At 34.1% G+C, this 144,179-nt stretch overlaps 2 protein-coding genes across 5 annotated transcripts; both read left to right on the top strand.

Annotated features, from left to right (window-relative positions):
- The first annotated feature begins 35,444 nt into the window (after positions 1-35,444).
- Positions 35,445-116,865, top strand: tup (LIM1_Isl and LIM2_Isl domain-containing protein tup). Of its 2 annotated transcripts, none has more exons than XM_088263957.1 (9): positions 35,445-35,703; positions 44,375-44,619; positions 89,760-89,949; positions 99,283-99,413; positions 100,359-100,532; positions 110,799-110,937; positions 111,407-111,569; positions 112,370-112,591; positions 113,429-116,865. In XM_088263957.1, the coding sequence occupies exons 2-9, from the start codon at positions 44,517-44,519 to the stop codon at positions 113,573-113,575; spliced, it is 1,269 nt and encodes a 422-aa protein (XP_088120083.1). In that variant the 5' UTR covers positions 35,445-35,703; positions 44,375-44,516; the 3' UTR covers positions 113,576-116,865. The 2 variants fall into 2 exon arrangements, with proteins under 2 accessions (XP_088120083.1, XP_088120082.1); XM_088263956.1 differs by having other exon boundaries at positions 110,793-110,937.
- Positions 116,866-117,514: 649 nt separating this feature from the next.
- On the top strand, positions 117,515-141,592 carry LOC148307082 (ribosomal protein S6 kinase-like 1). 3 transcript variants are annotated; one of them, XM_088263986.1, is made up of 11 exons: positions 117,515-117,777; positions 119,111-119,380; positions 122,503-122,659; positions 124,164-124,952; positions 129,398-129,504; positions 131,688-131,873; positions 132,409-133,071; positions 133,698-133,801; positions 135,596-135,830; positions 138,434-138,529; positions 141,174-141,592. In XM_088263986.1, the coding sequence occupies exons 1-11, from the start codon at positions 117,682-117,684 to the stop codon at positions 141,306-141,308; spliced, it is 2,838 nt and encodes a 945-aa protein (XP_088120112.1). In that variant the 5' UTR covers positions 117,515-117,681; the 3' UTR covers positions 141,309-141,592. The 3 variants fall into 3 exon arrangements, with proteins under 3 accessions (XP_088120112.1, XP_088120111.1, XP_088120113.1); XM_088263985.1 differs by having other exon boundaries at positions 135,596-135,836; positions 141,174-141,421; XM_088263987.1 differs by lacking the exon at positions 141,174-141,592 and adding an exon at positions 138,637-138,757.
- The last annotated feature ends 2,587 nt before the right edge of the window (positions 141,593-144,179 follow it).

Raw genomic sequence — 144,179 nt, 5'->3', positions numbered from 1 at the left:
TTCTTTTATCGAATCAATAAACATTACTTGTCCCCAAATCAATTATATTTGTGGGACACTGACCATTGTAGGCAGTTAATAGTTCTTGGTACCGCCGCTAGGATAGCTGGCAATATCCTGTGAGGAATTATTTCCTCTTCCGGCGTGATACCATAATACCGCATTAGATGTGCGGTGCAATAAAAAGACTTCCGCAAAACTAGGGTGGAAGAAAAATGAGCGTCACTTATTTTTAAACAATAAATATTGTTACATTAGACTAGGGTGTAGTAGGGGTTGAAATTCAGTTCGATTATCGACCCCTTTGTTCAATCGAGGAAATAAATTTAATACAACAAACTTAATAATTATCAATTTTAATTAATGAAATTTCAAGGAAATTTTTTTTGAGTGGAACAAATCTATTTGTGAGATGAAAAGACGCTTTTTATTGAGCAAAAACTATTGTATTAGTATGTGAGGATTAAAATCACACATATGAGAAACGCCAGAAAATATCATTTTCATTTTTATTATTTAAGCTCATAATTTTACCAGATAATTTATTTACAACATTTTGAGCGTGTCCAAATGCTTGTTCAAAAAATCTGGATTATCTTAATTACAGGAGTTATTTTATTTGAAAATAACTCCTGTAATTGGAGATAATCCAGATTTTGTGAACAAGTATCCGGACACACTCAAAATGTTGTAAATATATCGCTCGCTCCTTTCAACAACGTCATGTATCAAAAATCGTCAATTTTCTGTTATACATGTTTTCGGAATGCCCAGAAAATGTACTATAACCCAGCAAAAGCGGCAAATTTTTAATTGAATATTTACCCGCTATGGGTCAGAAAGTGTTGTTATTGCATTTTGAAGAAAAGGTATTGTATAATATTTTTTTTAAATATAATAAATATTTTTCAAATGAACAAAAAAACATTCAGGTTTTACCTAAAAAGATATATTCCACATTAAAAGTTCAATAAGTGGCTTGATATTTATTTTTAATACATTTAATTATATATTTAAATTTTTAAAACGATCTCCTGAAAAATCAAGTTTTTTTTTATATATGACGTTGTTGAAAGGAGTGAGCGATATGTTTCTCATTTGCGATTATTCATTACGCAGGTTTTACTTAGATACCTACACAATATTGAGTTGTATTTGGCATGTATATTTAGAGTCCAATTTCTCAAACATTTGAAGCACCAGTAGTCAAGACTCTGAGAGGATTTTCATGTATAGGATGTGTCAAGTGGCATGACAAATACCCCACTCGACATTTGCATTCTTTGTCTCATTGTGCTTACTTACCTTCAGTCTGGAGTCACTTGAGACCGCTTCCTCATAACGTCGTAAGTTGCGATTTATCTATATATCATTTTTAAAAAAAACTTCATCCTAAATGTTAGTCTTCTTCTTCTTCTTCTGATTGGTGTAGGCCTAATTACCTGTTTCTTGAATGTTTTTCAAAGATACTTTATGACTCATTTTAAGAACCTTATAAATCAAACAACTTTGTTTTAACCACTTTTTTATTATTAGTACACTTTAACCTACCGGTTTCGACAAGAACCTTGACATCATCAGGGTTTATTAAATTCTAAAACATTAAAAACATTTAAATTCTCACTGTTAATTACATTCCCTTACCAAAAAATTAGTCCCCTACTTTATTTATCAATCAATCAAACCCTTATCCGCACCCCAATGGTGCATAGGGCACTGTGTCTTATAAACGCAGTGTTATCATGATCGTTTTACACATGCTCAGCAGTCCGCTGAGCATCAGTGAGTGATCAGCCCTCCGCTTCAGGTACCAGTCCATGGTAATATTGAATAAATATAAGAGTGAAAAAATCACTTATATTTATTTTTACCCCCCTTGGGAATCGAACCCGGGACCTCCAGAACGGTAGCCGAGCGTGCTGACCATTACACTACGGAGGCGGACAGACTTACGGACTTTATTTAAGAATTTAATATTTTTTATCTATCATTATCAATTTATAATCCATATCTGTATAAGCTCCCTTGAGGTAGTTTTTTTTGTAAGTACATTTATATAAAACGATGTTATCTATGTTTCAGAGTCATTGCAGCAAATGATAAATGGAGGAGTATTTTAAAGATATAATTATATAGAATCATTGTGATATAACGTTTTTTTGTGCCTCGTCCATCGATGACGACATAATTTTTTTTATTCAATGGTGAAATACCATGTAACGTTTAAAAAAATGCATTAATGACTTAACATTTTTAAAACACAGATTTTAGGCACCTTTTGCCGTATTTTTTGCGCTTGCTACTAATTCCATAAATCATCAATTTATTTCCTACATATTTGTAATAATATCCCTCAGTTATATTTAAGGTTGTTTTTTTTTCCTTCAAAGATGTGATAAAAATTCATGATAATCATAAATTTGTTTTACCGTTCTTTTCTCACTCATTCGTTGTACATGTCCAAACCATCTCAACACACCTTTCTTAACCCTTCCTAGAATGACTTTTTTATTCAAAATAATTTTTAAAAATCTATTGTATGTTACTCTAAACATTACAGGAAAAATAAATGAAAAAATAATGAAAAACTTTTAACACGGAATAATGAAGAAAATATTTATGTATCAAATTTGCGACTACATGCAATGGTTATCCTTATGAGATATTGATACCTGTTTTAACACTAACTTTTGGCTATATAACAAATTTGATACACGATGCAGCGAAGGGTTAATTTTATCGATAATGCTTATCTCAGCTTTGCATTGCTTCCTTATTTCACTATTCGAACATCTATCATACATCGTTTGTCGTATCTACATTCTTCTGAAAGATCGCATTTCGACTGCATTCAGTCTATTTTCATCAGGGTTTACAATAAATTGATTAAATTGCAGTTGCGTTATTTTTATGAATAAGCGTGATACAATATACTGTAGAAAGAACAGAATTCCCCTTTCTTGTTATATCAGGAAACCATCAACATGTCCCATTCTATTGTCTCCACAGTTTTACAGCAATTAAACCATTACGTTTGTTATTAATTTAATGGTGGACTTAATTAAAATGGACATGTGTTGATGTAAAGTGGACTTCCACGTCGCTACGACAATTACTTTTTTAATGGCCGTTCTATTTTAATGTTGGTGTTTATTTAGTTTTAATTATTATTTTAAAAATTAAACAATTGTAAAAATCCACTTATTGGTATTTATTATATATTATTATTATTAAAATGGTAGATTTTGTCTTGATTTCCAGGGGGGGTCAAATAAATTTAAGTAATTTTTTCACTCAAATATTTATTCAATATTACTCTGAAATGGAGGGCTGATCACCATTCCTTCATAATAATATAATAATAATTTGGATAATTTGTATAGCGCCATTTTCGTAAAATACTACCCCAAGGGCGCTTATAAAGACATGGATAATAATAATAACAATAATAATAATAAAAGTCATACATGCCCTCCGATTACGCAGCGTTTAGAAACCACCAGATTTTAGGTTCTAATTGATCCGACCGTCCTAATTATAGGAGTATTTTTTTTGTTGACATTTCAACAAAGATGAAAGAGATTATGGAAGTCTGGGTATTTACGGGGCTAGCGACCGTCATAAATTAAATATATATTTATATATATATATATACATATATATATATATATATATATATATATATATATATATATATATATATATATATATATATATATATATATATATATATATATATATATATATATATATATATATATATATATATATATATATACATATATATATATATATATATATATATATATATATATATATATATATATATATATATATATATATATATATATATATATATATATATATATATATATATTTGTAAAATATCTAATTTCCATATACCTACGCCCGGAATGTCGGCACGCGAAGAATACATTAAAAAGCTCATGAGTGGTTTAAAAAAAACCTTTAAAATTCCATTTTGATTGTCATAACAACATCCAATATACTTAAGGACGGGTCACGACTTTGTCATCGCGTTATCACATAACATTTTTATATTAAAACTTAAGGGGTGAGTCTGCAATCTCACTTTTTTGAATGCCAAATATTTTCTACATTTATATTTTTAAGTCGCCAGTTATGAAAAAAATTCAAATTCAAGTTTACCGTTACAGTATTCAACTATAGCGTTGTTGATTCGTGTTTCATTTACCCATTTACCACTATAAAAAATATTATAAACTTTTTTTTATAAAATCTATTGTTACTCGTGTTTTGATGCATTTCCTGTAATTTTCAAACACTATAAGAATTAGCAGTATAAAGAACTTAATTTTAAATTAAAAATTGTCAGATTTAGCGCAAAGTGATTGCCGAATTAATTAATACAAAGAAAAATATTTTATTAAATAACATTTAAAACTCTTAATTTTTTATTTTTTAATATTATTTTTTAATTTTTATTAGTATACATTTATTTAAATCACAATTTATACATATTTATAACTTTTTTGCAGAGACCCACCTTGGTGGGCTTGCCACCTTGTGTGTCTTGACGGTGAAGTTCTTTTTTACTACATTTTATTGTTTATAGGACCTATTAAAATAATTTGAATTATTTATTGATTTGGCTTTGACTATGATTTGATATTGAGATATTGAGAATAGCACGTAGATTTAAATAAATAAATAAAACGGTTGTAAATTAAAAAAAAATCACTTGTTGATAAGAACATCTGTAGTTCTTGAAACTAGTCATATTACCATTTATAAATGTAATTATTTCTTTATGATTCGGCATTAACTTTGTGGTAAGACATGTTACAATGAATGAATAAAGAAAGCACTTCGTTTTTACCACTTGAGTTTTATTATAGACTACATGTTTCAGAAGTTAAACTTCCATCATTCAGGTCTGTATAATAACTAAAATATAAAATATAAAATTGTTCTATAAATAAGAAGAGAGAAATATAATAATTTATTATTATATTATTTGGATATAATAATAAATTATTATATACAAATAATAATTTACATAAAATCCTCGATAACTCAAAATCTAAAATTGATTTATTACAAAAAAGTGGTGTTTATGAAATTTCGTGTGGAGATTGTGATAGAAAATACATTGGCCAAACTGCGAGAAATTTAAAGATTAGAATTAAAGAACATCAAAGCGGTCTTGTTAGTAATTATTTTTCGGAATTTGCAAATCATATAATAGATAGTAATCACTCATTTCACTCTCATAAACTAAAATTATTACACCTTGTCCCATATAAAGGCCAAATTATGAATTATCTTGAAAATTTAGAAATACAAAAAAACCTGAATTCTTATAATAATTTATTAAATAATATATTGTTTATAAATTCTTCATCATTGCTTTCCATTTTTCCATTGTTTTCAAACTCCGTCCCTTGACTAACCCCTTCCCCTTACTTTCCCCTATCCTTATTTATAGAACAATTTTATATTTTATATTTTAGTTATTATACAGACCTGAATGATGGAAGTTTAACTTCTGAAACATGTAGTCTATAATAAAACTCAAGTGGTAAAAAACGAAGTGTATTCTTTATTCATTGTAATTATTTCTTATTTCGAATTACCCTTATATTATTATTTAGCAAAAAATAAAACTTATGAAAACTGTATTTTAGTTTTCTGAATAATAATAAATTCAACTTAAATAATTTGTTAGTAAGTCGATATAATTCATATATATTTTCAGACTGTATACTGGCATCTTAAAATTAAAGGATTTTATAAAACAAACTCGTGTGTATTCCAATTAATGTAAGAATTCAAATAGGTAAATGTTAAATATTTAGCTGTCGTTAGTAAGAGATACAATTTGTATAAGTGTTTTGCGGTATCTTTTAGTTAAGTATTGTAGTTAGTAAATAAATACTTATGACAAAATTATTCATTAGTAAATTTAGTGAGTAATTTTTTTTATTATTTTTTTTTATTTACATAAATTGTATCCTACAAATAAAACCTATAAACCTACGTTTATTTAAAAAATAATTATGAACACATTTTTTTTTTAAATTTCAGAGATTCACCAAGCCACCTTGTGTGTCTTGTCGGTGGAGTTCTTTTTACATATTTTTTTTTTTATTGTTTTTATACATATTAACCTAATATACTTACATACAAAAAAAGAGAACAAATTGAGAATTTAAACTACATATTTTACTATTTTCATAGAATTAACTCTTGATCATTTGCCCATTTCTTTATTTTGCCTTTGTTCCATGTTTTATTATGACCTTTAAATAATATGTAAATAAATAAAAATAAAGAATTTTTATTCAGATCATCCAGATATCCTGCCTAAACAGACCTAAAAGATTATTTACTGTTCTTTAGTAGAATCCGTATTAAGATATGGAATTGAGTCTTGGGGACATTCGACGAAAAAAAAATTAAAAAATGGTTCTAAATCTGCAATATACCATAGTAAAAAAAAATTGTGCCCAGTCATATATATAAGCAAAAGGACAATCCAATCTTGATATATAAACATTTAAAATTACTGCCGGTATGTGGAATATTGTGGATGAGTATCATCGTTGAACAACAAACTGGACAAAAATATCGGAATCCTGTAGTACACAACCATGATACACGATTTACACGCAACGAAGGATTGATAGTCCCAAGACAGTGGCGGTACTTCCCTAGAAGCCCAAAAGCCCGGCTTGCCTAACAACTCCAAATAAAAATGAATAAATCTAGACCAAATGATTAAAAATACATAATTAATGTATGACTATTTTTAAATTATCGCGCGCTTACACGATTATTAAACACTATGCATGCCATTATATGGTGATGGTACTTATTGGTTATGTTTAATATCTGAAGATATTTTGTTATAGTGAACATTTTCTTTATTTCAAGGTGATGGCTATACCTTACAAAAGTTACATGTTAGCATATTTTTACAATGATTACAATACATTGTTTATATTTATAATACTTTCTGGGTGCTTACTATACTGGGAATAATATGAGGTGAAGAAATTATAGGTACATCATGTATTCACGAATGTGAAAAATAATGGGCTTGCCTTACTGGTAAACCCTAGGCACGCCACTGCAAGAATTAACAATAAATATGGGAGTCCAACACTGTTAACATTTTTAATTTGTTGCCGACGGATGTTAGAGGTCAAAATAAAATATGGAACAAAGGCAAAATAAAGGAATGGGTAAATGATCAAGAGTTAATTTTATGAAAATTGTAAAATGTTTATGTTCCTAATTTTTTTTTCTCTTTTTTGTGTCTATATTAGGTTAAAATCATTTAAAACAATAAAAAAATGTATTAAAAAAGGACTCCACCGACAAAACGCACAAGGTGGCTTGGTGGGTCTCTGCAAAAAAAAAATTCTACATATCGCTCACTCCTTTCAAGAACGTCATAAATCAAAAAACTTGATTTTTCAGAAGAGCGATTTTAAAGTTTAAAAATATAATACAATGTATTAAAAATAGATATCAAACCACTTATTGAACTTTTTACTGTGCAACAGATCTTGTTAGGAAAACCTAAAGGTTTTTTCTCCATTTCAAAAATATTTAGTATATTTAAAAAAATAATTAAACAATACCTTTTCTTCAAAATGCATAAACAACACTTTCTGCACTGTATCGGGTAAATATTAAGTTAAAAATATGCCTCTTTTGCTGGGATATAGTACATTTTCTGGGCACTGTGATGAAAATAAATGTATACAAATAAAAAATATTTATTTTTATTTTTATTGAAACTAATGATAGGTACAAGTTTAAGAGGTAATTTTCAAAAGCGAACAAATACGAATTTTTCAAACGCAACTACCATGCTTCATCACCTTCATCGACCCCCCAATACTTCATCAACTGCATCTCCATCTTCTATCATATAAAACGATAGATGCTTAATATTAAATTGAGACACCAATAATTATTGTTTAGAACATTTAAAGTGTGTCCAAATACTTGTAAACAAATCTGGATTATCTCCAATCAGGCGTTTTTTTTACATTTCAACATAGATGAAGAAGAATATGAGTCTGGGCATTTACAGGGCTTACGGCCGTCATAGGTTAGTTAAGTGATCACTTTACACACGTGTAACTTTCACCTATACTACCCATGATCGACAATTAACATACTCGGCTGTCCAAACTCAAAACACAGTAAGGGACATTTTTTTTGTAGTACGTTTTTTTTTGCATTTTTGGACTAAGTAGATTCTACTTAGTCCAAAAATGCAAAAAAAATGTCCCTTACTGTGTTTTAAGTTTGGACAGCCGTACTGTGTTACGAGACTGCTTAATATATCTAGAAGTTTAAAAAATTGAGTAGTGTGGTTGTCAATCATGGATAGAATTGGTGGATGTTACACGTGTGTAAAGTGATCACTTAACCAAGCCTGTAAATATCATAAGCCCTGAAAATATCCAGATTTCTTTTTCATTTATTGTTTCGGCAGACATTTTTAATTTAAAATTTACTTAGTAAATATCACTATTTCTTGAAATCTACTGTGACACGTGTTTCGATGCATCATTCTCAAACATTTGATGCTTATTCTAAATTTTAGAGTTAGGTCCTGGAGACATTGAAGGTTGAAGAGGGTGTATATATTCTTCTTCAACTATGTTGAGATGTCAAAATAATATGACCAATAATAATGTTTTTATCTCAAATTTATTATACTGACACCAAAGTGGAATGGATGGAAAGATTGATAAAGACATAGAAAGGAGAGTGAATGCTGGGAACAGAGTAGGTAAATGGTGCACTAAAATCAGTTTTAGCAAATAAAAATCTATCAGCGGAAGCTAAACTGGCAGTGCACAACGGAGTTTTGGTTCAAACCCTTATGTACGGAAGCGAAGCATGGAGTTGTCAAAAGAAGGATGAAAGCAGACGGAATGCAGTCGAAATGCAATCCCTCAGACGAATGTGTGGCAAAACGATGTTTGATAGATGTTCGAATGATGAAATAAGGAAATAATGCAAGGCTGAGATAAGTATTATCGATAAAATTAAGAAAGGTGTGTTGAGATGGTTTGGACATGTGGAACGTATGAGTGAGAAAAGAACGGTTAAACAATTTTTATGTTACGAAAGTAGTTGGAAAAAGAAGCAGAGGAAGACCGAGGAAAACCTGGCATAATCAGGTATGTCAAATACTTGAAAGCGGCCGGGTCAGGAGTCGTAATAATCGTCGGTTATGCATGAGGAGATGCATGAATGAAGAAGAGGCGAAGAATGTTTGTAAAGACAGAGTGGTGTGGCGTTCTATCCTCTCTGCCTTCCCCTGCGGGGAAGCGGCGTGATAGTTAGTTAGTTAGTTGGTTTATTATACTGATATTCCTAACAGTCCTTACCTCTGTATTATCTCCTTTTTCAAGATATTTGCGTCCCATGAGAGACCCTTCTTCCACATGTCGTGACCCCATGTAGTCCTCTTTAAGAGCCCATAAATTACCTTTTTGAACCCATAAGGCCTAAGGACATGTTGACACTTGAAAGTGAAACAAAAGCTCGCGATGATATGGCGCCACTGAAAGTATTAAACCATTTTTTGCAGCTTTCAGAAAAAGCTCGTCAAAGACGCGTCCATTGTCGTGAGAAACTTTGAATTTCCAAATGATCCGTGAAGTAACGTGTAAAATATATTATATTTTTAATGTCCTGTTTTATATATGTTCGTAGAAAAGTCGTTAAATTAAGTATCAACTAAATATTCAAATTGTTGGGTAATATATCTAAAATAAAACAAGGTTCGTTGGATTGAATTCTACATTTATGTATTTTTGGATTCTATGTTTATATTTGAATTCTTTATTTATTGTTTGATAATGTCTTAAGAAGACGAAACCCGTCACGTATTAGCATATACATAAATAAATGTAGAATTCAATCCAACAAACCTTGTTTTATTTTGGATATATTACCCAACAATTCAATATGGAATTCTACCAACTGTCTGCAGTTACAATAAATAAATATTCAAATATTGTGATTTTTTTAAGCTTTACAACTTGAAAACTTTTCTTATAAAAATAATTTATTAAAGAAAAAATATTCGAAAATAAAAAGTAAAAAGTTCAATAATTGGTGTGTTAATATACAGTATATTTTGTATATTAAAAGATTTGTTAACTTTGTGGTATGGTAATATAACCGCATCCGTGGTGTAATGGTCACCGTGTTTAGCTACGTGTTAGAAGTCCTGGGTTCGATTCTCAAGGGGGGGGGGGTCAAATAAATATAAGTGATTTTATCGCTCTAATATTTATTTAATATGACCCTGTACTGGGACCTGAAGCGGAGGGCTGATCACCTTTCTTTCGTGTGTTAACGATCAAGATAACACTGCGTTTATGTGACACAATATAATTATTATCTGTCTGTTGAAAAATAATATTCAAGAGCCTTAGCCCTGTATAAATAAAGTAATTCTGAAACCGGATACAGGCCCTAGAGATTTCAGGACAAAACGTCATTTCCGTGTCATGGACCAACTGCCCCGCCATCTGCTGTCCGCTATCGTAACTAATAACCAATAATACATATTATCCATTATAGCTACATACTACTACTACTGCTACTACCATCACGCCGTTTCTCCGCAGGGGTAGGCAGAGAGGATGAAACTCCACACTTTTAACATACATTGAGTTATGCGTCCTAACATACGCTGATCGCATCCTTCACATCGATACATCTAGTCATACATGCCCTCCGATTGCGCAGACTCTTGACACCACCACATTTTAGGTACCTACTGATTGATCTGGTCTTGCCAAGACTTTTTCGGCCGTCTTCGTTCCGTTTTCCCGCTCACATTCGCCACATATATGTACCTTTTTAGTCATTCTCTCGTTATCCATTGCTCTACATGTCCATACCACCTTAAAGAAATCTCTATTGTTACGATTGGAAATATAGCATAAATAGCCTAGGAGTGTATGTCAGGACAGAAGAGTGTGGTGTTCCATCCACTTTGCAGAGTGAACATTGTTGAAATGCGCTCCCACAGAAGAATGTGTGGAAAATCATTATATGACCGAATTAAAAACGAAAATATAAGAATGAAATGTAATGCTGAACTAGGGATAATTGAAAAGATTAGGAAGTGTTCTTTAAGGTGGTATGGATATGTGGAGCGAATGGATATCGAGAGAATGGCTAAAAATATATGTGCGGTTAATGTGAGCGGGAGAACAGAACGTACACGGCCGATCAGATCAATTAGAAACTAAAATCTGGTAGTGTTAAAAGTCTACATAATCGGAGGGCATGTATAACTAGATGTATGGATGTGAAGGAAGCTAGAAGTGTATGTCAGGACAGAAGAGTGTGGCGTTCCATCCTCTCTACCTACCACTGCAGGAGAACGGCATAATAGTAGTAGTAAGGGGCGTGCATTCCATATAGCCAGAAAAGCGGTGCCTATCCTTACTTACCCGCGTGACATATCGCTCACTCCTTTCAACAACGTCATATATCAAAAATCGTAAATTCTCAGTTGTGCATGTTTTCGGAATGCCCAGAAAACGTACTTTGTTCGAGCAAAAGAGACATTTTTTAACATAATTTTTACCCGCTACAGGGCATAAAGTGTTGTTTTTGCATTTTGACGAAAAGGTATTAATTATTTTTTTTAATATCCTAAATATTTTGCAAATGGAGAAAAAACATTCAGGTTTTACCTAAAAAGATCTGTTGCACAGTAAAAAGTTCAATAAGTGGCTTGATATTTATTTTTAATACATTTCATTATATTTTTAAACTTTAAAAGCAATGTTCTGAAAAATCAAGTTTTGTTGATTTAGGACGTTGTTGAAAGGAGTGAGCGATATAGAAAACGCAACTAGTACCTAACTACCCTATCTTACTATGTAGTAACTTGATTATCTTACTACCTACCTCTACTGCCTACTCTAGTAAGTATTACATAGGTAACCTCACTACCTACCAATAACCTTGTTCATGATTAAAGAAAACACTTCGTTTTTTACCACCTGAGTTTTATTATAGACTACATGTTTCAGAAGTTAAACTTCCATCATTCAGGTCTGTATATTAACTATTATACAGACCTGAATGATGGAAGTTTAACTTAACGTTTTGTTTAATCATTGTAACATGTCTTACCACAAAGTTAATGCCGAAACAATAAATAAAACCTTGTTCATAATAAGCGAGGTAAATAATAAATGCAATTCCCATCTAAGAAATAAATTTAAAAAAACTACTTAGGTACCTATATTGCCTACCGTTATTGATTCTCTGTGCACGCCACTGGTAGATATATAGCTATTGAATAAAAATCGGGGTACGTTGAAATCCGCCCCTAAAATCAAGCGCAAATAATGAAAAAGTAGGTAAGTACCTAATAAATCCAGATGAGATCAGATAAAATTATAATACCTTACAAATTATCATTGTATAGTCCCACGGCTACCGTTTATCCCGAACGAGGTCTCGAACAGGCATTCCTGTTTCAATAAGAGCGTCCGGCCGTGAGTAAGTTTTAAACCACCGCTTGTCACTTTGGCGCGAATCACGCGTGTTAAACCTATTGAAACACGTTTTTACAACTGTGAAACTATGGCATCGAATGGTACGGATTAGTTTTAAGCGGGGAAATAGGTGATAGATTGTCGCCGTATAAAGAGGTATGTAGTTTTTTTTGACATTTTGTTCAACGCGTATGATAAAAGAATTGAGTAATTCATACAACACAGAGAATTTGTTTGAACTTGCCGTTAAAGACATATGGATGTCTTTAAAAATATAAATGGCTCAATGCTCGATTGAAAATAAATTTAAAAAAGTGAATATAAAATTTATATTCATTATTGGTTTGGCATCAACCTTGTGGAATAATAATTTGATTATTTAAAATAAAAAAAAACTTGTGTACAACATTTTGATCGTGTCCAAATACTTGTTCACAAATCTGGATTATCTCCAATTATAGGAGTATTTTTCATATTATTTTTTGACAAAAATAAAAAACAAAAAAAGCTTATTTTCATCTCACCAATAGATGTCTCTAGTTTAGTTCTAGTGATTCAAGAACAATGTTTCAAAATTGGTACATATATTTATATATATACATATATATATAGAGCTTCCAAGAATTTGAGTAGTGTGGTTATCAATAATGGGTAGAATTGGTGAATGTTACACGCGTGTAAAGTGATGGTCGTCAACCCCGTAAATGCCCAGACTTCCATATTCTTCTTCATCTTTGATGACATGTCAAGAAAAAAAAAAGTATTATATATATATATATATATATATATATATATATATATATATATATATATATATATATATATATATATATATATATATATATATATATATATATATATATATTTATATATATATATATAAATATTACATATTATTATTATATATTATAATTATCCAAAATTATAATTATTTAATACAAGACCTTATCAAGTTTGTTACGCAATCAGGCTACTAAATCACCCCCCGCGGACACGGAAGTGTGGTATTCGGCCGCAGGAGCCAGGGGGTAGCTGCCGTGGTCGAGGGCAGGTCTAAGGGTTGGCATTTATTGCTTTTCCAGGAGACAATTGGACAGTGTCCTCTCCCTAGACTATTTATGTCACTTCAAACCTCAGACTGGCGACAGACGGACGACGAACGAAGCTCGTACAACCAAAACACGACAAGTCAAAAAATTAAAATAATTTTAAATTATTTATACTTAAATATGGACCAAAGGCAAAATAAATGAATGGGTAAACGAGCAAGAGTTTTATTATTTATTGCTTCGGCATCAACTTTGTAGAATGTCAAATTGTTTTTTTTTTTTATTTAACACGTATTGTTACATAATTACTTATCGAAACTAGTCGCGTGTAATGAAACAACTTTTTTGTGCTATTACACAAGTGTTTAATTTTTCTAAAGATATAAAGTTAATACTACGACAATTGCAAAAAAAAATATATTCTTTTTTTGTTTTTTTTTTTTTTTGTTTTATCTGCCTCCGTAGTGTAATGGTCAGCACGCTCGGCTACCGTTCTGGAGGTCCTGGGTTCGATTCCCAAGGGGGGTAAAATAAATATGAGTGATTTTTTCACTGTCATATTTATTCAATATTACCCTGGACTGGTACCTGAAGCGGAGGACTGATCACCTTTCCTTCATGTGTAAACGATCAAGATAACACTGCGTTTATATGACGCAGTGCCCTATGCACCATTGGGGTGCGGATAAGGGTTTTATTATTATTATTTATTAAAAAAACCTATGTAAAAAGAACTCGACCTACAAGAAACATAAGGTGGCTTTTGGTGGGTCTCTGCAAAAAAACATGTTAATTACACTTATGAATTACGGACAATGAATGGACAGATTTATGAACGACGGATCACAGAACAAACAAGGAAGAAGAAGACTAGTATGGCTCCAGAGCATCTTGAAGAGCTGTGTATTCCAAACGAATTCGTTGAAAAACGTCTTGAACTTCGATCGGCTACAACAACTACCATGGGGAAAGTGATCTTACCAGGTAGCAACCAGGTAGCAACCAACTAAATTCGGTGAGCGTATCTTTGCTGTTGCAGGAACGATGACGTGGAATTCTCTTCCACCAGTGATTAGAAATAGTGAGAGTGAAATAATCTTTAGAAAATACCCAAAATGCATTTGTTTGCTAAATCATTTCAATTATCTTCTTTTCTCCAATCCCAGTGAAGGGCCCTTGAGATAGTATTATACGTTTTTTTTTATCATTATCAGCACCCGATAGTGCATAGGGCACTGCATCGTAGTGACGCAGTGTTATCTTGATCGTTAATTGCACGAAGGCAAGGTGATCATCCCTTCGCTTCTTGTACCAGTAAACGATGATAATACATAAACATGAGAGTGAAAATCATCCGTATTTATTTTGAGTCCTCTTAAAATCGAATCCGTAATATCACACATGATAAAAATAGTGAAGGACATTGGTAACATAAACCAAAGTAGGACACAAAATGCCGAAACCCCTCTAGTTGAGCGGAAGGTCTGCTGAGGACAGTCAGCAGTCCGCCTTCTCCTGAGGAGTGCAACGTGGTTTCCTCCCAGCAATGAGCAAATGCTGAGAAGTTCCTGTTTTGCCCACACTAGATTATCCCTCCTGTTCCCAACACAGATACCAATAAAAACGTATTTAAGTAGCTAGAAGAAACAAAAATCCACTAAATGATCTATAAACCTTGTACATAATAAGCAAGGTAAGTAAAAAATACCCACCAAAAAAAAATCGAATCCGGGACCTCCAGTACTGTAGCCAAACGCGCTAACCACTACACAACGGAGGTGGATTCTACGAAAATGGCGATTTATAAATGATAGTAATTTATTAGCATTTTTTATTATTATTTATGATGAAACTCCAAAAATGGATTTGGCCAGTTTCGTCCGCCACTCATTCAATTTAGATATGTTTTGTGAATGGTCATTTTTTTGTGTAGGTACCAGACATTTTTTTGCCCGACTGCGAAGTGAGACATGTTTTCCAACTACATCATTCTGCTTGACATTTCAACAAATTTCGACATTAATTAGGGCTAAATTAGATGACAGCTTGACGTATCGCTCACCACTAGTGTGCCATGAAGATAAAATAATTATCTTCATACTCCTATTTACTTTTAACTAACTAACTAACTAACCATCACGCCGCTTCCCCGAAGCCGATTGCGCCGGGTTTTCCTCGGTCTTCCTCGGTCTTCCTCTGCGTCTTTTTCCAACTACATTCGCCTCATAAATTTGCTTTACCGTTCTTTCCTCACTCATACGTTCCACATGTCCAAACCATCTCAGCACACCTTTCTTAATTTTATCGATAATACTTATCTCATCCTTGCATTCTTTCCTTATTTCATCATTCGAACATCTATCAAACATCGTTTTGCTACACATTCGTCTGAGGTATCGCATTTCGACTGCATTCAGTCTGCTTTCATCCTTCTTTTGCCAACTCCATGCATCGCTTTCATAAATAAGGGTTGGAACCAGAACTCTGTTTGCTGAAACTGATTTTAGTGCACTATTCACTCTGTTCCCGGCATTTTTTATTATTTTTTTAATTACCTAACGTCCAAGTGACTCTGAAATCTAGCTACGGCTTATGCAACACCGCTTATCATGTCCCTACTCAGGCTTCAACTTTATAAGTTTCATAGCCCATGCCTACTCGTGAGTGGATTTACTCTTTATGTTTAAAGTTACCTACTATAATTTCATGTAATTCATGACTGAAAATTCTAGGCAAAAACACTCGCTCCATACTCCTAGTCAGGATTTTATGGGTAGTAGACACGAATCACTCATTGTTGGTTGGTTAGTTAGCTAAGCAGAGGGAATAGTTTTCGCCTCTTCTACATTCGTGCGTCTCATACATACCCGCCGATTATTCCAACTCCTTATCTTACTACGCCCAAGTATTTTAAATACTCAATCAAGTCAAGATTCAAATATATTGATAAGTATATCCTAACTAACTAACCATTACGCCGCTTCCCCGTAAGGGTAGGCAGAGAGAATAAATCGTCACACCACTCTGTGTCTGTGCATTCCATTCCTCGCCACTTCCTCATTTCTTCCTCTCCTAATCGATAAAAAATGAGTGAGGAAAGAACGGTAAACGGAATGTAGTCGAAAATGGACAGAAGAAGACCGTGAGAAATTTGGCATGATCAAATAATCAGGAAATACATAAGTGTTGTAGATGTGAATAATGTTTGCAAAGAGAAGTGTGGCGTCCTTTTGTGTCTGCCTACCCCTTCGGTGAAGCTGAGTGATAGTTACTTAGTTAGTTTGTCAGTTATCTGTAAGGGTAGGCAAAGAGAATAGAACGCCACATCACTCTGTCTTTGCAAGCATTCCTCGATTCTTCCTCATTCATGTATCTCCTAATACCCGCCTAATTTTCCGATCGCTTTCAAGTATTTGACCTGCTGGATCATGTCATGTTTTCCTCGATCTTCCTCTGCTCCGTCCTCCAACTAAATTCACAACTACTTTAATTTGGTATTGAAAAATAATATACCTAAGTATATGGCAGTAAAATTGATTTGGAGATATATGGAAGCATCCCTCTTAATATATGTCTCCTGCGTTAGGAATGCAAGTAGGATTTCGGGATTTTTTTCGATAATCCTAATCGCATATCGCGTCCACCGTAGGCAAGGCGAGGAGGGGGGGGTGAGGAATACAAAAACTGTCCGTCCGACAGCCCTGAATGGCTTAGTGTCATAACATGACACCGCAGCCGTCCTGAGGCATAAATAACGCCATGCTTCTGCATGCAGGGCTACCACAACTATGTATCTACAAAACAGCATTTAAAAACAAAGTCATATTGCAATCAAGGTCTTTCAAACTACCGCGGAATGCTCTTCCAACAATAGTAAGAAATAGTAGAACTAAAAACGCATTTATTGGCTCAATAATTTATACTATTTCCTTTTCCCTATTATTTTTTGACACACTCAAAATGTTATAAATAAATTTTCTGGTCAAATTATAAGCTTAAATAATAAAAATGAAAAGGGTATTTTCTGGCGTTTCTCATGTGTGTGATTAAAATCCAGGATTCGGACATCACATACTAATATAAGAGTTTCTGCTTTGTAAAAAGCTTCTTTACATCTCACCAATAGATGTGTCTAGTGAAGTTCTAGTGATTCAAGAACAAGGTGTAGGCGTCTGGCCACGCCATTTGGTGTTGTCAGGTTGACAACACTGAGCGGATTCAACAAAAGCGGCCAACCGAGGCGCGGCGAGCGAGATTCGCTGTATCGCTCGATTGCTAAAGGACGTATATTTTAGCTTCATATTTAACTCAAAGTTCCATAATCGATTAAATAAATTATAACAGTTAATATCGATAGTAATTAAAGTGTAAGAATTTATATCAATAAACAAACTGTAAGTACACATTCTTTAAATATCCTATTCTGGCATCCCCGCACAACACACACAAAGGGTCTTCCAAAAAGGTTTCTAAATTGGTTCATATATACAGAACTTCCAAGAATTTGAGTAATGTGGTTGTCAATAATGGGTAGAATTGGTGATGTACACGTGTGTAAAGTGATCACTTGAACCAGCCTATAACGGTCGTCAGCCCCATAAATGCCTAGACTTCCATATTCTTCTTCATCTTTGATGAGATGTCAAAAAATAATTATATATCAACAGAAATAAATCCTCAGTTGTACAACTGCTATGGGCAAAGTGATTTTACCAGGTCGTTACCAGCGCACTAAATTTGGCGAGCGTCCCTTTGTTGTTGCGGGAACGATGGCGATGGCGCGGAATACTTTTCCACTTGCTATTCAAAATAGTGAGAGTGTGATGATCTTTATAAAAAAACTAAAAACACATTTGTTTGCTTAGTTATTTCTACTATCTCCTTTTCCCCAATTCATTCACAGTGAAGCGCCCCTGAGGTAGTATTTTACGAAAATGACGCTGTACAAAATATCCAAATTTGTTATAATTATTATTATTACGTAGGAGTTCCAAAAAATTGAGCAGTGTTGTTATCAATCACGGGTGAATGTTGCACGTGTGTAAAATGATCACTTAACCAACCTATGCCAGGTCGTAAGCCGTGTACATACCCAGACTTCCATATTCTTCTTCATCTATGTTGAGATATGACATACATAAAAGTTTCAATCATTCAAACCCTTATCCACACCCCAATGGTGCATAGGGCACTGCATCATATAAACGGAGTGTTATCTTGATCATTAACACATGAAGGAAAGGTGATCAGCCCTCCGTTTCAGGTACCAGTCCAGGGTAGTATTAAATAAATATTAAAGTGAAAAAATCACTTAAATTTATTTGACCCCCCTTGGGAATCGAACCCGGGACCTCCAGAACGGTAGCCGAGCGTGCTGACCATTAGGCTACGGATGCTGACATAAAAGTAACTATTTTATATTTCATTTCATAGCGTTTGGCACAGCCCTGCTTCCATAAACGTCAAAAGATTAAACAGATCTTTGTTTTATGTCGTTCGCCCACTTGACGAGCTGGTCCGCTGGTCCACTGCGCAGGCGCCAGGACCAGTGGCGACTGGCGGCAGGCTGTAGCACCACCGCGCCGCCCGACGCGCATACCACGGCCGGCCGACACCGGCTCGGATTACCACTACCGACCCTGCTAATTACAACCACGCTGCAGAAAGAGGTCACTAAAAGCTCGATGGTAAATACAAGTATCAAGCTTATGGTTTTACCCTTTTATTCAAGGCAAGAAACTAGGGAGAAATGTTAATTGATATATAATAAAATACTATGTAGTATATTTACTCATTTTTATTTTATTTGACCAGTCACCGGGTTTTGTCGTAACGACATCATCAGACCAGACTGATTAGAACTATGTAGTATATTTACTCTCTTTTATTTTATTTGACCAGTCACCGGGTTTTGTCGTAACGACATCATCAGACCAGACTGATTAGAACTATGCAGTATATTTACTCACTTTTATTTTTTTTGACCAGTCACCGGGTTTGATCGTAACGACATCATCAGACCAGACTGATTAGAATTATTATAAATTACTTTTTTTTGCCTACCACCTAGTACCTACTGCTATTAAAAATCCATAAATTTTGACGTTATTTTTTTAATATTTCAAATGTTATCATTTTATTGTACACGATTCGTTCATTTACTCATGAATTACATGAAATTATAGTAACTTTAAAAATAAAGAGTAAATCCACTCACGAGTAGGCATAGGCTATGAAACTTAAAAATTGAAGCCTGAGTAGGGTCATGATAAGCGGTGTTGCATAAACCGTAGCTAGATTTTAGAGTCACTTGGACGTTAGGTAATTCATCAAAAAAATTTATGAAGTACTTAAAGTTGTCAAAATGCGATCCCTTAGACGAATGACCGGCAAAAAGGTGTATGATAGATATCCGAAGGGCAAATAAGGAAAGAATGCAAGTCTGGGATAAGCATTATCGAAGCAATTAATAACGGTTAAAATTAAGAGATCATCCAGACTTCCCCACATCGCACTGTACGGCCAACCCCATGGTAGACGACTCCCGGGCAGACCACCAAAGAGATGGGTCTATAGCTAGGAATCGATATCGCAGGAGGCTTATCCCTAAACCCGTAAAAACAGGCCACAAAGCCTACAACAAGATGAAGAAGAAGAAGAGGGAGAAAATTAATAAAGGTCATATTAATCGAATGAGTGAAGAAAGAACGATGCAGTTGGTAATAGAAGCAACGGAAGACTGAGAAAACTTGGCGTGATCAAATATTTCAAATACTTGGACGTGGTCAGGTCAGGTGTCAAATAATCAGCGGGCATGTATGAGGAGATGCATGAATGAGGAAGAAGCGATTGTTTACAATGACAGATTCGTGTGGCGTTCTATACTCTCTGCCTACCCCTGCAGAAAGCAGTGTGACGTTTAGTCAGTTGGTTATATTTTGACTGATTTACCCGCGTAAAGCATATAAACCTCAACATATCGTAAACAAAACAACTTGAATACTTATAATAATGTCAAAAAATAATAATATCATTGTTTTCATGAGTCACAACAGTCAAACAACAATATCGACTACCTGGGACGAAGGAGGGTGAGGATATATAAGGATGTAGTACAATAGAAAAATGCTTATTCAAATGTAAGGACTCTTCAGCCATTATTCCATCAATACAGTAAAACCTCGATATAACGGACAAAAAATTCGGTCTTACTAACCAACTAACAAACCATCACGCCGCTTATACGCAGGGATAGGCAGAGAGAGCATAGAACGCCACACCACTCTGTCTTTGCAAACATTCTTCGCCGTGCATCTCCTCATACATACCCGCCGATTATTACGACTCCTTACCTGACCGCTTTCAAGTATTTAGCATACCTGATCGTGTCATGTTTTTTTCGGTCTTCCTCTGCTCCTTTTTCCAATTACATTCGCCTCGTAAATTTGTTTTACCGTTCTTTCCTCACTCATTCGTTCTACATGTCCAAACCATCTCAACATACCTTTCTTAATTTTATCGATAAAGCTTACCTAAGCTTTGCATTCCTTCCTTATTTCACTATTCTAACATCTATCATACATCGTTTTGTCGCACATTCTTCTGAGAGATCGCATTTCAACTGTATTCAGTCTACTTTCATCCTTCTTTTACCAACTCAATGTTTCACTTCCATACATTACAGTTGGAACCAGGACTCCGTTGTGCACTGCCAATTTAGTTTATTTATATCTAAATACAATGTTCTCATTTTCAAGTATAAAATTTTTTAAACCTATTTTAACAGATTTTTGGCTTAAGCAATCACCTAAAATTAGTTCGTTATATCGAGGTTTTACTGTACACTCAAAATCGCCTCAATGACCTCATAGAGGTATTTTTTGACCTGAGGGTAATTAAGTATCCGGTTTAGTGCTAAAAACGTCCCTAACTTTCTAATTTCAATGGAAAAAACCTTCTAGAAGCATGGAGGGTAGGAGTCAAGCCAAGTTGTATCGTACTTCCGTTATTTTGTAAGTTTTACGTACCTACTCACCTTTATAAGCCGCAGGTAGGATATTCTCGGTAATAAAATGCAAAGCTAGGGTTTAAATTTTAAGTAAACAGTATATAATATTTTCAAAAAAAAATAGTTGCAATATCCTATCATAATTTATCGTATATTGACGTACCCTTGTACGTTTATAATATAGGTACAGATATTGCATTTCATAATATTATATATAAATATTTCATTAATTGATTCGGCAGTCACTTTGTGGTAAAATTTATCCATTTTTATTTAATGTTTTACTTAGTAAATACCACTATTTCTTAATAACAGTAGAGTTTAAGAAATAGTGGTATTTACCAAGTTAAATATTAATTAAAAATATAAATATTTCATTGCGTGATTCGACAGTCACTTTGGGGCAGGGTTTATTTTTCGGTGGAACGGCGTTCCGGCACCTTTATTGACGAATTTTTATTTTATTTTCATTTTTCAAAATCAATTAGGAAAAACAATATCTTCGCTTACGTAATTACAATCTATATTTATATAATTCGCCAAAATGATAAAATCTGGTATTGTATGAATATTTAAATGATATTTGAAGCATGGAGATGGAAAAGAAGTATGAAAGTAGACTGAATGCAGTAAAAATAACGCATTTTATAGACATCAAAAATTGAGGACATTAAAACGCTAACTAACTAACTAACCATCACGCCGTTTCCCCGCAGGGGTAGGCAGAGAGAATAGAGCGCCACACCACTATGTCCTTGCAAACATTCTTCGCCTCTTCCAGTTAGTATATGTTATCAATGGTGGATCGATGCAATTAATTGACCAGTGAATTTTTCGAGCATTCCCACACACAAAAGCTTAAGATCTGTATATATTTTTTAATAATCCTTCTTCATTGGTCGTTCTGCAATTAATTTCATGATAAGATGGAGTTTGATACAAATTTGGCTGCATTTAAACGATAGCGTGCACTTATAATATGAATTCGGGATCGAATCCCGCGCAATTAGCTTATCTTTTCCCACAAACTGTGGATTTTCGTAAACATTGATAAAATTTTCGATTTACTATGAAAAATAATACGAAAAAGTAATAAATATTATCGTACGAATTCCTAAGGTAGGTTTCTTTATTGTTAAATCAATTTATTTTGTATTATTTGAATATGTATTTTGTAAATAAAAACAATCATTAAAAAAACAGAAGTAATGTATCGATTTCTCGTTCATTTTGTTCAGAAAACAAATAATAAAAGGCAGGACAAGAATACAAGCATGCCATTGTTGTCGCGCGTATAAACGCGTGAAGAGATTGGCACGTTGTTATTCGGTTTTCGCAAATGCGCTTTTGTGTGAAGCTTGTCACATTGCCGAATTCACGAGTGTGTATTGTTGCGCTTTTGGGTCGTATTAAACAGCTTTCCAAAGCACATTATGGGATTATTCCAATACGGGTGAATGCACTCGAAATATAGCCATAGATACCTTCAAAACCCGAAAAACATTGTATCATTTTTGTGTAAACTAGAAAGAAATTACAGACTCGTTTACCATACTTTGAATATGGCAACTTAAGGCACAACATACGATCAATCGCAGCTTAATTATCTTTAAACCAGGTAATATTTAACGTTATTGAATTTTTAGCTTAATTTTTGTTGTATTGTAGAATAAAATAACAATTATGTGATTTTTTTGGTTGTCAGTAATGGGTAAAATTAGTGAATGTTACACGTGTGTAAAGTGATCACTTAAACCTATATATATTCTTGATGTTAAAAAAAATAATATGAAAATGACTCCTGTAATTGGAGATAATCCAGATTTTGTAAACAAGTATTTGGACACACTCAAAATGTTGTAAATAAATTATCTGTTCAAATTATAAGCATAAATAAAAAAATGAAAAAAGATATTTTCAGGCGTTTCTCATGTGTGAGATTATAATCCAGGATTCGGACCTCACATGCTAATAAAAGAGTTTCTCCTAAATAAAAAGCTTCTTTTCATCTCACCAATAGATGACTCTATTGAAGTTCTAGTGATTCAAGAAAAATGTTTCAAAATTGGTTCATACATATAGAACCAAGAATTTGAGAAGTGTGGTTGTCAATATTGGGTAGAATTGGTAAATGTTACACGTGTGTAAAGTGATCACTTAAACCAGCCTATGACGGTCGTCATCCCCGTAAATGCATAGACTTTCATATTCTTCTTCATCTTTGATGAGATGTCAAAAGATAATATCAAAAAATAATATCCGTGATGACATTTTTTAAATAGCGCTATGAAATCTGCATTAAATTATTTTCGAGGAAAGGTACAGCTGTACTCGCTTTTCATTCAAGTCTCCGGCAAAACTACAGTAACCAGCATTTAAGTAAAAAAAATCAGCATTCAGATAAAACGTCATTTGATAATAGGTATGCTTTTTCAAAATACGTCACTATTATTATCTATGATTCAATTTACAAAAGTTCCCGTTCCTCAACCCCCCTCCCCTCAATTTATTACCCTATCAATCTCGACATATACAAAATAATTTTTTTTTGGGCTGGTAATTTTTACTATTTAGTTTTCCTAAAAGGTTTAGGGAATGATGCATTAATTGTATTGATTTTTTTTATATCTCAAAGTACCGCTACTAATGCACTTCGAATGCGCACAACAGTGCGCAGATGATAGATAAAACATAACGCTGACTCCTTTCAACAACGTCATATGTAAAAAAACTGAATTTTTCAGGAGATCGTTTTGAATGTTTAAAAATATAACAAAATGTATTAAAAATAATTATCAAGCCCCTAATTGAACTTTTTACTGTGCAACAGATCTCTTTAGGTAAAACCTTAAGGTTTTTTCTCAATTAGAAAAATATTAAGTATATTTAAAAAAATAATTAAACAATACCCTTTCCTTCAAAATGCAAAATCAACACTTTCTGCCCTGTAGCGGGTAAATATAAAGTTAAAAATATGCCGCTTTTGCTGGGGTATAGTACATTTTGTGGGCATTCCGACTTAACATGCACAACTAAAAATAGACGATTTTTGATATATGACGTTGTTGAAAGGAGTGAGCGATATATCTCTTCTTCTAATCTACCTATGGCACATTCGCTTCTCCTCATTTCTCTCGCTTTTCTCCACAAAAGAGCCGCCCATGCTACAAGTGTCAAATCTCGAGAAGGCACATAAAACATTCGCGCTCGTATTTTATCAGATGAATAATCTACAAACGAAGCCCGAACTTAAAAGCATCGGTTTTTTTAGCTGTCCAAAGTGCGTGTTAATTTTTTTTGTTATAATAGAGATGTTTATATCGTAGGCATGATAATTCGGTTTTTGTATCAGTTTGTTTCTCTTTACAGTTTTGTGATTCCTAACTCCATATACCTACCCACTCACCTTGTTTCTTCACGTCACATACACACACACACACACATATATATATATATATATATATATATATATATATATATATATATATATATATATATATATATATATATATATATATATATATATATATATATATATATATATATATATATATATATATATAAGAGTTCTTTACGGTGGTATGGACATGTGGAGCGAATGGATAATGAGAGCATGACTAAGAAAATATATGTGGCGAATGTGAGAGGGAAAACAGAACGAGGACGACGAAAAAGAAAAGGCACGATCAGATCAATCAGAACCTAATATCTGGCGGAGTTAAAAGTCTACGTAATCGGATGGCATGTATGAATAGATTTATGAATGTGAAGGAGGCGAGGAGTGTATGTCAGGACAGAAGAATGTGGCGTTCCGTCCTGTCTACCTACCTCTGCGGGGAAACGGCGTGATAGTACTTAGTAGTAGTAGTAGTAAAAATAAATAAATATGTATGGAAGTCTAGGTATGACCTGTCATAGGTCAAACCCTAAACCGCACCCAGATGATGGAATGGTGTCGGAGAAATCATTCCATCATCTGGTAAAATGACTGTTTTAAAGCGTTAGTAGGGGAGAGTGCCCATGGATGGGACGTTTTTGATTTTGCCTCTCTAGTTTTTCTCCGTAAAATAAATCATAAAAAGTAAACGTGGTTTCTCTTTATTCAATCTTTTAGCTACAAATATGCTTTACTTTGTTTTCTAAAAAAATTAACTTAACTGGCTGAAAAATCGATTTCAAATAATGTACTAAAATGTCCCATTCATAAACACCCTCCCATGAGTGAAACACCAGTATACCATGAATGGAACATCAATTAAAATGCAAGATCGATGGAAAAATTATATTTTAAAACAAAAATAATTGGTAGGCATTTTCATATAATACGTAGACGCATGCAAAAGAAATTTTATTCAACATTTTTGGAAAAAAAAAGTTCAGATATCTTAATATTTCACAATTTTCATGGGCCACATAATTTACGTTTGAGCCATTGCATAACACTTCTCCTTCACTTATGTGACACTTATTATCCTCCTTTCATTTTGTTTTTGTCAGTGATACACCTTCTATTTCAACTGATATATCTGAACTGATATCTCTGTTATCACTCATTGAAATCTCTTCAATGAGTTTTTTTAAACTCTTTAGCGTTGGGCTTATTTTTTGGACTATCTATAGGTTTTCCTTTTCCATTCTTCAATGATTGTATTTTCAAAAACTTGTCCTTTTCTGGAGTGTCAGAGATTATACTTGATTTCCCTTTTCAAATTTTTTTCTGTACTGTAGAACATATTCTTCCAGCTGAATTTAAATACGTGGAAAGCATTTCTTCTTGCTTCAGAGTAAACTAACTAAAAAAACTAACGAACCATCACGCCGCTTCCCCGCAGTGGTAAGCAGAAAGAATAAAACGCCACACCACTCTGTCTTTGCAAACATTCTTCGCCTCTTCCACGTTCATGCATCTCCTTACACATACCCGCTTATTATTACTACTGCGATTCCTAACCTGACTAATTTTAAGTATTTGGCATTCCTGATCGTGGCATGTTTTTCATTCGCCTCATAAATTTATTTTACCGTCCTTTCCTCACTCATTCGTTCTACATGTCTAAACCATCTCAGCACACCTTTCTTAATTTCATCGATAATGCTTGTCTCAGCTTTGCATTCCTTCCTTATTTCACTATTCGAACATCTATCATAGATCGTTTTGATCTATCATTCTTCTGAGAGATCGCATTTTGACTGCATTCAGTCTACTTTTATCCTTCCTTTGCCAACTCCATGTTTCACTTCCATGCATTAGAGTTAGAACCAGGACTCCGTTGTGCCCTGCCAGTTTAGCTTCCGCTGATAGGCTCTGTTATTCCTATGCTAGGTGTATGTAAAAATATCTAATCACTAGAAATATCAGCCTTTACTTGTTTAACATGTCTATAAAGAGAAGATTTTCCTATTGCATATGTCTTTGCAACCGACCTAATATTTTGCTTTTTATTTAAAACCTCTTCTACAGCAGCTTCAATTTGAACGTTGGTTATGCGTGTTCTTGGCATTATAACCTAAAAACAATATAATGTTTACAATACGTGTAATACAAACGAGTACAAACGATTTTTAATGTAAATAAAATGTATTCGTCACGAATGGGACAAGTTTCCCTTTGAGTGGGACCGTCCCATTCATGATCACTGGACGCGTCCCATTCAAGGAAATGCGTGATTTTTAGAAAAATAGATAAATCGATACATTTATACTAAAGTAAATTTGATGAAACTTACTTTATAATATACGGAGAGAACCGACTAAAATAATTGTATATATCAATTGGAGCACTTATCATAACTTATATGTGCAAACATAATCAAATTACAGTATATAATTTACTTTTTGACCCAAAAAAATTGTAACACGTCTTACTCGCTTCACTGTCAGTCGAGAACTGTGGTTTGAGGATTAATCTGTCTAATATCGTAACGTTAATGTTGGGTATTTTATTATTTTTTTTTGTTACAATAGTTTGGGCTGGAGGACGATTGTCCCATTCATCCTCTGTCCCACTCATGGGCACTCTCCCCTACACAAAAATAACGCTATATCGTAAGGAGAGTGTTATATTCATTTCATTTCATTCATTCAAACCCTTATCCGCTCCCCAATGGTGCATAGGGCACTGCATCATATAAACGCAGTGTTATCTTATTCGTTAACACATGAAGTAAAACTAATCATCAGCTCTCCGCTTCAGGTCCAGGTTAATATTAAATAAATATTAGATTGAAAAAATCATACTTAATATTTATTTCATCCCCCCCCCCCTGGGTATCGAACTGGGGAACACCAGAACGGTAGCCAAGCATGCAGACCATTAGGCCACGGAGACGGACAGTTAATTAGTTATATTAAAAAATTAAATGAAAACAATTTGATTCTAGAATAAAGCTTAGGAAATCGTTCATGGTAGAACACCCATCTGATTATTCCATTTCTCTCCTTATTTATATCTTAGCGTGAACATAATTCTATATCCGGTATTTTTTTATACGTGTTAAGTACTTTATATTTTAGGTACCTACACAGCTAATACCTTCTTCTGTGCGCATAATTGAATTATAATCACTTAACTGTTTATTTTTTGTGTTTTTGAATGTAAATCTGAAAGCAGAACTCACTCATCAGCACTGTGAATTGTTAAGCATGTCTATTAACAGATTATAGAGATTAAAGGAATGATAAGAAGGTATTGTGTAGGAAAAAAATGTACAAATAATTGAAAAGAGAAATATTCTAGGCGTTTCTCGCGTTAAACTCATGAATTAGGTTGTCATGGGTATGCATTTGGATAAAATACATAGTTAAGGACTGATTATTCAAAATAACTTACTAATCATCACGCCACTATCCGCAGAGGTAGGCAGAGAGAATAGAATGCTACATTTTTTGTGTTAAAAAATAACTTTTAATTAACATTATAAATTTTATCTGCATTTGCAAAACTTTTCTTAATGCATACGGATGTAAATATTGATAATCCTATAGTAATAATAATAATAAATTTGGATAACTTATAGAGCGCCATTTTCGTAAAAAAAATACCTCAAGGGCGCTTCACTGTGAATGAATTGGGGATAATATTATGGTGGAAATGATTTAGCAAACAAATGTGTTTTTAGTCTTTTTCTAAAGATCATCTCACTCTCACTATTTCTAACCATTGGTGGAAGAGCATTCCACGCCGTCGGTCCTGCAACAGCAAAGGCACGCTCGCCAAATTTAGTGCGTTGGTTGCGAGCTAGTAAAATCACTTTGACTATTGCAGATGTTGTAGCCGATCGAAGCGTGAGACGTCTATCAACCAATTCATCTGGAATACACAGCTCCTTAAGATACTCTGGAGCCATATTGTGTATTGATTTATACATGAGTAGGCAGAGTTTATACTCAACCCTTTCGGGAAAGCGTAACCAGTGGAGTTTGTGAAGTAGTGGGGTGATGTGACTGAATTTAGAAATTCCAAAAATTAGTCTCGCTGCTGCGTTTAACACTGATTGCAGTCGAGTCATTTTATTGTTTGGTAGACCCGTGTACCTATATACCGTTACAATAATCGACTCTAGATATTACAAACGCAATACCTATAAATATTGAAAGTGGACATATCGTAAAAATGCAGAAAAAAATACCATAACAGTAATTTAATCCCATAGAAAGTGCCTGTATAAGTGTTCACAATAATAAAATGTAATGATCCACTCCAGAAAAATCCTCTTTACATTCAAGGGAGCTTTTTCCCATATTGGAAAAATAATAATCAACCATTTCGATATGAATGCATATGTACCTGTACCTGAGGTAGGTATATATAGACAGATGAAAAAGCATATAGGTAAGACACATTAAAAGACAAAGAAATAAGTAAATTTTTTTTCATTAATTGATTCGGCAGTCACTTTGTGGTAAAATCTATATATTTTTAATTTAAATTTTAGTAAGTAAATTCAGCATTTTGAATAAACATTTTGAAACAAAAGAAATTCAAGAAATATAAAAAAGAATGAACTCAAAATTAACACATATTTTCTTCTCGTTATCCATTTGCTCCACATGTCCATACCACCTTAAAGAAATCTTCCTAATCTTTTCAATTATTCCTTGTTCAGCCATACACTCCTTTCTTATATTTCGTTAATAATTCTGATATACAATGATTTTCCACACATTCGTCTGGGGGAGCGCAATCCAACATATTTATAAATTTAATTATTTATTTTTTTACAAAAATGTTGATAAAATTAGCATATAACCACTCAGCGATATTTTTATGTCTACCGGTAGACATTTTTGTAAAAAAAAAATAAGTAAAAATGACTAACCACAAAGTGTATGCTTTAAATATTAACAATATTGAGAATAATATAGAAATAATATATATATATATATATATATATATATATATATATATATATATATATATATATATATATATATATATATATATATATATACCGACAAGACACACAAGGTGACTTGGTGGGTCTCTGCAAAAAATTGTTTTAAATAGGTTTAAAATTGTGATTTAAATAAATGTAATTTATGTTATAAATATATATATATATATATATATATATATATATATATATATATATATATATATATATATATATATATATATATATATATATATATATATATATATATATATATATATATATATATATATATATATATATATATATATATATATATATATTTATATATATATATATGTATATATATATTTCATTATAAATGTTTATGTAGAGATATTTTTGGTTGTAGTTATTTTTTATTACACATACACATAAGATGTAAAATCATTGATATGTGGCTAGGTAGGAGCCACGTTATCAAACCACACCATCGTTTCACAGACAAGCACCTTTCACTAAGTAGTGGGTACAGCAAAGATTTCCCTCATAAATTCGAGATAGTGAGATCTACTCTAAACAGGCCCCGATTGTTTCAACGGATTTAGCAAGTCACCGTCGAGATGAGGGATTACTTATCGCAATAATAACAAAACGATCTAAAAAATGTATTTTATTATTTCAAATGTAGTCCCCTAACCTTAAGAACTGAACAGCGTAAGGGCGCTTGTCCACTACCCGAAATTCCGTATAATTCCGTGTAATTTTACCGTCCGGCACGTCAGTTAGCGTTTTAAAACAACGATTGGATTGGATTGGCTTGTGATTTTGTCCATCTTACTTCGGATCGGAGCTCTTGTTCGGTACGTGGTGCGTAAATTCGATCACGCAAAACTGTCGTAGTCGTTTTTATATTTCAAAACCGGACTGCCGGACGGTTAAATTCCGGGTAGTGGACAATCGTCCTAAGGCTGTGTATTAGGTACAGAGTTTATGTATTGTTTAAGGGCCTACTCTTAGATATACAATTCAATACGCTACCAGTTGCTCAAGGAACCACACGTGTGTCCTAGCACATTTTTTAAATATGCATATAAGAATTCGTTTCTTTTTTAAGATATACTTACAAATTTTGAAAAAATCGTATCATCATCTTTTTTAACTCCTTACCTTAAAGACATATATTTATTTCGAATAAGAACTTTTTTGTTTCGATGTAAAAACGTTGTTTTAAGAAACAACAAAAAAAAATAAGTGAACACTTTAATGATGATCGCACCCTAGCATTCTTTCAATATTTCACCATTCGAACATCTATCAAGCATCGTATTGCCCCACATTTGTTTAAGGGATCACAATTCGCCTGCATTCAATATACTTTTATCCTTCTTTTAACTCTGTGCCTTGCTTCTACACATTACAACTTAATTTTCACTATACCAACCCAACCATCAAGCAGAAAAAGCTGATGTACTTCGGACACAAGTATCGCCTTCTCCACCTAATCATACAAGGAAAGATTGAGGGGCGATTCTTCGCGGACAAGGACACCGAAGGACATCATGGCTGAAAAACCTACGTCAATGGTTTTGCAGAAGCACCAAATCTCTGTTCCGAGCTGCAGCATCTAAAGTGAAGATAGCCATGATGATCGCCGATCTTCGTTAGACGTGGCACAGAAAGATGAAGAAACCAACCCTCTTGACTAATTGAATTCATTGCTTAAAACACCGTTTTTGAATATAAGAAATAAGTTTTTCTTCGAAATAATTACATGGTTTTGAAATATAAAGAGGTTTTGAAAGGCTTACCTAACTTCTAAGAGTTAAAAAATATAAGATAATAGTTCAATATATTTAACCAAAAAAAAGAAAAAAATCTAATTGAATGACTAAGTAGTACCTACCAGCTTACCTTACTACCTAACTCTACTACCTACCCTAGTAAGTAGTACCAGCTTACCTTAATACCAACCTCTACTGCTTACCCTAGTAAGTAGGTAGTACCAGCTTACCTTACTACCTACCTCTACTGCCTACCCAAATTAATTCTCTGTGAACAACACTGCCTACATAAGTACATAACACCTCAAATTGTGATTTTTGTGCCTGAATTTTTTTTTATGATTTAGGGGTTTGTTTGCTTTCAGTTCGCGTCTATCTCACGCGTCGAATCGAGGATCAGAAAATAATTTTCCATCAAGATTGCCTCGAAGATTAAAGGTGTGTCTGTGCCGACATCCCCCCCCCCCCCGACGCCAATCTCCTAAGCGACCGGAGCACTTAACAAGGCCCATTCGGCGTATCTTAAAATACGATAGTATTATCAAACCGCGATATGTTAACAAACTGTTTTGCGATTCCTAAAATATCTCGCCGTTTATTATATTCTCATATTTCTTATATCTCCAGACTTTTTACTACTTTCCAGGTGAGTGGTACTTTTAACTTTATTTATACCTGTGTTATTCTTTATATATGCAAATACTAGTACCTACTACTACGACTACCACCACACCGTTTCTCCGCAGGGGTAGGCAGAATGGATAGATCGCCACAATCTTCTGTCCAGACATGCACTTCTAGCTTCACGATCTTCCATACATGCCCTCCAATTACGTAGATTTTTGACCCCACCAGATTTTAGGTTCTGATTGATCTAATCGTGTCTTTTGTGGGCATCCTCGTTCAGTTATCCCATTCACATTTCACAAATATATATATATATATATATATATATATATATATATATATATATATATATATATATATATATATATATATATATATATATATATATATATATATATATATTTATATGTATATATATGCCAAATACTTGAAAGTGGTCAGGTTAGGAGTCGTAACAATCGGCGGGTATGTATGAGGAGATGCATGAACGTGGAAGAGGCGAAGAATGTTTGCTAGTCTATTCTCTCTGCCTACCCCTGCGGGGAAGCGGCGTGATGGTTGGTTAATTTAGATTAATTTTAAAATACCTAGATTGTCTTCTTCATCCATGTTGAGATATGAAATTGAACATTATTTTTTTAATTTGAACATTACTCAAATTTCAGAAGTTGTAATTATCGTCACATATTTGTCTCACAATGTGGTTATCAATTGTATTGGAGGTCTTAATACAAAATACTGTACAAATTTCGAAATATGTACCTACATATTATTCTCGTAGTTAACTTACCTATGTAGTCAACTAGCTCGTATCAACTAATGGGCGCATGCCTACTACCTACGCTTGCCATCTGGGTTCAATATCTAAACGCTGAACGCGTGTTAGAGTGTTATCACAAAAAAACGCGGAGGTAGATAGGAAATAGGAACATACAACGTCTGTAAAACAAAAATACATCTTGGCTGTCCAAACTCAAAACACAGTAACGGACATTTTTTGTAGTAGGTTTTTTTTGCATTTCTGGACTAAGTACATTCAACTTAGTCCAAAAATGCAAAAAAAACGTACGACAAAAAAATTTCTCTTACTGTGTTTTAAGTTTGGACAGCCGATCTGGGATGACATATGTAGGTAGGTACTATATATATATATATATAAGAGACTTGTTTGAACTCAATATACACTATATATATATATATATATATATATATATATATATATATATATATATATATATATATATATATATATATATATATATATATATATATATATATATATATATATATTTATATATATATATATATATATATATATATATATATATATATATATATATATGTATATATATATATATATATATATATATATATATATATATATATATATATATATATATATATAAATATATATATATATATATATATATATATATATATATATATATATATATATATATATATATATATATATATATATATATATATATATATATATATATATATATATATATATATATATATATATATATGTATATTTAACATATTATTAGATTAAACCAGTCTGAGGATGTCGGTAACGACGAAACCCGGTCGCTGGTCAAATAAAAATAAAGTGGAAAAGCTAAAAATATTGGTTTTAATCTAATAATATATTAAAAATGCAATTCCATCACGATGTATAATATACATATTTACATATATATATATATATATATATATATATATATATATATATATATATATATATATATATATATATATATATATATATATATATATATATATATATATATATATATATATATATATATATATATATATATATATATATATATATATATATATACATATATATATATATATATATATATATATATATATATATATATATATATATATATATATATATATATATATATATATATATATATATATATATATATATATATATATATATATATATATATATATATATATATATATATATATATATATATATATATATATATATATATATATATATATATATATATATATATATATATATATATATATATATATATATATATATATATATACAGTATACACAGTTTTTTTTAATCCAAACTATTTTTTTGTTGTTTTTGTTTTTGTTGTTGAAGCCTTAAGAGGATATTGGCAAAGCTAGAACTCATTCACCGCCCAACCGCCGAAGAGGTGACACCTATTTCCAGGCCCGATTTTCTTAAATATTGTATTTTGGAATTTTTAGAATATATCGTAGTCATACAGGAGAAAGTGACCAAGTGCATTTATATGCAAAAACGTGATCATTGACTATTTGATATCTTACAAGCTTAATATTGCCCTGAAAAAATCCCAAAGCGATTTTAAACTTGGAAGTATAATACATTGACTTGTTAAAAATGACTAACTGCATTGATGTTTATTTTCTTGCCAAGCAAAAGTGACTAAATGGCCCTCCTGAACATATTACGTTCTGTTAGTTGGTCACTTTCTCCTGTACGACTCCGATATACAAAGAAAAATATATTTTTTCATTTATTTTTCAACTCCTTACCTTTCAATAACTCTTTTCTTTTAAAAACTATATAATTATTTAGATGATAAACTATTTTTTTCAATGCAAGAACGCTGTTTTTGGATTTTAATGTTACCTGGATTTAAAGAAAAATAATTTGATACTTAACTAATAGTTTTCTTTAAAAGCGAATGAAATTTCGCAACACAGTTTAAATTCTAGATTCTATGTCAATAAACGCAACAAAAATCAAGGTAGGTAAAAGTTAAATGTCCTATAAACCCTGGAAACGTTCGACAAATTCTCAGACTCGGTATCGATCACGCATGCCCTTTCGGAACCGCAATAAAACCACCGCGGACGCCCTTAATTCGTAATCTTTATACCCCGCCTGGTCGTGTGCGCAGGTCTTCTGGCGGCCATTTTGTTCCAAACAGCTGACAACGTTCCAGAACGGGGCGGGGCCTATTTCGAACCGGCCAATCGCAGAGCCCGCCCGAGGCGGGGCCCCCGCACGCAATTGGTCGCCGGCCCAAATTCAAACAAATTATTTTTCAGTGCGCCTCGAACCGTCGGGTCGGAGGTTTCTACGCGGGAGCTGGTCGCTTTTTTCCCCGATATTTGACGTTTTGCTACTTTTTTTTTAAATAAACATAAATTGTTTTTGTTTTTTGCGCGATGTTGTTGTATCGAATCGAGTGTATTTCGTAACTGCACAGTTTTCAAAGGTTTTATGTGATTTTTTATACGCAATAATAATAAATAAAGTGTTTTTTAAATCCTTGTTTTATAGTGAAAACAATTTCCATACTTAGGTTGGTTTATATAAAACATCTATATATTTTTGTTTATTGTTTCAACATAATTCCTACCTACCTGATATATTTATTAAAAAATATATATATTTTGGTTCTCAGTGCTGTATTCCAAAACAAAATTAGAGTCGTTTGAAATATAACATACTATAATATTTACATAATAAAGAAATTGTCAACGTTAAATTAAAAAAATGTTGTTTATGCGAACAGTATTACACTCACACACACACACACACATACTTCTTTGGACGCTCTCATGTGAATAAAATAACTGGTCAATTTATGAGTTTAAAAAATTTGAAATTCATATTTTCAGGCATGTAAAATAATTGTAAAATAATTAAGGAATAATCTTACATACAAGGGTCTCTGCTAAATAAAAAGTTTATTCAACCTATGTAGGTAATTACTATTGTTTTATGACAGCGATAACACTGCAGGCATTCATTGTAGCATCCTATGCATCAGTTTGTTCTGACAAAAGAAAACGGGGAGACGTCTGCTTATTCTAAATTTTATAATATATTTTGACATCTCAACATAGATGAAGAAGATTATGTAAGTCTACAGGGCCTATGACCTGCCATAGGCTGATTATGTGATCACTTTATACACGTGCTACATCCACCATTCTACCCATGATAACAACCATACTACTCAAACTTTTGGAACTCATATATAAATCATAAATCTCATGTCGCTTCATGTTTGAGTTCGCGGCAGCATCTATGGTAGATTTGAGAAAGTTGTTTTGTTAAAGCAGAAACCCTTTTTTGTAAATGTTTGCAAAATCTTTTACAGGATAATTTTACATACTGGCAGACGCCTGGAAACATGATATTCAATTTTATGAACCTCATAAAACACATTGGGGAGTAAAACCAGATTTTTGAACAAGTGTTTAGACACACTCAAAATGTTATGAATAACGATACATGTTACATATCAAGTTAAGAAACAGATAATACCAAATATATTCTTCTTCATCTATGTTTAGGCTTGTTGTTTAAGTTTTTACGTTTTTAATACATCGGTCAACTAGTCAGTGATGTTAGTTTCCCTTTCGTAGAGTGTGTGGTTAGACGATTGACTTCCATACTTATGTTGTCAATGTCATGGATTCAATTCCCAGGTTCGTCAATGTGAAATTGAGAATATTTTTTCTCAGAATATACTAAATTCAATTCAATTTATTTATTTATAATTTGCATACACATTACGGACTAAAATTTAAAGCGAATACATTTAACAAACATCGAAAATAGGTAAGAATACTATTGCTAAAGATGTAGAAGCATACCGCTTCGAAAAACCCCTCCAGACACATGAAACATAACATAACATTAACATAATTTGTATAGGTAAATTGATATAATTCACAATTAAAAAAAAAAAATTAAAACATATTATTTTTTTGACATCTCATCAAAGATGAAGAAGAATATGGAAGTCTGGGCACGGGGCTGACGACCGTGTAACATTCACCAATTCTACCCATTATTGACAACCACGCTACTCAAATTCTTGGAAGTTCTATATATATGGACCAATTTAGAAACCTTGTTCTTGAATCACTAGAACTTCACTAGATACATCTATTGGTGAGATGTAAAGAAGCTTTTTACTAAGCAGAAACTCTTATATTAGTATGTGAAGTCCAAATCATGGATTTTAATCACACACATGAGAAACGCCAGGCCAGATTTGACCAGATAATTTATTTAAATAAATTATCTGGTCCAATTTTTATAAATATAAAACAATTTTTGCAGAGACCCACCAAGCCACCTTGTGTGTCTTGTCAGTGGAGTCTTTTTTTAATACATTTTTTATTGTTTTTAATGATTTTAACCTTATATACATACAACAAAGAGAGAAAAGATCAATATCCAGCGTTATATTGTTCAGCATAGCGGTAGCTATGTTGTTCTAACCTGTGAAATATGGTAGTTCCAACTTACCATCATTTTCCCTTCATTCTTCATCTTGGTAATGTAATCCCATGATACCTTACACCATAATGATAGACTGACAAAATACTAGCACCACAAAAACGCTTATCCTCAATGGTGCATAGGGCACTGCATCAAATTAGTGTAATGCCAATTAAGAAAGATGTGTTGAAATGGTTTGGGCATGTGAATCGAATGAGTGAAGAAATGATAGTTGAACAAATATATCAGACGAATGTGGTTGGTAGTAGAAGAAGAGAAAGGCCAAAGGAAAACTTGGCTCGATCAAGTATTTCAAATGTTTGAATGTGGTCTGGTCAGGAGTCGGAATAATATGAGAAAATGTATGAATGTGGAAGGGGCGAAGATTGTGTGCAACGACAGATTGGTGTGTTGTAATTCTCTCTGCCTACCCCTGTGGGGAAGCAGCGTGATGATAACTTAGTTATTTAATTAGTTGATTTGGTCGTTTATTATATTACGCTTCGGGAAGAAGTCCAGGGTAATATTTTCAAAACGTTGGCGTGAATAAACACTTATTTATTTATTTTGACCATCATGGGAATCGACCCAAGGCCTCCAATACGGTAGGCAAATGTGCTTACCAACACACTATGAAGACGGCTGATAAAATAATCAGAATATATATATATATATATATATATATATATATATATATATATATATATATATATATATATATATATATATATATAATGTTAACGGGAATGTTAGCGGGAAAAGAAGCAGAGGAAGACCGAGAAAAACATGGCACGATCAGGTATGCCAAATACTTGAAAGTGGTCAGGTTAGGAGTCGTAACAATCGGCGGGTATGTATGGGGAGATGCATGAACGTGGAAGAGGCGAAGAATGTTTGCAAGGACAGAGTGGTGTGGCGCTCTATTCTCTCTGCCTACCCCTGCGGGGAAGCGGCGTGATGGTTAGTTAGTTAGTTAGTTAGTTATATATATATATATATATATATATATATATATATATATATATATATATATATATATATATATATATATATATATATATATATATATATATATGTATATAAAATGTAATGACGCACTCAAGTCTCTTCTACATGATACAACCAAAGTATTGGATTTGGCGTGTGTGCCTTTGACGTTGCTGGTCGATGGCATGAATGCTCTTTCTACAGCAGCTATCACCTGTACGAATGAGATGAGTTTTACGAGAAAAATAAAAAGTGAATTAAAATGTAAAAGTCATTTAAAAATTAAATACCACAATTAAGTGTAAAAGAGCTATTCATAATTGGACAACCTAATATTTACCCGCTACAGGACAGAAAGTGTTGTTTTTGCATTTTGAAGAAAAGGTATTGTTAAATTATCTTTTTAAATATACTCAATATTTTTCAAATGGAGAAAAAAATCAGGTTTTACCTAAAAAGATCTGTTGCACAGTATAAAGTTCAATAAGTGGCTTGGTATTTATTTTTAATACATTTTATTATATTTTAAACTATAAAAACGATCTCCTGAAAAATCAAGTTTTTTTTATAAGTATATGACGTTGTTGAAAGGAGTGAGCGATATAGATATAGCGTTTAATTTGAAGAACTCCATTTTAATTTGTACATAAAATATTAAAATCAAACCAAGATTTTCTGAGTCTACTAAATTTAGGTATGATAAGTGTTACTAAATCGTATTTTTTTGTTTAAAAAAAAAACATAAAATCAAAATTGTGATAATTTTTTAGCCTTGTTATGGTATTTTTAATCGATTGTCGGATTTTTACATTTAATATGTAAAAATGAAAATGGTATTTTCAGGCGTTTCTCATGTGTGTGATTATAATCCAGGATTCGGATCTCACATACTAATATAAGAGTTTCTGCTTAATAAAAAGCTTCTTTACATCTCACCAATAGATGTCTCTAGTGAAGTTCTAGTGATTCATGAACAAGGTTTCTAAATTGGTTCATATATATAGAACTTCCAAGAATTTGAGTAGTGTGGTTGTCAATAATGGGTAGAATTGGTGAATGTTACACGTGTGTAAAGTGATCACTTAAACCAGCCTATGACGGTCGTAAGCCCCGTAAATGCCCAGACTTCCATATTCTTCTTCATCTTTGATGAGATGTCAAAAAATAATAATATGTAAAGTTTACAGGTATTTTTTACCTACCAATACAATGATTGATTGTGTGTATTATACATATGACTCACATTGTGTTATATTGTGTCTAACAATACAATTAAATAAAATTCATACCGAATAAAATTATTTCACCGCCCTACACATATGAACGTACGTGATACGCGCGATTTTTCTTCACCATTCCGCGCTAACCCGTATGACCTACGCGCACGAGAAAAGATATCTGTTCCAAAAAAATTTAATGTGTACCGGATACACTGACAAATTTTTATTATATTTTTTTTAAGGTATGAAACCTGACAATATTTTGTGATATCAAACGTTGTGATTTTTTGCTTGTTTATAAGAAAAAAACCTGAAAATAACCCGAAGGTAGGGTGGTTAGAAAAAAACGACATATTTCTAGCAATTTAGGTTTATGAACAAAATAATATTTTTGTTCTTGTAAGAATCTTGTTGGACTTATTTTAAATGATTGTCTAACTAACTAACTAACTAACCATCATAACGCCGCTTCCCCACAGGGGCAGACAGAGAGAATCGAACGCCACACCACTCTGTCTTTGCAAACATTCTTTGCCTCTTCTACATTCATGCATCTCCTCATACATACCCGACGATTATTACGACTCCTGACCTGGCCGCTTTCAAGTATTTGACATACCTGATTGTGCCAAGTTTTCCTCGGTCGTCCTCTGCTTCTTTTTCCAACTACATTCGTCCCATAAATTTGTTTAACCGTTCTTTCTTCACTCATTCGTTCTACATGTCCAAACCATCTCAACACACCTTTCTTAATTTTATCGATAATGCTTATCTCAGCCTTACATTCTTTCCTTATTTCATCATTCGAACATCTATCAAACATCGTTTTGCCACACATTCGTCTGAGGGATCGCATTTCGACTGCATTCAGTCTGCTTTCATCCTTCTTTTGCAAACTCCATGCTTCGCTTCCATACATAAAGGTTGGAACCAGAACTCCATTGTGCACTGCCAGTTTAGATTCCGCTGATAGATTTTTATTTGCTAAAACTGATTTTAGTGCACCATTCACTCTGTTCCCAGCATTCACTCTCCTTTCTATATCTTTATCAATCTTTACATCCCAAGAAAACATACTACCCAAATATATGAAATCATCTACCTGTTCCTGATTCCTGTTTCCTGATTCCTGTTCCTATTCTGAATAAATATCTCAATTTTTTATTTCAATATTATCGTTGTCTAAACTTGATAGGAAACATCCATCATTTTTTTAAAGAAAGATGGAAGTCTGAGCATCCCAGTGCTTACGACCTGGCATTTGGCTGGTTTATATAGTCACTTTATACACATGTGTAACGTTCACCATTTTGCCGTTTATTGAGCATCCGTATTGCATCATTTTTTGAAAGGTGTTTGTATATATGCAATATTGTTAGATTCCTTTCTTATGTTAGGCGTAATTTAATAGATTTAGAATTGTGGCGTGGGTGACTGTGGTGCCTTCAGTTAAGATGTAGTATTGATATATCATCCGTAGGGTAAATAATCCAATGGCTGATATAAATATAATAAATAATAATACATTGTAATTATTTTAATACATTTATTTAGATACATTTATATAATTTTTAATTTGTAGTCAACTACTCATTCGTGGCCAAACATTTTGTCTACTAGCCCAAAGATTCATTTAAAAAGCATAGCAAACGTAATATTTTCATAAATATTTATTTTTTCACTAACTCCGTTTATACGAAATATCAAAATACTACAGTCGTTTTTAACAAAATTTTAGATAACAGTGAATTTAATTTCGATAACATCGAAACGCAGTATTTTCATAAATATTTCCACAAACTCCATTTAAACATATTATAAACATAGTGTATAAATTACGAAATTTTACAGTGATTTAATACTTGCTTTTAAATTAATTTAATAATTTAAAAATCCTTGATTTTGACGACTCGTTATTTATTCATGTAATACATACTTATATATTTTTTTCACTTTTGTTTCACTTTTCACCGTTCCATGCACATGCATTAATTTGTATAGATATATTTAAAATACATATTTTTTTTAAATCTCATATAAACATCCGGCTCCGTAGTGTAATGGTCAGCACGCTCGGCTACCGTTCTGGAGGTCCCGGGTTCGATTCCCAAGGGGGGTAAAATAAATATAAGTGATTTTTTCACTGTCATATTTACTCAATATTACCCTGGACTGGTACCTGAAGTGGAGGGCTGATCACCTTTCCTTCATAAGTAAACGATCAAGATAACACTGCGTTTATATGACGCAGTGCCCTATGCACCATTGGAGTGCGGATAAGGGTTTTATTATTAAAAATCCTTGATTTTGACGTCGACTGGTTATTTATTCATGTAATATTTTTTTTTTCACTTTTGTTTCACTTTTCACCGTTCTATGCACATGCATTAATTTTTATAGATATATTTAAAATATATGTTTTTAAAATCTCATATAAACATATAACCTGCACGTATGTAGGTATACATTATAATACAACATACACTATGGTATAAGTATGGAGCTAAATATATTAATTTTTAAATTAAGTTTCGCATACGGTGTTTGAAAGTGGTACGGAATGCATTGAAACGCGTGTCATAATAGATTTTAAGAAATAAAGGTATTAACCAAGTAAAAATTTAATTAAATACGTATAGATATTACCATATTATTTTTTGACATCTCATCAAAGATGAAGAAGAATGTGGAAGTCTAGGCATTTACGGGGCTTACGACCGTCATAGGCTGGTTTAAGTGATCACTTTACACACGTGTAACATTCACCAATTCTACCCATTATTGACAACCACACTACTCAAATTCTTGGAAGTTCTATATATATGAACCAATTTAGAAACCTTGTTCATGAATCACTAAAACTTCACTAGAGACATCTATTGGTGAGATGTAAACAAGTATTTGGACACACTCAAAATGTTGTAGATATTACCACATAGCGACTGCCGAATCAATTAATGAAATAATCATTTTAAGCCAGAAAAATATATGGAAAAAATAATAAAGTGTATAATAATATAATAATATAATAAAACCCTTATCCGCACCCCAATGGTGCATAGGGCACTGTGTCATATAAACGCAGTGTTATCTTGATCGTTTACACATGAAGGAAAGGTGATCAGCCCTCCGCTTCAGGTACCAGTCCATGGTAATATTGAATAAATATTACAGTGAAAAAATCACTTATATTTATTTCACCCCCCTTGGGAATCGAACCCGAGACCTCCAGAACGGTAGCCGAGCGTGCAGACCATTACACTACGGAGGCGGACAAATATAAAATATAAAATGAAAATAAATGTTAATACGAAATTGAATTCTAGCTACGGCTTATGCAACACTGTTTTTCATAGTCCTACTTAGGCTTCAACATTATACATAGATGTGAAATGCATCGAAACACGTGTCACGATAAACTGATTATTTTAAGAAATAATAGGTAGTCTTTAATAAGTAAAACTTAAATAAAAAATGGATAGATTTTAGAGATTAGCAAGGAAAGTGATTTATTGATGAATGTTAGCAAATCCAAAATCATGGTTTTTGAAAGAGATGAATGTAGATCTGAGTGTGAAATATTGGTAAATGGGGAGATTTTGGAACAGGTAGATGATTTCATATATTTGGGTAGTATGTTTTCTAGGGATGGAAAGATTGATAAAGACATAGATAGGAGAGTGAATGCTGGGAACAGAGTGAATGGTGCACTAAAATCAGTTTTAGCAAATAAAAATCTATCAGCGGAAGCTAAACTGGCAGTACACAATGGAGTTCTGGTTCCAACCCTTATGTTTGGAAGCGAAGCATGGAGTTGGCAAAAGAAGGATGAAAGCAGACTGAATGCAGTCGAAATGCGATCGCTCAGACGAATGTGTGGCAAAACGATATTTGATAGATGTTCGAATGATGAAATAAGGAAAGAATGTAAGGCTGAGATAAGCATTATCGATAAAATTAAGAAAGGTGTGTTGAGATGGTTTGGACATGTGGAGCGTATGAGTGAAGAAAGAACGGTTAAACAAATTTATGAGGCGAATGTAGTTGGAAAAAGAAGCAGAGGACGACCGAGGAAAACTTGACACAATCAGGTATGTCAAATACTTGAAAGCGGCCGGGTCAGGAGTCGTAATAATCGTCGGGTATGTATGAGGAGATGCATGAATGTAGAAGAGGCAAAGAATGTTTGCAAAGACCGAGTGGTTTGGCGTTCGATTCTCTCTTCCTACCCCTGCGGGGAAGCGGCGTGATGGTTAGTTAGTTAGTTAGATTTTTACTACAAAGTGACTGCCGGAACGATAAATAAAATTATTTAGTCTTACTCTAGATGCCTTTCTAGGAAGATCCATGACAATTCCCTGGTTACGGTCATTTTAAAATGAATGTGTCTTAAATTTGTGTACCAAAATAAACCAAATATGATGTCGTTATCCATACGAGTTTATATTTGATCTTACAAACCTAAAAATCAGAAAGAAATGATACTCAAACAAACTTGTCCATCAAAGCGAAATTTTTCATTTCCAGGCTTTCCGTAACTACTAATAGTCGTCTGCGGCCCAGGAACGCCATTCAAAAGTCCAGAAAAAGTTAGAGACGTCCTGCCGAAGGTCGCTGCAGGGGTAGGCAGTGAGTTTAGAGACGCCACGTGGACGGGAGAGGAACGTGAATGGTGATGGCCAGCGTAGCTAGCGCGGACCACCGCGCGGCTCTTGTCCAGCCCACACTCTTGGTCAACACGAGGCACCATATGGAGTGCGACATCCTACCGAGTGAGTACCTATCCATATTCATTTATTCTTAGCTCCGTGAGGACTTATCGTCTTTGTGGACTGTTGAATCAGCTCTCCTCGTTCTCAGGTTGTAGGTCCTTCTGTCATGGGTAACGTCACATAGGCTAGGAGCTTAGCCTTACGCTTAATGTCGTACAGAGTCTTTATTCTTATTATTCTTTCTAGGTCCATCAGAACTTATCGTCTTTGTGTACTGTTGGAGTCAGCTCTCCTCGTTCTCAGGTTGTAGGTCCTTCTGTCATGGGTAGCGTCACCTAGGCTAGGAGCTTTATAACATATCAACCTAATTTCTAATGTTTTACATGGAATCTTTCTTCTTTTTCTTCTTTTTTCTTCTTGTACTCTTTCTCCACGTTCTCAGGTTGTAGATCCTTCTGTCATAGGCAACGTCACCTAGGCTAAAAACTAACTAACTAACCATCACGCCGCTTCCCCGCAGGGGTAGGCAGAGAGAATAGAACGCCACACCACTCTGTCTTTGGAAACATTCTTCGCCTCTCCACGTTCATGCATCTCCTCATACATACCCACCGATTGTTACGACTCCTAACCTGACCACTTTCAAGTATTTGGCATACATGATCGTGCCATGTTTTTCTCTGTCTTCCTCTGCTTCTTTTTTTTTCTTTTCTTTTCTTTTTTTTTTGAGATATATATTAACCTTATGACTAATGTTTTACACAGGGTCTTTGTTCTCCTTTTTTTTCCTGGCTCCATTCCAACTAATCGTCTTTGTAGACTGTTGAATCAGCTCTCCTCGTCCTCAGGTTTTAGGTCCTTCTATCATGGACTACGTCACCCAGACCATGCCATCGAATCATGTTAATTTTCTGTAGCATCCATGAATTGTTTTGTCTTCCTCTAGATGTCTTTTGAGGAAGATCCATGGTCAACTTCACCTAGGCTAGGAGCTATATACAGTATTAACCTTATGACTAATGTTTACAGAGTTTTTGTTCTTCTTCTTCTTCCTGGCTCCATTACAACTTATCGTCTTTGTATACTGTTGGGGTCAGCTGAACAGTTTTATCTTATAAAACCTGTGATGTCATAAATGCTAAATAACTGCTCAATGGAGAAATCAAGAATTGTAAAACATATTTGGACACACTCAAAATATTGAAAACAATACTTTAAAAAATCACCTTCAAGTGCAAAATAAATCAAATTTCAAAAAAAAAATATAAATATTTATGTGCGCCATCTCGCCTCTACGACCATCTCTTCTAGATTTACCCTACATAAGTTTTTTTACTGCACTTTTTTCGGATGTTCGTGAATCGTGATTCAATTTTCTCAATGTATCCAAAATGCCAATTATTCAATCAAAAAGAATTAGTTTATTTTAAATATTGTACATATACTTACCTTCTTTGAAGGGTATTGGAGGAAACGTTACGAAATGTTTTGTAGGAAGGCCATTTAAATTTACCTGTCACTTACGTATACGAGTATGTAGAACTTCCAAGTTTTGTACACGTGTGGACATAAGTTTCTGACCACAATTTGCCATATAGAAATAAAATATAAGATGTAGGTACTAAGAAGAGATATATTTGATGATTTTATATGTGTATGTAAAACATAACTTTTTCTCGAATGATTGCTTTTTTTAATTTTCAAATTCAATAACACGAAACAATGTTTGTGCTTACAATATTTTACATATTTGTATAATTCGTTGAAATGATAAAATATGGTATTGTAATAAATTTTTAAATGAAATTTGACCATGTATATATTTTTTAATAAAAAGCTTGATATGAAGTGAGTTACGGGACCTTTTTTATGAAAAAAAAACTTTATAAATATTTACAGTATCGAACACGTTAATTGAAACAAATATTTTTTTCGTATTTTCAACACCCTCTAAAAAACATGTATTGGGGGTGTTCCTCGTACTATGGACCAGGTTTTTCAGAAACTGGGATGATGAATAGCGAGAAGTATTACCCAATTCTACTGGAAAAGATAGGTACTATCAGAGATACAAAAACTAAGGTCAAATGGTAGGAAATGGGATATTTCAGCAGGATTTAACCCCCTGCCACAAATCCAAAAAAAATATGAAAATTTTCACACAAAAACAATAAACTGTCTAAGACTGGTCAAGAATTTTGCCAGACATAAACCTAATTGAAAATCTATCGGCAATCTGTAAAAATCGGCTATCCAAAATTGATTGATTGCACTACGGTGGAAAAACTCATTTTGTCCATAATTTAGGTATGGTTTCGAGACGAAAAATAATATATAACAGATCCCAAGAAAAGTAAAATCTTTGATTGAGCCCAAATGAGATCATATTAAATATTAATTTGTGATACAACTTATAAACAAAAGATATATATATATATATATATATATATATATATATATATATATATATATATATATATATATATATATATATATATATATATATATATATATATATATATATATATATATATATATATATATATATATATATATATATATATATATATATATATATATATATATATATATATATATATATATATATATATATATATATATATATATTTATGTATACATAAATATATATATATATTGTCCGTCTCTGTGGTGTAATGGTCAGCGTGTTTAGCTACCGTGCTGGAGATCGAACCCGGGCGATTCCCAGAGGGGTGAAAATAAAAAAAAATGAAAATAAGTAATGATCTAGATAACACTGCGTCAATTCGATCCAGTGCCCTATGCACCATTGGGTGCGGATAAGGGTTATAAGTATATATAATAATATACAAAAAAAATGTCCCTTACTGTGTTTTAAGTTTGGACAGCCGTATTATAAAAATGATTTTATTAATTAATTTGTAGTTACCATTAAACTTGGCTCCCAGCCCTATAGAGGTTAATTCACGCTACAATTCGAGTATATCTCGATTTTAATTTAATTTAAACAGAATGCGATGCAAGAAACGGCTCGCCGTTTATTTTTCGCGGTGTTATCTTCATTTTAACGGATGTCTGATTTAATCTTAACTGTTACCGATTTCCTTTACCAATTTGTTACGTGACGCAAGATACCCGGCCAGGGCTGAGCTAACGAGTGCGAGAGGGACAGTGGATGATTACGCAAACGTTTATTCATACATATATGTTTATATATTGCTGAAAACCATAATGCCTGCCTTCGTTTGATACTCATCAGGTATTTTTAAACGAGACAAAAATGTATTTTAGAATTCTTATTATGGGGTTTAACCCTAATTTATAATTCAGCTCGACGGCCACTGGTCATGAAGTCAGGTGAATTAAAAAAAATCATATTTATTTATAAATTAAATATTGATATATCGCTCACTCCTTTCAAGAACGTCATAAATCAAAAATCGTCAATTTTCAGTTGTGCATGTTTTCGGAATGCCCAGAAAATGTACTAAATCCCAGCAAAAGAGGCATATTTTTAACTTAATATTTACCCGCTACAGGACAGAAAATTTTGAAGAAAAGGTATTGTTAAATTATCTTTTTTAATGTATTAGATAAATATTTTTCGAATGGAGAAAAAACCTCCAGGTTTTACCTAAAAAGATGTGTTGCACAGTTAAAAGATAAATAAGTGGCTCGATATTTATTTTTAATACATTGTGTTATATTTTTAAACTTCAAAAACATTCTCCTAAAAAATCAAGTTTTTTTTATTTATGACGTTCTTGAAAGGAGTGAGCGATATGCATTAATTTTTAAATCAAACACAGATTTTTTGAGTCTACTAAGTTGTATTTTATTAACAAAAACACATAAAAAAATAATATTGTGACAATTGTTTCGCCTTTTCTAGTTTTGGCATTTTCAAACCATTGCACCCCCTATTAGCTACTGTTGTCTCCCATAAATTATTACTGCACGTGTAAGAATTGTATAGCTACATAAGGACCGTCAGTCCATTTGATCTTCACATTCGTTTGAAATTGCCATAACTAGGCGAAACAATTGTCACAATATTAATTTTTTATGTGTTTTTGTTAATAAAATACAACTTAGTAGACTCAAAAAATCTGTGTTTGATTTAAAAATTAATACATAAATTAAAATGGAGTTCTACAAATTAAACGCCAAATCAATAAATAAAATATTGATACTTACACTGAAAATGTTATGGAGGGCTTATCACCTTTCCTACATGTGTTAACGATCAAGATAACACTGCGTTTTTATGATGCAGTGCCCTATGTACCATCGGGTGCTGATGAGGGTTTAGAAGAAGAAAAATGTTATAAACAAAGTTATAAACAAAGATATATCATTATCTCATGACATAATAGGTATGAGTTCAGAACAGCCATCTATGTTGGATTGAGAATGCTTTTATTTAGCAGAGACCCTTTTATTTGGATTTTTCGTAATCCGTGTCAATTCGTACCTTTTTACGACGCAAAACTCGATACAAAGTAAAAATTCTTACTAGGAGTTCAGAAAGATCAGGGAGTAATAAATTCACGCGGAACGGACGTAAAGGCGACAAACAGACGAAATAAAAAAGGAAGAGAAAAAAAAACAAGGTGAAAAAAGGCGAGACGAGAGGTGTCGGTTTTGAAGAAGGTTAGTTCTGAAGGAAGAAGGAAGGCAGAGAGGGTAGAGAACCCAATTACCGAGGTATTTTTAGGATACGTTTCAATATTTAATTCACAATAATGTGTCCTTACCGAGTCTTCGCGTGTCACTATCTTGTTTGCAGGTAGGATAGTAAGGATAGGGAAAGTTAATGTGAAAAATAAACTTGGCACGATCTGGTATGCCAAATACTTGAAAGCGGTCAGGTTAGGAGTCGAAAAAATCGGCGGGTGTGTATGAGGAGATGCATGAACGTGGAAGAGGTGAGGAATGTTTGGAAAGACAGAAGGGTGTGGCGTTCTATTCTCTCTGTCTACCCCTGCGGGGAAGTGGCGTGATGGTTAGTTAGTTAGTTAGTTTTTTACATCACAAACACCCAGACCAATTGAAAAAAAATCTTTCTTGAATTCATTTTGCAATTGGCGGGAATCGAACACGCGACGCTAGTTTCGCAGTCGAGCGTCTACCCAACTACGCCACAGTGCCTGCCTAGGTGTTTATAAAAGTGGTATTATACAAAATGAACAATGGATGATAAGGAGAGTATATTAATATCTCCCTTACTTCTCCATAGATTTCAATAAGAATATCACCGATAGTTTTGTAATTTTTCATATTACTTTTTGACATCTCATCATAGATTAAGAAAAATAATATATAATCTGGATTATCTCCATTTACAGGAGTTATTTTCATATTATTATTAATATGAAAAATACTCCTATAATTGGAGATAATTCAGATTTTGAGAACAAGTATTTGGACACACTCAAAATGTTGTAAATAAATTATCTGGTCAAATCATAAGCTTAAAAATAAAAATGAAAATGATATTTTCTGGCGTTTCTCATTCCGTGATAATAATCCAGATTCGGACCTCCTATACTAAAAAATGATAAAAGAGTTTCTGCTCAATAAAAAGCTTCTTTTCATCTCATCAATAATAAGTGTCTTTAGTGAAGTTCTAGTGATTCAAGAACAATGTTTCGAAATTGGTTCATATATATAGAAATTCCAAGAATTTGAGTAGTGCGGTTGTCAATAATGGGTAGAATTGGTGAATGTTACACGTTAATTATCTTATTAAATCAAACATTTGAATATACCACTATGTTGCACGTGTGTAAAGTGATCACTCAAATCAGCCTATGATGGTCGTCAGCCCCGTAAATGCCCAGACTTCCATATTCTTCTTCATCTTTGATGAGATGTCAAAAAATAATATAAAATTTTCATATAAATTTATTAGCCAATAATAACAGATCATGAGAATGATCCGTTGATAAGGACGAAATTTTCGTGATTCATGTCGTTGTTGGTCACATTGCCTCGCGTAGTTTCCGTAGTAATGTGGCTGTGGCTGGAGAGGAGAGGTCGGCGCATGGTACACGGTGCGTGGTACATAGTAGGCGCCACGGACGGCCACAAAGTTGATCATGAACGGGTGGTGTCGGTGAAAGATTGGAATTTTCATTTACACCGTTGTCGGCTGTTGGAGCGGTGCCGGCGGGCGCCGTCCAAAGCCTTCCAGGGGTCGCGAAACTTTCAAATACACTAACCAAACATTTTCGACATCTCTATCTACATAGATCATGGTTAGATTAGCGCAGAGAACATCATAGTCCAACTCTAATGTATCGAAGTGAAACATGGAGTTGGCAAAAGAAGGATGAAAGTAGACTGAATGCAGTCGAAATGCGATCTCTCAGAAGAATGTGCGACAAAACCATGTATGATAGATGTTTGAATAGTGAAATAAGGAAAGAATACAAAGCTGAGATAAGCATTATCGATAATATTAAGAAAGGTGTGTTGACATGGTTTGGACATGTAGAACGAACGAGTGAGGAAAGAACGGTAAAACAAATTTATGAGGCTAATGTGATTGGGAAAAGGAGCAGAGGAAGACCGACAAAAACATGGCACGATCAGGTATGCCAAACACTTGAAAGTGGTCAGGTTAGGAGTTGTAATAATCGGCGGGTATGTATGAGGAGATGCATGAACGTGGAGGAGGCGAAGAATGTTTGCCAAGACAGAGTGGTGTTGCGTTCTATTCTCTCTGCCTACCCCTGTGGGAAGCGGCGTGACGGTTAGTTAGTTAACATCATAGTCTAAGCTTAACTCGAAGGTGCACAGTTTACACCCGCGCTGTGCCAAGCGGGTTTCCCGCAAAGTATCGGATTTACAAACTTGTATTCATTTAGATTGGCAGTGACAGGGACATTGAAAGTTTTTAAATGTAAATTAACAGTAAAATCGGGATACAATTTTTGTTGTTTCACATTTTCAATTGATCTTTCAGGACATCGTTTTTAAAGTTTAAAAAAATAATGAAATATATTGAAAATAAATATCAAGTCACTTATTGAACTTTTTACTGTGGAACAGATCTTTTTAGGTAAAACCTAAATGTTTTTTCTCCATTTGAAAAATATTAAGAATATTTATGAAAATAATTAAACAAGTCTTTTTAAAATTCAAAAACAACAGTTTCTGCCCTGCAGCAAGTAAATATTAAGTTTAAAATATGCCGCTTTTGCTGGGATATAGTACATTTTCAGGGCATTCCGAAAACATGACACAACGAAAATTCACGATTTTTGATACATGATGTTTTTGAAAGGAGTGAGCGATATCATAAGTAGGGTGAATACTCCGTTGCCTAATATAATAAAATAATGATAAATTAAAAATAAAATTGTTAGAAGTTGTTAAGGTGCGCGACCACTCATGTGTCAACTTCTTTTTTTACCCAGATTTGTCGTCGCTGGTAGGTAGAATATGAGTCTAAAAAAACGTGCTACGTAGAAGTCTTATTTCAGGTACCTACCTACCTACCTACCCACTGCGCAGGGACTCAAACATGGGAGGCCCAATGATCTCATCAATTATTTAGCCAATATTCAAACAATGGGAAAAGATAACATTTTTTATGACAATACTGTTTGTAGTATATTGTATTGTACCTACAGGTATGAATGAAGGCAAATTTTTGTTGAGTTTTTCCATTCTTATTTTTTGAGGGCTTGCATTCGGTAAATTATAATACAGTTATCATAATCCAAACAAATTTTTATCATAGTAAGTGGAAAAAAAAACAAAAAATTATCGGGGTTTGTTGTTGTTCTTAATGTCTCGTGGTATAATAGCTTTATCCAATTGGTCACGATGAATGCCAAATAAATCAGTTATTCTTTTAAAAACTTCAACTTGCTCACTCCTTTCAAGAACGTCATTAATAAAAAAACGTGATATTTCAGGAGAACGTTTTTAGAGTTTAAAAATATAACATAATGCATTAAAAATAAATATCAAGCCACTTATGTAACTTTTTACTGTGCAACAAATCTTTTTAGGTACAATCTGAAGATTTTTTCTCCATTTGAAAAATATTTAGTATATTTAAAAAAATAATTAAACAATACCTTTTCTTCAAAATGCAAAAACAACACTCTCTGCCCTGTAGTGGGTAAATATTAAGTTAAAAATATGCCTCTTTTGCTGGGATATAGTACATTTTCTGGGCATTCCGAAAACATGCACAACTGAAAATGACGATTTTTGATTTATGACGTTCTTGAAAGGAGTGAGCGATCTGTTATTTATTGTAACTGCAGACAGTTGGTAGAATTCCATATTGAATCGTTGGGTAATATATCCAAAATTAAACAAGGTTTATTGGATTGAATTACTACATTTATTTATGTATATCCTAATACGTGACGCCTTTCGTCTTCTTAGGACATTATCAAACACGTGTATATTATAATATGTGTTTAGATAATGTCCCAAGAAGACGGAACGCGTCACGTATTAACATATATATAAATGAATGTAGAATTCAATCTAACAAAAACCATGTTTTATTTTGGATATATTACCCAATAATTCAATATGGAATTCTACCAACTGTCTGCAGTTACAAAAAATACGATTTCGTATATTTGGGAAGTATGTTTTCTAGAAATGGAAAGATTGGTAATGATATAGAAAGGAGAGTGAATGGTGCACTGAAATCAGTTATATTATAATATTTTTTTATTTAAGTTTTAATTAGTAAATATCTACCACTTATCGACTGTGACACGATTTTAAGCAATGTGGCATTTACTAAGTAAAACTTAAATTAATAGATAGATTTTTACCGCAAAGTGACTACCAAATCAGTTAATAAAATAGAAGAATTAAATCCAATCGAAATGCGATCCCTCGGATGAATGTGCAGCATAAAGATGGATGATAGATGTTCGAATGGTAAAATAAGTAAAGATTGCAAGGCTTATTATAAGCATTATCGATAAAATTATAAAAGGTGTGTTGAGATGGTTTGGTCATGTGGAACGAATGACAGAGGAAAGATCGGCGAAACAAAATTATGAGGGAATATAGTCGGAAACAGGGGCCGAAGAAGTTCGAAGAAAGCTTGGCATGATGAAGTATTCCAAACACTTGGTCAGGTCAGGAGTCGGCAATAATCGGCAGGTATGTATGAGGAGGTGCATGAATGAAAGAGGCGAAGAATTTTTGCAAAGACAGAGTGGTGCGGCGTTCTATTCTCTCTGCCTATCCCTTCGTAGAAGCGTCGTGATGTTCAGATAGTTATTTGGTAAAATTAAATAATCAAATTAATTAAAAAAAAAAACAATTGCCAACCCTGCGCCATCGGTATCATCTAATGGTGATAATTTATAGAGAGCACAGCTCCTATCTTTACTACGCTCCGCGTATGAGTAATTAATCCAGTAAATGTGCCGTTCTATCCTCTGTTATTACAGGGATGCTGGCGCCATCGCACTCCACTGAAGGTTCTTTAATACCTTTTTATATTGTTATATTATGTGATAACAAGTTGACGGAATTAATTTGAGATAAAATTTGAAATGGTTATAGGTACTTCAGTCTAGAGTTCTCATACTTTCATTTTTCATATTATTTTTTGACATCTCATCAAAGATGAAGGAGAATATGGAAGTCTGGGCATTTACGGGGCTGACGACCGTCATAGGCTGGTTTAATTGATCACTTTACACACGTCTAACATTCACCAATTCTACCCATTATTGACTACCACACTACTCAAATTCTTGGAAGTTCTATATATATTAACCAATTTAGAAACCTTGTTCTTTAATCACTAGAACTTCACTAGAGACATCTATTGGTGAGATGTAAAGAAGCTTTTTACTAAGCAGAAACTCTTATATTAGTATGTGAGGTCCGAATCCTGGATTATAATCACACACATGAGAAACGCCAGAAAATACCATTTTCATTTTTCGTTTTACTTGGTAAATACCACTCTACTATACGGTGTTTGAAGATGATACACAATACATCGAAACACGTTTCAAATTGGATTTTAAAAAGTGGTGTTTACCAAGTAAAAATTAAATAAAAAATGAGAAAAATTTACAACTTGATTCTTTGGAAATACGAGTATATAGCGCGTATTCACAATGGCGTTAAATAATGAACGAACTTACTAACTAATTAATTGACAATTATTAAGGGAGGTAGGGACAATAGAACGCCACACCACTCTGTCTTTGCAAACATTCTTAACTTCTTCCACATTCATGGATCTTCTCATATATACCTACGAGTATTTGACATATTTTCCATGCCGAGTTTTCCTCGGTCTTTTTCTGCTCCTATTTTCAACCCATTAAATTCTTGTACCGATTTTTCCTTTGCTTATTTTTTTATTATTTATTTTATATTTACATTTTCGGCGGGTATGTATGAGGAGATGCATGAACGTGGAAGAGGCGAATAATGTTTGCAAGGACAGAGTGGTGTGGCGCTCTATTCTCTCTGCCTACCCCTGCGGGGAAGCGGCATGATGGTTAGTTAGTTATTTTAGTTTATATTTACACTATCAAACACCAAACAAAAAGATGCGGAATACATCGAAACACGTGTCACAATATATTTCAAGTAAAATTGGTATTTACCGAGTGTAAATTAAATTTATAAATGGATTAGATATTACCAAAAAATGACAATTAATGAAATTTTCTCATGCTTTCAAATACTTTTTAAAATTCACCTCTTATCAAGTAAAATAAATAAATATTTAGTCGATTCCAATAAAATATTATTGCACCTCTAATACGTACTTAAGTTAATTTATTTTTACTAAAAACATCGTAAAAAGACATCCGTATTTTTAAAATTTGGCTTCCCCTTGCTAGATTGAATCAATTAAAAGTATAGCGATGCGCACCAAAAGGGAATATTTGGTTGTTCTACTATATATTCTAGCGGTATTCATTATCCAATTCTTTTTACACGTGGTCTTATATTTGTACAACCGAAATGTAAAGTTTAGTAGATTACCGGTTATCGAAGATAGGTGTACTAACGGGTCGGTAGACCTCCGTGGTGGCCACGCGTTGTCAAAGTGTGGGAATATCTACATATGTGGATCTTTGTCCGACGGGAGGTATATCTTATTTAACATACTCAACCTATAAAGGATTGTATTAGACTCGTGAAGTGTTTATAACAGCCGATATAATTAATATTTTCATTCATCATTTTCTTTTGAAAAATTTGCATTCGAAAAACGTTATTTTCGTAAGTTGGCAATGAGTGATGTCACAAAAACGATGGGGTTATTTTAATGTTGGTGTCATTGCTAAATTATTGGCGGCTCTATTTGTCGATGCCTACGGTCCACCCTCCCACTCCCCTTTTCCCATCATATTTGTATAACACAAATGGTAGTGTAGTGGTCAACAAACAATCCACACTACTACTATAACAGCTCTATAAACCATAGACAATAAACCATATAACGTCATAAAACGTTCGATGACGAAAATTTGATGACGTATGCGAACGCACGTTTTTTGTTTTATTCAAATATCTAAAGTTTAAACCTTCATATCTCCCTTATTTATCTACAGATTTCAATAAGAATGTCACCGATAGTCTTGTTATTTTTCATATTAATTTATCAGCCAATAATCACACATCGTTATATTTATCCATTGATTTTTTTTTCTGCCTTTTTTATTTAATTTATTTTAAAAAAAATTAAAAAGTAATAAATATTTTTATTACAGTTGTAGAACCACCGAGGCGAGCGGCGTCATGAAAGGCGGAATTAACATATCCTTGCGAAGTTTTGTCTTGTCCTAGACACTGAAATCAGAATTACACGACACTCTCCATGCCCCAATTCCCCGACACCGCCTTACAAAAATACTGTTATTGTACATTACGCCCTACAGAAAAAAAATCGTAAAATTGTATAGGGTTCTGTTGTTCTCAAACGTAACACCTTTAGGCTGGTTCGTAGGCACTAGTTCTGTTAGAATGAAATGAGCGGTCCAGTACAAAGTGTGAGACGATAAATTATGTTGATGATTTAAAATATTACTAGTTTATATTTTGCTGTTGAAATATTTGATCGTGAAGTCATGCCCGAGAATCGTAAGGTCATTAAGAATCGTCATCATCTTCTCTATCTACATTAACCTCATCGTCTTTTTCGCTACCGTTTTTATCGTCACCGTCAACATCTTCCGGACCAACACTATCGTCATTTTTATTGTCCTTAATAGCATTATCTAGATCCTTGCTACCATTATCGTCTTCATCTCCATCATTATCACTATCCTTAATGTCATCATCTAGATCCTTGTCGCCATTGTTGTCTTTATCTATGTCGTTATCATTGTCCTTAATGTCATCATCTAGATCCTTGTCGTAATTGTTGTCTTCATCTATGTCGTTATCGTTGTCCTTAATGTCATCATCTAGATCCTTGTCATCATTACCGTCTTTATCTACGTCATTATCGCTATTCATAACGTCATCATCTAGATCATTGGCATCATTATCTTCTCCATCATTATCTCCATCATAGATTTTATCATCTTCAACGCCATTATCACCACTTCAAATATCTATGTATAAGTCAGTTGATCTGCCTCCTTCAAATCCTTATACCCGGATCCATCTTATATTTGTTTGGATGTTTTTTTCCAATACTAACTGTACTAAGCTATATGTACTGCAAATAAACGAAAAATCATAATAATTGGAATACCTGAGAATACCTTGGACAGTCAGAAGCCACAAGGTCTCCATTCTTCAAGGACTAAAACTGAATGATGGACATTCGACGTCGGTTCTCGGTAAGATTCTCCGATATTTAGGTAACCTCGCAAGAAGGGTAGAAGATTGCTTAGACAAGCTTGATGTGGATGACAGTTTGGAGAAAAGAATAAATTGAATCAAGATGCGTTGGTTAGACCAAATGAAGTCCGCAACACACTCAAGACAGAGAAATAGAGGAAAAGTTCTGTCTTGATAAATTGCCTAAGCGATAGTGATATTCCGTCTTAATGAGACGACTAAAAAGAAGAAGATAAAATTCTTTCTTTGTTTGTTCAATAATTTTTACATTGACGCAGTTGAAAATTGAATCCGAGACCTAAAGATGGTAGTCAGTGATCTACCATCCATTACAATGCTTAGTTGGAAAACAACAGTTTGAATATCCGTCGCTTAGGTCATCGATCGCAGTTATTTTAATAAAATTTTACTTTTCTTGAATATTATTAGGTTTCTTCAAAATCAATGTTACGTGTTTGTCCTTTCTTGTCACATTTCAAAGCGCCTTATTTTTTTTAAAGCGTAAATATATCGATTTTTTATTAACCTCTAAATCCATAGATTATTATGATAACACGCGCGGAGATCGAGGCAGGGACCAGTTTTTCAACTTCAACTGAAATATAATTATAACAAATAACTTTTGTCATTTATATTCAGGTTATATAGAACCAAGCAATCTTCCTCGAAATACATTCAGAGGAAGACCAAAGAATTTATGGATAGTGAGATAACATGATTCTGAGGCATGGTCCTTCTATCATGGTGACGTTGTCCATGATAGAAGGACCTACAACCTGAAGACGAGGAGAACTGACAACAATGGTCGGTAAGATAAGTTGGGATGGAGCCAGAAAGAAGAAGATATTAAGGTTATGTCATCTCAGTCATCATATTTGTAACAAGAGCCAGCTTTGGACTCTTTGACGCTCTCGCCTCGGGCGTAATATTTTGGGCATACCTCAAGGGACAAACTTTTGCCCTATTTCATATAAACAGTCGACTTTAAAAATGGGTTCCAATTTTTTTAAGGAATAAGGAGAGATTAAGAATATCCTTATTTTACAAAATATTCAGGAACTCTCCTTTTGCGTTTCAGCGCCTCTTTTGGCATGGTACCATCGTTCTTCGAATGACCTCAAACGCTCAAAAGCTGGTACTGCTTGCAGCGATTAAACCATTTTTAATTAACTATCATGCCGCTTCCCCTCAGGGGAAGGCAGAGAGAATAGAACGCCATACCACTCTGTCTTTGTAAGCATTCTTCGTCTCTTCTACTTTCATGCATTCATCTCTTTTTTATTTGCTTTATTTTAACTGATTTCTCACAGTTGTCTGAGGGACATGTTTTTAAAAAGTTTTAATCAAATTTTCTCAGGCGTTGATGAAAAAACTATCCTGCAGACAATATATACATTCTAATTTGAATATTATAAGCATCTAACACGTCTTAATATTACAATAACGTTTCGGAATAAGTTAGACGCTAATTAGATACATTTTCGTATGCAAATGCCTGCTAACTGAATCATGTCCGGCATACGTCTGAACCATTTTATGATTCAACATTTCTCGGTAGATTAAATGAAATCGGTGTTGTAACCAGAGCGTGGTGAGTCTGGAATTTGAACGGACATCTAGAGAACTATTGTAACATTTTGACATCTCTACATAGATGGAAAAAATATTGAAATTTTTATTTTTTTACACAAATGTTAGTAATATTAGTATATAACCACTCACCGAGATTTTTATGCCTACCGGTTTCGAGACGTACCCGTCTCTTCGTCAGGACAATCACTACCACAGCATGCAAACAATACCACCCTTCACCACCATAGCACCATTTACACACTCAAAACTACACAAAATGTCGAACACATGTGATTTTTGGTCGACCCGAAGACCAACATGCACTAAAGAGTTCAGCACAGACATGCGTTACGAGCCGAGGTTAAACATGCACTAGAATTAAATTTATTAATGAATCAACTTATATAATCGTAGGATAAAAGGAGTGGGCGGGGTTCGAATTAGATACTGACGAATCCTAATTAACCGATGTTGAATCAAACAATGGACTATAAGTAAAATTTATTTGGTTGATAATTATAATAGTTAATGTAGTGGGTTGGTGCACAGAATGAAACGAAAGAATTTACTTACAGTCGCTACATTTATTGAAATAAATATAAATTACTCTTTATACTGAAATCAAATAATGACATTTTGACTCAATTTTAGATTGACGAACCTGGAAATTGAACCCATGACATTGACAACCTAATTATGGAAGTCAATCGTCTAACCACACACCATACAAAAGGGAAACTAACATCACTGAGTAGTTAACCAATATATATATATATATATATATATATATATATATATATATATATATATATATATATATATATATATATATATATATATATATATATATATATATATATATATATATATATATATATATATATATATATATATATATATATATATATATATATATCTGCCTCCGTAGTGCACGCTCGGCTACCGTTCTGGAGGTCCCGGGTTCGATTCCCAAGGGGGGTAAAATAAATATAAGTGATTTTTTCACTGTCATATTTATTCAATATTACCCTGGGCTGGTACCTGAAGCGGAGGGCTGATCACCTTTCCTTCATGTGTAAACGATCAAGATAACACTGCGTTTATATGACGCAGTGCCCTACGCACCATTGGGGTGCGGATAAGGGTTTTATTATTTTATTATTTTATTATTATATATATGTAAATATAATATTTTATAGAAAAATCGTGTGTGGTTTGATATTTTTATAGAGTCCATATCCTATTGCCGACATAATGAGATTACACGATCCACGAGTAGTTTAAAATCCGTCAAGTGTCTTTCTGATGTAAATTCCTATAATCCCCGTAATATTATTATAATCTCGCCGGTATTTGGGACGCCTTCGGTCGGCTTTTGGTCACCATACCGTATTAGAAATCTGGTATTTTGCGTAAGTACATATACCGAATAAATACCGTGCGAGCTTCTGGGGGTTACGAGCCAAAAATGTAGGTGAGCAGTCATCTATAGGGTGTTTTTTAGATGTATACAAATTCAAATTTTCCGCGATAAATTGATGGCGGCATCTGCCGTGTACCATGTTGCGCCATCTTGTTGAAACCATGGCTTTGTCACACCAAAAAATACAAAACGTTGTAAAGAGAACAGTTGTTTAAGACCACTTTTTCAGCTTATTAACGTAAACATCAGTGGTTTGGAGAACTATTAATGTTCTCATCAACAGACATCAATAAACGCAGTTTGTTACAAAAAATCTAAGTAACGTTTTTTTTACTACACCTCTATTTTGCATATATTTTTTTTTAACCCTTATCTGCACCCCAATGGTGCATAGGGCACTGCATCATTTAAACGCAGTATTATCTTGATCGTTAACACATGAAAGAAAGGTGATCAGCCCTCCACTTCAGGTACCAGTCCAGGGTGATATCGAATAAATATTAAAGTGAAAAAAATCACTTTTATTTATTTGACCTCCCCCCCCTGGGAATTGAACCGGGGACCTCCAGAACGGTAGCCCAGCGTGCTGACCATTACACTACGGAGGCGGACAAAAATATAAATAATGTAATGTTTAAATTATAAATGAATAATACTATAAACTGTTTATTTTTAGCGTTATTTTTTAAATTTTCAACATTTTCTTGCCCATCATTTAATTTTATTTATTGTTGTTATTTTTTCGTGCGTTTGGCAAACAAGGCAGAATTTAAATAGTTGCCGATTTCGACAATTTTCAGTGTCAGAAAATATTCGTAGAATTTAATATGGATTATAATATGTACCAGAATATTTGAATACCGTTAGATATAAATATTTCATCTGCTTACAATCGATTTGTTCTAACTCACTTTTTATTATTATTTAAAATTATGTTTTGATTTGGCATCAAGTTTCTGGAATAAAAAAATGATTTAAATTTAACAAAAAAAAAAATTGTAATTAAACACTACTTGTACAATACCAATGTTTCAAATTATGAAAGGGAAACATGACTAGTTTCGAGAGCTACAGATGTCCTCATTAAAAGTTGAAAATACTATTAAAAAACTTGTTGTAAAGCTGTTTTTTTTTGTATTTTCACCTGTCGAAATTGTTTGTAGTTCTCGAAATTCACATCGATAAACTCAAAATGTGGTATTATACAAGTGCGTATATGTTTCATGTAGCTACATGAAACATACACGTAACTTCATTTCTCTATACCTATACCTAATGTCTCTCAACTGGTGGCGCCACAATCTGCCAGATTCCAGGTCGTGAACCCTTGGATGCACAGCTTCCAACTTCTTTCAAATAATGTTTCATATTAATTTGATGAAAATTGTAAAATGTATATATTCTTAATTTTTCTCTCTTTTTTGTGTGTATAATAGGTTAAAATCGTTTAAAACAATTATTAATGTATCGTAATAGAACTCCACCGACAAGACACACAAGGTGACTTGGTGGGTCTCTGCAAAAAATTGTTTTAAATAGGTTTAAAATTGTGATTTAAATAAATGTAATTTATGTTATAATATATATATATATATATATATATATATATATATATATATATATATATATATATATATATATATATATATATATATATATATATATATATATATATATATATATATATATATATATATATATATATATATATATATATATATATATATATATATATATATATTGGGACACCTATAATAATTACCGAATTTCTTCTTCATTTCCATCTACTTATACAATTTTCGATTAAATGAAAAGTGCAGTATCATATCAACATTTGTGAGCAGACAAAGGAAAAATGGTAACATTTTTATTTTATTTTTTATTTTCATAATAAGAGTTAGAACAGTTTAAATGTAAGCAGGCCATATATGTAGAAATAAATTGTTAAGAATTTCAATACCATAAAACTACATTTTATCGCCATAATCGAAAAATTGCGTTATTATTCAGAATATTTAAAAATCAGCATATTGAGTGTAGAGGGAAAAAATGTATGCGCCATTTTCGACGTGCTGAAAAGTCGACCGCTCAAACTAATTTGCTCTTGTTATTTTTTTATAAATATCGAAAGCATTTCTGCGGTTAATCCTTTGTATTTGTTTTAACAGATGTGTTAATAATGTAAGTATATATTTTTCTTACTCCCTTATAACATAAATCCACATTTTATCATAAATGTGGAATCGTTTAATTGGCTTAAATTTTTTTAATAAAATTAATTAACTTTGTTTTCCCAACTTTTTTTTCAAATAAGTGGTTAAAACAAAGTTAATTAATTTTATAAAGATATTTTAAAATGTGCCACAAAGTATCTGCGGAAAACATTTAAGAAGGACTTTATTTTTATTAATGTAACTATTTTTGTTAATGTAATGTAATGTTTATTATTGTTGATGTAACTATTTTTTATAGTAAACATTTTTAAATGCAAAGCTGTACAATTCCCGAACGTATAAAATAAAATAAAATAAAAAATAATACCTCTGACCGAGTTTTTGTATACCGGTTTCGCAATGCACCCGTTTCTTCGTCGTTCCACCCGGTAAGGAGGTGTTAATAATATGGAAGTTCGGGTATGTACAGGGCTTACGACTAGTCATGGTTGCTATAACCGGCAGTAACTATAATTGTCAGTAAAATAATACATAATTTTATTATCTTCACAGCAAGTTTTTTACTGTAACGTATCGCTCACTCCATTCAACAACGTCATATAACCAAAAATCATATTACCAAAAATCGTCAATATTCACTTGTGCATGTTTTCGGAATGTCCAGAAAATGTACTATATCCCAGCAAAAGAGGCATTTTTTTAACTTAATATTTACTCACTACAGGGCAGAAAGTGTTGTTTTTGCATTTTGAAGAAAAGGTATTGTTTTATTGTTTTTTGAAATGTACTAAATATTTTTCAAATGGAGGAAAAACCTTCAGGGTTTACTTAAAAATATCTGTTGCATAGTAAAAAGTTCAATAAGTGGCTTGATATTTATTTTTAATACATTGTTTTATATTTTTAAATTTAAAAAACGTTCTCCTGAAAAATCAAGCTTTTTTTTAAATTATGACGTTCTTGAAAGGAGTGAGCGATATGTAAATATGTTTATGTATTAATTTTAAATCAAACACATATTTTTTGAGTCTACTAAGTGGTATTTTATTAACAAAAACACATAAAAAATTAATATTGTGACAATTGTTTCGCCTAGTTATGGCATTTTCAAACGAATGTCTCAATATTATTTTTTATGTTTTTTTGTTAGTAAAATACAACTTAGTAGACTCAAAAAATCTGTGTTTGATTTAAAATTAATACGTTAATTAAAATGGAGTTCTACAAATTAAACGCCAAATCAATAAATATATATGTTAATATGTTTTATGTATTGATAAGACCGATCGTGTAGATCAAAGAGACGTCTATCAACTAATTTGTCTGGAATGCACAGCTCTTTTGGTATCACCTTTTAGAGGTGCGTGCCATTAGTTTCACGGTAGTGTCTACATACAACATTGTATGCAGTTTATGTTGCTTGGCTGTGTTAAAAGTTTCAGCGTGCGTTAACATAATTTAAGGATACATTCGCGGCCGCGTTTATCCTCACCGCTATCCACAGGATCAGATAAATAGTGCGATCCATTTAAGGAATATGGATACAGCTTCCAAAATGCAGTGGCGTGGTCACGATTTTTATTTTGCACCCAAAATATACAAATAGGTATATATTCTTTTTAACAAAAACGTTCCATTGGTCCAAAAATGGTCCATTTCAAATAATAAAAGCAAAATACTTTTTTAGCCTGGCTTTCAAATCTAATAATAAAAGACTAAATATTTTTTTTTCATGCTGAATAATAAAATGTGTAAAATACTCGTACAGTATGTGAGTTAAGTCCGCCTCCGTGGTGTAATGGTCGGCGTGTTTAGCTACCGTGCTGGAGGTCCCGGGTTCGATTCCCAGGGGGGGTGAAAATAAATATTAGTTTAAAATTTATATTTCATATGAAAAATATATATTTTTTATAAAAAAAAATATGAATATTAGTAGGGACTGGTTCCTGAAGCGCAAGAGTGATCACCTTGCCTTCATGTAAGTAATGATCAACATAACACTGCGTCAATTCGATGCAGTGCCCTATGCACCATTGGTTGCGGATAAGGGTTATAAGTAAGTAAGTAAGAGTTCAGTAGGGTAGGCACTTTGTGCCTATATGGAATGCACGCCTCTGGCAAACAATACGTCAGCTTAAATTTGGGCTGATAGCTTCAGCTACAGCAAAAATTTGATTTCGTATACTCTTATGTTTATTTTATCCATATTTCAAATCCTTGTTTTCTCGTTTAGCTGTATTGTAAATCCAACCGTGTTATCGTAACAATAAATTTTATTGCATTGAATTCCTCGCGGTTTCCTTTCAAGAAATTGAATCCGGGTGAAGGATGATTTCATCGTTATTAATAGAGACAACATTTTGAGTGTGTCCAAATACTTGCCCACAAAATATGGATTGTCTCCATCTACAGGAGTTATTTTCATATTATTTTTTGACATCTCATCAAAGATGAAGAAGAATATGGAAGCCTGGGCATGACGACCGTCATAGGCTGGTTTAAAAAGTAAAAAAGTTTTCTTTCATCCGACATAGATGTTGTGAACTCATATGTACCTACTGTGACACGAGATTGATAAATGTTTATGTATTTATTTATTTAAACTTCATGTACAGAAAATAAATGAGTACATTGGCAAGCTTATTGCTAAAAGTAATATCTTCCAACCAACCAAAAACAGACTAGCAATATTGATCAAGACGTCTGATACCATATAAAGCCGTTTGCAATTAGAGGGTAGATAGTACTTGAACATTTAAAAAAAAACATAAATTACAAATTCACAGATAAAAAACATAAATTACAAAAGATGATAATAAGGAGGGCAAAGGAAAAATATAGTTTAAGGAAGGAGGTAGAGGGAAAAACTAAGGGAGTAGATTTGATGGACAGTTATTTCTAATGATAGATAGTAGGTAGGTATACAATGTCTCAGACGTTTCTTAAAAGTTGTTAGAGAAGGTGCATTCTTTACAAATATATGTAGGAATTCTAAAAATCTGTGTAGTGTGGGGTTGTAAATCATGAGTAGAATTTGTTACTGTTACACGTGTGTAAAGTGATCACTTATCCAGCCTGTGACAGATGTAAAAACCTAGACTTCCATATTTTTTTGATATGTATACTCGTATGCTGACATGTCAAATTATAATAAATATATTTTTATATTATTTTTTGACATCTCATCAAAGATGAAGAAGAATATGGAAGTCTGGGCATTTACGGGGCTGACGACCGTCATAGGCTGGTTTAAGTGATCACTTTACACACGCGTAACATTCACCAATTCTACCCATTATTGACAACCACACTACTCAAATTCTTGGAAGTTCTATATATATGAACCAATTTAGAAACTTTGTTCTTGAATCACTAGAACTTCACTAGAGACATCTATTGGTGAGATGTAAAGAAGCTTTTTTATTAAGCAGAAACTCTTATATTAGTATGTGAGACCCGAATCCTGGATTATAATCACACACATGAGAAACGCCAGAAAATACCATTTTCATCTTTATTATTAAGCTTATAATTTGACCAGATAATTTATTTACAACATTTTGAGTGTGCCAAATACTTGTTCACAAAATCTGGATTATCTCCAATTACAGGAGTTATTTTCATATTATTTTTTGACATCTTATCAAAGATGAAGAAAAAATAATATGAAAATAACTCCTGTAATTGGAGATAATCCAGATTTTGTGAACAAGTATTTGGACACACTCAAAATGTTGTAAATATATTTTTATGTTAAAAACTGCTACCTCACACCGAAGATAGCTTAACATATTTCTATTATTATCTCATACGCGTGTTAACATGATACAATGTATTTTTAACAGCTCGCATAACATCTGTCTCTTTGGATGTTTTTTAAGATAGATTGTTTGATTTTTTATTAAGTTTTGTAATAAAAAATACAATAATTCAACCAGACGATGGCCGGTCACGTTCCAGATCTTCTCTTTTACTAAATTATAACACCGAATCCCGTGTTTTATGGTATTTCGGCGAGGTCTAATAAAAATAACTTCGTAAAAACTATTGTTGAGTGTTTGCGCTCAATATCTACCGGGTTAAATGTAATATTTACATATCGTAGTCGTTCAGGAGAAAGTGACCAACTAACAAAACGGAATATGTTCAGGAGGGCCATTTAAGTCACTTTTGCTTGGCAAGAAAATAAATATCAATGCAGTTTGTCATTTTTAACAAGTCAATATATTATGCTTCCAAGATTAAAATCCTTTAGGATTTGTTTAGGGCAATATTCTGCTAGTAGGATATCAAATAGTCAATGATCACGTTTTTGTAAAAAATTCACTTGGTCACTTTTTCCTGTATGACTACGATATATAAATGAAAGGTACATGGAAATAAAGCTGTCACTACAAAAATGTAGTTTTTAGGTATTTTCGGTCGGGTCAGGGGTCGAAATAATCGGCGTGTATGTATGAGGAGATCCTTGAATGTGGAAGATGAGAATATTGTTTGTAAAGATATAGTGGTGTTGCATTTTATTATCTCTGCCTACCCCTGCGGGGAAGCGGCTTAATGAATAGTTTTACTCAAATCAATACTTTTTTTACAAACGAAGATGAACGTTTTATGCGAATTAATATTTTGACAAACGAAGATGAACGTTTTATGCGAATTAATATTTGACAAACATAGATGAACGTTTTATACGAATTAATATTTTGACAAACGAAGATGAACGTTTTAAGCGAATTAATATTTTGACAAACGAAGATGAACGTATTATGCGAATTAATATTTTGACAAACGAAGATGAACGTTTTATGCGAATTAATATTTTGACAAACATAGATGAACGTTTTATACGAATTAATATTTTGACAAACGAAGATGAACGTTTTATGCGAATTAATATTTTGACAAACATAGATGAACGTTATGTACGAATTAATATTTTGACAAACGAAGATGAACGTTTTATACGAATTAATATTTTGACAAACGAAGATGAACGTTTTAAGCAAAATAAGATTTTTCAAGAATAAAGATGCACGTTTTACACAAATGAAGATTTCTGACGAACGAAGATGAACGTTATAAGCAAATGAACTTGTTTGAGATATCATAGTATTTAACCGCGTTTCTGCATTCTTGAGAGTTACCCCATTACTGTCATCGTCCGATTTATACAATACAATGTCGGCCCTAATTTATGACGAGAACATCGCGTGTTGCGTTATTAATTTAGGCATCCGAGATTCATGCTCTGCTCATAACAACACCTGCACGTGTTTAAAAATATATAAAAATCGGTTGTAAATCATTATTTTATATTTCGTGGCTACTGGAATGTTACTGTATGTTATTTTACGACTCCGAAAACTATAATATATTTACTATACGTATGTATATTGTATAATAAGATGTTTTGTTATCAGAGTGAAAATACTTAGAGGCCTATGACACCATTAAGTATGTATATCATCATATATGCATCTCCTCATACATACCCGCCGATTATTACGACTCCTAACCTGTATTTGTGTATTTGGGTAGTATGTTTTCTAGGGATGGAAAGATTGATAAAGACAAAGAAAGGAGATTGAATGCTGGGAACAAACTGAATGGTGCACTGGAATCAGTTATAGCAAATAAAAACCTCATCAGCGGAAGCTAAACTGGCAGTGCACAGCGGAGTCCTAACAACAAGTGTGAAGTGAAACATGGAGTTGGCAAGAGAAGGATGAAAGTAGACTGAATGCAGTCGAAATGTAATCTCTCAGAAGAATGTGCGACAAAACGATGTATGATAGATGTGCGAATAGTGAAATAAGGAAGGAATGCAAAGCTGAGATAAGCATTATCGATAAAATTAAGAAAGGTGTGTTGAGATGGTTTGGACATGTAGAACGAATGAGTGAGGAAAGAACGGTAAAACAAATTTAAAGTATTTGGCATATCTGATCGTGTCATGTTCTTCTCGGTCATCCTCTGCTCCTTTTTTCAACTACATTCGCCTCATAAATTTGTTTTACCGTTCTTTCCTCACTCATTCGTTCTACGTGTCCAAACCATCTCAACACACCTTTCTTAATTTTATATACTATACTTATTCTACATATTAAAATTTACATGATGTTTTCAATATATAAATAAGTATGTTAATCACAGGTTGTTTTGAAAGCTTAATACGCTTCGCAAAATGCTGACTCTATTCTTTACCGAGAATTGTTTTTGTGACATTTACCTACCTGATTTTACCGAGAAATACAAACATTACCTCCGCTCGGAGTAGAACCCTAAACTCCATGAATGGCTGCTAATTGCTATAACCAATAGACAACCGCTACCGTATTTTATATTGAAACGCTTGCGGTTACAAGGAAAAGCGGGCCACGCTATTTACATAAATATAAAATTTATGTTAATCTGTCAAAAATTAAATTTTTAATGTCACAATATTTTGAGATTTCACAACATAGATGAAGAAGGTATGGAAATCGGGGTATTTACACGATTGTCACGTTGTTAGGACCTGTCATAAGCTGGTTTAAGCGATCACTTTATACTTGTGTAACATTAACCATACATACAAATCAAATAGGGAGGGGGGGGGGTTCAAATAAATTTGTTCAAAAAGATTTTTCACTCTAATATTTTATCAATATTACCCTGGACTAGTATATGAAGCGGAGGGCTGATCACCTTTCCTTCATGTGTTAACGATCAAGATAACGCTGCGTTTATATGATGCAGTGCCCTATGCACCATTAGGGTGCGGTTAAGGGTTTGAAGAAGAATTATATATACTAACATCACGCTGTTTCCCCGCAGGGGTAAGCAAAAAAGAAACGCCACACTTTCTGTCCTTACATACACTCCTAGCCTCCTTCACATCCATACATCTAGTCATACATGCCCTCCGTTTACGCAGACTTTTTGACACCACCAGATTTTACGTTCTGATTAATCTGATCGTGCCAAGTCTTTTTCGGCCGTCCTCGTTCTGTTTTCGCGCTCACATTCGCCACATATATTTTCTTAGTCATTCTCTCGCCATCCATTCGCTCCGCAAGTCCATACCACCTTAAAAAACTCTTCCTAATATTTTGAATTATTCCTTGTTCAGCCTTACGTTTCTGTCTTATATCTTTTCAATGATTTTCCACACATTCCTCTGAGGGAGCGCATTTCAACAGCGTTCACTGTAATTTTATCCATTATTTACATATATATATATATATATATATATATATATATATATATATATATATATATATATATATATATATATATATATATATATATATATATATATATATATATATATATATATATATATATATATATATATATATATATTTGTCCGCCTCCGTGGTGTATTGGTCAGCGTGTTTAGCTACCGTGCTGGAGGTCCCGGGTTCGATTCCCAGGGGGGGGTGAAAATAAATATTAGTGATTTTACACTGTAATATTTATTTAATATTACCCTGGACTGGTTCCTGAAGCGCAAGAGTGATCACCTTGCCTTCATGTAAGTAATGATCAAGATAACAATGCGTCAATTCGATGCAGTGCCCTATGCACCATTGGGTGCGGATAAGGGTTATAAGTATGAAAGTATGAAGTATATATATATATATATATATATATATATATATATAAATATATATATATATATATATATATATACATATATATATATATACATATATATATATATATATATATATATATATATATATATATATATATATATTTATATATATATATATTTATATATATATATATATATATATATATATATATATATATATATATATATATATATATATATATATATATATATATATATATATATATATATATATATATATACATATATATATATATATATATATATATATATATATATATATATATATATATATATATATATATATATATATATATATATACATATATATATATATAGATATAGATATATATATATATATATATATATATATATATATATATATATATATATATATATATATATATATATATATATACATATATAGTGTGTGTATATAAAAATACATGTGTGTGTGTGTACCTATACGTATTTTGGTTGTCTCTCTAAGGTCAAAACCCCACATATTATACAAGCCAATAAATTTATACTTCCAATGGCTCTAGCCGGCGAAACAGCCGTCACCTATCACCGTGTCAAATCGCGTATAATCCCAAATCTCGTCAGATTTCACCATTAGGCTACGATTTACGTTGTTCATTTTATTAATACTCTGCCGGCTTCCGACGGCCCAGTCCGCGCAAAGCGCCGTAACTCCATTTAGTTTCAAAAAGGAAAAAAATGGTTTTGCACGTAACATTTTGTTATGCCGTCACTCGTTCGTGGGTGATTATGGCCTGGATGGGGAAAAGTAACCTAACCTAAGGTGTATTTTGTAGTTATATTAAAATTTATAATTGTTGACTTTGTGGTATGGTAATATAACATTTTCCTTTTCATTAATCGTACACTTTGTGTAATACCACTTCAAAACTTTACTTCACTACTACTGTTTTCGGATTAGTATAAAATATTACTGTATTAAAAAAATTATAAATAAATAAAAATTTATAAATCAGATCCTGCCCCTTCTTCATCCTTCAACGTCCCAAGGACACTCTAAAATTTACACTAAGCTTCACATACGGTGTTTGAAAATGATGCGGAATGGTATTTACTAAGTAAAACTTAAATTAAAAATGGATAGATATTACTACAAAATGATTGCCGAATCAATAAATGAAATTATGTTTAAAAATATTAAAAATATACTACAAAAATAAATGCCCACACTTCCATAGTCTTCTTCATCTTTGTTGAGATTTAAAAAAATTATCATAAGAAAATTTAAACATAACTTTTAAAGCAAGTAGCTCGTCAATTCCTCATCCAGGATTTTCAATCGGTTTATTCTTTTTAAGACATTTTACCAACCTATCGTCCTAAAATTATAGCTGTTTTGACTCGCTTTCGAAATTTTTGTGTGAACACGCGTCACATCAGATTATAAGAATTTTCGGTGCTTAATAAAAAAAAAATTAAATCTTAGATTTCGCTCACTCCTTTCAAGAACGTCATAAATCGTCAATTATCAGTTGTGCATATTTTCTGAATGCCCGTAAAATCTACTATATCCCAGCAAAAGCGGCGTATTTTTAAGTCAATATTTACCCGCTACAGGGCAGAAAGTGTTATTTTAGCATTTTGAAGAAAAGGTATTGTTTAATTATGTTTTTAAATATACTAAATATTATTCAAATGGAGAAAAAACCTTCAGCTTTTACCTAAAAATATCTGTTGCACGGTAAAAAGTTCAATAAGTGGCTTGACATTTATTTTTAATACAGTTTATTATATTCTTAAACTTTAAAAACGATCTCCTGAAAAATCAAGTATTTTTTTTAAATATGGCGTTGTTGAAAGGAGTGAGCGATATAATGTTTGTTGTAGGCATACCACGTTTTGAGCGTACGCCGTCCGGGTAAAACCTGATTTGATCTATAACAATCGTTGAAGAATTTCAAATCGGTGTTCGGCATTATATTATTTGAACACCAAAACGCAGCATCTCGTAATACGATATTAAATCCGAGATCAATCCTAATTTTATTGGAGGTGCCATAAATTCCTTACCCCAGCTACCGTTCACCATTATTATTACCTACATTTTTTTATTATATTTATTAACAAAAGGCCATAAAAACGGGTCCCCTGGCCAGGCGGTTTTAATCCTTCCATCTGATATGCATAGAGAACATTATTATATTATTATTTTCCGGATGTAGATGTTGTAAAAAAAGGGTATTTGTTTTTATTTGCTTATTAATTATCTCATAGAAAAGTGGGACCCTTTTAACCAATTTATTAAGAATATTACGACCATCATAGGTTGGTTTAAGTGATCACTTTACACTTTACACACGTGTAACATTCACTAATTCTACCCCTGATTGTCAACCGCGCTACTCAAATTCTTGGAACTTCAATATATATATGGTTCAATTTCGAAACATAGTGCTTGAATCACTAGTATTTCACTAGAGTCATCTATTGGTGAGATAATAGAAGCTTTTTATTGAGCAGAAACCCTCTCATTTGTATGTGAAGTCCGAATCCTGGATCATAAACATGATAAACGCTAGAAAATATCCTTTTTTATTATTTTAGCTTATAATTTGACCAGTTAGTTTATTTACAAAATGTTGTGATTACATGTGATTTGGACCAGTAATTTTGTCATTACATGTGATTTGGACCAAAAATGTTATGATTACATGTGATTTGAGACCCAAAATGTTGTGATTACATGTGATTTGGACCAATAATTTTGTCATTACATGTGATTTGGACCAAAAATGTTATGATTACATGTGATTTGAGACCCAAAATGTTGTGATTACATGTGGTTTGAGACCAAAAATGTTGTGATTACATGTGATTTGGGCAAAAACGCTGTGATTACATGTGATTAGGACCAAAAATGCTGTGATTACATATGATTTGGACCAAAAATGTTGTGATTACATATGATATGAGGCCCAAAATGTTATGATTACATATGATTTAGACCAAAAATGTGATTACATTGATTTGAGACCAAAAATGTTATGATAACATGTGATTTGGACCAAAAATCTTGTGATTGCATGTGATTCGAGAAATAATTAATACCTAGTCTGACACACACGATGTTTTGTTTCTAGTGAAATGTTCATATCTTCTATTGGCATGTTGTATCTCGTAAATAACAAAAGCATTGTACTTTTTTTGTGTTGAAATATTTTATAAATAAGTGTTCAAAGTATGCCGCGGTAGGAAGTGCTAAATCTCCCAATCCTATGTCAACTGGGCCTGTGTCAACTCGGTCTGTCAACTAAACACTGCGTCAACATTGTGCTGCGCTGTGTCAATTCCGACTATCAAACGTGTCAATAATTGGCCACCGTTCAACTATACCAGGTTGAAAATACTATACTAGGTATCTTTTTTAGTACCCAATATACTGATAAATCACAGGTTAATTTTCATTAAAACCAGGCGAGTGTTATCAGTGTATTCAATATTAATAAGTTAATATATTTGCACTGTTACTCCATAATTATCAATACTTTTTTTGAATCCCTTAGACCTTAGACTAAAACATGTCTAAATACCAACCACTATTACGGTTTCAACGTATGGGGTCCATACAAACAATAATATTACTGTAACATCAAAACTTGACGTGATACAAGCTTGTCACCATATCGACGGCCCCTACGTAAAGTACTCTATCTGCAAATCTGTTACTTTACAGGAGAGAGCTTAGAAGATTTTTTCAGCGTATTTTATTTATTAATTAATAGTTTTCTCTGAAATTCTAAACTTGTAATATATATATTCAAAAACACGATAAAATAATGTATTAAATCGTTTTAAAACTTTATGTTTTGTCAAAATTAAGTAGTTAGCGTTTTAGGAGTTCAGTTCATTTTGAAAATTCGATGTAGATAGCTTCTTATACGCCTGAAAACTAGGCGTAACTTTTTTTTGTCTGTTTATGTTTATAGATTTTTGTCTGTTTATATTTTTTCCGCCTCCGTAGTGTAATGGTCAGCGCGCTCGGCTACCGTTCTGGAGGTCCCGGGTTCTCTTCCCAGGGGGTTCAAATAAATATAAGTGATTTTTTCACTCTAATATTTATTCCATATTACCCTGGACTGGCACCTGAGACGGAAGGCTGATCACCTTTTCTTCATGTGTTAACGGTCAAGATGCGTTTATATGATGCAGTGCCCTATGCACCATCGGGGTGCGGATAAGGGTTTGAATGAAATATTTATATATAACAGTCAGTTACAATGATTAAAGAAAACACTTGTTTTTTACCACTTGAGTTTTATTATAGGCTACATGTTTCAGAAGTTAAACCTCCATCATTCAGGTCTGTATAATAATCTGTGTTATTATACAGACTTGAATGATGGAAGTTTAACTTCTGAAACATGTAGTCTATAATAAAACTCAAGTGGTAAAAAACAAGTGTTTTCTTTAATCATTGTAACATGTCTTACCACAAAGTTAATGCCGAAACAATAAATAAAATAACAGTCAGTTGATAACATACAATAAATATCTCAATATTGACAAAAATTTAGTTAGAGCACTTTACGTGGGGCACGTCGATTTGGACTTTGAAGAAGAACGATTAACTTAGTCCAAATCAGTCTAAATTTCAGTTACAAAATCGTTGTTGGCCAGTGTAATAAGGTTTGATGGGTATACAAAAGTAGGTACCTACCTGGGTGAACTTTTCGATATACCTGACTCCTCCGTATGAAGCGGGCTTTATATTCTTTACCAACCGAAGCCGCCTCTTGCTCTGTTTGCATATATACCGGCTTTGGGCCAAAAGCAAACATTATAAAGCAAACATCAGACGGACCAACGTTTTGAACGAAATTCAATTTTTTAAAACAAAATTTGAGCGACGCCGACGTTCTTTTATTCGTGTTTTTAACCTTTTTAAACAAACAAGCGAAGTACGGAGCCTTTTAAAGGAGATGCGTGGTCCATACGCAGTCTCGAGGGAAGAATGCGTTCTCCGTGGAGAAAATTGATGAAAAATAATAAACATAATTTTGGATAATCGCTAACCAACTAACTAACTAACCGAACGCCACATCACTCTGTCCTCGCAAACATTCTTCGCCTCTTCCACATTAATGCATCTCCTCATACATATCCGAAGATTATTAGGTACGACTCCTGAACTGACTACTTTCAAGTATTTGAAATATATAATACTTATAAATAAATTAAATATAAAACGCTTATCCGCACCCCAATGGTGCATAGGGCACTATGTCATATAAACGCAGCGTTATATTGATCGTTAACACATGAAGGAAAGGTGATCTGCCCTCCGCTTCAGGTGCCAGTCCAGGGTAATATTGAATAAATATCACAGTGAAAAAATCACTTATATTTATTTTACCCCCCCTGGGAATCGAACCCGGGAACTCGAGAACGGTAGCCGAGCGTGCTGACCATTGCACTAAGGAGGCGGACATACGGACTACGATTTGAAATACTTGACGAAAAAAAGGGAGAAGTTCAACTCAAAAAATAAATAATAAGTTTTAACACATTATCAGCGGGCGGATCGCACTTCTAATAGAGATAAACATCTCTGTAGAGAAGTGATAACATTTAACCATACTGTATACATCGATATGAGATCAAAAGATGCCGCAAAAGTCATGGGTAAAAATGACTTACACGCAATTTACGACGAGTCGAGTGAAAGGGTAAAATTACCCTTCCCGCCCAACACCACCAGTCGAGTGAAACAGTAAAATTACCCTTCCCGCAGATAGTGTTTTTTAACATAATTCCTATCGCTGTAAAAATGGACGAAAGCGGCCCAAGAAAGAGAAGCATGGAAAATATGGAGATTGTCTTCATCCAGCAGTGGAGAGATGACTGAAGAAGATGAAAAATATATTTTTTTAAAAGGAAAACAGCTACAAATACAAGACAGTCAACTAAACAATTAACCTGAAGCCAATCTTCACTCATAGATACATGATATATTTAAAAAAAAACTTTAAAAAAATTTATAAGTTTAATAATAAAAATGAAAATGGTATTTTCTGGCGTTTCTCATGTGTGTAATTCCAGGATTCGGACCTCACATACTAATATAAGAGTTTCTGCTTGATAAAAAGCTTCTTTACATCTCACCAATATGGTAGATGTCTCTAGTGAAGTTCTAGTGATTCAAGAACAAGGTTTCTAAATTGGTTCATAGAACTTCCAAGAATTTGAGTAGTGTGGTTGTCAATAATGGGTAGAATTGGTGAATGTTACACGTGTGTAAAGTGATCACGTAAACCAGCCTATGACGGTCGTCAGCCCCGTAAATTCCCAGACTCCCATATTCTTCTTCATCTTTGATGAGATGTCAAAAAATTATATTAAAAAAAAAACACTCATTCGCAAACAAACACACTCACACACACACAAACATTCACATTGACACATTACACACATCGCTCACTCCTTTCAAGAACGTCATAAATGAAAAAAATCTCGATTTTCCAGGAGAAAGTTTTTAATGTTTAAAAATATAATATAATGTATTAAAAATAAATATCAAGCCACTTCTTCTTTTAGGTAAAACGGGAAGGTTTTTTGTCCATTTTAAAAATATTTAGAATATGTAAAAAAAAATATTAAACAATAATACCTTTTATTCAAAATGCAATAACAGCACTTTCTGCCCTGTAGCGGGTAAATATTAAGTTAAAAATATGCCTCTTTCGCTGGGATATAGTACATTTTATGGGCATTTCGAAATCACGCACAACTAAAAATTCACGATTTTTGATTTCTGACGTTCTTGAAAGGAGTGAGCGACATATACACACACGATACGAAGACATGACTGAAGAAGAAAATACAAAAGCTACTCTGTAGATAGTTTTCTCATCAACATTGTATCACATCGCCCTTTTGATGGTCATAGAGATATTATACCAATTAAACCGATCTCCCATCTATAAATTAGGGATTCCAAATTGGTCTCCTATTTACCATGTTCGTATGGCAGATAATTGATCCATCCCTTATATAGAATATCCTCCGAACGTATCAAAAATATTCACCATCGCTGTTCGAACTAAATCAATTTTTTTCTTTTGAAAATATCTCTCGGGCACCGTGTGACTAGAAAGTGTTAAAAAATCAATATTTTCATATAATTATTTTTAATCCAAAAGTAGTGAGAGCTCCCGGTAGTAATTATGGATAGATGAATGTTTCTTAATATGGAATTATAGGTACTTATACCTAATATGGAACAGCACTGAGTCTAAGAATCAAACAGTCGATCACTACTTTATTGCTAGAGCAGTGCCTTATTTCATGCTTTTTATTCAAATTCATAAAAATTCAATTTACATACATGAAATTTAGTTTTGAAATACTGTAAAATTTACAGAGAAGAATGTGGAAATCTGGATATTTACAAGGCTTACGACCTGCAATAAGCTGGTTTAATTGATCATGTTATATATGTATAATGAATGATAAGGAGAATGTTGTATTACAATACTGCAAAGTTATCAATGCTTTAAATATACAAAATATCCCATGGAATCGTCTGTTTTTGAGATTCTCTTTTTTTTAGAACTTTTGAGAACTCTTTTTAGATTATAAATAAATATATAGCGTAATTACATACACAGTTAAGAGGGTACGTTTTTATAAGAGTATTTTAAAATTTATTTCATCATGCAAATAATTACAAATTACAGTAATGACTTAGTTTTATCGTGCCGAGGGCACATTTACAATATTTATTTATAAAACTACATTTATGAAAGAAAATTGTTCATGACATGCAATCAAATATGACATCACGAATGATGTGATCTATTTCAAATCTACCCACTTCCAATATAAAAAAATATATATATATTTTTACACAAATATTTCAATTTCATACTATTTCTGTGAGTTTTAGTGACTCATTATTAGAAATAGGTATCAAGTTGTGGTAGAGTGGGTTCGAACCGAGAAACTTTGACTCAAGATTCCGCGACACTAACCACGGGACCACGACCCGACACTTCATATATAAATAGCTCTTTTACATTTAGTAAGCCTTTTTTGAAAACTTTATGGATAGTGGAAATAGGTTGTACAACATCTTTACAAAATAATCAAAATTATTTTGACCAAAAGAGGTTTCTATGTTTTAAATCTTGCAGTTACCATAATTAGTGTTAATTATGAGTTGTGTGCTTTGTTAAGAGGTGCTTTCTTGTGTTATGTGAGAGTAATTCTTAAATGCACATGTAAGGATTCTTTTAGCATATAGTTGTTTAACAGTCATAAGTTCAAATTTGTTGAATATATCCTATACGAGAGTCTGTCTCGGAACTTTAAGTTTTATTTTTATTATTGATGTTTAGACAACAATAATATTTTTTTATAATGCAATACATACTCGTAAAACTCCAAACAATAATCCCATACTTGTAGAACAGACTGCCATCACTTATATTTTCACCCCTCCTGGGAATCGCACTCGGGACCTCCAGCACGGTAACTTAACACGCTAACCAGTGTACCACGTAGGCGAATATCATTTGATTTAAAATTAAGTTTGGTTATTTAATTATGGCGGAATTAATATATCGTAGTCGTACAGGAGAAAATGACAGCTAACAAAACGTAAAATATCCAGGAGGGCCATTTAATCGTTTTCACTGCGGTTAGTCATTTTTAAAAAGTCAATATATTATACTTAAAATCGCTTTGGGATTTTTTTCCAGGTCAACATTAAGCTAGTAAGATGTCAAGTAGTCAATAATCACGTTTTTGTACAAAAAAATGCACTTGGTTACTTTCTCCTGAAGAGGACTATATTTTCGCTAATTTAATTTAAAGGTTTAAGTAATATAGTGAACACCCGGTAATTGGCGAAGGCGAAAAGAATCTTTGGCGAAGATTCCTCGCATTCTTGGTCGGGAGACATTGGTGAGTGCGGGGTTCCCTGTTCGCGTCCTGTCGCCCGAATATCTACCTATTTAGGGCCTTGGTCGGCTATAATTATTTACAGAGCGAATAACGCACCCAATTAAAGAATTTACGAACTCCGCCATCCATTAACATATACTAATTAACGGATATTGTGTATCCGACATTTGTTCGGACCGCATTGCAATTCGTTCGTTTATGGATATACGATAATTAAAACATTCATATCGCTTTATATATGTGTAGCTAATTATTTCGTAATAAGCACTTCATCAATTCATGGTGCCATTCCTTAGGTCTTTCCTTCACATTAAATTAATGCGGGTACTTACCTATGTTACTTACTAAGACGCAATGTGATTTTATAGCATTTTTATTTTATTTTAAAATTCCTTTTTTTTCAAAAAATCTAAATATCAAGATATCCAAAACTTGTGTGCGACCCTTGACATATGGCACCGAAAGCAGAGTGGACACCGTAGACCGTAGACACAAAAAACGCGCTAAGAGTGTCAGAAATTGAGACTCTAAGGATTAATCTAGCAAGAGTCTACGAGAGATTGAAAGCTGTCCCACCGCATGCCCAGATCTGATACAGAAGATGATCTGCTCTTGCTAAGAAATTTTTTTTGGAACTAGGTTGCGAAATTTATTGAAAATGTGAAAATGTGAAGCAATATAAAATTGTATCCCAATTTTACTGTGAATTTACATTTAAAAGCTTTCAATATACCTGTCACTGCCAATCTAAATAAATACAGGTTTGTAAATCCGTCACCAAATTTTCTAAAAGTACCCCGGTGCTTAGGCAGTGAAAGGGATAAGTATTTAGTTCAATTAGTCAGCTAGATCCGACTCCGACCCGACGCTGGCCGGTACACAGACGCCCACAACCCCGACCAGCACAGCAGATAGACACGGAACGGTGCAAAGATATTTACAGAAAATACGAGACCGAATAAAGAACACCAGGGTAAGGGAAATATGCTAGATCTAAGACGTCGTTAGGTGGGGAAGGTAACGAAGAAGACAATGGTATGCGCATGTGAGGAGAATAGACCATACAGACTTATTGGACGGCTAACCCCAAGGTAGACGACTAAAGAGATGGATTGACAGCTGGGAATCGACTTCACAGGAGTCTAATCCCTCTTATAAACAGGCCACAAGGCCCACACCAAGCAGAAAATGTAGAGAAGATCTTTTTTAATTAAAGCCCCGTAAATGCCCAGAATTCCATATTCTTCTTCATCTTTGATGAGATGTCAAAAAGTATTATGAAAATAACTTCTGTAATTGGAGATAATCCCGATTTTGTGACAAGTATTTGGACATACTCAAAATGATGTATAGAAAATATGTTTTTGGTGCAATTCCTACTTACCTACGCATTTTCTTGCAACATTTTCAGATTAAAAAATTGCAAATTTAAAGATGCCTCAACTTGATATGAAACATCTATGGTTTTTTTTTAATGAAAGAAGATGGTAGTCTAAGCATCCCAGGGCTTACGACCTGGCATTTGGCTGTCTTAAGCGATCACTTTATAAACCTGTGTATCGTTCACCATTCTGCCCATCATCGAACATACATATTGCATTAATTTTTGATACCTGCATATATGCAATGGTCTCAGACCTTTCACATGTCGGTACGAATTTCGATACATTAGGAAATACGGCCGATTATAGCGCCATCAGCTAAGAAATGGGTGAAGTTTCTTTTATTTAGCTTTTGAACCGGAATAAGAATTCTGTGAAATTTACCATTTTTTATTCGATCCACATTAGTCGCCAAACTTCGCCTCTTCCACATTCATGCATACCCGACGATTGTTAGGTACGACTCCTGAATTGACTACTTTCAAGTATTTAAAATACATGATCATACCAAGTTTTCGTCGGTCTTCCTCTGCTTCTATTGAAAACCACATTCACCTCTTATTTTTTTATTGTTCTTTCTTCACTCGTTCGATTCACATGCCCAAACCATCTCAACACACCTTTCTTAATTTTATCGATAAAAGATATGATTTTGCCGCCTATTGTAAGAGGAATGCATTTTTTATAATCCCTTAAAAATAATCCGTATTTTCTTTTATGAAATCCATATTTGGATGCAATTCCCTAACTAAAATACAACTTTTTACATCTGTCTCTTTCCCACGCGCGTGAAATGCTGGAAAATCATATTTCCGTCCCTCCCGCAGTCATGCGCGTTTGCTGTCAATGGCTTTATCTCTTTTACTCCTTAATAAATTTCCCAGATTAGGCACGTCTCTGTCTAACACTTACAAAGGCGGCACGTGATGAAATTTGCATACATTATCTTTTCAACATAACGCCGTTTAGTATTTCAGTATTTGTATACGGTTAGGTATTAAATAAAACCTTGTTTCCTGATTTGGATGTAAATATAATGCCAATATGTACACATGTTTACATTATCTTACATCTACATTTTTACATATGCATATTTTTACATATCGCTCACTCCTTTCAAGAACGTCATAAATCAAAAATCGTCAATTTTCAGTTGTGCATATTTTCGAAATGCCCAGAAATTGTACTATATCCCAGAAAAAGAGGCATATTTTTAACTTAATATTTACCCGCTACAGGGCAGAAAGTGTTGTTCTTGCATTTTGAAGAAAATGTATTGTTTAATATTTTTTTTAAATAAACTTAATATTTTTTAAATGGAGAAAAAACATTCAGGTTTTATCTTAAAAGATCTGTTGCACAGTAAAAAGTTCAATAAGTGGATTGATATTTAGTTTTAATACATTGTATAATATTATTTAAACTTTAAAAACGTTCTCCTGAAAAATCAAGCTTTTTGATTTATGACGTTCTTGAAAGGAGTGAGCGATATATGTCTGTACACGACGGATTCTCCAGTTCTTTGTATACGTTGCGCGTGGTAATGACGATAGCCTGGAACGACCGGTTGTAATCGGTAGCCTGAAGGAGAAGAGAGGGACAGGAAGATCCCTACACGATGGACCAATTAAGTTAAGGCAGCAGCAGCAGGCACCTCGGTGGTTGGAGCGCTACGTGTAGCGCAGTCAAGGGATAACTGAAGAAGAGTCATTGCTTTCACAAGGGTCACAACCCTCAGTAATGAGGAATAAAACGGAGAAGGGGAGACATTTATGGTATGTCCGCCTCCGTGATGTAATGGTTGGCGTGTTTAGCTGACGTGCTGTAGGTCCCGGGCTCGATTCCCAAGGGGGTCAAAATCTCCCTCCAACCCTTACCCGCACCCCAATGGTGCATAGGGCACTGCATCATATAAACGCAGTATTACCTTGATCGTAAATACATGAAGGAAAGGTGATCAGCCCTCCGCTTCAGGTACCAGTCCAGGGTAATATTGAATAAATATTAGAGTGAAAAAATCACTAATATTTATTTGACCCCTCCCTGGGAATCGAACTCGGGACCTTCAGAACGGTAGCCGAGCGTGCTAAACACTACGGAGGGGGTCAAATTATATATTAATTAATATGGGTGATTTTCACACTTATATGTTTTTAATTTCACCCTGAACTGGTACAAGAAGTGCAGGGCTGATCACCTTGCCTTCATGCAATTAACGATCAAGTTAACACTGCGTCGCTACAATGCAGTGCCCTATGTCTTTCTATCACGGACAACGTCGGATCATGTTATCTTTCTGCAGCATCCATGAATTCTTCGGTCTTCCTTTAGATGTTTTTCGTGGAAGATCCATGGCTATTGCCCGGTTTACAATATGTTCAAGTTCTCTACGTCCTATGTGCCCATACCATCTCAATTGCCTTTCTTCTACCTTACTATTGAAGCCAGTTACACCCAGGCATCCACGAATGAATAAACTCTTTATTTTGTTTCTTGAATGATTTTCAATAATTAATATAACCTTATTATTGGGTAATTAAGTATAACCTAACCATGAGTATTTCAATGTTTTAGAATTAGTGCATTTACCTTAATGATGACAAGGTTCTTGTCAAAACCGGTTGAAAAAGTGTACCATTAAAAAGTGGTTAAAACAAAGTTGTTTTATTATATAAAGTTTAATCTTTATTTTGTTTCTAAGGGGCACTCCATGTGACCGTCTAAGGATTCGGATTTCTGTTGTTTGTAATTCTCTAGAGAACTGACCTTTACTTCTTTACATCAAGGCAATTGAGTAAATACAAATATATATAATATGAGTACTTACGTAAAGTTTTATGTTTTTCATGTTTTCATCAATTAACAGTATATTCTTTTTTGACATCTCATCAAAGATGGAGAAGAATATGGAAGTCTGGGCATTTACGGGGCTGACGACCGTCATAGGCTGGTTTAAATGATCACTTTACACACTTGTAACATTCACCAATTCTACCCATTATTGACAACCACACTACTCAAATTCTTGGTAGTTCTATATATATGAACCAATTTTGAAACCTTGTTCTTGAATCACTAGAACTTCACTAGAGACATCTATTGGTGAGATGTAAAGCCTATGACGGTCGTCAGCCCCGTAAATGCCCAGACTTCCATATTCTTCTTCATCTTTGATGAGATGTCAAAAAATAATATGAAAATAACTCCTGTAATTGGATATAATCCAGATTTTGTGAACAAGTATTTGGACACACTCAAAATGTTGTAATTAACAGTATCATGAAAATACAGTATTTATTTTAAAATATAGTATTTATTTAACAATCTCCTTAACATTCATCGTTCACTATGTTTAATACCACTTTAATAAACATTAATCCATGACTACCGGTTTCGGAATAATCATTACATTTTCAGGTCATTAAAATTAAACTGTCACGGTCTCTCATTTTTTTTCTTCATTTTTCATTCAAACCCTTACCCGCACCCCAATGGTGCATAGGGCACTGCATCATATAAACGCAGATCTTGATCGTTAACACATGAAGGAAAGGTGATCAGCCCTCCGCTTTCGGTACCAGTCCAAAGTAATATTGATTAAACATAAGAGTGAAAATATCACTTATATTTATTTGACCCCCCCCTGGGAATCGAACTCGGGACCTCCAGTACGGCAGCCGAGCGTGCTGACCATTACACTACGGAGGCGGACTACTCTCATTTATACTAAAAAGTATTTATTTATTTCAACATTTAAATAAAAACTGCCTTGTAATTTTTTTAATAATTCCCACATGTAACACCATGAATACTATAAGTAATTTGTCTTAGTTAGCTGAAAGATAATGCTTGTCAATGTCACTTTACTTTATTACCAATAATTAGAAATTGAAAATGAATATAATCAGATATTAAAATCAAACCTTCTCGCGCTCTACCTTCAATAAAATGAATGTTTCCACGAGCCGCCACAGTGAACATTCATTACCGGCTCCATCCTTATCTTTGGTCCAGACATACAGACGGCAGCATCCTTCGTTTTACACTTATTGTCTTACCCGACACTTCTTTACTGCCGACCACTAGATATTGGCCCTAGACCAAGGATGCCCAATCGTTCGTAAAACGAAATTTGTCAGTTTCGAAAACTGTCATAAATTTGGAAAAGCTTATAAGCGTGATGAATTTATTGAAGTGTTATTGTGGAGGTCCTCACCAAAAAGTTATATTTCCAAAATTGCCCAAAAAATTCTTTAAAAGCAAATCTGTTCTCTTTACTGTATTCTATCGAAATCTTAATTAAAGTTGCGACAAAACGTCATCAATCCTGTGTTAAACCAATATGAAATCATTAAATCGCACCAAAACGTAACGATTTTACAAGCTAGAATTCCTGATTACTTAAAATCATTTATGAAGGAAGTGCAACGTTTTGTTGAGCAAAACTAACTAACTAACTAACCATCACGCCGCTTCCCCGCAGGGGTAGGCAGAGAGAAAAGCGCCACACACTCTGTCCTTGCAAACATTCTTCGCCTCTTCCACGTTCATGCATCTCCTCATACATACCCGCCGATTGTTACGACTCCTAACCTGACCACTTTCAAGTATTTGGCATACCTGATCGTGCCATGTTTTTCTCGATCTTCCTCTGCTTCTTTTCCCACTTGTTTTGTTGAGGATCTCCACAATTAATGATTAAGTGAAATTATAAGTGTGTCGTTCGGATTACTAAACATTTTGATAAAAATATTGGGAATAAAGACAATTTCGATTTATGATAATAGTCTTTAACTCTCTTCTTACCATTCATCGTTCACTTTGTGTAATTCCACTTAAAAACATAACTTACCTACTACCTGTTTCGGAATAACCAATAACGAAGAAGAATATGAAAGTTTTGGTATTTACAGATTTTATTTACGACCTATGTTGAGATATCAAGATGTAAATATAATTCCCAAGTGGAGAAACCCAGATTTGTGAACAAGGATTTGGACACACCGAAAAAGTTGTAAATAAAATTACTGGGTATATAATATTATAAGCGTCATAAAAAAATTTTTTTTTTGGCGTCTCTCAGTATGTACAATAATTTGGTAAGGATCTCGAATACATTTAAAAGGGTCTCCGCTAAATATAATGCTTAATCAGATCAACCATAGATACTGCTGCAAACACGCACATGATGCGACGTATGAATTATTCATATCATGTACATATACATATATTCAGCACGCTCAGCTACCGTTCTGGAGGTCCTGGGTTCGATTCCCAGGGGGGTAAAATAAATATAAGTGATTTTTTCACTGTAATATTTATTTTATATTACCCTGGACTGGTACCTGAAACGGAGGGCTGATCACCTTTCCTTCATGTGTAAACGATCAAGATAACACTGCGTTTATATGAAGCAGTGCCCTATGCACCATTTGGTGCGGATAAGGGTTTTTTATACATATGTATGTATATTATTAAAAATTGTATTATGGTTGTCACTTATAATTATTAATTAATTAATTATTTTTTTATTATTATTATTAAGTGATCACTTTGTACACGTGTTACCTTCACCATTATACCTACCCATGATGGACAACCATAATACACACTACTAGTAGTAGTGTAGTAGTGTGTATTATGGTTGTCCATCATGGGTAGGTATAATGGTGAAGGTAACACGTGTACAAAGTGATCACTTTAACCCAGCTATGACATATCATTAGCCCTGTAAATATCCAGACTTCCATATTCATTTATGTTGAGACAACATATTAACATTGTCAAATATTTTTGTCTTATAAAGCAAACATAAATCTTATATGAATCATGTTATAGTCTCTGGGCAAAAAAGTTGGTCTTTCTTGCCTAGACTATGACGTTGACCTCGATAATGCAATGGTTAGTTGGGTTTGATCATAAAATACGGAAATCACAATAACAGAACAGATTGTCGAATGCATTTATGTATTTACCTAACAATTATATACATTGAATGGATCATTGCTATAACTTTGATCGTTTTAGATAATTTTACTAACTAACTAACCATCACGCCGCTTCCCCGCAGGAGTAGGCAGAGAGAATAGAACGCCACACCACTCTGTCTTTTACACTGTAATATTTATTTAGTATTACCCTGGACTGGTTCCTGAAGCGCAAGAATGATCACCTTGCTTTCATGTAAGTAATGATCAAGATAACACTGCTTCAATTCGATGCAGTGCCCTATGCACCATTGGGTGCGGATAAGGGTTATAAGTAAGGAAGTAAGTCTTTTGATGGTTCACATTTTTTGTATAAGGTTTTTTGGATCTAAAATTATAAATAGGTAGGTATACCTATCTTTTATAAGCAAGAGTTTATATAAGAGTGTATAAGAAAAATGTAGGTATGAAAATGTATTTTTGCTATTCTTTTGATACTTTATCAATTCCATGAGGGTTTCTTATGCACATCTAAAGATTTTTTTTAAATTGATTTTTCACCAATCAATCATTTCATTAATTGATTCGGCAGTCCTTTTGTTGTAATATCTATCCAATTTAATAGCGTTACTGTATTTGATAATAATGTTTACAATATCATAGCACTCGTCAAAGTAAATTTGAAGAAATGGTGAAAAAGTTAGTCTTCATATTGAAAATAAATATTAGTGATTTTACACTCTAATATTTATTTAATATTACCCTGGTCTGGTTCCTGAAGCGCAAGAATGATCACCTTGCCTTCATGTAAGTAATGATCAAGATAACACTGCGTCAATTCGATGCAGTGCCCTATGCACCATTGGGTGCGGATAAGGGTTACAAGAAATAGATATTGACATCACAACAAAGATGAAGAAGAATATGGATGTCTGGGTATTAACGGTGCTTACGACCTGTCATGTGTTGGTTTCACTTTATACACGCGTAACATTTACCATCCTACCCATGACTGAAAAACACAAGACTCAAATTTCGGATGTTGTGTGTATCGTAGTCATACAGGAGAAAGTGACCAAGTGCATTTTTTACAAAAACGTGATTATTTACTATTTGATATCTTACTAGCTTAATATTGACCTGAAAAAATCCTATACCGATTTTAAACTTGGAAGCATAATATATTGACTTGTCAAAAATTACTAACTTCATTGATGTTTATTTTCTTGCCAAGCAAAAGTGACTTAAATGGCCCTCCTGAATATTTTACGTTTTGTTAGTTGGTCACTTTCTCCTGTACGACTACGATATATCCTTTAATTGGCACCTTTTCACATGCGAGTTCTCGGCGCCATCAACGCATTTAAGAAATTAGTAAATTATAAGGTCCTTTTTTTATGATGCAAAAAAAATCCACGTGCCTCCTTTGTATTTTTTTATTCTTTTGTAATTTCGTTGCAATCTTTCATCTCGCTTCTCCTCGTAAGTTGTGGGGTCATTTCCCATGTGCGCGAGAGTGATGCATGCATGACACTCGCTTTTCACGCGGTTCTGGGCGAGTCCATGTTAAGCCTCGCCCATACGGAGCATGGGCGGGTCTAAATAAATTGGCCTCGATAGGTAAAGATTCCCAACTGACTGACTAACCATCTGAGCAGAGAGAATAGAACGCCACACCAATCTGTCTTTGCATACATTTTTCGTCTTTTCCACGTTCACACGTCTCCTCACACATACCTGCCGATTATTCCGAATTCCGATTTGACCACTTTCAAGTATATGAAACACTCGATCGTGTCGAGTTTTACTCGGTCTTCCTCCGCTTCTATTTCCAACTACATTCGCCTCGTTTCTTATTGTTCTTTCTTCACTCATTTGATTCACATGTCCAAACCATCTCAACACACTTTTGTTAATTGTATCGATAATGCGTATCTCAGCCTTGCATTCCTTCATTTTTTCACCATTCGACCACCTGTGATCATACATCATTTTGCCGCACATTCGTCTGAGAAATCGCTTTCCGACTGCATTCCACCTACTTTCATTTTCCAACTCCATGCTTCACTTCACCATACATTAGAGTCAGTATCATCTTATCCGGGTAACAATACGAGTACTTTAACAATGCAAGGTAAACACTGCTCATACTTCTTCTTCTTTATGAGCCCTCTGACCTCCACTGCTGGATATAGGCCTCTTCCCCTTCTTTCCATTTCCTCCGGTCGGTTGCTGCTTACAGCCAGTTTTTACCCCCCACAGCGACAACATCCTCAGACCATCTCTTTTGGGGTCTTCCAACACCTATTTTGCTCTCCCAAGGTCTCCCAATTCTTGGGGTCCATTTTGTGGGGTCCTGTCTCGCTATATGTCATGCCCACTGCCATTTGAGTTTTGCCACGCGATCCGTGATGTCCTATATCATAGCTCATACATATCGTAGTCATACAGGAGAAAGCGACCAAGTGCATTTTTTACAAAAACGTGATTATTGACTATTTGATATCTTACTAGCTTAATATTGCCCTGAAAAAGTCCCAAAGTGAATTTCAACTTGGAAGTATAATATATCTACTGGTTAAAAATGGTCAACTGCATTAATGTTTATTTTCTAGCCAAGCAAAAGTGACTTAAATGGCCCTCCTGAACATTTTACGTTTTGTTAGTTGGTCGCTTTCTCCTGTATGACTACGATATATCATAAATCTCATGATGCTTCGTGTTTGAGTTCACGGGAGCCATGTATAGTTAATTTAAGAAAGCTTTAATTCAGCAGATACCTTTTTATTCTAATGTATGCAAGATCCTTACTGGAGTATTTTACATACTGGGTAGATTGGGTTTCATTGTATTGATGGAGTATTTGGTTGGTTGACTAGACTCCCCAGTCCTGCTTGATACATCGTTGTTCCTTACATCCTCCGACCGATGAATCCCCAACACGCCCCTGTGGCAGCAAATCTCCAATGACACTAATCTGATAGTATGGATGGGCAGATTGGGTTTCGTTGTATTGATGGAGTGTTTGGTTGGTTGCATAGAAGCTCTGGCTGTCTCTGTGCGTAAGGTTCTACATAGTATACATGGGTAGATAGTGGGTTTGTTGGACTGATGGAGTGTTTGGTTGGTTGCATAGAAGCTCTGGCTGTCTCTGTGCGTTTGGAGTAAGTTCCTACATAGTATACATGGGTAGATGGTGAGTTCCGTTGGACTGATGGAGTGTTTGGTTAGTTGCATAGAAGCTCCGACAGTCTCTGTGCGCTTGGAGTAAGGTCTTACATAGTATATATATGGGTAGATGGTGGGTTCTGATGGACTGATGGAGTGTTTGGTTGGTTGCAGAGAAGCTGCGGCTGTCGCTGTGCGTGGGGTGCGGCGGGCAGATCCACGACCAGTACATCCTGCGCGTGGCGCCCGACCTGGAGTGGCACGCGGCGTGCCTCAAGTGCCAGGAGTGCCGCCAGTTCCTGGACGAGTCCTGCACGTGCTTCGTGCGCGACGGGAAGACCTACTGCAAGAGAGATTACACCAGGTACAAATATTTATTAAACCATATCCGCTCCCTAGGCGGAAATTATGGAGTCCACAAACTGTCTCCAGGCTTTTTTGTCGTCTGCCAGCTCCCTTGTATCCTCCCAAGTCAGATCCGCGTCCCGAAGTTCTGACGAGAACTGCCGGCGCGAACCTGATGCCTTGTAAAAGAGGCAAGCTTGATGGCGGCTCTCGGGAGGCATGCGGAGTACATGGCCAAGCCAACTGAATCGCCTTTTCTTGACGACAGTTGTGACCAAGATTTGCTGGGTCCTACGCCTTATCTCTTCACCAGGTACAAACATACATACAATATATACATGAAAGTCTTGTTCTGACATTTCTTGGTGGAAATGCATTTTATGTTAACAAGCTAACTGACCATCGTATTCGTCTGAGGGATCGCATTTCGACTGCATTCAGTCTACTGTCATCCTTCTTTTGTCATCTCCATGCTTCGCTTCCATACATTGTTATTTGTACCAGGACTCCATTATGCACTGCCTTTTGCAGTTTATCTCTCTAGAATTTTTTTTATTAGCTATAACTGTTCAGTGCACCATTCAATCTGTTTCCAGCGTACACTTTGCTTTCCATATCATTATCAATCTCTCCATCCCTAGTAATCGTACAGGATACTGTTTTATTTTTGCATAACATCATCAATATCAATTCGTACCATTAAAATCGCATCGCATTGGGATATTTACCAAACTCATATTTGATAATTTGTAAGCGACTCCCTGGCCACTTTTGTTTCATTCAACCTTTGACGAAATTGCGTTTTGTCTCTTTCTTTCTTGGAGATCCCAACGCGTCACGCAATCGATATTTTTGTCCCTGTCTGGCACGCCGTGTCGGTATGTGGCGTCTCGTTCTCTCCCCATTAGGGGAGAGTGTGGTTATAGTAATCAAGGTAAAAGCTTTTCGCCTGCGCGCACGCAGAGTCAGTAAGGGTCAACTTTTGCAAACTTTTCTCTCAAAAGTGAATAAAAAATAACAGTATACAACAAAGGGTGAAGCAACCCATTATCGACCTATTTTTTAAATAAGCAGTTTTAGAAGGCTAAACTAGCGATAATTAAAAATAACTTAAGATTATTTATTATATTGGACACTGGATTATTCACCATACGGATGATGTATCAATTTTAAAGGTGTTTTAACTAGATATGCTCAGACTTCCATCTTCGTTCATTAAAAAGGGAAGAATGATATATCAAGTTGAGACATATTCAAAATTGAAAATACATATTAAAAAAAGTTCTATGGGGGTACTCGCAAATATACAATTCTTTGAATGATCAGCTGTGCGAAGGGCCACAGGTGTTTCTACGCGCATTTAAAAAAAAAATATGTACAAGAACTATATTTTTTTACAATATTTACTGAAAAGTGTTTTTTCAAATATTTTTTAAACTTCTTACCGTTCAATATTTTTTCTTTTCGCTGGGATATAGTACATTTTCTGAGCATTCTGAAAACATGCAAAATTGAAAATTAACTATTTTTGATATACTTATGACGTTGTTGAATGGAGTGAGCGATATATGAATTGAGAAAGATGTGGCTCTAATAGGATACGATGCCGTAATACCGTTTTTATTCCCTGTTGCGTGTTTGATGGAAAGATTAATTAAAGATAGACGTTATAAAGTTCGTTTTGTATATGTCTACATTATTTTTATTACCAGCTACCGTTTAAAAACTTTTTTGTTTTCATCACCTCCGTAGTGTGATGGTCAGCGCGCTTGGCTACCGTGCTGGAGGTCCCGGGTTCGATTCCCAGGGGGGTCAAAATAAATATGGTTGATTTTCGCTCTCATAGTTATTTAATATCACCCTGGACTGGTACAAGAAGTGCAGGGCTGATCACCTTTCCTTCATGTGTAAGCGATCAAGATAACACTGTGTTATATGACGCAGTGCCCTATGCACCATTGGGGTGCGGATAAGGGTTTTATTATTACATTTATCAAATCTCAAATCCAAGCTCTATGCACCATCTAGGTGTGAATAGGATTCAAAGAAAATAAAAATGCACATTAAAAATATATTTAACATAAACACGTAAATATTAGCCGATTTATTTTTAAGGAATTCTAATAATCCACGGGTATGTAAGAGGAAATTAATGAACGTACAAGAGGCGAAGATTATTTGCAAATACAGGTTGGTGAGGCGTTCTATACTCTTTGCCTACCACTGCAAATAGCGATGTGATGGTTAGTTAGTTAGAAGAGGTAATTTGAGATTGCTATTATGAAATACAAAATTGTCCTTTCGCAATTGTATGAGGGAGTGTTATGTAGTCTAATTTCAGATTTTTGGGACTCCAACCCAGTTGGAATCAAACTTGTAGGGAATTTAAGTTGGCTGATTTTAAAAGTGACCGATTCACCTACGTTTACTATAATCTATTTATGATTAAAGTAGATCGGCTGTCCAAGTTTAAAACACAGTAAGAAACATTTTTTTTGTAGTATGTTTTTTTTTGCATTTTCGAACTAAGTAGAGTCTACTTAGTCCATAAATGCAAAAAAACGTATTACAAAAAAAATGTCCCTTACTGTGTTTTAAATTTGGACAGCCGAGATATATTTTTGTTTGTGTGACAACTGGCAACCCCTGGTGAATTCCCCATAGACCAATAAAGTTTCAATCAACGTGTAACAGTACCTACCTACCCCGCTCGCGAGTTTAGGGGTTGGTAATAAATCTCCCAATTTATTACCAACCCCTAATGGACAAGTCATTTTTGCAAGCAAGGCATATTCAAAGTTTTTACTCCCTTCGATCAGAATTAGTCCAAGTTTATTTAATATTAAATGTAAAAAAAATCTCTTACTGCATATTGAATTATCCACATTTATATATATATTTTTTATTTGGTTTTGAGTTCGTATATAGAACAACTTCTTTCCCAACTTAATCATTTTTGTAGACTGTTGAGATCAGCTCTCCTCGTCCTCAGGTTGTAGGTCCTTCTATCATATACAATGTCACCTAGGCCATGCTCTCGAATCATGTTATCTTTCTGCAGCATCCATGAATTTTTTGCTCTTCCTCTAGATGTCTTTCGATGAAGATCCATGGTGATCATCTGGTTTACAATATGATCAGGTTCTCTGCGTCCTATGTGCCCATACCATCCCAATTGCCTTTCCTATACCTTACTATTGATGCCTGTTATAGCCAGGCTTCCACGGATGCGTGAACCCATTATTTTGTCTCTAAGGGACACTCCAGCTGACCATCTAAGTATTCGCATTTCAACGGTTTCTACTTCTTTCGCTGGTCGCTGGTCAAATAAAATTTATGTGGAGAAAACTACAAAGTTGTTACTTTATTTAATAAAATGCAGTTCCACCAAGAAATGTTACAAATGCAAAAACTATCCACGTTTTAAATTAAATTTAAAATAACTTTTTCTTATCCTAAATTCGTATTCAGGTTATATTTCTTCATCCCGCAATCGTTTTAAGGTTAACGGTTTCTACTTCTTTCGCTGGTCGCTGGTCAAATAAAATTTATGTGGAGAAAACTACAAAGTTGTTATTTTATTTAATAAAATGCAGTTCCACCAAGAAATGTTACAAATGCAAAAACTATCCACGTTTTAAATTAAATTTAAAATAACTTTTTCTTATCCTAAATTCGTATTCAGGTTATATTTCTTCATCCCGCAATCGTTTTAAGGGTAGATCCAGTCTCCACCCCTAAGGTACGCATCGAGTCTCCCCGGTGGTCGCGGTATAGGGTTACTTTGTAGGCACAGTTGCTCGGGTATCGAACCCAGGACGGAAGCGAAACTCGACACTAAACAAACCACTAGGCCGCGGGACAGATGATGTCACAAGCGAGTCACAACAAAGCCAAAATATCAACCAAAAGAAATAATTGTAGCGATAAAGCCATTAATATACCATATACATGTCGCTCACTCCTTTCAAGAACGTCATAAATCAAATAACTTGATTTTTTAGGAGAACGTTTTTAAAAATTTAAAATATAAAACAATGTATTAAAAATAAATATCAAGCCACTTATTGAACTTTTTACTGTGCAACAGATCTTTTTAGGTAAAACCTGAAGGTTTTTTCTTCATTTGAAAAATATTTAGTATATTTAAAAAAATAATTAAACAATACCTTTTCTTCAAAATGCAAAAACAACACTTTCTGGCCTATAGCGGGTAAATATTATGTTAAAAATATCCCGCTTTTGCTGGGATATAGTACATTTTCTGGGCATTCCGAAAACATTCACAACTGAAAATTGACGATTTTTGATTTATGACGTTCTTGAAAGGAGTGAGCGATGTATATATACAACATTATGATTGTGTCCTAATTCTTGTTCATAAATCTGGATTATCTCTAATTATATGGGTTATTTTTCATATTTCAAATAATCCAGATTTGTGAACAAGTGTTTGGACACTCAAAATGTTGTAAATAAATTAAATGGTCAAATTTTAAGCTAAAATAATAAAATGAAAACGATATTTACTTGCGTTTCTCATGTATGTGATTATATTCCAGGATTCGGACCTCACATACCTACTAATAAAATAGTTTCTGTTCATCTCACCAATATATGTGTCTAGTGAAGTTTTAGAGATTCAAGAACAATGTTTAAAAATTGTTTCATATGTAGGTATATTTATAGAACATCTAAGAATTTGAGTAGTGCGGTTGCCAATAATGGGTAGAATTGGTGAATGTTACACGTGTGTAAAGTGATCTTGTAAACCAGCCTGTGACGGTCGTCAGCCCCGTAAATCCCCAGACTTCCATACTTTTTTTCGAGAAATAAAAATACTTTGTGTTCTGATCCACTCACATTCTAGTTTCGGCAACAACCTGTTGCCCTCTTCAGGGTTACATTTATTACTGCCTATCTAACCCTGAAGAGGGCAACAGGTTGTTGCCGAAACTAGTTAGTTAAAATAAAAATGTGAGTGGATCAGAACACAAAGTATTTTTATTTCTCGAAATAATATATCAAGATGATCCACAAAGTTAATCCTTTCAATATTTAAAACATTCCATACTTTTCTTCATCTTTGATGAGATGTCAAAAAATAATATAAATTTATAGTTTCTGTCTCTAATTATATGTATACATTCCACACTAGAATAATTTTTACACTTCTTTTACAAGAAATATATAGTAAACTGAAGGATTAAAGACTCAAAATCAAATTAAATTATTGAATTTTTAAAAAATAATCTTTCTTAAAAATCGCCGCAACATTAATTAAGAAGTGAATAAGTAAATAGCCATGCGGTTGTCCTGACAGGGATCAAACCCGGCACCTCAAGCATGGCAATGCATCGTGCCTACCGCTGAATCTTGATCTAGTTTAATTTATTATAAAAATATAAAAATAAATGACTCTACTCGTGAAATGAATCACCTTCATTTTTTAACCCTTTGCACGCACCGTCGACTCTGTTGCGGCTATATTTTTTCCCCCATTATAAAAACAATTATCGTTAGAATATCACTGTTATCAGTTCGATCTGAAATTATATTTCATTGGTGTCTTCACGCACTGTAGAAATAACGCAACACGCCTTATCTGATCGAATGTACCTAAAGATGCAATTTTAATTTATGTTAATTTGCACATTACACTTATTACCTAGGTAATCAATCATCCTGTATATATATTAACACGCATATAAAGCTTAATTATGAAGTGTGGAATTATGAGAAATGAACGAGTAGGTGCTCGCCTCCATAGTAATGTTATTCTGTTTAATTTCAACCACTGGATTGAAATCTCATGATGTATAGAATTATTATTTTTTAAAATCTCATCAAAGATGAAGAAGAATATGGAAGTCTGGGCATTTACGGGGCTGACGACCGTCATCGGCTGGTTTAAGTGATCACTTTACATACGTGTAACATTCACCAATTCTACCCATTATTGACAACCACACTACTCAAATTCTTGGAAGTTCTATAAATATGAACCAATTTAGAAACCTTGTTCTTGAATCACTAGAACTTCACTAGAGACATCTATTGGTGAGATGTAAAGAAGCTTTTTATGAAGCAGAAACTCTTATATTAGTATGTGAGGTCCGAATCCTGGATTATAATCACACACATGAGAAACGCCAGAAAATACCATTTTCATTTTTATTTAAGCTTATAATTTGACCAGATAATTTATTTACAACATTTTGAGTGTGTCCAAATACTTGTGCACAAAATCTGGATTATCTCCAATTACAGGAGTTATTTTCATATTAATGTGAAAATAACTCCTGTAATTGGAGATAATCCAGATTTTGTGAACAAGTATTTGGACACACTCAAAATGTTGTATGTATAGAATTGTTTTGACATCTCATCGAAGATGAAGAAGAATATAGAAATCTGGGCACATACTAATAAAAGAGTTTCTGCTCAATAAAAAGCTGATTTTCATCTCACCAATAGATGTTTCTAGTGAAGTTCTAGTGATTCAAGAATAATGCTTCAAATTGGTTCATATATATATATAACATCCAAGAATGTGAGTAGTGTGGTTGTCAATAATGGGTAGAATTATTAATATGAAAATAACTCCTGTAATTGGAGATAATCCAGATTTTGCGAACAAGTATTTGGACACACTCAAAATGTTGTGTATAATTTACATTTGAAGTATTATTTTTTACATTTCATCAAAGATGAAGAAGAATATGGAAGTCTGGGCATTTACGGGGCTGACGACCGTCATAGGCTGGTTTAAGTGATCACTTTACACACGTGTAATATTTACCAATTCTACCCATTATTGATAACCACACTACTCAAATTCTCGGAGGTTCTATATATAAGAACCAATTTCGAAACATTGTTCTTGAATCACTAGAACTTCACTAAAGACATCTATTGCTGTGATGAAAAGGAGCTTTTTATTAAACAGAAGCTCTTTTGTCAGTATATGAGGTCCGCATAATCAACTTATGACGGTCGTCAGCCCCGCAAATGCCCAGACTTCCATATTCTTCTTCATCTTTGATGAGATGTCAAAAAATAATACTTATATTGTATATATATATATATATATATATATATATATATATATATATATATATATATATATATATATATATATATATATATATATATATATATATATATATATATATATATATATATATATATATATATATATATATATATATATATATATATATATATATATATATATATATATATATATATATATATATATATATATATATATATATATATATATATATATATATATATATATATATATATATATATATATATATATATATATATATATATATATATATATATATATAAATATATATAAATATATATTTATATATATATATATATATATATAAATATATATATATATATATATATATATATATATATATATATATATATATATATATATATATATATATACATATATATATATAAATATATATATATATATATATATATATATATATATATATATATATATATATATATATATATATATATATATTTATATATATATATATATATATATTTATACTACTACTACTACTACTACTACCGTCACGCCGTTTCCCCGCAGGGGTAGGCAGAGAGGATGGAACGCCACACTCTTCTGTCCTGACATACACTCCTAGCCTCCTTCACATCCATACATTTAGTCATACATGCCCTCCGATTACGCAGACTTTTGACACCGCCAGATTTTAGGTTCTGATTAATCTGATCGTGCCAAGTCTTTTTCGGTCGTCCACGTTCTGTTTTCCCTCTCACATTCGCCACATATATTTTCTTAGTCATTCTCTCGCTATCCATTCGCTCCACATGTCCATACCACCGCAAAGAGCTCTTTCTAATCTTTTCAATTATTCCTCGTTCAGCCTTACATTCCTTTCTTATATCGTCGTTTTTAATTCTTATTTATATATTTATATATATATATATATATATATATATATATATATATATATATATATATATATATATATATATATATATATATAAAAATATATATATATACATATATATATATATATATATATATATATATAAATATATATATGTATATATATATATATATATATATATATATATATATATATATATATATAAATATATATATATATATATATATATATATATATATATATATATGTAAATAATGCTTTTTATTTTATTTCTTCAATTAATTTATTTATGAGGTTATTATGCGATGCACTCACTACCTGTGGATAATTATTTATAAGTTTGTAATTATACCCACCCTACATAATGCGAGGACTCGAACCAGTGTTCCCGTATCGCGCGGATAATGAACTCTTTGTACATTATAATTCAATTAGCACACCTTTATGACAATAACACATGTATATTTAATAAGGTGTTAACTTTAGAATACCTCTGCGTTACTACCTTTTTCCAATAATTATTGTTAATATACAAATCAAATATAGCAGCAGTGCATTTCGAAGAGTACCTACGTAGAGATACGAGTACAGTAAAACCTCGATATAGCGGACTCATTGGAGGAGGGAGATGTCGTTAAAGCCGAAAATGCGTTATAAAAAAAAAAGATTTAAAATAAATCAAGAACGGGGTAAAAAGCATATTAAAAATATTCTTCTAACCCTTAGCCGCACCCACCGTGGTGCATAGGGCACTGCACCTTATAAACACAGTGTTATATTGTTCGTTAACACATGAATAAAAAGTGATCAGCCCTCCGCTTTTCCGTTCGGAGTAATATTCAATAAATATTAGAGTGAAAAATTACTTATTTATTTATTTTACACACAATATTTATTTTACCCCCCCCCCTCCCTATTTGATTTGTGTAAACCTGGGACCTCCAGCACGGTAGCTAAATACGCTAACCGTTACACCACGGAGGCGGATGATATAAAAAATATTAATTTAAAAATAGTATGTACATTTTATTGAAAATAAGATGATGTTTTTTATCGTATTTGTATTTGTATTTGTATTTTATTTTATTTTTATTTTATTGGAAGTAAGAACAACAGTTACAACATTTACATGTTTTAATATGTTGTAATATGTACAAATCAAAATACAAAAAAATCATGAGTACCAATTAGAGTTCTTCACACCTATGCATAAGAAAAGTCTATGTATAAGAAGAGACATGAGACAAGGATGGGATAAAGAGAAAAGGAGATGACAGTGATAGGAAAAGAAGAAAAGGAAAGGGCATGGAATAGAATCACCTTTTTAGGTTTATAAGATTTCGAACAATTTTGCTTTAAAGTTTGAAAGTTTGAATGCATGTTTGTATGTATTTTTCCAGATTATTCGGCACCAAGTGCGACAAGTGTGGAGCGTCCTTTAGCAAAAACGACTTTGTGATGAGAGCGAAGACGAAAATATACCACATCGACTGCTTCAGATGCTCTGCCTGCGCTAAGCAACTCATCCCAGGTGAGGAAAACTTTAAACTAAGTTCTGATCCTAATTTATCTTAGATTACCTTCCCTTCATAGCTTTACACTTGGCTGTTATCCTTAGCTTTCTTCTCCGTCTTACTCCTCAGTACTGAGGGTTGTGACCATAGTGGAAGCAATGACTCTTATTCTCAATATTATTAATATTGAATGGTATATAAGCTGGTTCATTAATATGTTTAATCCTAGTGCATGTTTAACCTCGTAAAAATAGTTGATCTCGAAACCATTAGCTATATTTCATACCTTTTTATCTAAGACAACTGTAACATTCAATATTAACTATTATAATTAGCAACCAAATAAATTTTACTTATAGTTTGATTCAACATCGGTTAAGCAGGATTCGTCAGTATCCAATTCGAATCCCGCCCACTCCTTTCATCCTACGAGTATATAAGTTGATTCATTAATATGGCATGTTTAACCTCGGCTTGTAACGCATGTCTGTGCTGAAAACTTAAGTGCATGTTGGTAGTTTGCATTTTGTGTAGTTTTAAGTGTGTAAATGGTGCTAGCTATGGTGGTGAAGGATGGTATTGTTTGCATGCTGTAGTAGTGATTGTCCTGACGAAGAGACGGGTACGTCTCGAAACCGGTAGACATAAAAATCTCGGTGAGTGGTTATATACTAATATTATTGACATTTTAGTAAAAAAATAAATTATTAAAAATTACTCTTCTCCAGTTATATCTCGACTATATTTAGTGTAGATCTAGCAAATGAACGCGTATCTATGAGAAGACGAATGTGCATGTGTGAAGTGTGGAAGAGGGTGTGTTCATAAATTAAACCCTGAAGAGGGCAACAGGTTGTTGCCGAAACTAGTTGGTTAGTAAAAATGTGAGTGGATCAAAAAAACTAAGTCTTTTTATTTCTCAAAATAATGTATTTAATGTTGATCAACGTTCTGAACTCCAGGTGACGAGTTCGCGTTGCGCGAGGGCGGCATGCTGTACTGCAAGGAGGACCACGAGGCTGGCGGCGCGGGGGCGGCGGCGGGGGCGGGCGCGGCGGCGGCGCGCGAGTCCAACAACAACACGAGCCTCAGCAACAACAACCACTCCGGCGGACAAGAGATGGCGTCCATGTCGGGTAAGGAACTTGGATATTAGGACTCGATGAAGTTGCTTTGGGGAAGCGCCGCTAGATGGCGTTATATTATCAAAATGTTTTTATCGACTTTTGGACCAAAATTAGGTTTTTTTAATGCGCTTTTTTTTACTTAATATTGACCGCTAATGAATATATACTTTTTTTTAAATTACTGTATTTTTTAAGTTTTACTTAGTAAATACCACTGCTTCTTAGAAGTATTTAAATACTAAGTAAAATTTAAATTAAAAATTGATAGATTTTACCACAAAGTGACTGCATTCAACTAACGAAACCTTTTTTAATTTGTTTATTTTTACTTGAATTATTTTTTTAGTATTAAAAAGAAAATACTAAAAAAATCGTAAAATATTTAAGATTGTTGAACGAATGCAATTTTTAATATTTAACTGAAAAAAATATTAACACAGGAACTACATATCGCTCACTCCTATCAAGAACGTCATAAATCAAAAATCGTCAATTTTCAGTTGTGCATATTTTCGGAATGCCCAGAAAATGTACTATATCCCAGCAAAAGAGGCATATTTTAAACATAATATTTACCCGCTACAGGGCAGAAAGTGTTGTTTTTGCAATTTGAAGAAAAAGTATTGTTAAATTATTTTTTTAAATTTACTAAATATTTTTCAAATCGAGAAATAACCTTCAGGTTTTACCTAAAAAGATCTGTTACACAGTAAAAAGTTCAATAAGTGGCTTGATATTTATTTTTAATACATTGTATTATATTTTTAAACAATAAAAACGTTCTCCTGAAAAATCTAGTTTTTTGATTTATGACGTTCTTGAAAGGAGTGAGCGATATATCATTAATCTCGACAAATATGAGTTCACAACAGCCATCTATGTTGGACTGAGAAAGTTTTTACTAAGCAGATATTCTTTTATTTGGATTTTTTTTATCTAAAAATTAAATTCGTTTAAAATGCCATAACTAAGCGAAAAACTTGTCACAAAATTGATTTTTGGTGTTTTTTTAACAATAAAATAAAATACGATTTTGTAGACTTAAAAAATCTGAGTTCGAGTTAACATTTAATACGTGTACTGAAAATAACTCCTAAATGAAGTATTTTTACTCACTCAAAATGTTTTGGACAAAAATTTAATGAAAAATTACATCAATTGTGACACGAGTTTCGATGCATTCCGCGCCATTTTCAAACACCACATTGACACGGATCGAAACACGTGTCATTATAGATTTTCAGAAATTTTTAAGTATTATCCTAGTAAAACTTAAATTAAAAAATAATAAAATTAATCTATTTTTTTATTTTTTTATTTTATTATTTTTTTTTGACATCTCATCAAAGATGAAGAAGAATATGGAAGTCTGGGCATTTACGGGGCTGACGACCGTCATCGGCTGGTTTAAGTGATCACTTTACACACGTGTAACATTCACCAATTCTACCCATAATTGACAACCACACTACTCAAATTCTCGGAAGTTCTATATATATGAACCAATTTAGAAACCTTGTTCTTGAATCACTAGAACTTCACTAGAGACATCTATTGGTGAGATGTAAAGAAGCTTTTTACTAAGCAGAAACTCTCATATTTTGTGAACAAGTATTTGGACACACTCAAAATGTTGTAATTAATCTTTCATTTATTTTTTTCGTAAACGTATCATGACTTTTTCAATTTATATCAGATCTTCGCATTAAAAAAAAACATTTTGAACAAAAAGTTATTCTTGGAAAATTTGTAGATAAGGTTTGTGAAAAAAATGTAGTTTATTTTTTATCGTACTATAATAATGTATTGGTACGTGTCTATTATATATGCATTAACAGAAATAATTTTCTTTGATTTAATTCCGACATTGATCGATATCTTACTGAGCAAACACTCGTTGTCAAAAAAAAAACTGGTAGATTATGAATTATGATACACTTTATATGATAATAATTGAATTGTAAATATGAATTAAATTGAATGAATTGAATGGAAAATAGAACTAGGACGACCGAAAAAGACTTGGCACGATCAGATCAATCAGAACCTAAAATCTGGTGGTGTCATTAGTCTGTGTACTCGGAGGCCATGTATAACTAGATGTATGGATTCACATCCTCCTTCAGGCGAGGAGTGTATGTCAGAACAGAAGAGTGTGGCGTTCCATACTTTCTGCCTACCCCTGCGGGGAAACGACGTGATGGTAGTAGTAGTATAAAAGAAACCGAGATTTGTGAACAAGGATTTGGAGACACCAAAAACATTGTGAATTTTAACTCTCCTGGGAGTTAACATAGAACCCGTGATTTCCAGCACGGTATTCTAACGCGCTAACCACTACACTATGAAGACTGGCAAATCACCTAGAAATTGGTAAATTCTGATTTGTAAGTTCAAACCCGATGTGACACAAGCGGTGTTTTCAACACATAAAAAGGGTGTTTTCCATATTGAAGTGTTTTCTTGTTGTGAATGCACTCGACAATGTCGCTAGGATTGTCATGTTGACACTGACCACCGAAATCCCTTTCAACATAATCCGCCAGTATTGACGTTCCGGTCTGTGGAGGCCAACCTAGAAATGAATCCCACACACTCGCGTTGAAAGACGCCGCCTGTACCTCTACACCAAGTATCCACGAACGAGGCGTCACACGTTGTCGCATGGATTCAAACACCTCATATCGCTCACTCCTTTCAAGAACGTCATAAATCAAAAATCGGCAATTTACAGTTGTGCATGTTTTCGGAATGCCTAGAAAATGTACTATATCCCAGCAAAAGAGGCATATTTTTGACTTAATATTTACCCGTTACAGGGCAGAAAGGGCTGTTTTTGCATTTCAAAGAAAAGGTATTATTTATGTTTGTTTTAAATATACTAAATATTTTTCAAATGTAGAAAAAACATTCAGGTTTTGCCTTAAAAGATCTGTTGCACAGTAAAAAGTTCAATAAGTGGCTTGATACTTATTTTTAATACAATGCATTATATTTTTAATCTTGAAAAACGTTCTCCAGAAAAATCAAGTTTTTTTATTCATGACGTGTGAAAGAAGTGAGTGATATGTAAATCTTTGTTTCTTTAACATAATTTTTGACATCTCAATATAGATGAAGGAGAAATGGAAGTCTGTGCATTTACAGGACTTACGACAGTCATAGGCTGGTTCAGTGATCACTTTACACGAGTGTAACATTCACCAATTCTACCTATGATTGACAACCACACTATTCAAATTCTCGGAACTTCTAAATACGAATATATGGTTCAATTATCGAAATTTTGTGCTTGAATCACTAGAATTTCACTAGAGATTGAATTGATTGATTGGTGAGATGAAGAAGCTTTTTATTGAGCTTAATTTTTAATTTTATTTTTATTGAAATTAATTCATTTATATCTTGATTATAATATCCATTGAATCCTGGATTATAATCACATACTAGAAGAAACGCTAGAAAACATCATTTTCAATTCTTAATTAAGCTTATAATTTGACCAGTCAATTTATTTACAACATTTTTAGTATATCCAAATACTTGTTCACAAATCTGGATTATTTCCAATAAGGAGTGATTTTTTTACATTATTTTTGACATCTCAACATAGATGAAGAAGAATATGGAATGAAAGAATATGTCAATGAAAACATTTAAAAAAATCTTATTCTACATTTATATACATAAATATAAGTATACATATATACATATTTATATATATATATATATATATATATATATATATATATATATATATATATATATATATATATATATATATATATATATATATATATATATATATATATATATATATATATATATATATATATATATATATATATATATATATATATATATATATATATATATATATATATATATATATATATATATATATATATATATATATATATATATATATATATATATATATATATATATATATATATATATATATATATATATATATATATATATATATATATATATATATTTATATATATATATATATATATACATATATATATACATATATATTTAGATGTAAATTTATAATGGTATCATTCGTTTAAAATCGTTTGTGGTAGAATAAATATTTATGAAAATACCGTATTTCCATTCTTCCTTGAACACGCAACTGCAGGTTAAATATTCACCGCATAATGAATGAATGACGTTTAAAAAAAATTATTTGAAAAAAAAAAGAAAATGAGTTAAGTACCTTCTTACAAAGGCCGTGTACTCAATAGTGTTGCCAGCGGATATTACTGAAATCGTTTAAAAAAAATGTGCTTACTTAGTATAAGACAGGATATTGGTTACATAAATCCGGTTATTCACGTGCGATGGATGCCCGCGGGAAATTTGTGTTTAATTGCATATTTTAAGGGTCTATTCTTGAGTGTAACAATATAATATTATTTTTTAACATCTCATCAAAGATGAAGAAGAATATGTAAGTCTGAGCATTTACGGGGCTGACGACCGTCATAGGCTGGTTTAAGTGATCACTTAACACACGTGTAACATTCACCAATTCTACCCATTATTGACAACCACACTTCTCAAATTCTTGGAAGCTCTATAAATATGAACCAATTTAGAAACCTTGTTCTTGAATCACTAGAACTTCACTAGAGACATCTATTGGTGAGATGTAAAGAATTATTAGTGATTCAAGAACAAGGTTTCTAAATTGGTTCATATATATATATATATATATATATAGAGCTGGTCAATAATGGGTAGAATTGGTGAATGTTACACGTGTGTAAAGTGATCACCTAAACCAGCCTATGACGGTCGTCAGCCCCGTAAATGCCTAGACTTCCATATTCTTCTTCATCTTTGATGAGATATCAATAAATAATATAAATTTGGATAATTTATGTAACGCCATTTTCGTTAAATACTACCTCAAAGGCGCTTTATGTTTTACGATTTTAAATATTGACAAGGTCAAATTTTAACAGCGTTTGTGAATATGAACACGTATGGAGTTCTACAAAGTACGCGCCAATTCAATAATATATGTAATTATTATCGGAAAAGGTGAGTACTTCCGATTTTCGGCTTATCACAAAACATGTAAAAATAATCATTATACCACTTAAGAATAGTCAGGGTTTTTCAAGTACCTACATAATTTTTTTTAATAAACCCTCTTCTACATAAATTTCTACCGCTATGTTGAACAATATCTCATTGGATATTGATCTGTGACATGTGTCTGAATGAGTTTTCCAAAGCGGGATAATTCTACACCTTTAGCAAAAGTTCTTGTATATTTTCGATTTTTGCATGTATTTAATTATACGATTTAATTTTTTTTAGTTTGTAATGTACTCATATGTTAATTGAAAATAAATCAATTAAAACTGAAATAAAGTCCTCTTATGAGGTCTAAAAATAGGTAGGTCAAAAAATGCCGCCAAAATGTTTAAAAAAAAGTACTTATCTTACTGTTTTTTTTTATGTTTTAAATTACTTTAAATCTTTGCTTGATTAAAATGCTGTCATAGCGGCTGTAGGAGGAAAGCTCGTCCTATTTTCAAACGATGTAATGAAGAACCATTGTATTATTTTTTGACATCTTAACATAGATGAAGAAGAATATGGAAGTCTAAGCATTTACGTGGCTTACTACCGTCATAGGCTGGTTTAAGTGATCACTTTACACACGTGTAACAAAATGTAAAGTAATCACTTAAACCAGCCTATGACCGTCGTAAGCCCCGTAAATGCCCAGACTTCCACATTCTTCTTCGTCTACATAGGTTGAGATACCAAAAAATAATAGGTATGATAGATAACTCCAATAATTGAAGATAATTCAGATTTGTGAATAATTATTTGGACACACTTAAAATGTTGTTAAAAACGATTGCAACCAGAGTGTTTTGAAGATTTCCAATCACCCATATAAAACCTGTTCATTTCTTATATTATTATCATTTTCTCAGTAAATTGTACCATTATTCATATTTACAACATTTTGAGTGTGTCCAAATACTTGTTCACAAATCTGGATTATCTCCAATTTTCGGAGTTATTTTTTAATATAACAGTTTCTGCTCAGTAAAAAGCTTCTTCTCATCTCACCAATAGATGTCTCTAGTGAAGTTCTAGTGATTCAATGTTTCAAAATTGGTTTATATATATATAGAGCCTCCAAGAATTTGAGTAGTGTGGTTGTCAATAATAGGTAGAATTGGTGAATGTTACACGTGTGTAAAGTGATCACTTAAACTAGCCTATGACGGTCGTCAGCCCCGTAAATTCCCAGACTCCCATATTCTTCTTCATCTTTGATGAGATGTCAATAAATAATATTATTCATATTTATTGTAACTGCAGACAGTTGGTAGAATTCCATATTGAATTGTTGGGTAATATATCCAAAATAAAACACGGTTTTTGTTGGATTGAATTCTACATTTATTTATGTATATTTTAAATAATAAAAGAAGCGCGTTTCTATATAAGAATTGATAATTTCTGATCGATTTCTTTGAAGTATCGTTCCTTGGCGGCTCTTTGTACGTACTTGAGCCGGCGAAACTCCATACAAACTTCAAAAGCTATTGTGAACGCAATCTGCGATTGTAGCTAGCGCTACAATGTCTCTATCTGTGAGAGTTATCACTTCCGACCATTGAAAATCAAGACCACTTCAAATAATATTATCTATAATACAATAAATAAATATTTAAAATGAACTTGCAAGTATTCTTTAAACGCTTTATATATTTTTGAATTCTTTTTCATTTCACAATATAAGTATTTTAATTACAAGTACAAAAAAATATGTATAATATTAATACAAAAAAAAGATCCCACAAAGGCATGGCCTGTGTGTGGGTAAACACTTTATTTTTACTTATTTTTTTTACAAAAATGTTAATAATATTAGTATATCGCTCACTCCTTTCACGAACGTCATAAATCAAAAAACTTGATTTTTCAAGAAAACGTTTTTAAAGTTTAAAAATATAACACAATGTATTAAAAATAAATATCAACCCACATATTGAACTTTTTACTGTCCAACAGATCTTTTTATGTAAAACCTGAAGGTTTTTACTCCATTTGAAAAATATTTAGTATATTTAAAAAAATAATTAAACAATACCTTTTCTTCAAAATGCAAAAACAACACTTTCTGCCCTGTAGCGAGTTTAAAATATGCCACTTTGCTAGTATATAGTACATTTTCTGGGCATTCCGAAAAAATGCACAACTGAATATTGACAATTTTTGATATATGACGTTGTTGAAAGGACGGAGCGATATCCGATCATACCAAGTTTTCTTCTCTTTTCCTCTGCTTCTACTCCCAACCACGTTCGCCTCATAAATTTATTTTATGGTTCTTTCTTCACTCATTCGTTCCAAATGTCCAAACCATTTTAAGACACCCTTATTAATTTAAAAAGCCCTTTAAACGTGTCGGGTTGTGGTCCCGTGGTTAGAATCTCGGACTTTTGAGTCAGAGATTCTGGGTTCGAACCCACTCTATCACAATTTGATATCCATTTCTAATAAGTCAGGAGTCGAATTAATCGTCTAGCTTGTATGAGGAGATGCATGAACGTGGAAGCAGCGAATAATGTTTGCAAAGACAGGGTACTGTGGCGTTCAGGAGTTCTATTTTCTCTACCTACCACTGCGGAGAAGCGGCGTTACAGTTATTTATTTAGTTAGTTAGTTAACATGTACGTACAATGTAAGTCTAACTAATAAGTAACTCGTAATCTCACTTCGTTTTCAATTATTCGAGTCCAGCGAAGTACACAAAGGGTTGGCAATACAAGGGAGGATAAGCATCAAGGGTAATTGGTCCATTGTCCAGCGAAGGGTGATTTTAGGGATTAGTTTAGGTGCTAAAATTGTTGGATTCAACGCCTGGCTGACGCTTGGTTTTGTCGCCCTAATCCTTCGGTATTGGACCATCTCAATTATAACGCCAGCCAAATGGTTTAGTTAAATATTTACGAACAATACATGAGGGAAGTCGGTGCAGTGAATATTTGGTTGATTGCGTTATAAGCATCATCACACGAGATTATGATCAATTTACATATTAGGCATTTCGTATATTTGGGATATATGTCTTCTAGGGATGGAAAGATTGATAATGATATGGAAAGGATAGTGAATGGTGCACTGAAATAAAAATCTAATAGATTTTTGTCACGATGTTGGTTTATTGACTAATAAATTAATATGAAAAATCACAAGACTATCGATAACATTCTTATTGAAATCTGTAAAGAAGTAAGGGAGATATGAAGGTTTAAACTTTAGATGTTTGAATAAAACGAAAAACGTGCGTTCGCATATCGCTCACTCCTTTCTAGAACGTCATAAATCAAAAATCGTCAATTTTCAGTTGTGCATGTTTTCGGAATGCCCAGAAAATGTACTATATCCCAGCAAAAGCGGCATATTTTTAACTTAATATTTACCCGCTACAGGGCAGAAAGTGTTATTTTAGCATTTTGAATAAAAGGTATTGTTTAATTATTTTTTAAATATACTTAATATTTTTCAAATCGAGAAAGAACCTTCAGGTTTTACCTAAAAAGATCTGTTGCACAGTAAAAAGTTCAATAAGCGGCTTGATATTTATTTTTGGTATATTGTATTATATTTTTAAACTTAGAAAACGCTCTCCTGAAAAATCAAGTATTTTGATTTATGACGTTCTTGAAAGGAGTGAGCGATATGTCATCAAATTTCCGTCATATAACGTTTTATGACGTTATATGGTTTATGTCTGCCTCCGTAGTGTAATGGTCAGCACGCTCGGCTACCATTCTGGAGGTCCCGGGTTCGATTCCCAGGGGGGTCAAATAAATATTTGTGATTTTTTCCCTGTAATATTTATTCAATATTACCCTGAACTGGTTCCTGAAGCGGAGGGCTGATCACCTTTCCTTCATGTGTAAAAAAAAGCTATCAAGATAACACTGCGTTTATATGACGCAGTGCCCTATGCACCATTGGGGTGCGGATAAGGGTTTTTAAATAAAAAATTTAATAAACTCATAGATGTATGTAGTGAATTCTCGCAAACTGTGTTTCGAGTTTGATCCATATATATAAAGTTTCAAGAATTTGAGTAGTGTGGCTGTCAATCATGGATAAAATCGGTGAATGTTACACGTATGTAATAAAGTGATCACAAAGTGAAACCAGCCTACGACGATCGTAAACCCCGTAAATGCCCAGACTTGCATATTCTTCGTCATCTATGTTGAGATGTCAAAAAGACACCGTATACGGTGTTTGAAAATGACGCGGAATGGATCGAAATACGTCACAATAGATTTTAAGAAATAGTGATATTTACTAAGTAAAACTGAACCAGTATAATTAAAATGTAACTTTGTTTTATAATCACTATAAATATTTTATTATTACTTATTATAAAATGGAAAATCACAAAATTAGTGTTTCAAATATAAATTATATAAAACTTAACCCTTTGCTGCATCGTGTATCAAATTTGTTACATGGCCAAGTAAGTGTTGAAACATATCGCTCACTCCTTTCAAGAACGTCATAAATCAAAAATCGTCAATATTCAGTTGTGTATGTTTTCGGATGCTCGGAAAATGTACTATATCCCAGCAAAAGCGGCATATTTTTAACTTAATATTTACCCACTACAGGGCAGAAAGTGTTGTTTTTGTATTTTGAAGAAAAGGAATTGTTTAATTATTTTTTCAAATAAACTAGTTAATTTTCAAATGGAGAAAAAACATTCAGGTTTTACCTAAAAAGATCTGTTGCACAGTAAAAAGTTCTATAAGTGGCTTGATATTTATTTTTAATACATTGTATTATATTTTTAAAGTTTAAAAACGTTCTCCTGAAAAATCAAGTTTTTTGATTTATGACGTTCTTGAAACGAGTGAGCGATATATCGATATCTCATAAGGATAACCATTGCATGTTGTTGCAAATTTGATACACAAGTATTTTCTTCATTTTTTCTTGTTAAAAGTTTTTCATTCTTTTATTCATTTTTCCTCTAATGCTTAGAGTAAGATACAAAAGAAATTATTTTTTTATTTAAAATTAAAGTCATGCAATGAAAGGTTAAATTAAAAACAAGTATTTGGACACACTAAAAATGTTGTAAATACAAGTTTGTAAAAGCACCACCAAATTTTCTAGAATGTGCTACAGCAACATAATGCCAAGGTTCCTGGTGCAGACTAAATGCAATTAGTAATGTGTCTATACGCCTTCCAGATTCAGGCAGCGAGTCGGGCTCGCACAAGGGCGGCGGCGCGCGCGCCAAGGGCGGAGCCGGCTCCGCGTCCGGCGGCTCCGGCGGCGACGGCAAGCCGACGCGCGTGCGTACCGTGCTCAACGAGAAGCAGCTACACACCTTGAGGTCAGTCACCAATGATAGAGAAGTAGATGAATAATGTACTTCGTACTTCCATAGGGTGTGTGAGGTATACACATTCAAATTTCCCGCGATAAATTGATGGCGGCACCCGCCGTGTGGCATGTTGCGCCATCTTGTTGAAACCACAGCTTTGTCACACCAAAAAATACAAATGTTGTTAAGAGACCACAGCACTGTCACATCAATGCCATTCAACTGAGGCACGAAGAAGTCGGTAATCATGGTTCTGTAGCGCTCTCCATTGACCGTAACATTCTGGCTGGTTTAGTCATTAAAAAACATATGGGCCAATGATTCCATCTGCCCATAAAGCACACCAAACAGTGACTTTTAATGGGATGGACAAAAATGTTAAAAAAAAACTAAACGGTTGTTGTTTTATTATGTAAAATGCAGCTCCACCGAGAAATGTCATCACAAAACTTAAATTTAAGAAATTTTGATTTTTCAGAACCTGCTACGCCGCTAATCCTAGACCCGACGCCCTCATGAAGGAACAGCTAGTGGAGATGACCAGTCTTTCACCGAGAGTTATCAGAGTTTGGTTCCAGAACAAGCGCTGTAAGGACAAGAAGAAAACTATACAAATGAAGCTGCAAATGCAACAAGAAAAGGTACAATACGACTTCTTCTTTTAAAACCTTTATTTGCATATCCAAATAATGATTCAGTCAAAAAAATTCTCCTTGGGTTCAGAGGAGCTTTTTCCTGAGAAAAACAATACTCAATCGTGTCGACACGTACAGGGGTCGACACTTAAAGTGTTGCCAATTAAAAATACTGTAATTTTGTCAATTTTGATTATTTTTATTTTAAAAAACTTCAGTATACCGTAAAAATCGTTGCTCGATGTAGCTATCTTTAGCGCTGATAATAGCACTGAATCTGACCGAGAAGGCTATACACGCTGCACGAATGTGGTTTGATGGTATTTCTTCCCATTCTCGATGAAGAACAATCTTTAAGGCGTCGAGCAACTCATTTTTTTGGTCAATATTTTGGCCTCTAGAATGGACCATATGAAAAAGTCCATTGGAATTAAGTCCAAGGAATGTAGTAGCCATTGTTGTGAAGAAAAAAACTTTTTCTTGTAAAAAAAACCTTGGGTTTCACAGGCTTTATAGGATGGTGTCAAATCTTAATCTTTGCAAATAATCTTCACCTACATCTACCACAATCATGCGTTCAGACATCTGACCTGAATGCCTTCAAGTGTTTGAAGCAATTGATCATGCCAAGTTTTCTAAGTTACGGACAGTCACATGTTGGCCCTGTGAGCATGTATGTGATTAGTCACTTTATCCACGGGTGCCTCTTTCTGACTCACCCAAGCTCTGGACAGTCAGCACGTTGGCCCTTTGATCATGCATATCATTAGCCACTTTATCCACGGGCACCGCTTTCTGACTCGCAGTATATGGTGCAGGAAGGAAGGAAGCTCGGCTACGGAGGCATGCAAGGCGTGGCGCTGGTGGCCGGCTCGCCCGTGCGACACGACTCTCCCCTGGGGCTGGCGCCCCTTGAGGTCACCGCGTACCAGCCCCCATGGAAGGCCCTCAGCGACTTCGCCCTGCACACGGACCTCGAACAGGGAGGACCGCCCCATGGACCCGCATTCCAGCATCTCGTTAATCAGGTAATTTTTTTATTATTCTCTAAAAAAAATCTACTTATACTAATACCATAGGTTTTTTAACTCTTAATATTTATTCTATATTACCCTGGACTAGTGCCTGCGGAGGGCTGATCACCTTTCCTTCATGTATTAACGATCAAAATGACACTGCGATGCGACAAAACGATGTATGATAGATGTTCGAATAGTAAATAAGGAAGGAATGCAAAGCTGAGATAAGCATTATCGATAAAATTAAGAAAGGTGCGTTGAGATGGTTTGGACACGTAGAACGAATGAGTGAGGAAAGAACGATAAAACGAATTAATAAGGCGAATTTAATTTGGAAAATGAGCAGAGGAAGACCGAGAAAAACGTGGCACTCAGGTATGCCAAATACTTACTTGAAAGTGGTCAGGTTAGGAGTCGTAACAATCGGCGGGTATGTATGACGAGATGCATGAACGTGGATGAGGCGGAGAATGTTTGCAGAGACAGAGTGGTGTGGCGTTCTATTCTCTCTGCCTATCCTTGCGGTGAAGCGGCGTGATGGTTAGTTAGTTAGTTAGTTTCAAGTAAAAATATCAATTATGGCTCAATAATCAATGTTCCGCAAACTTTTTCTATTCAAGGTACATCTACCAAATTAAGAAATTTCAGAGGTGCATATGTTAAATATGTTACCATATTATGGTAACATATTTAACATATTATGTTTAATTCTTTCTGGTCCATATATATTTTTTATAATTCCATCAGGTCCACAATAGATTAACAGCATTACAGGGTAAAACAATATATCCAAGTTTTTTTTAAAGTTAGTTTTGAATATTAATATTTTTATAAATATTTTTGCAGATGCATGGATATGACCTGAGCGGAATGCACCAGCCACCCCCTCCCCTTCACCAGCCCATGATGCAAGACTCCCTCGTCCACCCCGACAGCGCAGACAGCTACGTGACCTACCTCGAGAGCGACGACTCCATGCCGGCTAGTCCCTAGCCTCTTGTGGTACCCTGGCAGTACAACAAGATGGCCACTTGCAACCTCAACTGATCAAGGACTGCTGAACTTCTACCTGAACCACCACAAGTATCCGAGGAGATCGACCAAACATGGACTGGCCCAGCCAGCGACGAGATATTGACGGTAAAATGGCTTGTCAACAGTCGAAAATGAATATCCTGAGCTGTGATACTGTTCAAAATACATCGCAGTACCTATCTAGGTCTTAAGAGTGCTGCCATTTTCAAAGGACTTCATGCTGGCTAGTCAAAACTTCTTGTGGTACCCTGGCAGTACAACAAAATAGCCATCAGCAAATTTAACTGATGAAGAACTGTTGAATTTCTATCTTAATTACCACAAGTATCCGAGAAGACCGGTGAAACATGGACTGGCCCAGCCAGCGACGAGATATCGACGGTAGAAGGGCTTGTCAACAGTCGAAAATGGATATCCTGAGCTGTGAGACTGTCGAAAATACATCGCAGTACCTACCTAGGTCTTTAGAGTGTTGTCATTCTAACCTAACCTCTTGTGGTACCCTGGCAGTACAACAAAATAGCCATTAGCAAACTCAACTGATGAAGAACTGTTGAATTTCTACCTAAACCACCTCGAGTGTCCGAGGAGACCGATGAAACATGGACTGGTCCAGTCGAAAATGGATATCCTGAGCTGTGAGACTGTCTAAAATACATCGCAGTACCTTTCTAGGTCTTAAGAATGTTGCTATTCTGTCCATTCAACCGCCACAAGTATCCGAAGAGACCGAAGAATCATGGACTGGTCCAGTCAAAAATGGATATCCTGGGCTGTGAGACTGTCGAAAATACATTGCAGTACCTACCTTGGTGTAAAGAGTGTTGCAATACTCAATGGACTCGTGCATAAAAGCAGTGTACAACTTTCTTATTATAAATAAAGTACCTTACTTGTCTAAAAAATATTCGGAAGAATCTCATTGCTCCTACAGACGGGTGAATGTTTTAACGAATGCATTTGGCGCAGGTTTCGTTTTGTTTCTACCTTTTGGCGTTGTCTATGGTATCTCATGTTAGCTGCGATCCGTTCTCTGTCGGTTTTCGATCGCACATCAAAGTGGCAAAAACAGGCCTGTCTCTGTCATATATCATGCCGTCGCATGTTTTCATTAGTATTGTTTATAAGCACTTCAACATAGCGGCTAAGAGGATGTCGCCAGGTAGCAATTCTTACTATACCCATGGTTGTAGTATATAGTTGTGGTATATTACCAGGTTGCAATTTTGATGATAACGCCTGGTCGGCCATATGCATTCATAAAGACATTCGAGTGTATGTAGTAGCCATCAAAAAGGCGTTCGCTAACTTATTAATTTCAACCATAGATGTCGCTTTAGAAAAAACGGATATCGTCCCTTCCAAAGGAAATTTGAGTAATGTAATTTTAATCATGGACACAATGCTAAAGTTACACTTTGTATTTAAAGTGACTACTTACTAAGACCAGCTCTGTAACTTCTCAAACTTCTATATTCTCACCCCAATACACTTCATCATTTAAACTTTTTATGAATTTGGCATTATTAAAATATAAAACACAGTGTGTAAGACCACTTTTAATAAAAAATCGACTAGTTTTGAGAACTACTGGTGTTCTCATCAGTAAGTGAAAATGCAAACTGTTCTGTAGTTGTCAAAACTAGTCGTGTTAACATTAAACTTAAAAATGATCCTAAATAATACCATTGCTTCATTTTTTAATTTGAATTCTTCATCTTTGTTCAGATAACAATGAAATCTTGGTTAAAAATATAACCCTTGGGTGGAATATGACTCAGAATTAGCAAACAAAGATTTAGGCACAGTCAAAATATTGCGGTTAATCTCAAAACACTAAAATTCAATACCCAATAATCTAGAGAAAAATATTTAAAACTGTCTTAAATTTGTGTCATTTTAAATGGTTTATCTTACGTTATTTGTGACCATATCTGCAATGATCAATACTGATCAATGCTACATGCTTCTTCTCTCATTTTTCTTCTTCTCCCTCTTCATTGCCTTGCTTATTATCTAGAACTGTGGTCTCCTTGGATGTCATAGTTCCCTTTTTTCATCCACGTGTGATATTTCTATAAATGTCCCGTTTACTACCAGTTTCTTGAGAAACATTGCTTCTGAAATATGCCCAAGATAGAAAAAATCCTTTTCTAAGAATTTATGGAGAGATTTGTACGCCAGGAAAAAAATACTACATATTTAATTTGCCATATGATCTATGTTGTACTGGATGTCTCTATTTCAATATAAATAAGTTACAGTGGAACCTCTCATAACGAGTAATTCGCATAGCGAGCAAAAAATTTGAAAAAGTTGCTCACTTAACTAGCGACACAGAAAGGGCAAGTCCCTATTTCACGACCCGCGCCAGTTAAAACAAAAAAGGTTTCGCTTAACGAATAAGATTCTGGAACGAATTGTGCTCGTTATAAGAGGTTCTACAGTAAAATAATTTTTTCACCGAAGTATAGGAATGATCATTTTGCCTTCATGATCAAATAAACATTGCGTCAATCTGATGCAGTGCCCAGTGCACCATTGGGTACCGATAATGGTCTGAAGAAGAATACGAATATGAGTTAGTTATATTTCAATAATTGGGTAGGTTTGGGAAGGCGTGCAATTCCTGTATCTATTTTTTTATACATAAAAATATACATTCTAATTTATTGAACAACATTTTTATTTTGTAATTATGTATTAGAAACTATTTTAATTTGCTGAGATTGTCTTCATACACCTATTTTAAATTGCAATGCGTTCAAAAAAATGAGATTAATTGTGTGAGAAAATGACATCACGTTTGATTCTAAATATATACTTAAATTGAAAGGTGTATCAAAGGTGCAATGAGTAAATAAATTATAAATGTAAATATATTTGAATTATGTTTGTATATAAAATATGAATGCACAAAATATTGTGATGGAATTGCTGAACAATTGTAAAGTTTTGATAATTTGTTTTGATATTGTAAATAAAATGTATATATGCGTTTTGAAATGAAGAGTGACAAAATAAATTCTTGCAAAATATAGGTACCTACTGCAAAATGAGATTATTTCATGTTTAGTTAATAATTTTTATATAAAAAACACATTGTGATTAAACTCGTTATTGAAGTTTTTAAATAATAAAAAAAATGTGAATAGTTTTAAATGTGTAGCCTAAATATGTTGTTTAAAATATTTAACATAATTCCTTTTATATAAGAAGAAAATTCTCATGTTATTGTGTATTCTTTAATTTAAGAGAAGTATAAATTTCACTAAAATGTGATAAAATTCGATTGTTTTATTCCAATTTCCTTTTCCTAACTAATAAAGCTATCAAAATGTTGGTTATTATAATATTTATCCATACACCTGCCCCGGACTGTTAGTCATGACAGTTACTAACACTAGCATACAAACAACGCTATACACTACTACATAGCTCTATTCACACACATCTACACAAAATATTAATTACATGCGTTATAGGGGGTTTGCTTAAAAAAGGGCAAAGGATCTATTGGCTAAAAAGAGTGGAATGGGACAAATGTAAATGGTAACAAGTCTCGATTGTAAGACAATAAATTCAAATATAATAGAAGATTATACAGAAAATTAATTTGGATGGTAATGAATAATATTTTTGTATAATAAAACTTTGCATAAAATATTTGTACTCCTGTAGAGATATTTATATTAAAAACGCAATCCAATTGCAAAATTTGGAGTTGTTATTGCTAATCCATTTAAAAATTACGCTATTTTTGACTAAAAATAAATAACTTTCATTTGAACTTGTACAGAAAGTTTTATATCCATGCAAGAAAATGTAGGTAGGTACTTTACATAGAGGTGTATATGGCTACATAACACTAAACTGATAGCTGTTTAAATATTTGACAGAAGCAAAAGCAAAAACAGATAAACGTCAGTTTATTGTGTTGACGGATTTTTGCGATAAAATAAATAAGATTTGGCGTCGGTTTTATAATGTCTGTCACAATTTATATTTAGAGCGGTTTAAGGGTATATTATGTGTCATCAAAGTGACGAAGAAACATCGTAAAAATGCACGATAGTAACGATAAATGGGTGCGGCGTTTTACAACGGATGCAACCTCCAAACATAAAAATGGATTCACCATTTATAAAATAACATCATACGTGAGTATTTTATATAAACAGTTGCCTCTGATAACCACATGTGTTATTTTGCAAAGAGGAAGGAGATTCACGCAACGCACATGTTTTTATTTGATTTTTCAGTTCATTTCTTTTCACCATATTTGTAGCTCACCCTGTTTTTTATTCATGTAAGGAAATAATTCCATGGTTTTTGGAACTAAATACGCAATTTCGTTCTTTCCCACATTGTTTTCTCTGGTACCACGTATTTTTTGACGAATATTTGTGCCGGGTGATCCCGTGGTTAGTGTCGCGGACTGTAGAGTCAAAGTTTTTCGGTTCGAACCCACTCTACCACAATTTGATATATATTTCTAATAATGAGCCGCTTAGGCTCACAGAAATGGTATGAAATTTAAGTATATTTGTAAATAATAAAGAACACAAATATTTCCCTTTTATTTAATTTAAAAAAAAAAAAAAAATATTACCGCTAAAAGTTTGTTAGTCTTGTATTTGTGAATTACTAATAATAGTGAATTAGTAATAATGGGATTGTTTCATATAATTTTTCATATACTTTTAGCCTTTGTGAGCTTGTGCACCATACGGAATTTTACTGTCCGGCAGTCCGGTTTTGAAAAATAAAAGCGACTACAACAGTTTAGCATGATCGAATTTATGCGCAACGTGTTCGCGCACCGATCAAGAGCACCGATCCGAAGAAAGATGGACTAAAGCACAAGCCAATCCAAGCCAATCATCGTTCCATCACGCTAACTGAAGTTTCGGACGGTAAAATTCCGTGTGGTGCACAAACGCCCTTTTCCTCCTCTTATTTACATAGAAATCACAACTTATTTACTAAGAAATAAACATATTTTAATGTCAGTTCATTCACTATTGGTTGGGACATATCGCGGACTCCTTTCAACAACGTCAAATATCAAAAATCGTCAATTTTTAGTTGTGCATGTTTTCGGAATGCCCAGAAAATGTACTATATCCCAGCAAAAGCGGCATATTTTTAACTTAATATTTACCCGCTACAGGGCAGAAAGTGGTGTTTTTGTATTTTTAAGAAAAAATATTGTTTAAGTATTTTTTTAAAATATACTAAATATTTTTCAAATGGAGAAAAAACCTTCAGGTTTTACCTAAAGAGATCTGTTGCACAGTAAAAAGTTCAATAAGTGGCTTGATATTTATTTTTGATACATTTCATTATATTTTTAAACTTAAAAAACGATCTCCTGATAAATCAAGTATTTCGTAATAGTGAGAAAAGGGTGGCTTTTTTTGACTCACTTTTTTCCAAGAGGTTGACCACAGAAGTGATTAACGCCAAGTCTATGGAATATATTATTTCCAGCTCTTTCCTCTGGCTTCTCCGGAAGCCGTCACCGTGGTGACCGTCTGGAAGCGGTACAGCGAGCTGCAGAAGCTGCAGCGGAACATGAAGAAGATGCACCAGGACCTGTACCTCAAGGGGACTTGCCCCGGCTACACCAAGTGGGGCTACTTCCGGAGGTTCGACCCCGAGGCCATCGAAGACAGGAAGAAGTGCACTCAGGCGCTGCTGGAGTTCATAGCGCTGCATCCGCCGCTATTTACAAGCACCGAGTTTGTCAAGTTCTTCCAGGTAATATGGACTGTAATTATTGACAGTAATTTCTTTTCATATTTCTTTTAAAGCTGTGAAAGTAAAGTGTCCGCCTCCGTAGTGTAATGATCAGCACGCTCGGCTACCGTTCTGGAGGTCCCGGGTTCGATTCCCAAGGGGGGTAAAATAAATATAAGTGATTTTTTCACTGTAATATTTATTCAATATTATTACCCTGGACTGGTACCTGAAGCGGAGGGCTGATCACCTTTCCTTCATGTGTAAACGATCAAGATAACACTGCGTTTATATGACGCAGTGCCCTATGCATCATTGGGGTGCGGATAAGGGTTTAAAAAAAAAAAAAAAAAGTAAAGTGGACTATCAAATCAAGGACAGATAGCAAGCAGAACGGAACCGGCTGGAGACGTTTGTCGAGCTACAAGCGCATGTTGGGGATTCATTAGTCTTTTAAAAAAAGATATATTTACTAGCTGCCTTAGGAAATTCTTCTTCTTCTTCTTCCCATGTTCGCTCCCTAGGTGGAGCATATGGCCAACACGAGTCGTCTCCAAGTCACTCTGTCACGCGCCATCTCCTTGGCTTCCTCCCAGGTCAGTCCGGCGTCTCGAAGTTCCGCTGAGTATAGTCGGTGAATGGTCGTCAGCGGCCTTCCGGGGCGCCGGAATCCTCGGGGTTGGAAGAAGAGACACGAGGGGTTGATGCCCTCAGGTGGCATTCTGAGGACATGTCCCAACCATGTCCACCTTCTCCTCTTCAGGACTTCCAGTATGAGGGGCTGTTGAGTTCTTCTCCTCACACCGTCATTCCTGACGAAGTCATACCACTTTATACCCAGTATTCGCCTCAGGCATCAGGAATAAATCAGGAAATTCTCCTTGCATATAATGTACAAGGATTTATAGCATATTCAGTTTGTATGACTTAAAAATGAATGTGAATGTAAATAGTTAATGATAAATGATCCCTAAAACATCCCTAAAAACAATCGATGAAGAAGAATATGGAAGTCTGGGCATTTACGGGGCTGACGACCGTCATAGGCTGGTTTAAGTGATCACTTTACACACGTCAAGAGTTTCTGCTTAGTAAAAAGCTTCTTTACGTCTCACCAATAGATGTCTCTAGTGAAGTTCTTGTGATTCAAGAACAAGGTTTCTAAATTGGTTCATATATATAGAACTTCCAAGAATTTGAGTAGTGTGGTTGTCAATAATGGGTAGAATTGGTGAATGTTACACGTGCGTAAAGTGATCACTTAAACCAGCCTTTGACGGTCGTCAGCCCCGTAAATGCGCAGACTTCCATATTCTTCTTTTTCTTTGATGAGATGTCAAAAAATAATAAGAAAATAACTCCTGTACTTGGAGATAATCCAGATTTTGTGAACAAGTATTAGGACACACTTAAAATGTTGTCAATCAAGATTTGTCACATAGCTCATTTATTTGTCTTAATCATCTTGAAGGGATTCATTGGTCGGAACATGTAGGGAACAACGAGGTATCAAACACAAAAACTATTTATTCCACAAAGACCATCTGTTAGATGTTAATTACCTAAGTTTGTGTAGATTTAAAATATTGCTTAGATTATTTATTGAAGAGACAGATTTAAGCTCCTTTTTCTTGTGGACATTAAAAAATAATAATAAATTTGGATAACTTATATAGCGCCATTTTCGTAAAAAAAATACCTCAAGGGCGCTTCACTGTTAATGAATTGGGGAAAATATTATCGTGAAAATGATTTAGCGTATCACTCATGTAGTACATGCTTGCTAACTTGCATGCTTTTTCATATTTTTTATGTTTTTAAGTTTTTAATACTATTTAAAAAAATATATATGTATTTTTGTTTTCTGATACTCAAGTATTTTGTATTTTATATTAACACTATTATTCTAGTTCTACTTATGTATAATACCTATTGTATTCTTGCCAGCGTCCTTTACTATGACCCAAATTATATTGTATACCCACACACAGGCCATGTCTTTGTGGGATCTTTTTTTTGTATTTATATTTTATTAAATTTTTTTTGTATTTCAATTTATGTCATGTTTGTATAATGCAAATGAATTTAGTATTTTTTATTTTATTTTATTTATTTATTTATTTTATTTTCATAATACATAGATACATTCAATATACACATTCATTTCAAATATACATTTATTATACGTATTACGGCTCTTTAGGCATGGCCTGTGTTGAGCCGAATACTAACATGGTAATACAAAATATAAAGAAGAAAAAAACAAGGCTGGGAAGCCTAGAGGGTTACTAAGCAAATGGGTAGGTCATAATATAAGGCACCCAGGCCCGCTTCTTACGATTTCGGGAGGCATGTGCAAAGGCACAAATTACAGAGGACAACCCACTTAACTTACATGGACCAAATAATCTTCAATATGCGTTGTAGCGGGTACGCTGAGTTGAAGAAACGAGCGGAGAATAAAGAGACGTATCATTTTGTAAAAACAATATATCAATATGATCCACAAAGTTAATGCTTACAATATACAAAACATAATAAAGAGACGGGCGGAGACTGACGTGTGACACCGCTAGACTTTTTTTTTGGGGATACGTAAAGTCTAAAGTCTTTGCGAATAGTCCAGCTTCAATTGAGGCATTGAAAGCCAACATTACTCGCATCATTCGCGCTATACCGATCGAAATGCTTTAACACATCATCAACAATTGGGCCCTTAGAATGGAAATTTGAAAGATATTATCTTTAAAAAGTATTTGCCAAAATCTGCTCTTAGTTATAATAATAAAGACACCATGGTTTACACACTTCGGAAGGGAAAGGTATTTCTAGCCTTTGGGTAGAGTGATGCTTAAGGACGGGAAGGGTATTTTTGCTTTCTGCGCCGGCCTCATTTCAAAGTCAGAAAAGAAGTAATTATCCAATGTTTTTATATGAATATTATATACCAATCTCTTTGTTAAGGTCTTAACCAAATGTACATAATGCCCGTCTGAAATGTGTTAATTAAAATTTTTGGACTTATTTAGAATTAAAAAAAAAAAAAGGTCATAATAATTCACCCTATATAAATCAACACGCCAGATGTTAATTCATAATATTAATGACATGTTGTCATCCACTAATAATGTATTTTTTGTCAGTCTTCGCATGCGGATGACAGCGGAGAAGTGGATAGCAATGCATCCAGCAATATAGAAGCTATTAGATCTTCGTTGCTTCTTCCCGTTGAAGTGATTGGACCACTCGAATATCAAAGTTCCGAAGATGATTCTCTGTCCACTGTGGAGTCCCCCAGCGGTAAGATCAAATTAATTTTAATTAAACCATATCCGCTCCCTAGGTGAAGGGTATGGAGTCCACAAACTGCCTCCAGGCTTTTCCGTCGACTGCCAGCTCCCTCACATCCTCCCAAGTTAGATCCGCGTCCCGAATTTCTGACGAGAACTGCCGACGAATTGTCAGCAGTGGTCGTCCTGGGCGGCGCGAACCTGATGCCTTGTAAAAGAGGCAAGCTTGATAAGGCTCTCAGGGGGCATGCGGAGTACATGGCCAAGCCAACTGAATCGTCTTTTCTTGACAACAGTTGTGACCAAGATTTGGTGCGTCCTAAGCCTTATCTCTTCATTCCTCACAAAGTCAAACCACCGCACGCCTAAAATTCTCCGCAGAAACCTATTTACAAAGCTTAGTACACGGCTGCTCTGGACCGTTGCAAGGTGCCATGATTTTTTATTTTTATTTTATTATTGACTATTTGATCTTAATTTTTTAACTTGTCAATTTTTTTAATTTTAAATAGTCAATAATAATAAAATAAAATAAAAAAAAAACTATTTGTCTATGCCTTGTGTATAATCTAGTTATGGTTGAATTTTGGTGGATGTTTTCGATGATTGGCAACCTTGTCCAGGTGACGAAGGTTTGCAAAGACGTGGTGTGGAGATACTCTAACTGTGTCGGGTTGTGGTTAATGTCACGGACTCTTAAGTCAGAGTTTCGCGGTTCGAACCCACTGTACCACAATTTCATACCTGTTTCAAATAAATATTTGTGTAAATAAAAAAAAACACAAATTATTTTATTTAAAAAAAAAAAAAAATCTTTGATTTTTTTATTTCTTAAGTTAGCTTATATTACATTTAATACCTATTAGTTAACTATTATTAACACTTAATTAACATCATATATATTTACATCTTCTTACAGTATAAGGACATTTTATTTCAAATTCTCTCAGACTCTTTTCATTCTTCATACATTCAGGCATCGCATCATACATTTTTAAACTAACTAACTAACTAACCATCACGCCGCTTCTCCGCAGGGGAGGGCAGAGAGAATCGAATGCCACACCACTCTGTCTTTGCAAACATTCTTCGCCTCTTCCACATTCATGCATCTCCTCATACATACCCGAAGATTATTACGACTCCTGACCCGGCCACTTTCAAGCATTTGACATACTTGATTGTGCTAAGTCTTCCTCTGCTCCTTTTTCCAACTACATTCGCCTCATAAATTTGTTTAACCGTTTTTTCCTCACTCATACATTCCACATGTACAAACCATCTCAACACACCTTTCTTAATTTTATCAATAATGCTTATCTCAGCCTTGCATTCTTTCCTTATTTCATCATTTGAACATCTATCAAACATTGTTTTGCCACACATTCGTCTGAGGGATCGCATTTTTGAACCCTTATACAGAATGCAATTTTAGTTTTTTTAATGGGACTCTTATTCTATCTTGATTCCTAAGCTCTGTAAATAATTTTACTTTAAATTTAATTTAATTTCAGTTTCAACTATGGAAAGCCTAGACTCTTCACACCATAGAAACACTTCTGTTCACTCAGTCATACCATCTGTCTCAAACCGCCCCAGCCTTTCATTACCGGGTATGGAATCAACCGGAACAGTGGAAAACATGGCCGACATTCTGATGCTTCACGATCCATTGCGAGCCGACACTCTATCGCCCCCCAACACCGCAAAAACCAGCCGTGAAAACAGCATCGCAGATCTGCTGACAAACACCAACAAAACCAATCTGCCTGATCTCATTACGTTTGACTCCAAATCGAACATGGATATCTCGCAAATCAGCACTGATTCTTCCCTCGATAGCTTGAGTTTTCTGGATTCAATTTCGAATTCCGTGAATTTAAACAGCAATTCTAATAACGAAGACGTCCGAGACAAAGCCAACAATATTGTCGATGATCTGTCTGTTTCGCTTACTCGGAGCGTCGCGAATTTCCTGGAGAGTCAGCGTGAAGTCCCGAACGATGATGCGTCTACTACGAATGAATCCCGGAGTGTTGTGGAATCCGGTCACGCTAATGGGCATATTAACGGATCCAAAGACCATGTTGACTCGTGTGTCAGCATGAACAGATCTTCGAGCCGGATGGACATGTCTGTGGACAGCATGTTTGCCTCGTCGCCGGATCTCAAGGCGGAGAGTTACGTGTTTGAGGCCGGGTATCTGCTAAGCCTGGGCGCGAGGCACGAGGCGAGAGGAGACTACCAGAAGGCGTTTGATTTTTATAAAGCCGGAATCGAGAAGATGCTGATCGGAGCTCAAAGTATGTTGAATTTTGTTTGCTACATATTTTTAATTTCTTGCATGTTTTATTACTGAGGAATTATAGAAAAAAATATACTTTATAAATGAAAATTTGTCTGCCTTCATAGTGTAATGATTAGCCTGTTTAGCTACCGTGCTGAAGGTCCCGGGTTCGAATCCCAGGGGAGGATGAAAATAAATATTAGTGATTTTACATTCAAATATTTATTTAATATTACCCTGGGACTGGTCCCTGAAGCGCAGGAGTAATCAACTTGCCTTTGTGTAAATAACATTCAAGTTAATACTGCGTCAATATGATATTGTGCCCTATGCACCATTGGGTGCGGATAAGTCTTAGAGTAAGAAGAAGATAGTGAAGAAAAATATGGAAATCTGGGTATTAACAGGGCCTGTCGTAGGCTGATTAAGTGATCACTTTTCACACATGCAGCGTTCAGCATTCTACCCATGATTGACAACCACACGACTCAAATTTCTGGAACCCCTGCATGTATCATTAATCTCATGACACTGTGAGTTCACTAGATCCTGTAAGCACCCAAACTTCCGTATTCTTCTTCATCTATGTTGAGATGTCAAAAATGTAAAATAACTCCCGATTGAAGAAACCCAGGTTTGAAAACAAGGATTTGGACACAACTAAAATGTTTTAAACTCATTTCTCATTGTTGTCACGTTGAATACTATTTGAATCGGCAATTTTGATTTGACACCATTTATTATTTTATTAAAATGTAACATTTTTTTATATCGATATGTCAAGTCAGCATTTAATTTAATTAAATATATTTCATCACATTTAAGAACTGCCTACAGTATTTTATATTTGCGGCAACACTTGTTTTCCACGAACGCACACTCAAAGATAACAGCCGTGATAACATACAAGTACACCTGCGGTTGTATTCAGTTCACCGTGATAAGCTTAATACAGTAACAATGCTTTTATATAAATTACATATACATATGCTGAACTAAAATATAGTAGATTAACAGGCTTCTAGTTTGCTTACAGAATGTTTTTTTCGTAACGGATCATTGTTTTAAATAATTTCTGCAAAGTGTTTTCAAGTGTGTAACTAAATAGCATTTATAACCTTTTTTTCTAATTATAAAATTTGTTTGTGTGAAAATTTTGATTCAATGACATTTGTTTTATAATTGAAAGACTTAACTGATAACTATAACTGAAAGATTTAAATTTTGGAGCTAGAATGAATAATTTGACTGTCTGTTGCCTTTTGTATGCTGACGATGCTGTTCTTCTTGCCGATAGCAGAGAAGACCTGCAGGCGTTGGTGACAAAAGTGTATAATGTGTGCAAGGAAAATGACTTATGGATGAATGTTAGCAAATCCAAGATTATGGTTTTTAAAAGAGAAGAATGCAGGTCTGAATGTGAAATATTGGTAAACGGAGAGATTTTGGAACAGCTAGATGATTTCGTGTATTTGGGTAGTATGTTTTCTAGGGATGGAAAGATTGATAAAGATATAGAAAGGAGAGTGAATGCTGGGAACAAAGTGAACGGTGCACTGAAATCAGTTATAGCAAATAAAAACCTATCAGCGGAAGCTAAACTGGCAGTGCACAACGGAGTCCTGGTTCCAACTCTAATGTATGGAAGTGAAACATGGAGTTGGCAAAAGAAGGATGAAAGTAGACTGAATGCAGTCGAAATGCGATCTCTCAGAAGAATGTGCAGCAAAACGATGTATGATAGATGTGCGAATAGTGAAATAAGGAAGGAATGCAAAGCTGAGATAAGCATTATCGATAAAATTAAGAAAAGTGTGTTGAGATGGTTTGGACATGTGGAACGAATGATTGACGAAAGAACGGTAAAACAAATTTATGAGGCGAATGTTAGTAGGAAAAGAAGCAGAGGAAGACCGAGAACATGGCACGATCAGGTATGCCAAATACTTGAAAGTGGTCAGGTTAGGAGTCGTAACAATCGGCAGGTATGTATGAGGAGATGCATGAACGTGGAAGAGGCAAAGAATGTTTGCAAGGACAGAGTGGTGTGGCGCTCTATTCTCTCTGCCTACCCCTGCGGGGAAGCGGCGTGATGGTTAGTTAGTTAGTTAGTTTTTTTTTTATAATTAATTCTGTTAGCCAGGGGCATGCATTCTATATAGGCAACAAAGCAGTGTCTACCCTGGATTACTCGCTTTGCATATAGAAACACGACCAGTGCCTACTGTGCCTTATCCTTACCCAACCCTGCTGCCAAACCTGGTTTTATTTTATTTATTTATTGGAAATCAACAGCCATTAACAAAAATAATATAAATATACAGTATAAGGAGCCGATAATGAGGCCAATCACTGATTTCACATTTTATACAACAATATATAATATTTATAACAATATATATAAATGAAAATGGTATTTTCTGGCATTTCTCATGTGTGTGATTATAATCCAGAATTCGGACCTCACATACTAATATAAGAGTTTCTGCTTAGTAAAAAGCTTCTTTACATCTCACCAATAGATGTCTCCAGTGAAGTTCTAGTGATTCAAGAACAAGGTTTCTAAATTGGTTCATATATACAGAACTTCCAAGAATTTGAGTAGTGTGGCTGTCAATAATGGGTGGAATTGGTGAATGTTACACGTGTGTAAGGTGATCACTTAAACCAGCCTATGACGGTCGTCAGCCCCGTAAATGCCCAGATTTCCATATTCTTCTTCACCTTTCATGAACACCTTCAACAACAAGAAAGAGTGAAAATACTATTGAGCTCAAAATAAAATGTGTTTGCCTGATGTGGCGTGTGGTGTGGTGTGGTGTGGTGTGGTGTGGTGTGGTGTGGTGTGGTGTGGTGTATTAGTGTATCCTGTGTTGGAGTAAAGAGTGTGCAAGGCCTAGAGTTATAGTCGTGGATTATCCCTAAGCCAAGTTCCGAACATGCTTCGCACATTGAACCGTATACTGAATCCAATGCTCAAAACATAACCAAGAACTCTGCCCAATTCCTTTCCACGACCACACGATTTAAAGCTCTGTGCACATCACTGCGTATTTATTCTCTGTCGATTTTTACATAGCATTCTAAATTTTAATAACACTGCCAAACAATGATTTTCTAACTGAAATTTGATGATTGATTTGGACTAAGTTAATCGTTGTTATTCAAAGTCCATATTGTGACAAGCTTGTATCACGTCAAGTTTTGATGTTACAGTCATATTATTGTTTGTATGGGCCCCATACGTTGAAACCGTAATAGTGGTTGGTATCTAGAAATGCTTTAGTCTAAGGCATGGGTCGGCAACCTGCGGCCCGCGGGCCGCATGCGGCCCGTGAGTCATCTTGGTGCGGCCCGCGAGATTCTCGCCGCAACGCACATGACGGACAATATTATACACAATCGAGTGAAAGGAAGCGAGAAAGGGAGCGAAGGGAATCTCATTGATTTTATTAAATACAATAAATGTCGTTAAAATATACACTTAGCGTTTTATTTTTAAAACTAAAATATTTGTACATAAATATTGTATAAATACCTACTGCAAGTGCGGCCCGCACTGATCCCCATGAAAAATATTTGGCCCTTTTACAACAAAAGGTTGCCGACCCATGGTCTAAGGTCTAACCGGATCCACGCGGCTCGCATAACCGTATGTGTTTTCACAAAACATGCCCCATACGCGGCTGACATAAGCGAATGTGTTTTTACTTTGCTCCAAGTTTCGAACCTCAGTTCAACTTGGAGGGATTTTTTCATGGTGTGGAACTTTGGATAAAATAATACGTCAATCTTTGGCCTTATGACATCTGTTGAAATATCTGACTATTAATTTGTAACATCACAAGGATAAATAAAAGAACAGATCCCTGATTTTTCTTACGGGCGGTAATTAGTCCGCGCCATAATCATGCCAGTGGGTAAGAGTGACACACGATGCGTGCTTTGATTTATTTATGTTACGATCTTATTTGTTTATATTACAATATATTTCAAGAATAATGTGACACACGTGTATCATAGAGTACCAAAAAGGCACAATGAATCCCATTGAACGTTTTTGTTTAGGAAAATAAATCGTTTCTTAACTAAATCCATGATAAAAGTAATCATTTAAAAAACGGCAAAATACCGTAGCGTACGGGTGTCTCTTAGGAACAAAGTTAACGCGGTTAAAAGGTTAATAAATAATAATACTTTACCTAAGACATCCGAAAAACCGAAAATAATATCTCTCCTTAATCGGAGCTTTGGGTAGGACACCATTCCCCATTGGAGATTTGTCCCAAGGAACCATTGTTATATGGACTGAAATCAAATAAAAGTAACCTAAAAAACGGCGAAATACCGCAGTGCACGGGCGTCTCTTAGGAACAAAGTTAACGCGGTTAAAAGACTAAGGGATTAAAAAAAGTATTGATAATTATGGCTTAACTGAATTGTATTTGCATTCTCTTTCAGATGACACAAATGAGTTTAGAAAACAATTTGTCAAAGACAAAACAAACAAGTACTTGTCTTATGCAGAGAAGATCTACGCAAACCACCTGAATAATCCCGAGAGTGAAGTAAGTTTATAAGTTACGCTAGAAAAATCCCAAATTAATAAATCCATATTCAATAAAACACTCTCCTTATCGTTCATCGTTCACTTTGTGTAATACCACTTTAACCTTTTCTACTCTGACTATTTTTTCTCTCATTAATTCCTCTCCTTTCCTTCTCCTTCCTGAAAAATCTATTTTTTATACCATACCCTTTTTTTATCTCTTAATGTTTTTAACAGTTATTATATGTCCGCCTCCGTAGTGTAATGGACCCGGGTTCGATTCCCAGGGGGGGTAAGAATAAATATGAGTGATTTTTTCACTAATATTTATTCAATATTACCCTGGACTGGTACTTGAAGCGGAGGGCTGATCACCTTTCCTTCATGTGTAAACGATCAAGATAACACTGCGTTTATATGACGCAGTGCCCTATGCACCATTGGGGTGCGGATAAGGGTTTTATTAATATTATTACTATTATTATAACATAAATGTGGAATTTTTTAATTGGCTTTATTTTTATTAATGTAACTATTTTAGTTAATGTAATGTAATGTTTATTATTGTTAATGTAACTTTTGTTTATTATATACTTTTTTAAATGTAAAGCTGTACTATTCCCGAACAAATAAATAATAAATAAAATAACTGATCAGCTACTCTGATCAAAAAAATGTGACGTTTTTCTACAATTAAAATAAATATTCTGTTCCCTAATTTTGGGGCACTCTGTCTGGCAATTCGTATGACCATGTTAACTAAGATTAACTGTATTTATCTGAAATATTTTTTGGTAGAATATACTTGGGTGATAGAGAAATCAGTAATTAAAGTTATACCTGTGCCGGGCCAGACATTGTGGCCCACGGAGCTGCCTACTAGAATCATTCGGGCCAGAATGTCTGGCTTACAGAGTGGTAAGAGTTAAAGAACAGTACTTTGTGACTGCCGGTTTCGGAATAATCATTTCATCATCAGGTCAAATGTAGATTAAAATGAAATTGTTACGGTCAGCATTTGTACAAAAATAAAATTTTGAAAGAGAGAAAGAAGACAATTGAATCACAATACAAATTTTAATATGTACACAAAAAATATGATATTCAATATGCCATTAGTTTCGCTAATAATATGTGTTGATTCTGTTTTTAAGTTGAGATTCTCAGAATAGTTTGTTTTCTTATTCTTCTTCATCTTTCTATAGATCCTGGAGATCTGTCTATTCCGACATTTTGTAGAGAAAAAAAAAATATAGCATGAATTGACTTTTTTTACACAACCCTGAAGGAATCTAACTGTCCAAAATGATACTTTTATAAATCATGACGTTACATCTCACGATACGGTATTTCTCGCTAGAGTAACGAAAGCCGATATATATTGGATTTTGGTAACCAAAGGGTTAAAACAAGTACAAAAAAAAATAGCTCAAAGCCAATGCCAATTTAATGTGTTTTTATTTTTATATTTTGTATTTATGTATAATTTTATTTACTAAGCTACTAAAACCTCGACTTTTTCAATTGTAACTAAAATATTTTGTGAAAATTTTGAGAAATTACTTAAATATGTCTCAGACATAATATTCAAAATACATATACTGTAAAAAATCACTTAACGCACTTCAGACGCTAAAAGTATTTCTACCCGTTGGGTGAATTGATGCTTAAGGACGGGAAGGGTATTCTTACCTTCTGCGCCGGCCTCATTTCATAGGCAGAAAAGAAGGAATTTTCCAATGTTTTTATATAAATTTTACATATCAATCTCTTTGTTTAGGTCATGGGTGGCCAACATTTTCAGTAGCCGGGCCATATCTTAGAAATGAAATTCCCTACCGGGCCGTAAAATCAGTTCTTCTGTTATTGTTCTCTTCTTTAGTCCAACGTCTTTACTACTTGACACCATTATGGGTCTTGAAATTATCAAGATAGTGAAATACTCCCATATATGGGATATGATACGCACGATGGAATGTTCTTTTGGTGGTTTTGTGTACACTGAAGGAAAAATGTGTGATTTGCTCCGCGAATTGGCCACCCTTGGTTTAGGTCTTAACTATATGTGCAAAATGATCAAATCCCGTCACCAGCGGTTCATAGGCGTAAAAAATACCCGTCCGAAATGTGTTAAATTGAGTACCGAAAGCCGATGTATCGATTTTTGGTAGCCAATGGGTTAATATGCCATTTATTTTCCAGTTTTGTCTGGATTCCATGGCCCACTCTTCGAGTTTACAGAGGCCGAAGGCAGCCGTGAGGCACTGCGACGCCAGCTCCATGTGCAGACCTTACGAAGACCTCGGGAAGTACAGGGTGCTGGGTATAATCGGAGGCCAAGTGATGCTGGTACTGTGTTCCGAAACGCAGCAGTGCTATGCAATGAAGGTATGCCCCTTCCAATCAAACACACACCTTGGTTTTGTTCATATCATTGAGGGTACTGGGAACATGAATCACTCTGATCTCATTCGTTCTTAAAGAAATTCACAGTAAATTGTAAAAAAAAAATTAAGAGCCTACGAGAAAATAAAATAAAATATTTTTTCCGCCTCTGTGGTGTAATGGTTAGCATTTTTAGCTACCATGCTAGAGGTTCCAGGTTCGATTCCCAGGTGGGGATGAAAATAAATATTAGCAATTTTACACTGACTGAGCGACTGGTCCCTGAAGCGCAGGAGTGATCACCTTGCCTTCATGTAAGTAACAATCAAGATAACACTGCGTCAATATGATGCAGTACCCTATACACCATTGGATGCGGATAAGGGTTAGAAGAAAAAGAAGAAGATGACAGGTCATATGCCTTGTAAATACCCAGACTTCCATATTCTTCTTTATGTATGTGATGTCAAAAAATAATTAACTTACTTATTTTAAGACCTTTTATAAGAGCATATCTTTGAATTTATTTTTATTCCAGGTAATTCAAAAGACCTGCAATCAAGTTGCCGACGAAGACTACTTCGTAAAGCCGAACGTTGACAACAAGCTGCCAATCCTGCCCGTGGAAATACCCTACATGGTCAAACTCATCGCTTACATCGAAACACCCAACCTCTTATTCCTCGTGCTGCAGTACGCGTCTGGCGGAAAACTATTCGACTACATCAAAAATTACGTCAGGACTGTTCCAGACACTCCCGCGAGAGAGGTCAACCTGGAAAACGTATTCATAGACCCGGAAGAACTGCAGAAGAACTCCAGAAAGGCGTCCAGAGACAATTCCGGGACTTGTCTGGGGACGATCGAAAGGATAGAATATAACAAGAACCTGTCCGAAAGCCGACTGAAGTCTGGAGCAGAGGAATCCGGCAACGATGCCAATTTGTCTGTCCAGGATATTGTGATAAATTCCCAAAGACTGTTGTTAGACGTTGATGACGCCCTGAGCGGGAGGTTCAAAGAAACTGGGGGAAAAAACGGGGTGAATGATGATTTAAGGAATGAAGGAGTTAGGGGTGGTGAAAATACGACGCGATGTGATAAGTTAGGTCTGATAGCGTCGGAAGTGGAGAGAGCGTTTGATGGACTGCAGGAGAAATTGGAACAAATTATCGTAGAAGATGACAGCTCTAAGTTTAACGTAAGATTCTTCTAAATGACCTACTTTAATTGTAAAAGAATAACACTTGTTTTTTTACCACTTTTTATTTTATTATGACGACTAGTTTCGAAAGCTATGCTTCCATCTTCAGATCTAAATATAAAACAAGTGTTTTTCTTTTACGATTTCATCGTATCTTACGACAAAGTGAATGCGGAAACAATAAATAAAATTTTTAATTAATGTTTTACTTAGTAAATACCACTTTGAAATAACATTTTGAAAATGATGCGGAATGCATCAAAACACGTGTCACAGTAGATTTTAAGAAAAAGTGGTATTTACTAAGTAAAAGATTAATTAAAAATGGATAGATTTTACCACAAAGTGACTGCCGAATCAATTAATGAAATAAATAAAATACCTGTCTGATAATTCAATATTATTCCAGACGCATTAAAGAATTACAGTTATCTTTTCATATGATAAAATAATATTTTTCGATAATTTATATAGGGTCATTTTGCGTAAAATACTACGTACTAAAATACATAATAAAATACTTGCGCTTGAGTGCGCTTTGTAATCCTTATTCACAAATTTGTTTTTTTCCACTTTTTTACGTTTTGATATCTTAACATAGATGAAGAATATTTATATTGCAGGTTTTATCTAATAGAAGTGCCTTACCGCCCAAATCTCTGTGCAACTGGGCAGCGGAGCTACTCATTGCCATAGACCATCTCCACCAGTGCGGTGTTATTTGCAGGTAATACACCTTCACAAGTATTCGGCCAAGTTATTTTGTATGCTCTCAAGTCACAACACGACACTGTGTCCATAGGGACTCTCTCCCACAAAGAAGTGTGGTTTTAGTGTTTAAATACAACCACAGATGGCTGTTCAAGCGGCATTGTGATGAACCCCTCATAACGAACAAAAAAATTTGAAAAATTTGCTCCCTTAATGCGCGATATTTTGCATAAAGAGTTACAGAGAAAGGGTAAGTCCCTTTTTTATGACATATCGCTCACTCCTTTCAATAACCTCATATATCAAAAAACTTGATTTTCAGGAGATCGTTTTTAAAGTTTAAAAATATAATACAATGTATTAAAAATAAATATCAAGCCACTTACTGAACTTTTTACTGTGCAACAGATCTCTTTAGGTAAAACCTGAAGGTTTTTTCTCCATTTTAAAAATATTTAGTATATTTAAAAAAATAATTAAACAATACATTTTCTTCAAAATGCAAAAACAACACTTTCTGCCCTGTAGCGGGTAAATATTAAGTTAAAAATATACCGCTTTTGCTGGGATGTAGTACATTTTCTGGGCATTCCGAAAATATGCACAACTGAAAATTGACGATTTTTCATACATGACATTGTTGAAAGGAGTGAGCGATAAATATAAATTTCATATTTTTATTTACGATAATTTATAAGTAATTTTATTTGATTAAATGTTAATAAAAAACTTTTAGTATTCTTTCTGCATGGAACGCATTATCATATTTTACATTGATTTCTATGGCAAAAAATGTTTCGTTGAACGAGTACGATGCTGGAACGAATTATGCTCATTATAAGAGGTTATAATATTTATTCAATATTACCCTGGACTGGTACCTGAAGCCGAGGGCTGATCACCTTTCCTTCGTGTGTTAACGATCAAGATAACACGGCGTTTATATGACGCAGTGCCCTATGCACCATTGGGGTGCGGATAAGGGTTTGAATGAGTGAATATATGAGGTGATGCGTGAATGCGGAAGAGGCATCTATTCTATTGAACCTGACAGAGAGTCGATGAGGTGTGGGTAGAAGGTAGATCTCCTGGCTCCGGAATATATGAGATTGGACAAGAATTAGAACTGTTGAGGTGCTGTTTGGAGCTGCCCAAGACAAGGACAATTACCCCTTCTTCAATTTCCACTGTATTTTTAAAAACTAACTAACTAACTGACTAACTAGCCATCACGCCGCTTCCCCACAGGGGTAGGCAGAGAGAATAGAACGCCACACCACTCTGTCTTTGCAAACATTCTTCGCCTCTTCCACGTTCGTGCATCTCCTCATACATACCCGCCGATTGTTACGACTCCTAACCTGACCACTTTCAAGTATTTGGCATACCTGATCGTGCCATGTTTTTCTCGGTCTTCCTCTGCTCTTTTTTCCACTTACATTCGCCTCATAAATTTGTTTTACCGTTCTTTCCTCACTCATTCGTTCTACATGTCCAAACAATCTCAACACGCCTTTCTTAATTTTATCGATGATGCTTATCTCAGCTTTGCATTCCTTCCTTATTTCACTATTCGTACATCTATCATATATCGTTTTGTCACACATTCTTCTGAGAGATCGCATTTCGACTGCATTCAGTCTACTTTTATCCTTCTCTTGCCAAGTCCATGTTTCACTTCCATTCATTAGAGTCGGAACCAGGACTCTGTTGTGCACTGCTAGTTTAGCTTCCGCTGATAGGTTTTTATTTATTCATTGTATTTTTCATCTCCTCATTTGCTCATCCTCGCCGGTCCTCCGGTCCCCAGGAACCTCTGCCCGGACAACCTCCTCCTGGGCGAGCGGGGCCACCTAATGCTGTCCTACCGCGTGGGGCGGGCGTCCCGGCAGGCGCTGGTGCCGCTGCTGCACGAGGGCCGGCTCGGCTGCGGCTACGTGGCCCCCGAGCTGCAGGCCTTCCCGCTGCCGCCGCCCGACGGCGACGAGCGGCGCGCCGACTTCTGGAGCTACGGGGCCATACTCTACGAGCTCATGGAGGGGATGGTAGGGGTCTGTTCTTCGTAGCTTGTTTTATAAGCCCGATCATCATTACTATTGATCATACACACTCACGCACCCCTACACACGCATCCCTACACATACACACACATAATTAGACAACAAAACAATTTGTCAAAGACAAAACAAACAACTACTTGTCTTATGCAGAGAAGATCTACGCAAACTACCTGAATAATCCCGAGAGTGAAGTAAGTTTATAACTAACAACCAAATAAATTTTACTTATAGTCCATTATTTGATTCAACATCGGTTAAGCAAGATTCGTCAATATCCAATTCAAACCCAGACAATTGGACAAATAATTTTTCTTCTTCTTCTTACTCCTCATTACTGAGGGTTGTGCCCAGTGGCGGTCGGTGACTTTTGGTCAGGGATGCTGGACATCGAATGTTTTTATATTATTTTTTGACATCTCGTCAAAGACAAAGAAGAATATGGGAGTCTGGGCATTTACGGGGCCGACGACCGTCATAGGCTAGTTTAAGTGATCACTTTACGCACGTGTAACGTTCACCAATTCTACCCATTATTGACAACCACACTACTCAAATTCTTGGAAGTTCTAGATATATATGACCCAATTTAGAAACCTTGTTCTTAAATCACTAAAACTTCACTAGAGACATCTATCAGTGAGATGTAAATTCTTCCATATTCTTCTTCATCTTTGATGAGATAAAAATAATATGAAAATAACTCCTGTAATTGGAGATAATCCAGATTTTGTGAACAAGTATTTGGACACACTCAATATGTTGTAAATCATTACTATTGATTGCACTATTGAACACACACACGCACCCCTACACAAACACGCACCCCTATACAAACACACACGCACATAAAGACATACACATACACAAAAACACACACACACACACATTTACAAAGACTCACAAAGAATAATACGGATTGAAAGCTGATATATTTAAAAATAAATATGGCCTATTCTCACTATCATATTTATTTAATATCACCCTGGACTGGTACAAGAAGCGCAGGGCTGATCACCTTGCCTTCATGCAATTAACGATCAAGATAACACTGCATCTCTACGATGCAGTGCCCTATGCATCTTTGGATGCGAATAAGGGTTAGAAGAAGAAGAAGAAGAAATACCAGTTCACAAACCTGGATTATCTCCGCTTAAGAGTTATTTTTTACATTTTTTTTTGTTTAACATCTCAACATGGATGAAGAAGAATATGAAAGTCTGGGCATTTACAGGCTTATGACCATCATATTGGCTTGGTTAAGTGATCACTTTACACACGTGCTGATACACAAGTATTGGTAAATGTTGCATGTGTGCTTGCTTACGACAATAGTAAGCCCTGTAAATGCTTAGATATCCAAATTCTTCTTCATCTATATTGAGATGTCAAATAAAATGCAAATTTAGAAAGGTGTATTGAGATGGTTTGGACATGTGAAACAAATGAGTGAGCAATGTGCGGCCAAACGATTTTATGAGGGAATGTAGTACATGAGTTGAATGGAAAAAGGAGCAGAGAAAGACCGACAACAAACTTGGCATGATCATGTATGTCAAATACTTAGTCAGAATAATCGGCGGGTATGTATCGGTAGTGTAATGGCTTACAAGTTCTCACAGGCTGGTTTGGGTGAGGATTTTAAACCCGTGCCATATTGCACGGGTTAACACCATTCTACCCATGATTGACAACTACACTACTTAAATATATAACTATTACACATGTTCTACATTTGAGTTCACTGGAGCCATCTATGGTGGGATGACTAAAGTTTTTATTTAGCAGAGACCCTTTAGATCTATGCAAGATCGGAACCCTGGATTATTTTTGCATACTGGGAAATATCTGAAATATATGATTTTCTATTTTGTATACAGCCAAATAAAAGGGTGTCTGCTAAATAAAAGCCTTCCTCATCTAATTAAACTCACATGATTGAACTTACACGCATAGTGTCATGAGATTAATGATATATATCGGTAGTGTAAAGGCAAAGGGGTATATCTGTCAATTTTTTTATTTTGTAAATTTGTTCCACAAAATGTCTAAAATAGTGTATTCCACAATCTGGCAAAAGGATATAGCTGTAGTTGCAATACTTATTTAGTTTAATTAAGATATGTACATATAAAAATACATAAAACAAATGACTTATTTAATTTCACAAGTTTGTTTTTGCTCTCCTGTAAAATTTGGTCTGAGACAGATATACCCCTTTGCCTTTACACTACCGGAAGGGGATGCATGAATGCGAAAGAGGCGAATTTTTTTTGCAGACATTTCAAAGTAGTGTAGCATTCTATTCTATTGTACTAATGGAGGGTCCACGAGGTGTGGACAGAAGACAGATCTCCTGGCTCCGGAATATACGAGATTGGACGGGGATCAGGACCATCGAGGCGCTGTTTAGAGCTGCCCGAGACAAGGACAATTACTCTCAAGTAATTAGAGGGTACCAGACATGACTCACGAAGAAGAAGAACATGATTTATTGTTATCGTTATGCAAAATGGCTAGTCCCAAGGTCTGGTATATTTGAAACGCACCGGTAAACAGTGTTGATATGTTTTTTTGTTTTTGTTTTTCAGCCGCTGTCTGCATTGCATCCTTCAGGATTTAATTCTCACACTATCCTCAATATGCCCAAGGATCTTCCGAAAGATGCTGAGTCACTTCTCTCTCAGGTAACTTTATATTTTATATGACGACTTCATTATTATACAGTCAAATTTTTCAGTCAGAAATTATCAGTTTTTTTTTACATAATATTTTGTTTTGTTTTCATTTCTAGATAGTTTCTTGTTACATAGTTTTTTTTTAAAGATGATACATCCAAAAATTTGCCTGCTCGCTACTGTACATAGTACAGAGTTATGATATTACTAATTGAATTCTACAAAATAAAAAGATTCCAACCTCTCTAAAAAGAAAAGTGTACAAATCCTACATACTGCCTGTGAACATATCGCTCACTCCTTTCAACAACGTCATATATAAAAAAAACTTGATTTTCAGGAAATCGTTTTTAAAGTTTAAGAATATAATAAAATGTATTAAAAATCAAGCCACTTATTGAACTTTTTACTGTGCAACAGATCTCTGTAGGTAAAACCTGAAGGTTTTTTCTCCATTTGAAAAATATTAAGTATATTTAAAAAAATAATAAAACAATACCTTTTCTTGAAAATGCAAAAACAACACTTTCTACCCCGTAACGGGTAAATATTAAGTTAAAAAATATGCCGCTTTTGCTAGGATATAGTACTTTTTCTGGGCATTCTGAAAGCATGCACAACTGAAAATTGTCGATTTTTGATATATGACGTTCTTGAAAGGAGTGAGCGATGTGTAAAGGCATAAACTACAGAAGACGACGTGGATAACAAAGACATTGAAGAATTTGTGAAAGAACAGTCAAGGGCTGCCCACAGGAGAGCTTATGGAGTTGCATAGTGTTTCACAAAGTTTAAAGTATGCCGCTTTTGCTGGGATATAGTACATTTTCTGGGCATTCTGAAAGCATGCACAACTGAAAATTGTCGATTTTTGATATATGACGTTGTTGAAAGGGGTGAGTGATATGTGCACTAGGGACTATGGCTCTGACGAAGAGAAATGCAGAGAAGCTTGAGTGTGCACAGTGATCCATGGAAAGATCCGTGCTTGGTTTAAGTCTGATGGATAAAGTAAGAAATGAAGATACAGTGGAACCTCTCACAACGAGTAATTTGTATAACTACCAAAAAAATGTGAAAAAGTTTCTCCCTTAACGAGTGACATTTTGCATAATGAGTGTAACGGACCAGCTGAGCACACAGCCCTAAAATGGACCATATTTATGGATTAAATTAAATATATGTAAACATGTCATAGGGAAATCGACCGAGCGCACCGACATCCTCTCGCAACGGCAATCAAATATAGAATGCGCTAGGCGCGGCGCGCGTGGCGTCTTATACGTGGTGCGTAAGACGTTATTTACGTTATGAGCGGGGAAATCGGGCGAGCGCACCAACATCCTCTCGCAACGGCAATCAATTCCCGAATGCGCTAGGCGCAGCGCGCGCGGCGTTTTTATGACCGTATTTACGTTATCACGTGTTATTTACGTTGCGAGCGGCCGGCCTGGCGCAGGTTAGGGTAAGGGGAGACGATTTCTGTCGCTCGGTCGATTTCGACGGACCGCGCTGGTTATGAACAAATAAATATCTGTGCCATTTTATGAATAAAGCATTCCACTCACACCGAGCTCTGCGTTTTACTTTGATCCTCACCGACCTTGCGCCACTACTTCGATTTCGGAATCTTCTGGGACTTGACCATCGCTACACCCACTGGACTACGAATCGACTACACGGACCTACAGCTCATAACTTTCGGGATTTACGACCCCGAGAGCGACGGAGCGGAGAAGTCACATCCACACCTATAAACAGTCTAGCGGTGTGTTGGACAGACGCTGTTTGTGCGACACAATGAGTTATAGAGGAAGGGCACTTGTGAGCCGGGACTTCCGTGCCAGCCAAAACAAAAAAATGGTTCGCTTAACGAATAAGATTCTGGAACGAATTATGCTCGTTATGAGAGGTTCCACTGTACCAAGAACGGTGGATATCATGGATCGCGTGGCAAAACTCAAATGGCAATGGGCAGGACAATTATTATCATTTATTTATTGACATTTCGCTCACTCCTTTCAAGAACGTCATAAATCAAAAATTGCCAATTTTCAGTTGGGCATGTTTTCGGAATGCCCGAAAAATTTATTATATCCCAGCAAAAGAGGCATATTTTAAACATAATATTTACCCGCTACAGGGCAGAAAATGTTATTTTTGCATTTTGATGAAAAGGTTTTATTGTTTATTTTATTTTTATAAATATAATAAATATTTTTCAAATGGAGAAAAAACCTTCAGGTTTTACCTAAAAAGATCTGTTGCATAGTAAAAAGTGTGGGTAAGTGGCATCAGTAAGTGGCTTCATATTTATTTTTAATACATTGTTTTATATTTTTCAACTTTAAAAACGTTCTCCTGAAAAATCAAGTTTTTTGATTTATGACGTTCTTGAAAGGAGTGAGCGATATATTATCCATATGTTATATGTTCTCTCGCAACTCGCAAAGTCTTGTCTGCAGGTAGGATAGTAAGGATGGGGAAGCTAAATGTCAAAAACACATCTCCAGACCAATTGAAAATTAATCTTTCTTTAATTTATTTAGCAATTGGCGGGAATCGAACCCGCGATACCTAGATTTGCAGTCAAGCGTCTACCCAACTACGCCACGGCGCCTTTATTTAATCTTATGTTGTTTTCTCTTTGCAGCTCTTGTGTTTCGATCCCCAAGAAAGGCTGGGAGGCGGTCCGGATGGTATAAACGAAATCAAGTCACATTCCTACTTCTCTCACATAGACTGGCACATGCTGGAAGAAGATTTTAAGTATGACGCCAAGGACTAGCTCTCCACATATGTAAACATCATAAGTGTACTCGCAAAAAACGTTAACTCCAAAATATGCAATTTTGACTTTATGATGCATATAATAAAGTTTTCAACATTCTATAAACTGGCAAAATACACTAAGTAGTTTAAAATATCATATTTATGTGGTTTTAAAAGTAAATTCAACTTTAAGTTTAATAGTGGGTATTTTACTCAAGGTAAAAGGCTGTCCGCCTCCGTAGTATAAAGGTCAACACGCTCGATTACCGAATTGGAGGTCCCGGGTTCGATTCCCAAGGGGTGGGTCAAATAAATATAAGTGATATTTTCACTGTTATATTTATTAATTATTACCCTCGACTGGTACCTGAAGTGGAGGGCTGATCACCTTTCCTTTGTGTGTTAAATGATCAAGATAACACTGCGTTTATATAATGCAGTGCCTTATGCACCATAGGGAGCGGATAAGGGTTTGAAGAAGAAAAGCTTTAAATGAGAGGGATTATTCAAACAGGGATTTTAGAGGTAACGTTTTTTGCCAGTATAACCACGATATTCAGGTTTTATTTTCATAACCAGAAACAGTATAATCAAATTTTTCGACATTCCCTACCCCGTGATCGTCTAACATCCTTAGACATTCCTCACATTCCTGTTCTTTCACAATATTTTGATTGTTTCCAAATCCTTGCTCCCAAATCTGGAATCGTCCACTTACAGGAGTTATTTATATTGTCATCGCAACATATGTAGATGAAGTCTGAGTTATAAGAGGGATGTAGAACATTTTAAACATCTCGACATAGATGATGAAGAATATGGAAGTCTCCATTCTACCCATGATTGACCACCACACTGGTTACATTTTGAAACTCCTATATATATATATATCGGTAGTGTAAAGGCAAAGGGGTACATCTGTCTCAGACCAAATTTTACAGGAGAGCAAAAACAAACTTGTGAAATTAAATCAACAGGGGTAGGCAGAGAGGATGGAACGCCACACTCTTCTGTCCTGACATACACTCCTCGCCTCCTTCACATCCATACATGTAGTCATACATGCCCTCCGATTACGCAGACTTTTGACACCACCAGATTTAAGGTTCTGATTGATCTGATTGTGCCAAGTCTTTTTCGGTCGTCCACGTTCTGTTTTCCCTCTCACATTCGCCACATATATTTTCTTAGTCGTTCTCTCGCTATCCATTCGCTCCACATGTCCATACCACCGCATAGAACTCTTCCTAATCTTTTCAATTATTCCTCGTTCAGCCTTACATTCCTTTCTTATATCGTCATTTTAAATTCTGTCATACAATGATTTTCCACACATTCGTCTGAGGGAGCGCATTTCAACAGCGTTCACTCTGCTTTCATCCTTCATTTGCCAGTTCCATGTTTCGCTTCCATACATTAGTGTCGGTACTAGCACGCCGTTGTGAACCGCTAGCTTGGCTTCCATGGACATATTCTTATTCCCAATCACTCTGTTAAAAGCACCATTTATTCTATTCCCTGCATTCACTCTTCTCTCAATATCCTTATCCACTTTTCCACTCTTTTTTTTATGTATTTTTAAATGTACACATCGCTCACTCCTTTCAAGAACGTCATAATTCAAAAATCGACAAATTTCAGTTGTGCATGTTTTCGGAATGCCCAGAGAATGTATTATATCCCGGTGAAAGCGGCATGTTTTTAACTTAATATTTACCCGCTACAGGGCAGAAAGCGTTGTTTTTGCATTTTGATGAAAAGGTGTTGTTTAATTATTTTTTTAAAGTTATTGAATATTTTTCAAATGGAGAAAAAACCTTCAGGTTTTACCTAAAAATATGAGTTGCACAGTAAAAAGTTCAATAAGTGGCTTGATATTTATTTTTAATACATTGTGTTTTATTTTTAAAGTTTGAAAACGTTCTCCTGAAAAATCAATTTTTTTGATTTATGACGTTCTTGAAAGGAATGAGCGACATCTTAATAAAACTAAATAAGTATTGCAACTACAGCTATATCCTTTTGCCAGATTGTAGAATACACTATTTTAGATATTTTGTGGAACAAACTTAGAAAATTAAATTTTTTACAGATATACCCCTTTGCAAAGGCAAAGAAAAGTGTAAAAACACTACCCATATATATCATTAATCTCATGACACTATGCGTATGAGTCAATCATGTGAGTTTAATTAGATGAGGAAGACTTTTATTTAGCAGAGACCCTTTTATTTGGCTGTATACAAAATAGAAAATCATATATTTCAGACGTTTCCCAGTATGCAAAAATAATCCAGGGTTCCGATCTTGCATCTAAAGGGTCTCTGCTAAATAAAAACTTTCGTCATCCCACCATAGATGGCTCCAGTGAACTCACATGTAAAACAAGTGTAATAGTTATAAATTTAAGTTGTGTAGTTGTCAATCATGGGTAGAATGGTGTTAACCCGTGCAATATGGCACGGGTTTAGAATCATCACCCAAACCAGCCTATGAGAGCTCGTAAGCCGTATTACCGTAATTTAATTGGCACCTTTTTTCACTTGTGAGTTCTTGGCACCATCTATGGTTGAGTTGAGTAAGTAAGGCAGACATTACAAATTTGTAATAATAAACCACTTGTATAAGACCACTTTTGAGTTTATTCATGAAAATACGACTAGTTTCATGAACTATACATCGCTCACTCCTTTCAACAACGTCATATATCAAAACTCTTGATTTTTCAGGAGATCGTTTTTATAGTTTAAAAATATAATAAAATGTATCAAAAATAAATATCAAGCCACTTATTGAACTTTTTACTGTGCAACAGATCTATTTACGTAAAACCTGAATGTTTTTTCTCCGTTTGAAAAATATTTAGTATATTTAAAAAAATTAATAA

This window comes from Brachycentrus maculatus, unplaced genomic scaffold, assembly GCF_059751285.1.
Source record: "Brachycentrus maculatus isolate JH-2025_06_01 unplaced genomic scaffold, ASM5975128v1 h1tg000211l, whole genome shotgun sequence".
Classification (NCBI taxonomy): Eukaryota; Metazoa; Arthropoda; class Insecta; order Trichoptera; family Brachycentridae; genus Brachycentrus; species Brachycentrus maculatus.
This window is presented reverse-complemented; position numbering and strand designations above follow the sequence as displayed.

Excerpts from the sequence above, each read along its gene's own strand:
- LOC148307082 (XM_088263985.1), top strand. The coding sequence starts at position 117,682 with ATGCACGATAGTAACGATAAATGGGTGCGGCGTTTTACAACGGATGCA. Across the intron at positions 119,381-122,502 it reads AGTTTGTCAAGTTCTTCCAG|TCTTCGCATGCGGATGACAG; the intron begins GTAATATGGACT and ends ATTTTTTGTCAG. Across the intron at positions 124,953-129,397 it reads GATGCTGATCGGAGCTCAAA|ATGACACAAATGAGTTTAGA; the intron begins GTATGTTGAATT and ends ATTCTCTTTCAG.
- tup (XM_088263956.1), top strand. The coding sequence starts at position 44,517 with ATGGTGATGGCCAGCGTAGCTAGCGCGGACCACCGCGCGGCTCTTGTC. Across the intron at positions 44,620-89,759 it reads GGAGTGCGACATCCTACCGA|AGAAGCTGCGGCTGTCGCTG; the intron begins GTGAGTACCTAT and ends GGTTGGTTGCAG. Across the intron at positions 110,938-111,406 it reads AAGCAGCTACACACCTTGAG|AACCTGCTACGCCGCTAATC; the intron begins GTCAGTCACCAA and ends TTGATTTTTCAG.